This window comes from Chelmon rostratus, chromosome 20 (genome assembly GCF_017976325.1).
Source record: "Chelmon rostratus isolate fCheRos1 chromosome 20, fCheRos1.pri, whole genome shotgun sequence".
In the NCBI taxonomy this organism is placed as follows: domain Eukaryota; kingdom Metazoa; phylum Chordata; class Actinopteri; order Chaetodontiformes; family Chaetodontidae; genus Chelmon; species Chelmon rostratus.
Window position 1 is genome coordinate 20,970,942 of NC_055677.1, and position 144,179 is coordinate 21,115,120.

The 144,179-nt window shown below is 42.8% G+C and overlaps 2 protein-coding genes across 5 annotated transcripts; both read right to left on the reverse strand.

The window, feature by feature from the left end:
* Positions 1-446: 446 nt before the first annotated feature.
* On the reverse strand, positions 447-27,507 carry gfod1 (glucose-fructose oxidoreductase domain containing 1). Its single transcript, XM_041961774.1, has 3 exons — positions 26,722-27,507; positions 6,868-7,061; positions 447-6,745 (listed from the first exon to the last, which is right to left on the reverse strand). Exons 1-3 carry the CDS (start codon positions 26,972-26,974, stop codon positions 6,005-6,007), a joined length of 1,188 nt encoding a protein of 395 aa, XP_041817708.1. The 5' UTR covers positions 26,975-27,507; the 3' UTR covers positions 447-6,004.
* Positions 27,508-33,788: 6,281 nt separating this feature from the next.
* On the reverse strand, positions 33,789-91,370 carry slc12a7b (solute carrier family 12 member 7b). 4 transcript variants are annotated; one of them, XM_041961956.1, is made up of 26 exons: positions 91,047-91,370; positions 56,639-56,733; positions 55,754-55,885; positions 51,856-52,002; positions 49,126-49,180; positions 48,589-48,719; positions 48,200-48,441; positions 47,789-48,000; positions 46,805-46,972; positions 46,076-46,174; positions 45,240-45,297; positions 44,200-44,374; positions 43,991-44,109; positions 43,713-43,811; positions 43,282-43,401; positions 42,999-43,103; positions 42,052-42,220; positions 41,091-41,286; positions 40,660-40,829; positions 40,284-40,415; positions 39,657-39,764; positions 39,208-39,324; positions 37,019-37,194; positions 36,147-36,161; positions 34,573-34,706; positions 33,789-33,918 (listed from the first exon to the last, which is right to left on the reverse strand). In XM_041961956.1, the coding sequence occupies exons 1-26, from the start codon at positions 91,285-91,287 to the stop codon at positions 33,827-33,829; spliced, it is 3,507 nt and encodes a 1,168-aa protein (XP_041817890.1). In that variant the 5' UTR covers positions 91,288-91,370; the 3' UTR covers positions 33,789-33,826. The 4 variants fall into 4 exon arrangements, with proteins under 4 accessions (XP_041817890.1, XP_041817887.1, XP_041817889.1 ...); XM_041961953.1 differs by lacking the exon at positions 39,208-39,324; XM_041961955.1 differs by lacking the exons at positions 39,208-39,324; positions 91,047-91,370 and adding an exon at positions 76,224-76,578.
* Positions 91,371-144,179: the final 52,809 nt, after the last annotated feature.

The window sequence follows — 144,179 nt, forward strand, 5'->3', positions numbered from 1 at the left end:
GCCAGTGAGTGTTACAGCAAAGACACAATGCTTTATATATCTGTGAAACTAACTCAAGGAGGGTGTGAGGGTGAAAAACACTTTCTGTTGCCTCAGGTCATTAATATGCAGTACAAAGTGCAGCATCTACAGCAGCCAGCAGGGGGCAGCAGAAGCTTTCAATATGTTGTGTGCAGCCAAGGAGGAGCTGAAGGACTCCTGTGTATCCTCTCAGCCAACACAAAACCAATATTTCTAGAATAACATTAAAGAAAACAACTCTGAGCAGCAGCAGGTGTTTTTGTACTGCTTACATTTCTTTCATTTCTTACAATTTGAATGCACACAAAACCACGTGCATGCAGAGAGGATGAGACACTTAAATGGGCTCAGCAGTGATATCAATTCTATAACTTGTCATAAGAAGATATTAGTTTAAAAAAAGAAAATAGAGTCGGTATGGACGAACATGTTTTTATTACATAGAAACTGCAGCATTAGACAAGTGCTGAAGCCTTAAACCAGGTTGCAGAAACACACACACACACGCTTTTTTCCCGCTTTCACACACACCCTCATTCACACATGTCCAGTCAGTGCAGAGCACTGGTGCAGGGTGATGAGACAGTAAAACACTGAGTCAGGAGTAACACAGTCAATGAAGAAACAAAGAGGGATGGAGGGGTCATTTAACAGAAGAGCATCATCACACTTTACAGCACACAGAGAACTCAGAGGGGTTTTATTTCCAGGACGACGACTGACCTCCTAAAAATGGCATATCGTTTTTAACGGATAGAAAATATAAATTACAGTAAGTACATTCTCTAGATCAAGACCCATAAATATGCGTTTGAGAGCTCAAATTACAGTATGTACAGAGGTCCATGCGTCCACAATATACAGTACATACATAACAATAAATATTGGATATAGTCACAATACAGCAATCGAGATGGATATTTGTCTTTCTTTGAAGTTAAGGGAACAGCAAGACATGGCAGGAGTAAGCATTCACAAACCAGCTGAGGAGAGCCATTCACAACCCGTATCTGTCTGGTATTAGTTTTTATTAAAGGGGTTGCCGTGGTTACGGCTGTTCTGGCTCCAAAAGCATGTGACGAGAAGAGACGAGAAGAGAGGAGAAGAAAAGAAAAGAAAAGAAAAGAAAAGAAAAAAGAAATATTTTGGGGGAAGAAGCACCAGTGAGCTTGTAGTCCAGGCTTCAACCTGACTCACAGTAAAAGGAAAAAGAGAGAGAAAGAGGGAGATAGAGAAAAAAAGGAGAGAGTTACTCTGTGACAGGTGTGAAACGACGGATGAATGGATAAAGAATGGTTTTCTTTCTTAACACTGACTGTAAAACCGCCGTTAAGAGTCCCTCCTTTGACCAGACAGTGAGAGAACGAGGGGGAGAGATGGAGGAGCGCTGCGTGTAGACACATGGAGGAGGGAGGGTCGGTGTTACTGTGTGAGTGAAAATAAGAGAGAGGGGGAAAAAACAGAACAAGACAGGACCTAGTTTTGGCAACGTGGCTTCCGGTTGCTAAGTAACGGTCTCTGAGGGCAGAAGAAGCGCCTCTTTGAGGTTGTTCGTCTCCAAAATGAACAATTTTCACCCCACCCCGCCTCCTCCGCCCCCGCCCTTCTCTCCCTCAGGACAGGAAAGCCTTTCCTCAACAGTTTGTGAATGCTGGTGCAGCGAGGACAAGCAATTCAGAGTCACAACTGTCAGCAAACAAGGCAGTCAAAGTGCAACGGTGGAACTGGTTACCTCCTGTGTTATCTGAAGCAAGGAGCCGGTCAACAGGCCACAAGCAGCAAGATAAACGATAAAAAACCCAGCTGCTGGCAACAAAGCATCTAGATTTCACCAGAGAGTCCATAAAGCACAGCTTTTACATATGGGAAGGATGAGTGGACAAGAATTCACTGTGCACACTGTTGCAAACAGCACACCATCACCTCAGCCTCAATCTGTGTTTTCAATGACCAATAAAAAGCCAAATACCCTGTGATTCAACATTTGTAGGGCTGCTGATTGATTTTTGAAATCACTGTACTGTGTCAGCTCGTTTAAACTCGACTCATTAAATGTTCAGTGCTTCAGAGCCCAGACGCACTGCTGCCCACTGCAGCTCCAGCAGAGAGGAGCGTCACCATCACAGCATCGTAATGATACATAAGAAAGGCTGAATTAAATACTTGCATGTGTGTGTTTCCGTGTCTTGCCAAGTTCATGAACTGGCTGAAATGAAAAGCCTTCTGGTCTTGTGATGCTCTTAACTTGAAGCAGATGCTCATGACACATTTAGCACAGAGCATGGGCAGCTGGCTGAGGATGTGTCTGCTGAGCTGTTTAATGGCGTCCCCGTGGAGGAGGACGGGTCTGCGTGGACACCGATAAACCTCCAGCTTGCACAAACTGAGGGTCGACCTGCGTTTCAGACGCTTGAGAGGGACTCAAGACATTTAAGAGTCAGCGTCGGTACATCATTTCACCTCTGGGACGCTGAATATAGTTAATTCAATCTTAGCATGAGGCCCGAGCTGATTTACACACACTGGGCCTATTGTTAAAGGATGCTTACACACAGATGCAAAACCCTGTGCAGTGCTGGGTAATGAAACACTGGAGGCCAAGTTGCCATGATCCAAAAACAGACGATGGGACAAAAGGGAAGAAATAATCAAAGCTGACTTTAGTTTCCTGAAACTTCTGTGTTTAAATACTGGTGTGTTTCTTCAGTGTTTCTGGATGAATTTCTGTAGCTTAGTGAGAAAGAGCAGTCTTATCACTGGAAAACCATTTCATAAGCACTCCTCTGCATTAAACCTGCAGACGTTTCCAGATCATTCCTTATGGGCATTATAGTAGAACTGGTGCAACAAGTATGCAGAGCAGGGACTTGTGTCATGGCTGCATCTCTATTTAGCTGTATTTCCAAATGTAATAAAGAGGGTAACAGTACTATATATTATAAGTCCAGACATTCCCATTTATTTCAGAAGTTCTGGAAAAAAACCCTCTAATTTGGTATTAATTATAAGGAAAGTTGTCAACTTCTACCCTTGAGTCTGATCATGCAAACATGCATGTAAAATGTCAACCGACAAACATAATTCATCATAAAGCAAGAATACATTTTCCAAGTGAATGATTGATAACATGTTTACTTGGGGTGAAATGGAGCAGTTCTTTCTAGGACCTTTATCTGAAAATCAATAATAAAGTCAACCCAGCTCATTGAACCTGACTGAAAAACATTCTCAAAACTTCATCTGTATTTCAGCTGTAATTAGCATTAAATCACTTGGTGTTTACAAGAATTGATTACCTGCATATGTAAATGTAACTAATAACTGGCATGAAACAGATCGTAGTGGTGAAGCTACTGGAAACGAATGACTACCCTTCAGTTTGTTTTGTGTAACCCTGTAAACCAAAATACCTTCTTTCTTCAGAGGAAAGCGAGGTATTAGACCAGTGGACTGAACCATTCTCAGGGTTTAAGGGAGATTATCTTCACTTTCAGTTTAACACACAGAGCAGTCCACTCACAAATGATAGAAGTGAACAGAAGCCATCAGCTGCATGTTTTCTCACCTAATGTTAAATGCAAAGGTCTCACCTTAGATTCCCTTCACATGTCTATCAACACTGAACAATAAAAGGGTCCGACATTACTGTTACTGATGCTATGAGCTGTGGACAGTTGCAGCTGCTGATCAGAGTTTGCACTGGATGACAGAGGATGCTGGATTAGGACTGTAATGATTTATGATGGCTCTTAAGAGCAAACATAAAGCTTTTCAGAGCAGTGTTCGAAGAGGAGTATTTTGGTCAATAATTCATAGACAGGGAACAATAAGAAGCTTAACGCTAAAGGCCTCGGCCTGCTGTTATCCTCCCAAATACGCTGCAGGTCAGTCCACAAAACTTCAACAGCAAAAACAAAGAATAAATACATGAACACGTATCCAAACATGTTCCACTTCCTTGGTTTTTACAAATAAAATACAAACAGTACTTGTTTAATTCTTTAAACAAACGCGTTTTGCTGCTTTATAATATTTCCATATGTACATTTTCAGTAGTCGTTACATAGACAGTATTTCAGCACAGTTTGAGGAGTTGAAACAGGGGAACAGAAGAACAGAACAGAGTTGCATGAAAAAAATCAATCTTTTGGCTTGTAGGTCAGTTCTTTCACCTGCACTGAGCGACGGCAAACCTGAAGTTGAACTGCGTTTGCAAACTTTGCAAATGCTTTCCGGTGGTTTGTTTTTGCTTTCTTCAGTGATTGACTGAGAGTAAATTAAAATGAGTGGCTGGAGTCATGTTGCACTGAAGTTCCCACATAATGCATGTCAATTCTGACTTAGGGGTGGTGATATTCTATATGCTTCCCGCTAGAGCACAACATGTGGGTTAGTCAACAGCTGAAAACAGTCCCCATAAATTGCTCTATTCAGTACTGTTAATATAAGATAACTACTACGATGCCCAGCGGTTTTATATATATTTATATATTTGTTACCTTTTTTTAAAGCTAATATGTTAGCAATTTGCCAATTTACACATCCAGCAGATATGGAGCAACGGTTGTATTTATTCGTCATGAAAATTCACATCTTCAATAAGAATCAATGGGCTTGGGGCTGAGTGCCAAAAAGTCAAAAGGTCTTGAGAGATGGATAAATGCGTCTTTTCATGAGATTTGCCGACATTAAAAAAACAGAATAACACCAGCCCAACATGTATCACCTCTAACAGAAACACCATCCACCATCTGCCAGGCTGTGCTGTGCAGTGCAGTTAATTGGCTGCATGCGTCCAGCCCTACTGCAGGTGTGGGTCTAAGCCGAACCAGCGCGTGAAGCATCCTGACAGACCTGCAGCTCACAGTGCACGTTAAAGAAGCTTTATAAAACAGGCTTTAATGCCAAATCATGGCAGCTTGATGCAAGCCGACCCATGGGACTGCAATATGAGGATAAAACCCCCACATTGCTCAGCATACTGTATTACTATCCACACTTAAGGCTCAGTACAGGTATGCACACACCACACACAATTCTATGTATTTCTTAGCCATGCTTCATGACGATAGGAAAGCATGAAATAAATAAGGAGGAGAACAAAGCATTGCTGTACTGGCCACTCATACAGAACTAGCAAACTGATGCAAGCTACTGTAACTGCATAAAGGCATACCATAGTGTATTTTAACCCTTTACTCCAGGCTGACAGATAAACATAAGAACCCCTGCTGCAGGCTACAGCCTGAATATATTGCAAACACAAACCTGAGGGTAAACCCCTCTGAGAAACCCACCAGCCAAACTATTGATTTCTTTTTTTTTCTCTTTTTTCACACACATAGAGGAAGCCTATAGAGCAGACAGGGACTCAAGCTATCAAGCACATTGATTTTTTCAAACATTCACTTGGTAAAACTAACAAGTACTTCAGATCATCAGTGCTTCAGCGACAACGCATCGGCACAGTTTTAAACTGAGAGGACGTTCTTCCTTGGCTGTCCTCGTTCGGACCCACAGTGTATTCCAGACCAGTCATACAGGAGAGAGGCTGAGATGAGAGGCTCGGTTCAATACCATTATGGTCAAGCAGAGCACAGTAGCTTTAGTTTCACTGCCTGATCTGCCTCCACTGTTGGACTATATCTCTTTCTGTTGTATGAATCAGTTTGATTTACAGGTGCAGCAAGGGAAAAAACAAGGAAGGCTTCCTTATAAATAAAAGCTTGATTATTGATCACATTGCTTTTACCTCTAACACTGAGGCAGGGCATCAGGAAACCATAACTCTCTGTATCATAGTGTCTGTAACAGTAGCAATACAGATTAACAGTATTACAAAGAACCGGTGATGACTTCAAAGTACTGAACCCGGCAGCTGCATGAAAAAAGTTCCAACAAGGCCTTTGCGGTGCCACCTCCAGTTTTTTATGGTAACACTGGCGTTCAGCCATTTTAAAGGGGTCAGCACATCAGCTGGATGTTAACAGTAGAGTGACATCCTACTCCGCCGCATGGCCTCGCTGATCAAATAGGCCGGGCTGATCTCTGGTTCCTCCGTCATCACCACAATGTTCTGCCACTCTCCACACTGGTTGGATTTCTTGATGGTATCCACCACACAAAGAGCGTAAAGACAGTCCTCAAAGGTAGCGGCCATTGTCAGAGGCTTCCCGTCCCACGTCCTCCTGTCGTCTTGATCCTGGAAGGCCTGCCGCACAGCCTGGATCATGCGGATCGTTCCGGTGAGATACGGCGACGGTATGTCACTGAAGGCCTTCTCCGGTAAGGAGGCCTTCTCAAGAGGCGTGGTGTCTTTGAGCAGGAGTTCAGGACCTCCCCCGCTACCTCCGCCCCCGCTGTTCTTCTGTCCGTACAGGTCCGTCCCCGTGACCGTTAGCCTGCCGACCGTCCCCACGACGATCACCTCCTGCCGAAACTCTCCAGGCACGTTGAAGTTGAGCGTGACGGTGCAGCAGGCGCCTCCCTCCAGTACCATCTGGAACGTGCAGAAGTCGTCACTGGTGATCTGGCGGATGCCCCGGATGTGATCTGTTTGTTTGACGAAAGTCTTGAGGAAGCCGTGGACCTTTGCTGCACGCTGACCAGTCAAAAACGTAAGCAGGTCGATGATGTAACTGCCCACTGAATGCAGACCACCACCTCCCATCAGGTCATCGCAGCTCCAGTTATATTTCTTCCCCAGGAGGCTACCGCTGTGGACCTTTAGGGCAAAGAGGAGAAATTGTGGTGTGATCTGTTTGGGTGCCGCTCCACCTCTAACGTCAAGACAAACTTTTACATTGCTGTCATTATTATGAATAGCATTTACAGTTTATGTCATACCTGGGCCTCACAGACCAGAAGCTCCCCGATGTACCCTTCTTCTAACAACTCCTTCATCCGAACGAAGGCTGGCAAGAAACGCAGCACATTTCCCATAATGCTCAGCAACTTGGGGTAGTACTGGGCTGCTGACATCATCCGGAAGGCATCCAGGGGCGTCGCTGTCCGGTCGCAGATGACGTTCTTTCCAATGCCTTATAAAAGAGAGGAGAGACCGTTGGGAATGAGGAATGACAAGAACTTTACGGTTTTGAGGTAGAATTTGTTGCTTCCTTCTTTTCTTTCTGTCAATGTAAAGATGAGGAGAGGAGGTAGAAAGCGAGAGAGAGAGAGAAGTAGTGTGTTCAGTTGTAGCAACACTTGCAGACATAATATCCTCTTGAGCAGGAAAACATCCCCTGAAGAAACAATGCAGAGCTGCAAAATGTGGCAACTCCCAGAGCAGCTGACTCAAGAGTTCCTAGAGTATCTGGGCTTTCTCCTCTGAGTCATGAAAACTTAAAAAGAGGGTTCTTACAAAAAGTCCACAGGCAAATGGAGATATCATGTTCTCTGCAAAGCCTTTATGGATAAAGAGTCACAGAATATTAGGGAGACTCCATACTGTAACATCACTGCTGCTAAAATGAGCAAATCAATGCTACCATTCAAATCTATTTCCACAATCAAAACATAAAAAGAATGCTAAATCTGGCGAGGACAAAATCTGGATCCCTGAGCGTAATTTAGAAGGGCTTTAAAGGTGTCAGGCGAGCGAGCTGTCGCAGTACAGAGACCTCACCCATCAGAGGAGGCCTTATGGAAGGCTGATAAAAAGACGAGCACAGACGGCGCAGGAGAGACGGAGAAGGAGCCTGTAGACACACTGTGAAACCTAATTAAAATCACTTCCAGCACGTTAAACGGCCCACTGGTGCCAGCAACACCCAAACACAACAGCGAGAAGACAGCCAATAATGTGAAGAGAGGCAGACAGAAGCACTGTTCCGGGATGGCATTTCCTTTTTACTGGACAGTGGACTGGAAGGAGCCAGACGGGGGCATCCAAAACAGATCATTAACTGGATTTGAACCCGACCCTCCAACGTCACAGTAACATAGTCTGTTTCTTTGGATTAGATCTTTTTCATTAGTGAATAATCTAATTAATTAACTGATTAATCATTCGAGCTCTGGAGCTCTTTCAGAATACACAGAAAATGCCCATCACAGTTTCCAAATCTTCAAAAGGAAGGAGTATAATATACAATATGCAAATATGTGTTAGACTACTACAACTCTGGAGCATGAGCACACCGAATCACTGCCAAGACTGACGGAGACATGCTACTATGCATCAAAGCTGTGCCTACCGGTGGATTTTCTCCAAACAACACGTTTCCTGAGGGTGAAGCCTGAAGTGAGCAGCCACAAGTGACATTAACAGAAGAGGTAAATCCTAAAATACAGTATAATGGTAGCATGAGAAGAGAAGAGCCAGAAAGTCAGCGAACTGACTTTCCATTATAGAGCAATGTCTACACAGAGCTTCAATGCTTCCCATCAAAAGAAGGAAGGCAGCTATGTGCAGCTCATTACCATTATCACAAACACACAAAGGGCAGCAATGAGCTCATTCCACATGCAAAAGCAAACTGGAACTACGGCCACACAAAGGCAGATTCAAGGAAGAACAATAACGGCTTGGTTTAACTTGCTTAGCTCTGATAAACAGCATTGCACAACTTCACATTAGCCACTGTGAGCGACCGGTCACACCGAATCAATAAGGCTGCAGCAGAAAAAAACATTACTGAATTAAGCAATGGTACATTTTATAGCTTCTGATTTCATCTTTTTATTATAAGGTGAAGAATGTGTTGTTTGTTCTTTTGCATGTTTCATCATCACATAATTCAAGTCTGGGAACGCAGCTATCGGTCGGCTAAACCTCTCAGCTGTGTAATGCTGTTGCTACAGCTGAGGGATTTATTTTTAAGTTCCACCTAGATGCTTTTTTGGCCACTCTGGCCGCTGTCAGCTCGCGTTGGACACACGTGGTCAGGTGTAAGTGTTTGCAGCATAGTGGCATCACTCCACACACACACATTCCTCAAGGCCCTGCAGTGCGAAAAGCAGCATGCCGCTTCACTTCCAGTCCTGGCCGAGGGCAGAGGGGCTGTTTTGGAAGTGAAACTTCCCATGCTAATCTGCCATTAGCTTCCATTGGCCAGGCCAGGAAATTAATCCCTCTGACCCAGTTCTGAGGAGCGCCATGGGAGTCCCCACCCACACTCAACCCCTGCAGACACACAGAGCCAATCAACAACAGTGCACCCCCAGCCCCTTCTTTTTGGCAGGAGCATACCCAAACAGACAGTGGAAAGATGCACTGACCAGGGTAAGGCCCTGCTGGGTAAATGCTAAATGCTCTCCACTGACTTTTTTTGGCACTCACATTGAGCTTGATGTCTTTACAGAACAATAGCTTGGCTAGCTACTAAAATGCCTGGAGGCAGATTTCACTCGATTTCACCCACAGCTATTCTCTTCACGATCTGGCCAAAACACACACGCGCAAGTCTCTTCAGCAAGGTCTGCCATCAGAACGAGTTAAGCCATACAACACTGAAGGAGGAGACAATGGAGCTCGAGGCTTTGCTGCACCTCTGAGTGTCACCTTCACAGAGACACAAACAGCTCCTCCTCAGATCAACAATGACCTAAAAAGGTCAAGGCTGGCTCAGACAGGTCAGTCTGTTGAGTCATCGGAGCTACTCAGTCCCAGCCTGCCTCAGACAGTGAGACGATGCATTGAGTCCGATAGATTATGGATGCACATGAGCACGAGGTAAAGGCTGGGCAGGAGGGAGAGGACCAGGAACAGAGAGACAAGGGTGGATCGTAAAAGGATGAGGGGAAAATAGGGAAAATTTTGAAAACCAGGCATCTGTCAATCTGTTTAAATTTTTTAATTCATGAGGGAAATGCTTCAAGACTCGGACGCCATAGAGAGACAGTGTATGTGTGTCACAATTGTCCTAAAGCTCCAAAAGACAAATAATATAGGATGTTGTACATTACGAGGCAGAGTGATATGACAACATGTCTACTCTGCTCGTCATTGTCACTACAGCGAGGATGAATGTTTGAAGCCTCTGAGAGCGTGCCGAGGAATGAGCTGCTCTCCCAGATCTGGTTAAGGAATGAGGGTGAGATAAAATACAGGATTGAAGGGAAGATTGCTGCAGCATCAGCAGTAACATGGATCACATATCACACTGTGAAAACGGAAACCGAAGATCTCAATGTACCGGCAGATCTATCATGAATTTTGGGGAGTGGCAGGCTGTTTTGAGCAGAACCGCTGCTCCTTTGCATCAAAAGACCTCAGTTCAGGTTGTTCAGACATCTGCTAAGGGTGCCTCACGAACACCTCCCTTTAGAGGTTTTCCAGATACATTTCAGAGGAGACCCAGGGGCAGACCCAGAATCAGCTGTAGGAGTGTTTGCCGTGAAGGACGTCTGAGGCTACCTCGCTTAGCCTGTAGCAACCGTGACCCGGATGAGCAGCTGAAAATGGACAGATACTGGAAATTTAGTGGACAGTTCAACTAATTCTGCACAAATTGTCAACATTCTTGCCATAATGTGACACAACAACTTTAAATGTTGTTCCGCAGCAGTCTGGAATTCTGGATGCACTTCCCTGTAGGAAACTTTGGCTCTTTCTCAAGCGACAGAGCAGAAGTCCTGTAGCCTGGAGCCTGTCTTCCTACAGTCTAGGTCAACCTGCTGCCTCAGCATTGGTTCTATTAACGTTGTCCGATTCCTGGGTAATTGTGCCAGCTTATACTAACTTTTATGTGCACAATATGATATACATATACCGAACTATAAAAATATATAAAGGACTTAGATCAGATGTTGGTGGCAATTAAACAACATGACTTGTCATGTTTTGTTTGCCTTCACCAGGATTGGATAAGTAGGATGGATGGATGGATTTTGAAGCAATGCGCATCAAAAGCTTCATGACAGAGTAACACTGACTGCACAATAGTAAGGTCCATGTTATTTAGACCAGTGTTAACAGGTAAAGCTATACTGTAAGAGCCTGACACTGGGGGCCCGGGTTAGTGAAGTAGCTACAGGAATTCTTTGATAGCCAGGGCAAAGTGGAGCTCAACTCACAGGTAAAGCTCCGGGCCCAGTGGGAGATCAGTAATGGAGCAGAAAAAAACTCCAGCACAGCAGCTCAATCCCCCGGCATCAATTATTCATGTACAGGACATATCTAACCAAGAGACTTTAAAGATGGAGGAGAGGGAGAGGGAGAGATCCTGCAGGAGTATTACAGCAGAATCACTGCTTAGGTCACAAGGGGAAAATTGATTAAAAATACAGTGAAGTTTGGTGCAATGGGAGTCAGATAAGGTCACCGTAAAATCCTTATGGAAGCAGGAATATTTGGGTAATATTATACTTTTTTACAGTAGAGGAGAAGGGAAACAGCGAGCATGAGGTATCTTGTATAGCATGAAGGACATCAGACATGTGCTACCTGACCACAGTTCATATACACACTCTCTGCTTTCTAAAATTAGAAGAGGTGCTTCCCTCAGCATCAGAGAACGGTGGCTGCCTGCCTGCCTTCAGGTGCCTTCAGGTACCTTTGATGTGGAAACTACAGACATCCTGTCAGAGGGAATCAGATAACCTCACAGACTGAAATCACATCCTGTCGTCTCACAGACGTGCAGCCTAAAACTCTTAAAACAAATCCTAGAGCAAGCGATTAACAGCTGTGTGCTGTTGATGGGGAAGCACAAGTACACACTAAGCAGGGGGAACATCATCAACATCACATTTCTCACTGGTTAATAATTTGCTAGCATGTATTCTGCTCACCATCACCTCCTGAAACACAGAAATGAATGCTTAATCTCATGAAAGAGAGAGGAGAAGGAGAGGCGTGATAATTAAGTCAAGCCATGTGCAGCTTTTTATCGTCATTACTGCATTAAGCATCAGCTATTGTACAATAACTTTAAACAAGTGATTAGCAGCCTGATGTACTGGAAGTCTGCTGGGTGGTTTCCAGCACAGAACATGCAGAGGGCGCTGTTCATCCAGTGAAAACAGACGACAGACGATGGCAGACAGATAGCACAAAATGCGAGCAAATAAAACCAAGATCAGATGCACTGACGCCACATCACACACGTGAACTATATTTAGGAAGAAACAGAGCAGTGATCATGTGTCGCTGTGTACTGCAGAGACGGCGCACAGTTGGTTTTCTGGCCGAGCTGACGGTGATATGATACGGTGGAGATTAAAAATAAGGCGAGAGATGGCATCTCGTAATAATAACATTGACACATATGACACAAAGGCAGATTCACTACACACATCTATTTATTTCAGTCATCTCGAGGATGGGGGCTGAGACAGCACGGCCGATGATGAATTAACAAATATGTGCAGTAATGGTCAAATGTAAAGGTTGGAGAGCCTTGCTGATGCTACACAAAGGGTGAAAATGGGCTACTTTCTAAGAAAAAAGAAATTGGATGCATATTTTCTTTAAGCGCATAAGTGCACAAAGATGGATGCATCTGGCCCCACGACTGACGATGAGCATGAAACAGAGACTTCTGTTTGTCTCCGACACGCTTTCATACTTGCATGTTGTGTGACAATGTTGTATTGATCTTTGAAAAAGCTACACTTCAGCTCAAGCATATTATTACTGATAATAACTGTGACCTGAACCGGAGGTAACAACCCGTCTATAAGCTCACACTCCGGGGCCTTTAAGAAACACGTGTCACTATTTTTAACATTTTTTACCATCTTGCTTGGACAGCAGCAGGAAGAACAGGTTGCGCTTCTTTTTAGGAAATGCACACACAGTCGCAGAGATGGAGAGAGAGAGAGAGAGAGAGAGAGAGACATGCAGAGACAAAGAAAGGCAGACAGAGAGAGCAGCTGCATCATTACGAGGGAAGGCCAACTCTCTCCATTCCAGCGCTCCTCTCGGCTCGCTGCCACTCACATCATCTGGGCCTCGCTGCATGGCTGATATTCACCTCAACACACACAGGGCACGGCCTTGATGGCGGAAAGATAAGGCTTTGTGGGTGTATGCGTGGCAGAGGAAAAGCCACCGCCGCATGAGATTTCTTGCGTTCATACCTCCAGTGATTGTGCGGGAGCGGTCATGCTGAGGAAGGAAAAGCTGGAAGTGGCGGCTGTGCAGGAAGGTTAGGTTGGGTGTAAGTGAGGGTGAGGCCGACAGCAAAACTAACTTGTGTAGCATGTAATTACTCATTGTTTATTGTTTCACTTCATCACGGCAGGATGGAAACATGCAACTGAGATACAATACACTTGCAAACTGTAGCTCTGACCATTTCTGACAACCTAAAAGACACAAAACTTACATATTCAAGAGTTAAAAAACAGAAAAACACCCCTCTCCTTCTTTTTTCTTTGGGAAACAAATCACCAGTGTTCAAAGATTGTGCATTTCTGTGCTACAATTTAGTGAACGCGGCCCTGCAGCAACAGCTGGAAATCGCCGCAGAGGAAACCCAGGTGGATTAAGAAGGATGCTCCTCACTTCATCACGACAACACGACGGCCTACACAATAGGCCTCCACATAAGGATGCCAGAAATAGAAAAGCCAGGGGAACCGGTCGGTAGAAACAGCCATCTGCCACGCTGTGCCGTGCACGTGCTCCTGCAGGGCGAGGGTCAGGAGCAGGAGCTCGTCACATTCCTACACGCTGATGAAAATGATTTCAAGGGACACTGTCGACACGTAATTCATGGTTTACATACATTGAATAGCATCATGTTGTGTTTAAGTAGGCTCAGGGATGTCGAGCAGTCTATGGATTCATGGGCGGATTTATATGAGTACACCTGCATGTGTACGTTTATGCCCGTTTTTTTTCCCCATGTAATTGCAGCACATGAAATAGCTGCCTCTACGTTTGCCAAAAAAGAAATCATTACGGTGCATTCAGTCATTCATCTGTCTGTCTCTCTGCTTTGGAAACAGTCTGTGGCTCTCGAGCCAGTCTGTGTGTGTGTGTCTGTGTGTGTGTGTGTGTGTGTGGTGGGATGTGTGCATGATTACACAAGGGCGTATAATAATGTGTGTGGCAGCGCTGTGATCAGACAAAGAGCAGCGAGCGGGCCTGAAATATCACAAAGCATCCTCCAGCGCCGGAGCACTGGAAAAGTAATTAGCTTGGTCTATTAAGCCTGCGGAGGTGGAAAAGCTCAGGAAATCACACATACAAACACACACACACACAGAGATCAGGTGAGGCATTCACAAAGAAACACTATCTACTCATCCTTGCAGAGCAGGCCTGCTTTGTGTGGGCTGCTTAACAACAAAAATTACAGGTGGCGTTCAAATATTCCAACACAGGCTCCATGCAGCAGCCTGAGCAACACACACAATTCCTATTACTACGTCTGTGCCGTTGCATGGTCCTGCTCATGGTTTAATCAGTTTCATGATGTCTTGTACGTGTTAGAGTAGAAAATCACCGTCTAATAAAGCTGTGTATGCACTGGCTTCAGTACAGGAGTAGACATGTGGAGAGACAGGCCAGGCTCATCTTTCCACTGATTATCGCAAATTAAATTTAGCTTAAAGCAATTACAAAGAGGGGAGGGGGTGGAACAGAGAGGCAGACATGGAGAACTATACATCCCCGTCGGCGTATAGCTCTCTTGTTGGGTGTAAACTAATTTGCCCCTGTTGTGTGACTGCCGTGTGTTCCCAGTCTGACATTAGCACCTGAATAGCAACCTTGATAGCGGTGATGGATGAACACGGACGAACACGGTGATGTTTGCCTTTCTCCTGCAGCTGGAGCAAAAGCAAAAGCAACCCTCTGCTGTCATGCAGGAACACACAGTCAGCGTGGACTCTGCCGCCAGGTTTAATGGCATTTTCTGGGTTTGTAATAGTGGTAAAATGAAGGTGCCGTAAGCTGCCTGTTGGTCATTCATTAAAATTTAACTGAAGCTGCATTCATTCGTCCCGTTCTGCGGTCAGAAATAATGTCAACATGTTTTTTTGATTGTAGCTCATTCTTAAATGTAGACAAATACAGGTAAATACTTGCAATTGAAAACACAATTGTAACATTTGCCCAACAATCACAGTCAGATGTTTTCCACAATTAGTTGCCCTGCTTAAGGGCTACGAGACAGGTGGTGGTATTGCATGTTTCCTTTTGTTGAAATATAGCAGTGATCATGCAAAACAGTCACAGCCAGCTATGGAAAAGCAACCCAATGGACGACATCTAACACACTGACAGGACTGATGGAGCAGCAGCAGGACGGGGTCTGTACTGTCTGTGCTGCAGCCTCGGGTCCATTAGTGCACAGCGGAGCTATGAATGATGACGAGCATTAGTCTCACTCAGCCGGCTTTCCCGTTCGGCTAATGCCCTCGAGTTGCAGGGAGTTTAGCATTCCTAAATGTGTTTAAGTGCTGCCATTAACCCCTGCACCAGAGTGGCTCGCTGACTGAGAGGAGTAGTAAGCAAAGGCGCGGCCTCTGGCCACACGCTTCTTAATGCGTGCGCTAAGAACACATGTTAATGATGGGCGTGTGCTTACGTCAGCGCAGACACACGGCAAGTCAGGCTGGAGATCGGATAAGAAGAACGTCTGACTTATCCAAATCCTGTTTCTCCACAGTTGGACTTTAGGACTGATAACTCCAATAGCTTTCACACTGGAGCAACAAAAAACACTTGATATCGTAAAAACTGACCTCCTGCTATTCACACATGCAAACGTGTGTCAGCGTGAGATCAGGCCTCCACCTGCACCCCCTGTTATTCTCTAGGGTCTAATTAACTGCTGAGCTGAACCGCTACCCCTGCTTAATAATCACTCTGACACACACACACACACACAGAGCACCCTAATCAGCACACTTCCCCTCGCAGCTCTTATGGTAACACACACACACACACACACACAGCTGAGACAGAAAAAAAAACAAAAGATGGCTGCCAAAGACAGAGCTGTCTGCCTCATTTCAGAGCCTCTCTTTCCATTTGCATTTTACTATCAGAGCAGCTTTTATTTGCCTTTGTCAGGTAAAGGTCACACAGTAAAAGACTGTCCAGACACACGGCTTGTTTTTGTTCCTCTAACTGCATAATTAAGGCCGTTCAAAGAGCAGTTCAGCTCGTTTACATGCTAATGATTGGTTGGGGCGGGTTCTTATTGCTTTGCAAAAATGACTCCTGTGTCTGTGTCCAAACTCATTAATTAGCAGCAGCAGGACAAATGTCAGACCACTACAAGCTGCCTTGATGGAAGGGAAATGAATGGAGCTCTGCAACGTTTGAGCAATTTGCCACAAACCTGCTCACAGGTCTGAGGAGAGCTGCAGCGAACAACAGCTACTGAGACTGCCGGCGCTCATCAATAAAATAAAGGTAAGTGATTCTTTGTCCCACAGTAAGAGTGCCGTGACTGCTGCTAATGTCCTGGTGACAGAGTTTGGCCACAGCACGTTATATCAAAAGTAGCAGTGAGTGCACCAACGAGGAGGAGGATCAAAACCATATCAATATGCTTGAAGAAAAGCCGCACCGTAGGAAGCTTTGCATGCGTGAAGCTCCAAAACTCACCTGGCAGGTTTGAGAAGCTTTACGCCAGAGGATACAAATGAGACAAAGAAGATACAATCTGGGTGCTCTCACAAATGTGTAAGACAAGTTTTCTATTGTGTTTTTTTTTTTTCTCAGGAGCCACACAATTTTTTTTTGGTAATATAATCATAGAAGCAGATTGTTTTGAATATGGATGATGCATTAAGACAAAAATGATTTTTTTTCTTCTTCTGTGGTTACATAAGGAATTCGCTTCATAATGTACATGAAAATATTGGAATAATGGGCGATTTTCTTTCCTTTTTGTTATCTGAAGGTGTCTTTCTTTGTATTGGATGGCTGACAGTGTCGTCTTGTAAACTTGTATTTTTTAAGGTGAATGCGGCAAAGTCTAGGCTCTCCATGATCCTCCATGGGGCTGAACTCTGATGCAGGGAAGGAAAAGAGGGCGCTTCTTCAGTGAGGACTTTTGGGTCATTTGAGAAAAGTCTGGCTTCGACAGGCACGAGGTGAGCTCGACCCCTCTCTCCTGGGGGCCTGTGGCAGGGCCATGAAGGGCATCTTTGTGCCAGACGAGGCCGCTGAGGAGCGAAAGAAGGAGGAATCTCTGAATGCTAATGAGCAGCAGAGAGCTAACAGTCACTTAAAAGTAATGCAGTTTTCCCCCACACGCAGCGGTCAACACTAACACACATCTGCACCCCGCTCTTGGAAGGAGCACATGACTCACCGCGCGTGATGGTTACGCTGTTGACTCCTGAGCTTATTATACCTTCAAACGTGCTGATAGAGCAGCACAAGAAGTAGAATAAACACCTTCTCAACTTCATTTGACAAGTTTCAGGAGCAAATATTCACAGCATGCAGCCGGGAGATTAAGTATGTTGAGAAGACCCTCAAGAAGCAGCACTGACAAGAAAAACTACAGGGGGGGTAAACGCTTGTACCATGAGCTGACACTGTAATAAAAGACGGCAAGCGCTCATTAATAACCATTAATGTCCTGAGGTGCACGGGCAGCCAGCTGACTTCAGGCATAAACTAAAGGATAGAGACATCTGCACTGAATCGCACTGAGCGCAGGCGAGGAGAGGACGCTCCCCCCGGACAGCTGTGCGCCAGCGAGGCTCCCCTATTATCCACCTCACCGCCAGGGACAGAGAAGGATGAACTTCCCTTCTTAATTCAGTGAAAAGAGAGGAGGAGGGGAGGAGAGAAGACTCGCTGATGCTTGGTTGACTCTGGATTGTTGTCATGGTGATAGCGGACCCCCTGACACCCCTCACTCCCCGTCGGGTCGGGAGAGGGAAAGAGGAGCAGAAGGAGCGGAGAAGATTGAGAAGATTACTGGCGCAATGTTTAGTATTTGACTCAGTAAACACTTGCTGGTCCGAGCAGCACTGTCATCACATGAAAGACTCACACACACATCATTCTGAGAAGAACGTCACATAAATGTCAAATGTGTTCTTCGGGGTCACTGATATCACAACCAAGGGGAAACAGCGCTTCCTGTCTCTATAAACAACTAGTGCTGGAAACTTTTACACATTTACAATGCGACCGCTGAGACATGACACAACAGTCTGGAGGGCCCGCGGTCCGAGGCTGTGAATCACTAACATGAGACTGAGATCAACAATGTCGTTACATAAATCAACCGAGATGACCTTCACCGACTATTGACACATTCCTGCCCTTTGAGACAGCGTGACGAGCTGAAATACTGCCCTTCATACCTTTTTTTTTTGGGGCCATTTGTTGCTGCACACAATTGGATTGGCTGGCTGTCTCCTAGCTGCTTTGGAGGATATAACTCACTTTGGCTCGCTAACAGCGAACAGGGCACCGATACAATGATTCATTCATGTGCGGCTCGTCTGGGGTGCGAGATAAACGAGGTGAAAAATGCAAAAGCGACGGCTGCAGCAAAGAAACAAACCCAGTCCTCGCTGCTGGTAGTCTGCAGAACAGGGTCGGGGAACTCCAACCAGTGCACCCTCACACAGCTGGTAGAAGGCCCGCTTCACTGTGAACTCATCCTCGTCTCCTCAGAGATCCAGATGTGCTGTAGCCAGCACTGAAGCATGCAAATGAGACATCTGTCATTCTAAGAAATCCACTAGAGAGCAGCTGCCTGTGCTGATTTCAATAACTGATACCTAGATACAGTAAACCTTGTCTTCTACTGTATGCAAAATCACCTATTTGCATCTTTCCATGTGCATCTAGTCCCAGCGCTCATTACCATACTGTGACAGCGGATCCCTATCGTATGAGCTGACCTCAGCTTCACTTCTAGGCTACTCATTATACTATCTGCTTATTTGTGAGGAGGCATGTCACGTTCACCATGCTGTCCTCAGGTTGTGTGCAGTATTTCCTTGAAGTGCACGTTTGCATGCTCTTTGTCACCAAAATGCGAGTTCCTGCTTGCTGCAGCGTTGTATTTAGGTTGAAGAGACTTGACTGACCTCCTGACTCTATTAAAAGAATAGTTCAGCATTTAGGGAAACATGCTCATGCAGTGTGTGCAGGTGAGTCCCTGTCTGTACATGCACGATGCTAACACACCTTGCAGCATCACTGCGACGGCATGACTTTGGGAAGCTGTGCACAGCTGTGTATTTGTATGTGTTGATCAAACCTGATCAGACTGCCTCCAGTCTTTATGCTAAGCTAACTAAGCGTAGATGGTGAGGTGGCTGCTTCCTCTTCATCCTTCGCTGTTCGTGGACCTGATTATATCCCTGTGGCTGAATAACCAGTTGAGTCAGTGGATGCTGCAGGAAGACACTCAGCCCCGTGGTACAGTATGAATGAGTCATGCACGAGAACAAGCTGGGAAAATAAGAATGATGGAAAGAGAGGTGAACCTGGAACCAAGATTATATTCAAGAAAAGGGTGGGTGTCAAAGCCTCTTTCCAGCCCTCCGTCTCTAACTTTGACAGTAAATGTATATTCCATGTCTCTTGAACGTGAGCTCAGAGAGAGAGACAATGATGAAACGCTACATTTCTGCCTGTCGCGAGCAGATTGAGAAGATGTCTCACCACCTCATTGTTTCCACCTACCATACGCACAACAGGAAGCGACACACGCTTCACTGCGGTATACCAAAATATCACTTCCTGCTGCAGCTGGCTGACTGTAAAGCCGCATGGCGCTTTAATCTGCAGCTTAAAACTTCGTCTATGAATTCATCATCACATCCTATATTAAATATCTTTGCTTCTCATCATTCACACCCTATCCAAAGCAATAACGTGTGATAGAAAAGGCCCAAAACACCCAGTGTCAGCGCCAGAGGAAGAAAAGGCCACTCGATCAGAGGCCCTAACTGACAGTAGCGTCGTCTCCCTGCTCTCAGATGTGCAGCTGCCTCTTGTCCTCTGTCCCGGATGGCCAATTAAGAGACACAGGCAGGCCTATTCCTGAACACTGGCACATAAAGGACATCTGAGCAAGCCTATAATGGGACGGCTTCACCTTGGGAATACGCGGGGCAAGCTGAGGACAGAAAATAAAGAGCCGGGTAAAGCTCACGACACGGCCAGCGTCATAGGAAACGATCAGAAGTGCGGAGGAAAACACAGCACACGTGCCGGCAGACGAGCGCTACTTCATGTGTTTGTGCAAGATGAAAATATTTCTCAAGTGATTTCCCAATACCACAGCTGATTACGCAGGTATCTTTGTTACGGCATGCCAGAGATTCACACACACACACACACAGCCACAGTAAGTGGGTGTGTTCTAACGGTCTCATCAGTGAAGTATTTCAGGTGCAAAAGCATTAAGTGTCAGTTAATGCAGCTGCAGGTCATAACATGATATAACAGCCACACTGATGAATAACAGAGGCAACAAAAGCTGACCAAAACTACTACTTCTACTACCACAAAGCATCAGACTCTCTAATAAAAGCAATAACCAGATTTCAGCCTCACTGAACAGCCATGGCAGAGTCTGGAGGGTGCTGTGCTAGGATCAGACTACATGATATTTTTATCTTCTCAGTTGGTCTCTGAGGCAGATGATGGCAGAGTCAGAACTTGGCCAAGGGACAGGCAGGGTATCACAATCGCAGCTCTACATACAAGGGTCACCAGGAAGTAGCCAGGACCATCTGACTATGAATGAAAGTGAAGCTGGAGCATTTGGTTATCGCTCAGAGGAGCTCCGTCTTTGTCCTTCCCGCTCAGTACACAGACGGTGAGCATGTGGGCGAGCATTAACTCGGCATAATGGCCCTGACCCGAGGATGATGGTCGTGGTTTCGGGTTATGGCTTTCACAACGACACAGTACACAGAGTAAAACAGGCAACCGTCTCAGTCCGATTTCAGCATCACACAAACGGCGGAATGTCTCCCACAGACCTGGACACTCTGTATATCCACATCAGATACGATATTCACATCTTAGGGCGGCCCAGAGGTTTAAAACACCGACCATGTAAGCGCAACATCCCCACATCAAGTCTGGCTGGAGACCTTTGTCACGTGTCACCCTTTCCACTATCGGTGGTCCTCCATGTTTTACAGATTAACCCAAAGACACACAGCCGCCATCCCTCTGCTCAAATTTAATGAAAGAAGAAGGCTCCTCATTAAGACTCCAGTCTAATAATGCAGATTTATTCCTTATGGGAAGCCTGCTTCCAGGCCCATCCTTTATATTTAATGGGAATAACTCCATATGAAAAGCTCGTCCTCTCTCTTGCCTCTGGATTTAACGACACAATGTGGCTCCTCATCCAAAGCTGGCACCCCAAGTTCACCGCCACACAGCAGTTCCTTAAGGGTCCATGCAGGAGAAAAGCATCACTTTGAGGGGGCGGGGACGGGGAGGTCTTCTACGCTCCCTGTTGTCTTCAGGAATGCTCACTTGTCAGCGCAGCGTGTCGGCAGGCTGAAAGAGCCCCCCCCCATCCAGCCATTCATCCCACACACAAAGGCAACTTCACAGGAAGACAAGCGTTCTCTCCGCTATTCTTCCTCGCCGCTCCTCGTCCTCTGTCCGGCCCTTCCACGCTCATTCACACACACACACACACACACACTCCCAGGCCGTCATTAGCATGCTAATGGACGTGCAGGAGAACATGAATGTGGCTGTGGACAAGTGGGAAACTCGTGGGGGGAAAAACAAGCGGCAGCGCTGAGAAAGAAGGCCTGGGAATGGCAGCGTACCTCTCTGACATTCTCCCCGCCGACTCAGTCGTTTGTGTGGACCAGACCTGCTCGGAGACACAGCTCGACCCACAGGCCCTAATCCATCAGGCCGATGAATACACAGGAAGTCACTCCAAAGAAAATGGGCTTGACTCAAGCCTTTCTTTCCGGCCTTTTTCAAGTCTGGTTACATTAAGCTGAGTAACTCATGGTTTAACTAGCTCGGAGCTTTAAGTAAATACCTGTACCTGGTGAGAAACAGTCTGTGCTTGATAAGTGGACATAAGGGCGTAAACAGCCTTTGAATCTGGTATCAAATGTTTCCTCATTAAAGTCAAACTGACATTAAAAGTGCAGCGAAATCACATCATATATTATTGCTGTTGTTTTAATTGTGTAAATTGTAATGACAACATCTTAAAAATTGAAGTTTTATTCATATTCTTCCAAACCTCTACTGTTTTTTTTTATTATTATCACACGGTGGATGGATTTTGGGTGTACTACCCCTTTAAAAAAGTTGAGAAGAGCTCATCACCGGTCGTTGCATAAGAGCATCAGCGGTGGGAACATGTATTTATGATGATGCCTGCTTGCCCTTTGCAGGCCGGTTATAAATAGCTCTTTGCCTTTGAGGTGGTCCTTCAGAGCAGGTGCCTGAGAGCTCATCACGGCGATGATGAACCATCGCTGCGATTCAGTGCGTATAAATAAAAAAATAAAACAGTGCTGACGTCATGCGCTGTTTCCGCTCACCCAGATGAACTCTCATCTGGATGATGAGGCAACTGAAGTCGCTAATGCTCCACCTGTGTGTGATCATGTGGACGTGCAGCCCACATAATCACAGGGCTGCTAAATCATTCCAAACACCTGATCCTGCAATCCACTTAAATATCTCTTCAACAGCTCCACGTCAGTGCGGCGGGATGGTCCTCCTGATGTGGACATGTGACACGTCATCACGGGAGGTAAAGCACTGGGTGTCATAACCTCACTCAAAGTTTCCATGATGGCCGAGCTGTGAAGATTAAGTCACAGCGAGGAAAGCGATGCTATTGATCAGCCTCAGAGCATCTCACAGCTTCTGATCTAATTAACACCGGCACCACTTTCACATCATCTCCTGTGTGAAACAACCAAGTTAGTAACCGGGCAAGCTGGGAAATAACCTTTTTGTGACAGTACGGAGGCAACTTATAGATACGCTCACACTGTGACTGTGTTAGTCACCCACAGCGAAGTTTCAAAGCACAGGTGGTGAGCTGCTGAGGAAGGGAAACAGCCACGATGAGAGATGAGAGCGGTGAGAGTCAAGCAACTTGGTGACAAAAAAACGCTCTGCAGAAGCTCTACAGGTCCCTGTGACGGAGCCCTGTGATATTACACTCATCTGGCCCATTATTCATACAAAAATAGCAAGGAGTGCAGCTTTAAGGCGACACGTGATGAAGCAATGGTGGACGGGTAAGCTGTCTACTTTGCTTCAAAATAATATTGGAGTGTGACGAGCACTGGATGCTATTCTTAGACAGCACAGTCCGGGGCTGTCGGCAGGGATGAGCAAGCGTCTGAGCTCGCAGCTCAGCAGCCGCTATGATAGCTGATAGCTTCTATCACTGACGTGACGGACGGCTCATCGTGAGGGATCAGACCGATCAGATGATTTCCGTTCAGAGAGGACACATGCAGTAGTCACGTGGGGTCAGTCAAGTGCTTCACCTTTTCAACTCCCTCGTGGTTCGTGCTACATCTGAACTTTACGTAATAACAGAATTTGTTTCATTTCACAATCCCATAAACGATGGAACAAAGTGATGAAGGGGACTTTACACAAATGTCATGAAGTGACGTTAACCGCTATAAAAAGTCACGCTCTCAGGCCCGTTGCTCATCACTGTTAAACCCCCCCGAGCTGAGCTGAAGGGCTCCCCTCCCACCACTTCCTGCTCCCCCCCGCCAAAACAAAACCGCACAAAGGGACAGAAAGCGCACCTGAAACTGTTGCTCATGTTACATTTCAGTTCAGCTCTCAGATTCCCTCACAGCACACACACACACACACACACACACACACACACACACACACACACACACACACACACACAGTGGACCTTGAGTTATGATTTTTTTTATGTTATTCTCTAGCATTATAGCTGCATACTTTGGGTTTATTCTTAGATGGTGACACCTTCTGAATGATGCCTATAAACACAAACTATACAGTAAACCTTTAAGATAAGAAACTGGACCTACGGTCCTCTTATTGCTCATATTTTATAGGTTTCCTGCATGACCACTGTTAGTTTTTGCAAACATTAAAACATTTAAGAGCCACTGCTTTAAGAGATAAAAAGTCCTGCCACTGCAGCACGGCCACACTATCTCAGTATCTAAGCCTCTGACACACACAGCAGCCACTTTGACTTCCCCAGGCTGCGGCGTATTGGAAATGCTAATGTATTCGAATGGAAATCGCTCTTTCACAAGCTGGTGGCCGAGAAATGCTGCGGGCTCACACGAGTCTGGCTCTGGAAGCAGAATGGTGTGTGTGTGTGTGTGTGTGTGTGTGTGAGCAGGAGCAACACACAAAGAAAGCATGAGTGACATCAGCCGCCTCAGGAATGCCACAGTAGTAAGAAAGAGAAAGGAGGTGGAAGGAGAGATGCGGCTCAACGAGACGGACTGGTTTGCCGTCCTGACAACGAGTCTGCTGGACGCCAGCATTGAGTTCTATACTCATCCGCTCTTTTTTTTAGTCTCATTTGATTGACTTTCAAACAACAGTGTTAGCGTTAACGTCACACAGAGGCCTCTCCCTGATGGGCCATCCAGGAGACCAATGACGCTCCAGCAGGGGGATCACCAGGGGCAACATGGGGTGGAGACAAGCCAAACAACACTTTATTTGATATCATAATATCATATCCAATGACAGGTTGCCTTTTTGTTACAGCTGCCAGGGCAGGCCATACATTCAGACTAACCCAGCAGGAAGCTCTGCATTAAATGAACGTGGCCTAAAAGACAAATAACACACACAAAGCACAGCTGAAAGTTCACATTCCTGTGCTGAGGCAGTCTGATCACACCTATCAGCTTAGCTCACTATCAGCTCACACACCCTGTCAGAGGAGGAAGTTGGGTTTCATTCTCCCACAGCGGCTCTGCCTGATGACCAATCACTGGTTGCGTAAGACTTTATTGGCGATGTCATGCACCGCAGTGATGCAATAAAGTGACTCTTTGGCAGACGTCAAACGGGGACAACTTCAGCAGCGGCATCAGCTGACACCGATAAAGCAGACTGATTTCATCCCACAACATTAGCATGTGTCTGCCCTCATTCCTCTGTGGCCGAGCTGCCTTCTGCAACAATAAACCAGCCTGTCAACCCAGTTTGTGTCTTTATTAAATGTGTGCATGTTCAGGCTCGGTCTGATCCTCAAAGAATTGCGAACACTCTTCCTCGGCTGAGGAAGAGGGAGAGGGAGAGGAAGAGCGGCCACCGCGCAGGTTGAGTCAAGTTCGCTGGGACGCGATCAGCGACTCTGGATCAGGATCAGCCGACCTTGTGCAACTTTGATCCAGACGTTTGGACATCACAAACATTGCAACACGCGTGACAGCAGACAGGGGATGAAGATTTATTTCCCAATCAACAGGAAAGAGACTCAGTGTGTGTGTGTGTGTGTGTGTGTTAGCATGGAGCCTGTGATTTAGTGCGTGCATGTTCGGTGTATTGACATTCGTGTAGTCATGGCGGAAACAAACACTGTCTACGTCGCAGGCCTGTCCCTCTTGTTGGCTCGGGATGCCGAGGCGGGGGTCACACTTAAACCCTGGGGCCCACAGGCCGCTTTCCGCACGCTTCTCCAACCGTGCCAACGCGTGGAAAACACCGAGTTCGACCAGATTACGGCCCACAAGCGCGTGTGACTTTTTTTAATTCAAAGTTAACACGCTGATCATGAGGATAACTCGTAAAGTATGACGATCGCAATCACGCTACGTGTCACAAAGTCTGCTGACGCCCCGCGGCGTTCAGCTGAAGCCAAAAGGAGCCGGTCCCTCTGCAGCTCACACACACACACACACACACACACACACACACACACTTCCTCCTCCTGTCACGTCGTGCTGCTCTCGTGTGGCACAAGCTGTTTGGATCATTCACCCTCGTGCAGCGCTGCTGACAGGTGACAGGTGCTTCAGCGATCAGTTGATAAATTGATGAGTCGATCGGCAGCAAACGAATGAGCTGATGATTGATTAATCACACACATTCTCACATCAACCAGCAATTTTGCAGCTCGGGCCCGGAGTGTGTCCCCTGGTCGGATCCGGTTCCCCCACGGAGGCTGAGCACCTTTGTTTTTCGGGCGCACACCTGACCCATTAGCAGCTCAGCGCTCCCTGCCGCCATTCTTTCTCCAAAATAAGCCGCACTGCTCCAGATTCAAACTGGAACAACCTCTCTTTGTGCGCGTCTCTTCTCCTGCATCCAGGCCTCCTCTCTCACTAACACGGGTTAAGTACAGTGTTTTAGGGGGAGTCAGACTGAACTCACATGCACTTGCACTAGTAACACAATACACCACCTCCTCCACCCCCACCACCACCACAGGGGCAGCATGTTTAGAGAACTGTTGAGGATATGAACTCTTTCTGTATGTGTGAGGTCAGACTGATGCATGAGCAGACATGCATCTGCTGCAGGGGCCTTGCTCAAGAGCACTTCAGCTGCAACCCCGACTCAACCTTTAGGCCAGCAGCAGCCTCACAGGAGTCAGCCAAGAGGGGCAGCTTCATCAATAAAGGGTGGATGCCGTAAAGATGGTGCTGCTCATAGCATCAATCTGCTCTCAGTCACACCTATTCACTCAGCCTCGCTGGGTCTTCCCATGTGAAGGCGGAAGCGTTCCAGTGCCCTATCTGTCAGATCGCCCCCCACCACCGTCAGCCCCCCACCACCCCAGGCCCGCAGCATCCATCCCGCCCAGCAGCAGCAGCAGCAGCAGGACTCACCCAGTGTTTTGACTGCGATCTGCCGCGTCAGAGGCGGCGGCAGGTTGATGCAGACCAGATCCACGTCCTGATGCAGCAGCACGTCGTCGATCCGGTTGGTGTAAAACGGCACGTTCATCTCCTTGGCCAGCTCCTCCGCCTCCTCCTGCGTCCGGCCCCACAGCGCTTTGACGGCGAAGCCCTCGTTCTTCAGCAGCGGGATGATCACCCTGGCGGTCAGGCTGGTGCCGAACACGCCGACCCCTGGAAGCATGGCTCGGCTTTTATTTGTCCGATGCGGTTCTCTCTGTTCTCACTTTGTTTTCACAGCTCCGGATGAAGCCAGACCTGCCGCTGCTGCGGCGGCTGAGCGGGAGGGAAGCGGCGGCTGGGACCGTCAGGTTGGCCATCCACCTGCAGTCAAACACCCGCCGTGCTGCATTTTCCCGTCGCTCCGGCTCTGCGATCGGGTGTGTAATGTCAGTATCCTCCTTAGAAAATAATCCAAAAGCAGACGGAAAAGCGAGCCAGGCTTCCTCGGCGTTAAAAAGACCGATTTAAATGCACCATTCCGGTCTTCACCTCGTCCGAGTCTGACAGCGATCGGCGCACCGACTGCGCCAAGCAGTGAAGGGCATGTCACCTCCTTCTGGGGTTTGTTCTTCCTTTTCCAGCAGGACCCTCCCTTCAGATGGAGCGACAAGAAACAAATAAGAGCCAGGAAGCTGCTTCACCTGACGGCATGCCGGCAGAAACACCGCCGTCGCCTTGTGTCTGCTCCCCGGAGGATCCCGCAGCGGCGGCAGCAGCAGCGTTATTATGCTGCAGGCAGCTATGGATGGTGCAGCTCCGACCTGCGCTGTCGAGCTAGAGACAGTGACCGGAAGCGCTATTGGCAGGAAGTTTTCAGAATAAAAGCTTTATTGGCAAGCCTCTAAAAATAGATCTCACAAAACTCACAAATATTCAGAGAAAATACAGTGATACACGACATGCAGTTTTAATTTCACTTTATTTTGTTTTCATTAAAAGCACAAGTAGATGTAAAGCGATCCGAATTTGCTTGGCCAACCATCTCCATATGGACACACTGAAACACAAAGTGCACCGTATTTCTGTGTTAGTTAGTAGTAAGTGACGGTTAGGACCACAAAATATTATATATTATTAATATGTTTTGGGATAATGGACAAAAAAAAAATCATCCCAATTAATCTAATTCAGTTCAATATAGCACCAAATCACAACCGAAGTTGTCTCAGGACACTTTCCATTTAGAGCAGGTACAGACCAAACTCTTTTTCTAATAATAATAATAATAATAACAATGTCGTGGCAGTACTTCATGTTTTTACTTTTATTTTAATAAGACCTTGGTCAGCTTCCGGTCTGTTTATCTCTGTCTTTGTGTGGCTTGACGTAGCTCTCACTGCCCTCTCCTCCCCAGTTTAACCCTTTGGCTCCCGTACAGAATCAGGCACCCTGTGCTGTGTGGGGGACTTCATTTAAAAAACTGAATCCGAGATCACGTCACGGTGCAAGTCTGTCAACACTGAATATTCAAGTTTCATCATATTAGGATATTCCTGCAATGCACCAGGGGAGGTTTGAGTGCACTTGCTGTACTTTCTGTTATCTTTAGCTCATCATTTACAACAACAACAACAAAAAAAGGATTTTCTGCCTGAATGAGAAGAGTTTATTTCTCTATCCACCATGCCTTAATTATCAGTCATCACTCTGCTAGCTTTAATGTACTGTATGCCCTCGTTGCCTGCAATCCTTTTCTCTGTTAAGGCTTTCACCTCAGCCTACAAACCCTGCACCGGGCTCTGCTGTCCAGCTTTCTTCACTCAGCTGCACAGGGAGCTGAAGCCTTCACCCTGCACCCTTTACGCTCCACAGAGCCGTGTAACGCAGCCTGACAGGATGCAACAGACAGAGACTGTCAGCGGGAAAGACATCATTGTTTTCAGGTTTAAGATGTGACGGAGCTGAGTTACTTTGCATTCTGCAGCAGGGATCAGAAGCCTTTGAAGTGAAGAGAGGATCTGAATCTCACTGTGTGCCGCAGTCCTCCACACATCATCCTCCTCTGGGCCTAACAGAGCGGGCACCTCATACACCGCGGCCTCACTCGAGGTTTCACCACAGCGGTTCATTTAGTGCAGAATGACCTGAAATGACTGGACAGAATTACCTTTCAAATCTATGAATACGTGCACCTGTACTGCAGCTGAGTCTGCTCTGACTCTAACTGATGAGTGTGTGTTTTGGGGAACTTAACCCGGCCCGCAGCCCTTGCTGAAGCTGCAGTGTATTGCAAGATGTGATGGCTGCACCCTCAGCCACACCAGCAGACTGAAAACACTGATAACATCAGCTTCACACACCCTCATGTCTTACTTTTATTTAGCCCGCTCTCTCGTTAGTGTTCATGCTCAGTTACAGGAAACGCTGATATTAAGCCGCTGATGCTGACACACAAAGAAGTGCAAGCCTTTAGTTTTTGTGTCGTCACCACTATTTCTTCTCATCTTGAAGTTGCATTGATTTTATTTTCTCTTTCTTGAGTTACTGAGCTGCTGCTTCCAGCCTTCATTCATTACATGTGACTGGTCTTCTCATAATGATCAAAACAATGAAACCACGAGGAAGGTTAGTACTGAATTCAGTCCTCATTCCTTTACCTCGCGTCCTTCAGTTAAGTCAAGTTTAATTCAATAGTTCAGTATAATTGACACCAGTTTGGTTAGTATTAACTCTTTTGCTCTGTATTTTCTTCCTCCCCCTCTCACAGATCATCCAAATGAGTCAATCTGAATGTCACAGCTTGATCAACATGGAAATGCGAGTATAGGATATTACCCCAAAGTGCTCAGTCCACACTGGTAGTTCTGCTGCTGCTGAGAATCAGTGTGGACATTTCTTTGTACCGTTCAATCCCAGTCTCACACTTATTTGTACAGTTTCGACACGTGTCAGGCCGCGCTCGTGCTGCAGCCTTCCTGCCGATTTGGTCAACAATGCACAGAGCAAACAGGAGAGACAGGCAGAACTTTGGACTGACAGATTGTGCGAAGAAAGTGAGGAAAATCAACTGCAGGCTGCAAGAGGTCAAAGGTCAGCCTAGACTAAAGCTCAAGAGTGTGCTTGTCAGAGAAATTTTGGCAGAATGTGTGTGTGCGTGTGTGAGTGTGTGTGTGTGAGCCTTTTTGAACACTGGATTATTTGGTAACAGGATTCAGGTTCAGAGCTTTGTTGCAATCAGCAATACATAACTTCCTCCTTAAGGTACAGTAATTTACAGCTTATGCTCAGCCAGGAGCGACTATTAGCTTTTTAAAGAAGTCAGCGCTTTTACGCGCAGCATGCACAATAGGTTCATATTTACTAATGCTGATAATAATGGTCATGTGTGCAGGCCAACAGAACTGAACTGTAAATCCTTTTAACAGTAAAAGCATCATGTTCTAACGTGGTCTCTGCTTTGCTCTCCCTCCTTTTCTCTTTCATGGTCACGCTCTAATTGAATCAGATGTTGGTATGGGTGTTTGTGGGAGACAGAGCATGTGACCAGCCGGGGTCAGGCCTGCTGGTGTTGGGTAGCTGATCGTCCAGTTAGATAGAAGGGGAGGTGCAGATGGGGCAGGAGGAGGCTGACACCTCCCACAGCAGAGGGGCTGAGCGATGCTCTGGCAGCCTGCTGTAAAGACAGTGACGTTGTGGGTGGACCAGTGCAGGCCAGTGAACTGTGTTGACATGCATTTATAACGATATATATATATATGGAGGCCATCTGATACAAAAATGTGACTGTGCTTGATCAGAGATAAATCTGCCATCAGTGGCTGCCATCAAGCTGCAGCAGGAAGCCAATGCTGCCCTCTAGGGGACAGATGGAGCAGCATCACACCTTCACTCAGTTTCTTAAAGATTCTCAGTCTGTTTTGTTCACCAGGAGTTAAAGTCTGCAAGCAAAACAAAACTCCACTGAAGATCTACAGCTTTGTTTTCTTTCATATTATGCTATATCCCCCTGTGACCTCTTGCTGTAGGTTGGATGTCATGTCTTTTCCCTTCATTTAGAGATGCACAGGGGTAAAATTGCAGTGTTTCACAAGAAAGAAGCAAAGATTAGAGCAAATGAAATAAATATAATTCTGAGTAGCAGAACTGAGGTTTTCAGCCCCTAGTATCTTGGGCTTTTGCTCAACCAGTGTGGCTGGTGTGGGAGTAGAATCAGGACACAGTCAAGTTTAGGTTTCTTTCAGCACTTTTAATAATTACTCAGAGAGGCACAAATACAATTTACAGGGCTACCTTCCTCTACACGTGCGCCCACAAGTGACTTCCTGTTTCAGCCTATGAGTCCTCCCAGCTGGCCAGACAACAGCAGAGACACACACACACACACACACACACACACACACACACACACACACACACAAGGTCCTCTCACATAACAGTCTTTTTTTCCTTTCATGAATCCATATGCAACATCAGTTCTGAAAGAGAGATGTGATTGAACACGTTTTCATTTCTTCAGCCGAGCCTCAGTGACACCTTGAGGTAGATAACATTCTCCAGTCACCTCACACACGAGAGCTGTGAAGCACACGCTGCTGACGATCCTATTTACCTCCACAAACTCTCTTCTCTTCATTCAGCATCTTCTGCTTAAGGTTTCATGCATTTCATGTTTTCTCTCCGCACACCTACTGCTATTCAGCTCAGTAACCAAATTAAAAACAAAGAAACGTATTTTATAATTTATCTTTACAACTTTCAATGTTTCACACTTCTTAAAACTAGAATATTTTAATTGCATTTATACAGAATTAGGTTTTATCTTTGGTGGCTAAACTGAACAAGGAAACTGAAATGTGAACTTAATATTGTGACAGTAATTTAAACCACTCATTTGTACCCTGGTTGCTTCACTCAAATTCTTCATACTTCCAGTCCAGGGTGCCTCTGTATCCTGAGGGGTTTTCAGTCCTGTGTGTTCTGCATGTTGTGTTTCTGGTGGGTTGGTACAAAACACAAAAAGGTGACAAGTGCTGCTGTCTTCACACACATACCACCTCTATCTGCCTCCTTCCATAAAAAAACAAACAAAACACACTGAAAAGTAACACTTAAAGTAACAGAAGATCAATTATAATGTAACAAACACTACAGAGATCACAACTATGTAGTTACACAAGCATACATCAACAACTGAACAAAACACACACACAAAAAAAACATGGATGTTGCATAACTGACAACCAGAAGTTCTCATTCCCCTGCAAAGAACAGCAGGGAAACAGCACGTTCTGCTTTACAAAATACTGCACAGCTAATTTGAAAAAGAAACTGTGGAGGTACATGAGAGACAGGGTTGAGTCGTCATTCTTTTTGCAGCACTTAGCTCATGTTAGTTTGAAATGCCCAGGAAATTGCAGTTACCTTTGCTCATGTGTTGATGTGCAGAATTTGAAAAGAATTGTGGCAGAGACTAAGTGCTCTATCATAAAAAGAGCTCTTTTTTTAGGGTTTCCAAAGATCAAAGATTGTCCATGTGAAAAGCAGTAGCTCCTAACATGCATTATTAATACTTCCACAGTTTCTTTTGTAGTCATTTTGGCACTTTTTCTCCTACACATGCTCATAACACGTCATCTACGCAGTCTGGGCTCAAAGCCTAACGACTTTATGTTCAGTAAAATATTATAAAAACAACATTGAAACATGAGTATTAAATAGTGTGGAATTACTTGGTGTCTGCATCCTTTCTCATGAGCTCATATATCAGTATCTCTCTCGACCTGTGTCAGGAGAACGAAGTGGTGGACTGACCCGTGTCGCTGTCGGTGATGCAACCAGGTGAGAGTGTGCAATGAATGAAGTGCTGAAAGATCGGTAGTGCAAAGTCAACAGGGGTGTAATTACGCCGTTATAGGTGAGATTACACTAATTTGTGTGTCAATTTCACATTTCAAAAGGATACTTTGTTTCATGATAATAATTCTGAAGGCAAATTTAAGATTTCATGTGCGAACCAATTAGCCAATCAAATATTTCATCAACCAACTGCACACTGTCAAACAGGCCTTGGATTTTAAAAATCTTTAGTTGTTCCCAACTGAGCACTACTTCAGACACCATAAATATGTTTACATGTGCATTTAATATGTCATTCTATAAAGCTTACAAAGGGTGCTAGAATACTGTGTATGGCTATTTTCCCTATTAAAACAATTGCGTTCTTTGAGGGGAGGAAATGTTGATCAAGTGTCAGCACCTGATATCTAAAACGCTCCCACCCACCAAAAGGCAGGTGATCCTACATCTGGTGTATGCTCATCATCCTCCCGGACAGTTCTTCACTAAATCACTGACAAGGTCAACAACCAATCACAGAACACCACGACTACAGATGCTGCTGTAGGGAGGAGCTTTCAGCTAGAGACAGGCTCTACAACCCGACCTTCTTAAAAGCTATTCTAAATGAACACATTTAGTATAAATGGTGATGCAGATCATACAGATCTCCAAACGTTTTTTATATTGAAAATTAGTATTTTTTTGAGTGACCTTTCTACGCTGACTTCAAAGCCATTCTGTAACTTGCCCTCTCTATGCATGTTTTTCTCAGGTCCAGCGAATGTCTCTGCACCTCCTAGAGTCGAGCACACCAGACAACATGAAAGACTACGAGGTTCATATCAGCAGCCCACATTCACTTCTTTGCTTATCTTTACACAGTGAGTGCCAGTAACGTGATAACATCAACACAATAGGGAAAGAATATGAAAATGCAAGAAGACATAACAACGTTTCCAGAGTTAAATGAACAATTTAAAGTGTCTCTATGCTCTATCTTCCATGTGCAGGGGTACTGTGGCCCAGCGTGGACACACACTGTGCTCGTACTCTCAGCCAGTCAACTGACTCAACCCTGACTGTTTCCTTCATCCTGAGGTCCTTCAGACATCTGTCAATCACAGGTGGTCCCGCCTTCCATCAATCCCCGCCCCTTCATATTAACCAAATTAGGCTTCTTCCACGAAAATGCCCGGTGACCAGTATCCATGGCAACAGCCCTTGTGTGCAGGGTGGGGCGTGAGAGGTTTTTTTTTTAAGAATAGATGGTGATGACTTCACGGCCACCGCCCCGCACCAGGAGGACCCGGTTCAGACCCTCGAGGAGAACCTCCAGGAACTCCATGTCTGAGAGGAGAGCAGTCAAGGCAGAAACACAGAGAGACATTAACAGGAAGCAGTACAGCACAGCACATTATGTTGCTCCACTCCACCCGTATTATTACTGTGGAAATGCTGTCCATCACAGTGAGCATTCACTAAACTATGCATTAGAAGCAGCTGGAGTGGTAGTCACTAAACCTGCAATAACTGATTTGTTTGATTTGATTCACCTAGGGGCAGCAGAAACATGTAGAGAACACAACACTGAAATATAAGTTGATATGGCGAACTTGTTAGAAAACAGTTCTTTATTGAAATATCCAGCAGTTGTGGAGCAGCATGACCATTTAATTGGACTTGTGCTTGTGTCACCTGGTCAATGTACAGTGAGTTCAATATTCACTCTCTTTTAGATCTGTTTTGGTCTCCACCAACTGGTTCTTTAGCTGTGAAATGCTCCATATGTTCGCCAGCTGGTCGCTAACTGTGATGCCACTGGAAAAGACACTATGAGAGAGACACTATGAGTGTACCAGCAAACCTCAACATGAAGCTCGGTAAAGCAGAGGTGAGCTGCAGATTCAGGTGATAATTCACAGCAGCTGCAAGCGACCCCTTTCATATTGTTTTCACTGTCATTTGATAGACTGTTACTGATCGTAGCTGCTTTAAGGATACAGTTCTCGTCTCCTCCTCTGTTCTTCGGTGGTCCGGGCATGTTGAGCAGAACCAGGTGAGCTCCCTGCGACTTGTTGACCACCACCTCATTCAGCTTGATAGCTGTGTGCATCCGACGAACGTTTGACTGGTTCCTAGTTTGACAAGAAGATCACAGTAAGAAGAGACAGCACTGAAAAAAAAGCATTAACAACCAGACTAAACTAAACTAAACCCTACATTTCCTCACTGGTAAGGACCTCCTTCTTTAGCCTTCATAACTTCATCAAATGTAAAAACTAGACTTACACTGTGCAAAAAAGAAATTTTCTCTCTTTATATCTCGTTTTTCTCAACAGACATTTTGAACAGACAGAAGGAAAAACACAGGTGTTACCAGTAACATCATAAATGACCCTGTTCTAGTGTCCCAGTAAGACATGGCAGTGCAACAGTGAGCTATGACAATACCAGGACCCTGAAGCAGCTAAATGGAATTCAGCCATCATTCATTTTATTACCTACACCTGTGCTTTTCATACTATCACATATCAAAACATCTTCTGTGAAAAGGCCTATTGTGGCAACATGGCAGCACTCACTGGGTAAAAAAGGAGCTGCACACTGGAAAATCCTTTGCTTGCAACTTGCTCTTTAAATAAAACCTTCATTTATAGTATATCCAGAAAACTCACTGAGAACAAGCTCTCTTTTTCAGGAGTCTCTTGTTCACAGGGTTATACGACGGAAAGCTAACGTAACAGGTTGTTTTTCTGACTGGCTTATGAACTAAGACAACACTAACACACTGTGCACTTCTAGAGAAAACAGCTTCACCAATATAGCACATTATATTAATAACATTTTGTCAATAAGAAAAGTAGCATTTATTAAAAGCATTCTGTATGTTAGCCTCAAACACAAATGAGAAAACAAACCATGGTTAAGGGACTGAAGCATATTGATTGAATAAAGAGACAGCATTTTAAGACCAAAGGGACATGCAGTGTGACACCCTGAAGTCATACATGATGTCATGTTATTGTTGTTTAGTTTGTCATAGCCAATTTAACATGCTGTAGTCTTTCAAGCTAATTGTATCCTGTTTATTAATAGTCATCGCTGTCAAAGATAACGTCTCTTCAAATGTTGTCTCTTTATCATCAGCTTCACAATGTTACATCACAAAGCAATCAAGCACATGACGTCCACTGCCAGAAGCTGAATTATATTCAGGACAAAAACAAGACGATTTCACAAAATTATGCTTTCCATTCTGCTTCATGAGAAAAATATTATATTTAGAATTATGTAACAATTTTGGATTTGCTGATCACCAAAAGGTAAATGGAAAGCACAAATTTGCTCAAGCATGCAAAGAATGTCAATATCAAATGCAAATTAAATACATACAGGCTTTTCCACTAAAGTACTGTTTGATTCTGGAACAGGAAGTCCATGCAGATTAGGACACAAGGACACAGACATACACACAAAGAGGTACGAGCACACGAGCTGGAGGACACTGAACAAAGCCACAGTCACCACAGCAGCAGTACACACATACGGCCTAGGGCAAAGAGAATGCGACTTACAGACTCTCCCACTCTCTAGAAGGAGGAAAATGGGATAGAACAACAGAAACAGGCTTAGATGCTTTCTACATCAGCTCTCCAGCTCTCGCCACCACACTGCATGCTTCCAACTGTCCCAAACGGCTCGTCGTGACACCCAAAGGTGACACACAAACCCCAGAGAGTGACACGGGGCCGTTTGATGTGTATGGGGAGGCTTTGTGAAAAAGCTGCCTCCATTTCTTCCTGCCCTGTGAGACTTTACGCTGGGCTTACAATGACTCATGTGAATTACAAACTTTATAAGCCAATAAAAGTGGACTGGTCTGGGACACACCTGTTGATGTCCACACACTGATCGTACGGACAGTATGGGATGAGAAGGTGTTAGTCTCAACAGCAAAAAGGTGTGCATATGGTCTGCGTGGTCTGGCCATGCACTAAGACTGAAATGGCTGGAAGTGTACACACATGCGCACACGCACCAAATGCAGCCTGAATGCACACGCCATGCAGACAGTCCCACTGCGCCCTGTCAGCCTCTTGACTACTGCTACTACATCTACACATGCTGTCCTCCTGCACTGAGGCTTTGGCACCATCCTGAAGTATTGTCACTACTGTATGTGCTGTTGTTTACTCTTCAGATCCTTTAAAACTTTAAAGCAATTCAAAATGGTGCAAATGTCTCTCACAACGCACATGCAACAACACCATGTTCTGTACCACCACTCTGACAGTATCTTTCAGTAGCGTATACAGTTAAATAAACACTTGTCTAATTTGGGAGTGGACCTTAAATTTACAGATCAACACGACAAAACTTTCACTTTTCCTTCTTTTAGCCACAAATATAAAAACATTGTTTTTTATTCAAACAAATGGCTACTTACGGTTTCATGTTAAACAGGTCACGCACAGCCACGTTGGCGTTGCACTCGCGGTTACGATTACGCTCTGTGAAGAGCTTGTCCTTAGTCCAGGTCATGTGAACCCGCTCGGGCCCACTTTCGGCCTTGTCATTTATCGTGGCGTGAGACGCTGTGTTTCTGTCATGGATGAGCTGGGCCTGGAAAGGAGTTAGAGAGAAGGGTGAGGAACTCGAGTATCAACCAGGAACTGTTTCAGGGGAAAGAGGAGATGAAACACGATGAGAAGAAGTGAAAAGAAAGCCATTACTGGCGAGAAATTTGAACATAAACGAACAAGGAAGGACAATTTCAACCTGGGAGGAAGGGAAACAACTTTCTTTCTACAAGTTCATGAAAGTTTGGCAAAACCACGCTAGAAAATAATGGGAATAATACAAACCAGTTCAACTGTTCAGCAATCAAGACACACACAGATCATAAACGAACAAATATACACTGGGCATCACAAGACAACATTTCTTTGGGCAGGCTGAAACACACCATTTATGGGTGACTGACAACAACAGAGCAGTGGTGGTGGTGAAGGTCAACCACATGCTCAAAATAAATACAGGGCCTCCAACGATGATTATACATGCTCACAATATTTGTATATATGTACGTCAAAACATATTGTAAACAAATATAAAGCAGGTCTATAAGCCTATGATGCAGGGATAGGATGAACATACATCATCAGAATATAATATCATTTGGTTGCCTTTCATCTGAAAACAGCTTTCCTCGCTTCTGTGTCTGAGCTACAGAGTAGACTGTCACAGTTACATAACCACAGCCAATGACAGAGGATAACAATGAACTGTGGGTATCATCTGTCATATAGATATGATATGGATGATGACCTCCTGTGTTCATTGGTACCAGCTGATATTTGATGAAACAGGATGCCCTGTTACATATTTAGAGCTTGGTCATTGAAATACTCAGTTTGTAATGTCTTCTCTGCCTTTTAGTGCATGTAGCTGTTCAAAGGATGGGTGAAGATATTCCTCCACTCATGTGCTCTGGTTCCAGGTATGAGTTAAAATGAAGAACGAGGGCACAGCATTGTCCAGTCAGAAACCACTCCTGGGTCTATAGCCTGGATAGCAGCCCTGTGAGGTTCATCTGGCTGTACGGCCTAGCTGCACGGACTCTGTGTTAGCATGCTACATTAGCATTCAACTCGAGGAGCAAAGAAGCAGATCTGAGCCTGCAGTGCAGCAAGTGAAGCTGACTAAAACATTGGAGGCTTTCAAAGATCTCAGGATATCAGGACAATTCTGAAGGTTTTTTTTCGTGCAAAAGTCAAACATAATTCTCAGGTTTCTGTGACAACACTGTCCACTCTTTCCACTCGTGTTTTGGGGAGGAGGGGGGGGGGTGAGGTGGGATCATGGAGGTAATGGGATGTCAGGCAGCAGTTCTAGGGTGTGACTGGCTGATATTCACAAAGCAGCTCTTGATGACAGCGATATAAAGTAAGTAGCACGACTGTTGTCTGGACTGGGAGTTAAATTGACAGATTGTACAAGATGGATACTATCTGTAATCAGCAACCAGCTTCTCTTTCTGGGCTATTCATAAGTTTGTTTTGCCAGTGACTTTCCCCAAAATGACACTTATTAGATGTTGCAATGCAACAATAACTGCCTTGTAGTGCTGGGCTGACTCTGACATCACACTGGTGCATGCAGACCAACTGGTTTTGGCCAGCTGGAGCTGCTCCGGTGCAGCTTTAGCTCTGATGTAACATGGTCACTCATCATCCAAGTACCCTGAACAAGTAGGACATAGTATGAACGTGGTAAATCAGCCATGAGCTGATGGTATGGATAAGACCACAGTGAAAAGGTTAAAAAGCCCAATGGATTATTCAGAGAATAAAACACTGCAGACACAGGCCTAACCTACATTAACTCGAACTCAATAAACAGTATTACTACTCCATCCTTCCTTCCTTCCTATCTGTGTATTGAGTATACTAACCACTTGCATGTATATTTTTAACATCTGGTAAATATGAGAGTAAAAGTCCAGATTTTGATGATGATGATAAAGGTAATTAAAACAACCAAATGACAAGAAACAACTGCAGCCAAAGATCCAGCTTTGTGAAGACAGGCCTGTGAGTCGATAATGAGGGACAGTGGGTTGACAAAATCGGCTACCTCATCCTCCTGAGTGTCCTCCATCAGTGAGGACTGCTGGCTGAGGTTCGTGCTCTGGGCAGCGCCCTGGTTCTTCCTCCGGATTGAGCTACGCGATTCATCAGTGATACTCTGAATCTGAGGCGGCGTGGCCCAGAGAGGCGATGGCAGATGAACAAGGAAAGTGGCCAATTGTCATACAACGCAGAGGTAGGCCAGATTTTCTGAAAAAACTGTTCTAAATTGAACTATGAAGTCTGTGATTTATGGAAACAACCCAAAGAGTTTTTTTTACATTCTGTATAATCTGACCTGTAAGATATTAATAAAAGGGTTGAGATGGTAACTCTTTAATGGGGAGAAAAATAATTATTAGTAACTAATCTAGGACACACTTAAGAAATATTGCATTCTGTTGAGTTGAAGTGGAATGCAACTGAAGAGACAAAGTAACTGTGAGTGCAGGTTACCTCTCTCTCCCTCTCAGTCCTGGAAAGTTGCATCTGTTTCAGCATCTGAGACCTCTGCTCCATCATCAGTGTCTTCTCATAGGTGAAGGCTGAGATGTCGTTATCATGCTGTGCGGGAGAAGAGAGAAACATCATCATCAGTACAACATGGAGAAACAGGAAAAAAAAGGCTCCACAGCAGTACGTTCATTTTGTTTGTTTTTTTCTGTCTGGGAACCAAACTAAAGACTTTAATCCCACATTTGAAAGAAGTATCAAAATCTATTCACTGATCCTTGGTAGAGGGTTGCTTTACTTCCAGATGAGATCCAAATCCATCCATAGACTTTTTAAACAGGAAATATATATATTATTTATTTGTAAAACATTCACGGATTAAACTTTCTTTGCCTTTTAAGAGAACAAAACAGTTCAGGAGCACTAAGTAAAAGTAAAGGACTGACCACCTGAGAGTTGATGTAGAAACACTGTTTTGTTTTGTTTTTTTCACTTTGGGTTCTTAACAAACAGTATCTTCAACATACGAAGGAGTTGTATTAGAGGACTATCAACATGAATCCAGTGTAGTGATGCATCACTACCGTTGCAGGATGTAATGCATTGCTCCTCTATCAAACAAACACTCACCATCTCTACCACTTCTACCTCTGCATCCAGTCGCAGGTGGTAAAGGAACATCTGGAGATCCTTCTTCATTTGGATGCTGTTGTCATCCATCTGGGCCACAGTGAAGATACGCATCTTACACTTTCTCCATACCTTTAGGAGGGAAGACACAGTTATTATGGAAGGAAGTCAAATGGATCAGATGGATGGATCAGTTAGGTAGAGCAGGACTGAGAGGAGGGGAGGAGGGATGAAAGTGATGCCAGAGTCAAAGAGGGAGAATTCACAGAGAGATGGACAGACAAGTGAGTACGAAAGAGGGATTCTGGGCATGAATATAAAGAGAGGAATGAAAAATATGTCTCAGAGAGACAACCCAAGAGACACACACACCAACCTTGTGCTGTCGCAGCAGGAAGGGCAGCAGCATCAGCATGCCTCCGTCGTGAACCACCCACCACACATCGATGGTGCCCTCCCCCAGGCGGTCCTGATTAGTGGGGAAACTGTCCACATTCTTGGCCACAAGCAAGGCCTGATGGGCTGCTGTGGTCTCCCGCACCGTCTCTGGATGGATAGAGGAAGAGGAAGAGAGTGAGGGTCTACGAGAGACATGGCCTATTAATCAGCATGTGTTGGCTGAGTGACAATAAGCCATTGCATCTCAGTGGAAAGACTGCATAAGCAGATTGTCAGAGATATAGGTTGTCATTACTTCCCATGCATTTTTAAGAATCCATCCAATTTTCTTTAATTGTCCACAATGTGAATGATTTTGCATTTCTATACCTACGTACGCTCAATTTATTTGGAGCTATCACTCTGTACCTATGAAATTCTTCCATGACTGCGAGTCATTGGACTGCCTCCAGGTCCCGGGCCAGGCCATTAGGACTGTGTTGTGCTTCATGCCTCCCAGCCCGGCAGACTGGATGAGGTGGGAGAAGCCATCTCTAAGGTTTGATGACACCACAACGTGGCAAAAGCCTTTTGTTCGCTCTGTTGACATGGATGACTTGATGTTCTGGACAGAGAAAGAAAGAAGAACACCAAAAATAAAGTATGAAGGAGGTTGGAGCTGATACATTACTGATACAGCACTGACTACTGAGGGGAAAAAAAAGTCATTTTGAAAAGATGGCATGGCGACTGAATGGCAAAGATTCTGATAATCATGTTCCTTGACTAAGCTTTATCTCTGCCTCAAAATTAACATTCAGCACTCCCATCAGCATCCATCCAGGACATGCCCATGAATGGGTCTAAACAATGCCTATGAATACAGCAGTCTGTGTAATCTAGTATTCAGCCTCTGCACATGATTGCTTTGGAGAAAACGTAATCCACCGATTAAAAATGCTTTTGAGGACACTGTCAAATCAGATTGCAAAAAAAAAATTCAGTGACTTGCTCAGTTTGGCCAGTAGATGGCAGAGTTCATCTGCAGTTCAGCTGTAAAATGCTTGTCTCGCTGTAAATCCTGACTGACACAACAGATTTGTTTGTGGGTCCAGTGGTGAATTTTAAACACAGCCCAAAAAGAACAATGCGGTGCTTTTTGTGATTTTACTATTATGCTTACTGATAGATAGGTAGATATAAATATGATTAAATATGATATGAATATGATATATAATAATGACATTTGGTATTTTATCAGCAGCTGTGCCCACTTTTGGCAGAACAGGGTTGTATGAGGAGTTAAAATGTGGATAAATGGCTAAATACTTGTGCCTGCATTTGCATTTGTGCTTGTGCTTGTCTGTCGATGTCTGGATTTCCACTATACCTGCTCAGCCTTCTTGGCTTCTGCCTCTTTAGTGAGATAGGTTCCCTCTAAGACATTTCCCACTATCGTCAAGCCTTTCCCTGCCTTCAGCTGTGTGGTGAGGGACAGCAGACGAGGGTGTTTGACTCCTTGATCCGAGTCCAGGTTCAGGAGCACCAACAGCTGAGGCCTGGATCAAGAGAAAAGGAGAGGGGAGACAACGTCAGACTGCATTATTATGCAAGGTGAAGGGGGACAGGGGGGATTTTTGGTTCCTAACATTAGATCTCAGAAGGTTCAAGAACAGCAACAAATATTTTTGTGTATGAGACAGACAGACATGCACCAATCCATTTGTGTACAAATCAACACAAATGTACTCTTATGCAGTCACACATTTCCAAAGACCATAATAAATGAATACAACTACCTTGTAAAGTAACACCTCTGTGAAGGAACATGATTTCTTTAGAGAAAGTGTAGCAACATTATGGAGTATTACTGGTTCACACTCAGCTATGCAGGGACACATTACTGGAGCAGAATAGGGACCTTATATTCCTACAGTACATGAGTTTAACAGCAGAGAGCCAGAAAGCTGTTGCCTTCAATGAGAACCATCTGTATAATTGGAAACATCACATCCCAGAGAAGAGTATCCCCACTCTAAATGCCAAGAAAGTAAAGGAAACTCTTTTGGTTTTTGGACAGGCAGTCTGTGAGGTCAGCCGGTGCAGGCCTCAGTACATTATGAAGGCTCACCAGCGTTTTCTGTCAGATTAGGTAGAGGACCAAGAGATTAATCAAAGGCAGCCTCTGTGTCTATTCCTGTCTCTCGTTTCACCACCGCAGCAGTGACAGGTGGCACTATGTCAACTGTAACCACATCAACACACACACACGCACGCACACGCGCGCGCGCGCGCACACACACACACTATATATATATATATATATTTATATTGTACCTCCAGTTCTTAGTGTGTGGTGGAGCCTCCTCAAGGCGAATGAGGGCATAGCGTGCTGCATTGAGAGACAGGCCCCGGATGCCGTCTCCCCACTCCTTCTCTGCCCTAAAGCCAACAAGTGATTGATAAAAAATAAAACAGCATGAAGCAGCAGAAATATGAGAAGATACACTGAATGATCAAAACTAATCTGTCTAGTGTGACTTAAAGGATTTCTTGTGTGTTTTGCAATTGCCTATGAACAACATCAATTACATTCCTAATAGTACAAAGAAATTCTCACCCTCTGTATTCGATGTATTTGTAGATACAGCTAGCGATGGCCATGGCCACAATAGCATAATACCAGGAGGAGATGAACATGAGAGCAAGACACAAGCTCATTCCCAGGAAGGACAGTGCCCTGTAGAAGAAAACACACACTTTACTGCTCTAGCCTATTAATGACATGCCAGTTCATCTACAGAACAACTGTTTCAGGTTTTCTGCACATTCACGGTGTTTTAATGAAATGATACAGTATTGTAAACCCTGTACTGTCTTCAACCTCTGCAGTGGAAGTCATCTCAGCTAAAGCCATAATCACACGAACCATGCTGAACTGTGTGTCTGTGGTTGTAAAGGTGTTTGAGTGTGTTTGATTCTCGGCATGTTCATAAGGAAGGCCTAGCACAGAGCGTGTGCTGCAGAGAGACAATACACTTCATCACCCACCAGTGGTAGTATTTGAAGCGTGGTCTCCAATTAGGCGTACGCAGCAGGGTCTGAACCGCACAAGCCAGATTGACAAACAGGTAGCACATGAGGAAAAACCTGTGGAAGGAATACGATAAGTCAACATATAATACTCACTTATCATCTAAATCTCCACTTTATGACCAACTGTAAGTGGCTTTAAAAAGCCAAATACTGGAGGGATTACAGACTTTATGTGGTGATCTGATTTTATGGAAAGAAAGTAAAGCAATCTGACTACGCAAACAGATACTGACATGGAGAGAATAGGAGCCACAGCGTCGAGGGAGGCGATGAGGATTCCGATCTCACAGATCCCAGCAGTCAACAGCAGAGCCCAGGTAGGTTCTCCGTTAGCTTTCCCATGACCAAACACCTAGCACACACAGTCAGGTGTGAAAATTGAAGGTAAACACATGAGGATGAAGACGGCTTTGACTGTATTTGTGCTGTGTGTGTGTCTAACCTGTAAGAAAGGTACAATGCCATCTCGTGCGATGGCCTGCAGCAGGCGTGGGGCGCCAGTCAAACTCTGAAGCCCAGCCCCACAGCAGGAGAAGAACGAGCCGATCACAATAACCCAGGGTGAGGGCCAGGATAGCGTGCCGATAACAAGGTTCCCTTTCACTGAGTCACCAAATCTGCAAAGCAAAAACATGATATCATATACATTAATTGGACCATATTTATTTACTCAGCCATGTGCCATGTAGGTATATTGACATAATTTCGAAGAGACTATTTAAGTTAAAGGATAAACCTGGTGATATTCTGTTTTTCTTAGTGTCAACAAATCCCGAACCAACAATGAATCTATCTACTAATAAGACGGTTCTATTTCCAGTGATACTATCTCCCTAACAAATGCACATTTCCTCTTCTTTGATTAATGATTGCTCACGACTACAGCGCCCAGATGTTTTAAGAATTGATTTAGCCTCTTTTAAAAACATTACATACTTATGAGCTGTTTTTAAAGATTTATGTCAAATGAACAGGCCCCAGGCAGGGGCTGAGAGCCACAGACAGGCTGGGGAGCTCTGAAAATATTGACAGATGGGCTAAAGCACTGTTGGCTTTGGTCTTTTTGTGGGATTTGTTGACACTAACTAAATTAAAAAATAACACCAGCCTCATCCTTTGAAGAAAAAAATTACGCTAAACACAAGTTTCATAATTCAAACAAAAGATGTTTTTATCCCTAATTGAAGCAATTTCAAATATGAATTATGCAAACTCATTTTATTCCCTTGTACAGTAAACTTATGTTGATCTATCCTGAATTTAAAATACACAATGGGTCCACATATTTGAATAGAAAGGACACATTGAGATGAAATTAACATCTGATTTATTATAAAAAAAAATACTTTTTAATTAGAGATGCCTAAACCTAAAACAAATGTACCATTTCGCTTTCAATTCCTTTCATACAAACATATCCATTTGGTATACACATGTACAGCATTTTACAGGATGTCCTCTGTGCTCTGTGTTGTCTCTTACTTGTCTCGTAGCAGAACTCCCTCAATGCAAGCACCGAATAGCACCACACAGGTGATGTCTGGGATGCAATGTTTAGGAGAGTAAATAAGAGTATCCACGGAAAGTTTTATACAGAAGAGAATACAGAAGGCATTTGTATTAAATTGGACGGCAGAATGTTGAAATTGTGTGAAGCTTTTTACGTGTTCCTTACAAGCTAATCTATAAAGTGAACCATAAATCATAATCAAACAAGGAAAGTATGAACATTTGAACAATCATTCGTTTGACAGCAAATGTAAAAGAGGAACAATTTCTATAAAGAAAACTGAAGAAAACCGAGAAAAGTTTTGCCTTGACCTTCGACTACAACATGATGACACAGTGAGAGGTCAATTCACTATCTAGCCAGATTCCTAAGTGTTTATAAACCATAACCTGCTCTAGGGTGGTTCCATCTCTAGGGCAAATGTTCAAGGTGGAAGGTAACATAGTGCCCTTTGGACCAAGCATCATAATTTTAGTCTTGGCTACATTTAATGAAATGAATGACTAAAAAAGCCTGCTGTAATTCCAGAAAACCATCTTGAAGTGATTTCCTCACTGCATCGGGAGATGGCAGTATACAAAATTATATCATCGGCATATTAATGAATACGGGAGTCAGTAACAATATGATACATTCCTGCCAACAACCTACAAACCTGGCAACAGTGGCAAGAGAGATGAAACCTTCCAGCATTCATCTGCATATATAAGCACTTGTGGGCTAAATGGATTAAGCTAAAAAAACATTTTTAAAACTACAGCTGTAGTCATGTTTCTGGTATCAGTGTGAGAAACAGTTTTAAGGATACAGATGATGGAGGTGGTAGCAATAGCCAGGATGGTCCCAATGGGGATGGACTTCTGGGCATCCCTCAAGTCACCTGACCGGTTTGAGCCAGCCATGATACCTGGGTGGGAGCACAACAGAAAATTAAATGAATGAGATGAAACAAAAGTCTATTCTCTGCAATTTCAACCATCATGGAAGTTAAGAACTGCTACACGCGTACTAATAGGGCTGGGTATCACTAAAAAATGTTCTATACGGGTACCAATCAAGACTGATTCCTGAATGATCCTTTTTTTTCTGGACCAATTTTCTAAAATCCCTACCAACCAGCCCGGTTCAGACAATCATCCACCGTGTCAATGTTTGGACATTTCTCTTCTTTTATCTATCTGTCTGTAAAGCAACAACATGTTTGACATCAGAGATGCTCTTTGCCTCTGCTCCACATTCTCCATCCTCACGGCTGGTGAGGAGAGGATGTGCTGGTCCATGATATGGTGAACGCACTGGGCACACTTATTAGAGCTTAGTACAAGTATGCTGCCTGCTTACTGGCTCAATGATGAGATTTACTCCTCAGATATCACAACTTGGTACAGAATGACAAGGAATTTTTGACAATCAATAGTACTGAAGTAATATGGTTGGTGCCATAAAACCATCGGAGTTCAGTACCCAGCCCTATGTGCTACACTAATAATTTTACATTATAATGTGTTAGGGTGTGTTGCCTTTATCATATTCTCACCTGTGACAGATGGGAAGTAGATGCCAACCAGCAGAGTGAAGAAGGTGGTGATATCATTGACTACATAGGGCATGTAGATGTCCTGGGCAGAGTCACTTCCTCCAACAGCTATCAACTTCTTGTTTTCTACCAACATAGCAAGAGGGCCATACTCTGACCACATATTTTCTGCAAGAGATACAAAAACAGAGTAATTAGACTCCAAACAACTAAGATCATGCACCGTACAAAGCAGTGCATCAAGCAGTATATAATAGTTTAGTGGACCTGAATCAATAAGGGAGACCTGACCAATGAGACATGAAACTGTGGTCATGCCATGCAGACACAAAGCAGACTATGGATTTGGAAACACTATTTGTTGGTAGTCAACAGCATTTTCTGTGCCAGCTGAACTAACCAGAGAAATAAAGAGAAATCTAACATGTCACAAATGCTGTAGCTAATGATACACATAATGAAAGGACCACTGAGTAAGATTTAGGCAGATCTATTGGCAGAATATGAAGCATAATATTCTTGAGTATGTCATCTCCTCTTTGACCACATCATCATAAATGACATGGTCAAAGAGGAGCTGTTTGAGAGAGACTGAGGAGGAACAAAAGAAAATATAGATAAAGCATCTGGAGATGGACAGAGCACATGAAATCACTTGTGCACATACTTTCCCCAGATGCTTCAAAAGAAATATGACAGGAATGCATTTGTGCCCAAGGTTTGGAGTAATACAAGTTTGTCAATGCCAGCAGTTACATAACTTGAGGAATGTTCTGAGTTTGCATTGTGTTTAATAAAACATTGCAGTCCATGCGTAAATTCCTACTGAGATGTTGGTATTAAACAGATATGACAAATATATGATAGCACTGGAAAAATTCAAATTATGATATGCGATACAGGTAAGGGAGCTTTTCTTTAAACTCCACCACATTAGCACACCGCAACTGACACCTCCAGAGGAAACTTAAAAACTGACAGAACCTGAGATGACTCCGCTGGTCAGTCCGGGGATGCCCTGCACGCTGGTCACATTGTTGTTGACAAAATACTCATTGCAGGTGGCATTGATCTCAGGTCCATCACAGAACAGCCTCCACAGCTTGGTAGTGACCGTCACGTTGTCTATAACCTCCGTCTTAAGACAACGGTCAAAGTTGTGGTTCTGCAGAGTGCGATTCCCTAACATGCAAACGCTGTGTGGAGGAAGAGAGGATAAGAGGGAGGCATTTTAAAATGATTCACAACTTAAACTACCTACACAGTTAAAAATAAAAGCACCGCACATTAAATGCAACCTTTATTAGCCAATACAGCCTGAGAAATCTAGTCTGATGCTGTTTTGGCATCATATGGTTCAATTCAACTTTGGAGATTACTGTTTACTGGACTCACGGAAAATCTGGCGGCTCAAAGATGGTCTTGATGACTCCAGCATAGATGGCGAGGATAGAGAGAATGACACAGGCCAGGAAGACTAATGCCAGCTTGTTGACATATTTCACCCCCACAAAGACGACCACGGCCATCAGTGCTAGGCAGCACGTGCCATAAACACGCATGTTATTTAGCAGGGCATCTGCCTCATCCTCCTTTTTCTCCGCCACAAAGATGGCTGCTTTAGGCACGATGTAGGTCTGCGTGGGGAATGGTGAAGGGAGGGACATGACAGAAAAAAAAATGCAAGTTTCATCCACCACCTGAACAAAATTTATATGTGAGTTGGAGCACACAGGAGAGAATAGCCAGTTCATACAAGTAGTCCACGCATACTGTAAACTCACCAGAAGAATCTCTATAGTACCCAGGATGTACATGGAGCCAGCAAAGGTTGTGCCCAGGTAGAAGCAGAGTCCTACAGCTCCACCAAACTCTGGGCCAAGAGATCTGGAAATCATATAGTAGGATCCTCCAGCTGGGAGAAAAAGAGAGGAGCAGAGTGGGAGAGAGTTTTATGAGAAAAGGGAAACTAACTTCCCTGAAGTCAGGTTTCCAGGAACTAAGGAGAGTTTGCAGATTTTCTAATACATCCATGATTTAACAAGGAAAATTGCTGTCAAGGTTTTTGGTTAAGCCTGGGACCCAAAGCGTTTCTATGTGCCTGATATTCTCAAACAACATAATCTGCTATCAATTACCATAAAATCAACAAACACGCTGCAGCTAGAACACATCAGCCAATGAATTGCTATTACTCCATTTTATTCCAATGACAAACTACAATAAAAAGAGAGAAATATTAATCTCTGAATAATTTCTTCTCTCTTTATAATATATCCCTTGTTAATCTCTGTGTATGGCTGAGTACCAAACTATCCTACCTGGCACAACACCATTAGTAGCGATTGCACTCATGGATATGGCTGTCAGCATGGTCTGTGGAGAGAAAAACACCAGAATACAACTAAGAAAAGACAACATTCCTTTGAAATGTGAGTTCTTTCTATAACCAGTATTTACTCATTGAAGTTAGTTTTCAATGTTGCATATTAATAAGACAGTTTGTGATGTAGTTATCACCCATTCAGAATAAAGTATGACAAATTACAGAAATCTTTAACTTTTCTTCATGCCCACAAACAATTCTTTATTTCCATGAAGAGGCTAATCTAGCGTTTAGCCTGTTAAAATACTTCAAAGGGCTTATGCTCTAAAGCTTGTGGATTGGTAATGGATACAAGCTTTTCCGTGAAATCAGTCATTGTGGCGGAGGATATTCACGTCAGCCTGTTACCTAATAGTGCTTCCGGATAAGAGAAAGGACAGAGCAGAGAGAGGGGCAGGGAGACAAGATAAGAGGCACAAAGAAAAGAAAAGAGAGAAAGACATGAAAATTAAAACCGAAAGGGTGAAAGAAAAAGTAGAGGAGAAATCATGAGGGTGAGAGAATAGAGGACAAAGGCGAGAAGAGGAAGAGGAGGGGAGGAGGGACAAGGACATGACCACGATAAACCCTGTGCTCTTTGCTGGGCTTCTGGTTTAAAGTGGCAGACAAGCTGGAGTAAAGCCAATTAGCTGGCAATTTTACCTCACGCTTCAACTGAAACCCTAAGCAGCTATACACTAGCTCGTATTGACCACAAATGAATCAAAGAAATTACTGCAAAACAAAATACTGGGAGGAAAGTGTTGAAACTTAACATATTACCACACAGGTCCCATAAGTCATCGTGTTACAGTATAGCCACCTGCCTTTGTGGGCATTGATCCAAAAATAATTCCACTCCATGGACCTCAAAGTTAACCAATACATCACTGACAGTACAAGTCACCAAAACAGCTAAATAAATTAGCTGTGTTTTGTGTCTTCTAAGTCTTAAATGGCCCACAGTAAGAAGTGGGCAACACTGATGAAATCTAATTGCTTGAAATTTCAAACTAAATACTTCAGATCTGGGTATTTCATTATCATTCAATAATTACTCAAGTGAGGTGGTGATATGCTTAGTTAAGTCTTTAGTAATGAGGTTAGGTAACTATCTTTAGAAAACTGTATCATTCAAGAATAATGCAGATTAAGACTATGATTCTGTTTACTAAAATCACATACTGAGCCCAAACAACACACATGTCATGATGGGAAATATCACTGTATTCTGGGCTGATGAGCTTGTACTCTAGATATGTTAGCGTGACACTCTAAAAGCAAATCTATACATCTCTCCATTTCCTAGGCTGCAGTAAAGCAGAAACGGTTTAGCTTTTATTTAGTACAGTCAAAGTCTTGCAAATGATTTCATTGTGAGTGATAAATAGTAAGAGAAAGAGAAAAATAGAGTAAACTATTTAAACTATTAAATCACAACAGTTGTAAGATTAAGTCAAATGAATTCTGTTTAGGTTATTTTTAGACAGTGGTGTTGAGTCTAGAGCACACAAAATATGACCTATAAACAGGTGGCTGACGTGGAACCATCAGTGCAAAGTCAGATGTGGTCGAAGCAGTGAAAATGAACATTAATCTGTTTGACTAAGCTCGGCTGTCGTATTATGTAACAGTGATGCAGTGGAGGGTAAACCCTCCTAACGCACTAAGCTAGATTGTAATATATGAAATGGTGTCCCCGTCTTTCAAGGCAAACAGTTTTTATAGCTACAACATCTGATGTTAATTCAGAGCAACACAGACTCAGTGTACTAGGTAACATTTTTTCCTTTTCATTTCCAACACATTTGTAAATATAAGTCCAAGAAATGAGAATATATGTAAATGTCTGACTTTTGTGGCTTTAATAGAATATATTTCAGGTTTGATTCTTGACGTAACATCGTCTGAATGTAGTCACTTTGCCAGTCTTGGCCATATTCTAGGTGAAATTGATCATGTTATACCATTAGAGCATTCCATTATGAGACAAAAAGCACTCAACTGAGACAGCACTTGACGTTTTTGTTTGTACTTTCCCTGATTAAGCTGGAGTAATCCATTGTCTGCCGTGGGATTGGCAAATATAGCCACTGTGTGGGTGTGCATGTCGCTATGTTTCTGACACTTTGCAGATGGACGGATTACACGTCAAGCTGCCAGGTACCATTAGAAGCTGGGAGTGTATGGGAAATGGACAGTCACAGTGGCCAAATATAGGAGGGATCAGTGGCCACTAAGTCGACTTGCCAGTCATTCATTACTGCTGTCAATCAAACATTTGCACCAGTCTGCCATTAAAAATTGAAGCAGCATCTGCTCCCAGCATCACCACAACACTCCAGCAGCACATGGACACATGGTTACTGTCATGTGTTAATGTATTCAAAATGCATTAAAGAGGATGTGTACATTAATTCACTCTTACATAATCTTGCATGTCCTTGCTCTTAATGGCTTAAACTGTTAAACACTGATGAAGAAAAATAATACACATGTCAAGAGTTGGACAAGTGCTTGTACTTTTCATTTAACAAAACATAAACACTAAATAAAAGAGTGGAGGTGCAGATGTTTAAACTTTCCTTTCATTTCAATTTTCATGGCTGAGATGGACAAAGCATAATAGGTGTAAAAAAAAAAAAAAAAGGACGAGTCATGTAGGTCATGAGGGTTGAGTACTCACACAAGAGCAGCACAAGCCGACAATAGCCAGGGACTCCAAGATGCCGGCAGTGCCGACAATCCAGGTGAGACGCAGAAAGAGGATGACCCCCAGAATATTCTGCAGGCAGGGGAGGTAGACACCCATGAAGGTCCCCATCTGAGGGCTCTGTAGAGGGAGGGGATGAGATGGAGGGAAAAGACATTAGAGTAGAAAAGAGATAATGTGTGCATGTGTGTGTGCATGTGGGGGGTGATAAGGGACAGAAAGGACAAGGAGGAGATGGGAGAGGAACATGAGCTGAGAATAACAGCAATGTTGGCAAATATGAGCAGCAAAAAGACAGGATAGAAGAAGCCAAGAGAAGGACTAAGGGGGAAATAAAGGCATTTTTAAAAGGGAAGTCAAAGGGGAACAAAAAACTGTACACATGGTATGAGTCAATTCAGCTAAAATCCTGGAAATCTTTTTTCATAGTTGCAACACAATGTACGAAGTATGACCATACAGTATATCACCTATTTAAGAGCGGTTATTTAAGATGACACTAAAAACATACAGTGCAGTCAATAATAATAATAATGCATCCGATCTACATATGAACATGCACAGCACGTTTATCGAAGACAGTGGTGAAGATCCCGATTCATTTTCCCATTCTTGATAATGACTTACAAGCTGTGCTTTCTCAAAATCTGGTTTAACCATCTTCTTGACAGGGTAGCATCTAAAATGCAAAGCGGAGGCTGCCACTGTTAGCAGATCACGATGGCACTTAATGTTCTTCAAAACATAAATGCTTGATAAAAATTATGTTTGATCTGATATAAGACTTACATTTCAGTGACACAGGCATCACATATATATACAACTCTGTACTATTCTGTACCCAGTAACAAAAAGTGCCGAAGATCCTTCAGTGCTTCCACCCCAAAAGATAGCATTCCTTGCAAAAAACTGCAGTTTCGCAACAGCATGTAAAAATGCACAGGCAACAGGAATATATTAAACTTTTCAGACAAAAAACGCTAATGTTGAATCGATCACCTCCGATTGACAAGCAGCTACCTTTTTAGCCATCTTTCTCCAAATGTACAGCACGAGTCCCACTGGTCCGGACAAAGAGGGGCGACAATGGTGTCAGTTTAATTCTTTACCAAGATGTCCCTGCAAGCCAATGGGAGGTGCCCGAGGCCTTTTTTCCATGCAGGGGACAAGATGGAGCAACTGGCATGGGACTGCAGCTGTGGTTACAGAAGCATGTATCTGCCGCATGGCAGCACTGTGGCTACATTTCATTTTTCCTTTCAAAGAAACCAAAACAAGAGCATTGAATGTTTGTAGAGGACAGACAGCACGAATGGACTATGGAACAAGGCCAACACACAGGCCTGTGCTGAATAATAAACAGGAAACAGTAGGTGCTTGACTGCCAGAGTTATATTTCTTATTTTTATCTATGTAATGGACTTTTACCACTGTTCTCTCAACCAACAGGGTCAACAGGTCCAACAGGTATTTAGTTTTAAAAAATGACTGTACAATACAACATATATTCTTTAAAATAATACTGTTGCTTCAAAGGAAGCTTGTTGTTTTATAACTACAGATTCTATTACTCCACTGGTAATATTGGAGAGAGTTGCTTCTATCTTCTCTCATTGAGTACTGTACATATGAATACATAATAGTTTTCTTCTGTGACATATACATATTTATTTCTGTGCAATATCATTAATGCTGTAGTCACTTTATCCATTCCTGGCAGAATATTGTTATGCCAATTTTTCTTACAGTTCTTTGCAGCAATATATATTTTATATATTTTTTTTCTGACATAATGCCCCTTGTATAATTGTACATATATATATATATATATATATATATATATATATATATATATATATATATATATAGTCCGCTTTTATTTTGTATTTGGTATCTTGTATTTCTCTATTTCCATTGCTATTTTTTTTTCCAACTGCCATTACCAGCTGCTGTAACAACAGAATTTCCCCGGCTGGGGATTAATAAAGTGTATGTTATCTTATCTTATAGAAAAAATTCACCATTAAGGGTCAGATTATTAAGTTGTTACTGTGAAATACAGTGTAATACAGCAACTGAAGCAATACTGACTGGATTTGTATCCCAAAGTACACTGCTGTACTGTCCACTTAGGAAGCAACACTGATTGACAATCAATTTCACCTGCTGTTGTGCAAATGGAATAGACAACAGGTGGAAATTATAGGCAATTAGCAAGACACCCCCAATAAAGGAGTGGTTCTGCAGGTGGTGATGGTGTTTTGGTCACTTTTGAATGCTGGCGGTGCTTTCACTCTTGTGGTAGCATGAGACGGAATCTACAACCCACACAAGTGGCTCAGGTAGTGCAGCTTATCCAGGATGGAGCTGTGGCAAGAAGGTTTACTGTGTCTGCCAGCGTAGTGTCCAGAGCATGGAGGCGCTACCAGGAGACAGGCCAGTACATCAGGAGATGTGGAGGAGGCCGTAGGAAGGCAACAACCCAGTAGCAGGAATGCTACCTCCGCCTTGTGCAAGGAGGAACAGGAGGAGCACTGCCAGAGCCCTGCAAAATGACCTCCAGCAGGCCACAAATGTGCATGTGTCAGCTCAAACAGACTCCATGAGGGTGGTATGAGGGCCCGACGTCCACAGTTGGGGGTTGTGCTTACAGCCCAACACCGTGCAGGACAGTTACCATAGAAGGAAAGAGAATGAAAGCAGGTTCACACTGAGCACATGTGACAGACGTGACAGAGTCTGGAGACGCTGTGGAGAACGTTCTGCTGCCTGCAACATCCTCCAGCATGACCGGCTTGGCAGTTGGTCAGTAGTGGTGTGGGGTGGCATTTCTTTGGGGGGCCGCACAGCCTTCCATGTGCTCGGCAGAGGTAGCCTGCCTGCCATTAGGTAGGATCCTCAGACCTCTTGTGAGACCATATGCTGGTGTAGTTGGCCCTGGGCTCCTCCTAATGCAAGACAATGCTAGACCTTATGTGGCTGGAGTGTGTCAGCAGTTCCTGCAAGACGAAGGAATTGATGCTATGGACTGGCCCCCCGTCCCCCAGACCTGAATCCAACTGAGCACATCTGGGATATCATGTCTCGCTCCATCCACCAACGCCACGTTGCACCACAGACTGTCCCAGCGGATCCTTTAGTCCAGGTCTGGGAGGAGATCCCTCAGGAGACCAACCGCCACCTCATCAGGAGCATGCCCAGGCATTGTAGGGGGGTCATACAGGCAGGTGGAGGCCACACACACTACTGAGCCTCATTTTGACTTGTTTGAAGAACATTACATCAAAGTTGGATCAGCCTGTAGTGTTTTTCCACTCTAATTTTGAATGTGTCTCCAAATCCAGACCTCCATGAATTAATAAATTTGATTTTCATTGATATTTTTTGTGTGATTCTGTTGTCAGCACTTTCAACTATGTAAAGAACAAAGTATTTAATAAGAATATTTCATTCGCTCAGATCTAGCATGTGTTATTTTAGTGTTCCCTTTATTTTTTTGAGCAGTGTATTCTACCTGCAACACTGCATCAAAGTAACTGGAAGACTATCCAATATATGCTCCCTGTAAACAGTGTAAGGCAATAACATACCACAGAGTGAAAAAAAAAAAAATTCATAGAGGAAAATTTTAACATTGGTGTGTATACAATGGTTTGACCTTTTCATTATTTGCCAAACACTGAGAAAGTTCATGATAAGCATCAAGGGTAAGCAGGAGAACAAAACGCTATGGAGCAGAAAATAAGATGCTCAAGTTTGCATACACACAAAAACACCAAACAGCAAGGGTTAGGTTAGTTATGCAACTGTACAGTGCATAGCCTTACAGCTCTGATACAGACACTGTATAAAACACGGCTCTCTACAGTACCTTAACAGCTTTCTTCTTGGGCCCCTCATCATCCTCTGCCTCCTCATGCTCTTGGGCCCCCTGGGTGAGATTGGTGTAGTTTGCCAGTTTATTGAGGAGAGATGACACCATGGGGTTGCTGTCCATCTCCTCCTGCAAGAGAGGAAAGACATTTTAACAGGCTGAACAAACTTATTATTTGGTTTAAACTTTATGGATATCTTCATTTATTTGTGACAGTAACATGTGTCTGCAATGTATAAAATGATATTAGACATATATAAATACTTTAATTTGTCCTTTGTGTGGTCAGTTAGCATATGCTTCAACAGAAAGAAAGAAGAACTCCTCCTGGATCAAAATGAACTGTGAACTGTTCAAAGCATCTTAGAATAGCACGGCTGGGTCGGCTTCGTGCAGAGGGGAAAACAGAGGCTGCAGTGCCTAGTTGATCCTATACAAGGGCCAGTGACCACAGAGAGGCAAGGTCTGCCAAATGGCAGAGGAAAGCTCCGGGCAAAGGTTCAGTTGAATCAACGCAAGGAATGCGCCAAATTTACTTCCAAATAAACTTTATGATTGACGCACTGTTGAACACAGACAATATTGGTACTTTCACCGCCTTGTGCACTATTTATTCAGTTCACCACAGCTTACGCTGATGCTTTAGCATACAGCGGATTAATGAATGGTTTGATCTTCATAGGCTAGGTCAAATTTAAAACTGCAGGAATAATTCTGGCGGTGAATATTTACTTAAAAAGGATATTGATGTATTTACAGCTTCTACCCCACACTTTGGGGTTTCTCCTTCATGGCCTATATCTTCTTGCCAAAACAAATCACACATTTCCTTGTGTATAAGGTATCTAAAGTTAATGTTGATGAAAACTGCTGGACGGTTACCTCAAAAAGGGCCATGTTGGTGCCATCGTAGCTGTTCCCTTTGTCATTGTCCGTGTTGTTGATAAAGGGACTGTTTTCCTTTGGGACGCCATCACCTGTGGAAACACAACACAAAAGTAGCGTAGATTTAACATGCCATGCGACCAAAGCAAAATATGGGTAGTGGCTGGCAAGAAATACACTCTGCTGTTTTCACTGTCAACTACATTTGCAAGAATGCGCTTCCTCTAATGACAAGCCTTTTCTGCAGGTCCCTTTGTCTCACACAGCTGATGAAGCAAAGGCTGTCAGTGTTTGTATCAGCTACGTCACAATCACAGTTTCCCTATTCCCTATTTCAGCCAGAGCTGTCTCTCTCCAGCCGTCAAATAAAAAAGAAATGCCAAAAAAAGAAATCATCTTAAAATAAAAAAAAGAAAGTGGATGAAAAAACTCCTTACCCTTAGTCTCTGCCTTGCACTCATGTGCAATTTTAAATATTTTTATATGCATTTTAAATAATTCATATCATTGTGAGTATTTCTCATAATATCCATTAATAATTCAATACCTAAACTTTAAAAGGTAAATGGACTCTCATTTTATGTAAGTGAGCTCAGAAATAAAACACTCTAAAAGCACCAATATTAGAATTTCTGGCAAATGAGTAAGCTCTTAGAAACAAATGCTGTTTTATTATTAGATACAGGACAGTATAGTGCAGTAGAAGACAATGAAAAAGGGGTCAATATGTTTCAGCCTTCATCAAGGTCATTAGTGACAACTTGTACAAAACCAGATTATTTGAACATAAAGTGGCTGATCAATAAATCTGCATTTGTCATCTCACTCCATCTTTCAAGTATTCACACTCATTGTGCTGGAATAGCATGCATTATGCTAGAACAGAATATAACTGAATCTTACTTTGAGCTCCTACCCTATGTGCTAGAGGACAAATGATGGCACAAATATTAAGTTCTTATTTATCACCCGAACTCCTCGTTTCTGTATCTGCACTTTACTTTACTTGAACATAACAGAACTGACACAGTCAATCCACGTCACACACAGCAGACAACATTCTCACACCAAATTGTGAACCACACGTGTCTTTGCTGTTGGGGTCGGCAACCTGCACAGAAACACACTCAGCAAATGCTGGGTGTTGGTGCTAAAATACCTGACATGCTGGAGTCCAGTCCAAGTATAAACAGATTCCAGACAAATGTTTTTGCTACAGTTTATCTGTGATTATCTGAGCATGTGTGCTTCCCTTTCCTTCATCATATGAAAGAGCAATTCATTTATGTCACATAATCAGATTTGCTTAATTTTCCCCTTTTCCCTCAGAGGATTCAAAAGAAGCCAAAATAATATAACCTTCAGGCTGCTGCTGCTGATTCTGAGCAGGAGGAAGTGTCAGCAGTTGAAGTAGATCCCAGTTCTGCCATGTAACACGGATAATAATATAACTCTGCTGGCGTAAGCCTTAGCAAAACAAACACGCAGACAAAAATGGTACATTCTGCTTTATAGACAATAAACGTTATAAATAAAAGCCAAACAATAAAACAATAAACAAGGTTCAAAAGGAACAGAAGAGGAAAATACAGCAGAAAACAAAACAGAGGTGGTGACTGTAAACCTCTTAAACTGAAGAGCAAAGACGTCCAAACCAGACAGCCCGTGAAGAACGAACAAAAAGACACCAGAGGACAGAACAAAGCAGACAGCAACATCAACCAGACACAACAAATGCAGTGATTCCTACAGCCATGTTTTACAGAAAGAGTCAGTCACCAATAAATCAAAAATCCACTACTTTGGATGACTCAAAACATCACAAGCATTCAGGTGAGAGGACAGTATAGTAGCTGCTAGACTACTCAATTCTACCTCGAAGGCCACTTTTGTATCTGAGGGTCAATGCACTTACTCTGCTAGACAAAAATACAACTCTATGCACCGAGGCTGCAAACTATTTTATTGCTTATTTTGATTACTTTAAAGAATAATCCATTCATCTATCTCTAAACTAAAACAAAAACAACGGCCATCATAATTTCCAAGAGCCAACAGGCCAGATTGCTTTGTGTGATGAACAATTGACAACTCAAAGATGTTCAATCTACAAGAACAATGAAACCAGAGAATATTTGGCATTTAATAGATTTTTAAGATCGCTGCAGATTAATTTTCTGTTGATTACCAATAAATCGACAAATCATTTCAGCTCTACTGTTCACTGTGAGAAAAGAAAATGTGTGTGAACGTCCTCAAATTCTGCTTTTAAAGGATGAAACTCTTTAAAGGGATCTTGTTGTTAGACCAGGTCCATCCAGGGATGACATGCAGTTGGATGAAAATTTGTTAAAGATCCCGTACATTGACCACGACTGTCTGCCAGGTCTTCTGCATTCAGCCTACTGTGGGGAATTCATGGGTAACTTCTACTGCTTGATCCAGCTGCAGGGGGAATAAGAGGCTTGCAGCATGGCTTAGCCCGGTGGTAATCACAGGGAAAGTCACTATGTCCTTGTACTGTATAGCTCTTTAAAACACAGTCTGAATGGGAGAGCAGAGCGTATTAGGTGGGAGCACAGCGTTTCAATAAGATGGGATAACGTGGAATGAATTTGACATGATGACCATTGTACTGCAAGGATGCAGACAAAGGTGAACCAACCTATCAGCCATCGCTTAGCTTGGTATGATGCTACACACCACAGGTAATCATTGTCTTTAATGACACTGGGTAAATCCTCTTTGAGGCCTGGTAGCAGGCTAAAACTGGCGGTACAGTTTCCAAATCAGGTGTGGTTTCTTTTAGAATTTACCCACGTATGAGGGTTTTTAGACGTCAGACAGGAAGTGAACTGAATCACTGAAATGACTCCAAGTCCAGCGGTACAGCTAGGAAAATATTTTGTGACACAGCAATCAAATTGTATGTTTCCACGTTTAAAATATAGTGAAAATACTGCACTCTTGAACATACAATGCCACAGTCAGAAGGTAATACATGATGTAGCAGAGGTCTGCCTCCTGGGTGCAAAGGCTCCACAAAAACGAAACTAAACATATTATTATCTATCATGTTGGACAGCACATGTAGTTTTTTCCTACAACAACTTCTTCAGTTAATTATTATGTTTAATGCAATTAGCAATTAGTCAAATAATTTGCTTTTGATAATTGATAAAACATTAAAGTTAAATCAAGCAAAAAATGTGAAATTGGCTCCAGCTTCTGAAATGGGAGGATTTTCTCTGTTTTACATGACGATGAATTTTGTCCCACTCCAATGTCATTAATCTTCCATTGACCTCAAGTTGCACTTGCACATCACATCCCAAACTAGGCAAAGGTGCCAGCAGCCACAAATCCTTCTGAGAGATGTCAAACACTACTTATTGTAGTTGTTGTTGAAGATTATGGACTGAAGAAAAAGCAAAAAGACAAAGAACAACAACAACAATTCTAGGAAAGGTGAAGATGACCAATGTCTGCACATGTCTGTCAGTCTGTCTACACATCATCCAAACTGTTGTTTTGTAAATATCAACATGCATGTGTGTATATGAGCTTTGGTGTGCTGTAGCGAACAGTCCTTGGGGACATGGTCCAGATTCATTTACAGTAGCAGTGACAAGACTGCGGCCTAGTTTACAGCTGTAAGCATCTGTGCACATTGCACATATTGCTATTTATCTTGGACTAATTCACTCTGTTTCCTGTCAATGTATCTTAATGTCCTCCCACTAAATGTGACTTACAAATATCTGGACATTATCAATAAACAACTGAATGATTAGTGGTGTGGTTTCAGCTACCAAAAAGCCAGAAGCAATCCCTCTGTTAAGGTTGGAATATGGTGGAGAAAAGGTTCAGATCATGCTGAGCTAAAATAAATCCTACAGCCCCATCCAGCTCTGAGAAAACCAGCTCAGCTAGGATGACTGACCAGGTATGTACTGTAAAGATGGCAGCATGCTCTTTGACAGCATTACCTAACCTGCATTGCATAAACCCCTAACATCAGCTGTTTTCATGTCAGTCCAGGAATGCTGAAAGTGCACAGCACATACAAACTCGTTCAAGGAGCAAATGATGTAAATGCACCTGGTGTACAGAAGAGAATGAGAGGGCAGGAGAGTAACACTGAAGATGAAAGCTGCAGGGAGTGTGTGTGTTTATAATGGTGCAGAAAATGTCCAACACTTAAAGCCTGGTGATGTCTGGCTCTCCTCTATTGAGTTTGCCTTCTCCTCAACACACATGCATATAAACATAGCGGTGTCTGAACACAGACCCCCACGACCACACGTGACCTCGCTGTGGTCAGTGAAGGTAATCCAACAGTCAAGGCTTAGGTCAAACAAGGACAAGAATGGTGTTTTGACTCTGAACAATAAAATCTGGTATTTAAGTTACACATTTTGAAAGTTGATGCAGTCTTTTAATTCTGAATGTGGTAATGGCAGGAGTTAGGAATGGACACATGTCCTGTGGTATGACAAGCTTGGAGTTTTTAATGTATTCAAGGCAACAAACCAACTAATGCAAGTGCCCCAAGTCTACTATAGCCTATAAAATCAGGGAACAGGGAACAAACGTACATTACAAGTCCTCTGATTTGTTAAGATTAGCTCACAGTCTGGCTGTAGTTACTTCAAATGACCAAGAACAGACAAGATCTTGATCTTTTCCCTGTAAATGGTAAACTGAACAGTGTACCTCTGCCATCAACTGTCTGCCGAGGCATCCTGACAATTTCTTACATAACCATTCACACGAAAGACAAAAACGATCAAAAGACCTGTACTTGCAACAGATCCATTTCCATAACGATCCCACAGAAAAACCTACCTCCAACTCTGCAGCTCTACAAAGCTTTGAAGTATCTTTTAGCGAGTCACTTTTTTGGGGAGAGACAATGTTTGCAACAAACTGACAAAAAAAGTGGAACATCTGACAGATAAAGAGCCAGGTATTTTGTTGGCGTTGGTGGAGACCAAACAAAGCTAAAAGGAGAGTTACATGCTTCAGTAGTTACTGCTCTTCAATGACTGCTGTTAATAGCGTGCATGCACTGTAAACAGGAAGTTGTGTCTTAAAGATGCCCTGTGCGCTACTATTTGACCTGCATAGGAAGTGATTCAAAAACTCAAACAGTCAACTTTGGATGCAATTGATTGTCTCATCATATTGAGCCTGTTAGCCAACTGCAATGATTTGCGCAAATTTGTCATAAATGAATGGCAACACTGAATTTTAATGGAGTAAGTTGGACTGACAACAAAATCCAAACAATCTACTGGTCTGTCTATAATAAAGATGGAAAGAGGGGGAAGGGTGAAACCTCTTGTGTAACTGTTGATGAATGAATGCAGGTGTATTTGGTGGTGGGAGCTCTGTGTTTGTGTGTGTGTGTGTGTGCACATGTTCTACTTCTGCAGGTGGCGAGGAGAATCTCCCTGCGCTATAGCGCATTAGGTGACCCCTAAAAATGTGACATTGCTGGAGGGCATACAGCATGCAGGTGGGACTGACCATACCAAACTAAACCAGATCGAATGAGCCCCTCTTCGACAAAGACATGAATATCCACTTCTCCCATAATTCCCAAAGCTAATTAGTAGAACACCTCAGTACAATGAAAAATATGACTGCAGTTGGAGACAATTCAGTTCAATTTTTTTCTGCTGACATTTATTTAATGACTTTTTTTTTTATGTTTTATATATTAAACATAACAACCATTTGGGACAGAAATTTCAAGGGAAGGTATTCCCTGTGTCAGCTGTACCAGATATGGCATGTTTCAAGAGTGGCACAAACACCAGAGCATAACTCTACAGAGAAAAGACAAGCAGTTTGACTCATTTCACTCATTATGTATTATGAATGAATAAACCTACGAATGCACTTAGAAAAAGGTAAACATGCAAGTTACAGAATCCATTATAATGTTTTGGTCTTTTCAAGATAAAGCAGTTACAAGTGCAGATTGTTTTGAAAATCCTCACTGCTGATGCATGACAGACGGCCCAAACATCTGATACTTAAAGAGCATTCTGTCACATCACAGTCAGGGATGTTACATAAGGGAGTGGGATTCCCTGACCATGTCACAGCACAGTACAAAGTAGTTATCCGTCAGGACAGCTGACCGTCTGTCATTTGTTGTTAGCAAAAGACTGAATATCACATCGTTATCCGCCCTCTTCTGCCATCAGGCATTCTCAGCTCTTCCCACTGCTTTGTGTTTGTGATCACATCTCTGGCTATAGAAGCTCTGCAGAAGCTCAGGTTAAAGTCAGACTTCATCAGCACTCTACTTCCTGATTGGTACAAATTCACCAGCAGGTATATTGAGGATGTGCTAATGGTTAGGCTCAGCCGCTCTGGTCACTGTGGTAATAAATGACCATGCATCCTATTTATAACCACTAAGCTGCACACTGTGACGACGCTGTAAGCTGCCTAACACTGCCGGAGTTAGCCCATGGCTCATTGTACCAAGAAAAAAAAGAAAGGGAGGGGGAAAATGAGCTGTAGGAGACACTGGGAGTCCAGAAAGTACAGGTCAAAAATCAGCTCCTTTTTCAAGGTTAACGTGAAAATAAAGGCACATTTATCGGTTTTGAGATTCAAATGCAGCAGGAACAAAAAAAAGCTAACTGACTTCATTCACATGTACTTTGGCTTACACTTGGCATCTCACTGCTGGACAGCACCATAATAATCGTCAACCATGCCTTGCACAGTGATCAATACAGGACCACACTCCATCCATATATCATGACATCTGACTTACTGAGTCCCTAACGGCTGAGGTGTCACTAAAACGGTTCACGGTAAATCTGGTATAAGGACACAACGCAATACACTAAAGCCTCCTTTACAAGATTTGTCTTTAGTGGAACAATTTATCTTGTGGAGAATCATTACACAAGACAATAAAAAACTGACTTCTTATCCAGGTGCACAACAGAAAACCATCAATAAAACAACCATCCTTATAAACCACCACTATTAAAGAAGACAGAACAAAAACATTGCACATTAAAACAAATATCCTCAACATAGTCACAACTTATTAGCTCAAATATAGTGCTGCTAGGAAAGTGAAAATTGAGAAAATCTTACCCTTCCGTCGAGAACCTCCCCTCTGCTCCATTCTGAGGAGCCGGGCTAAAAAAGGGGGTGGAAGGGAGGGGGTCCTTGTGGTGGTCCCAGGGGAACTCCAGTAAAGAGGGTCCAAAGATTAGAGATACTAGTGAGGTGCAGAAGTCAGGAATGCTGCCTGTGCTGTGTGGATAATGTGAGGATCAGCTATTTCTGTGACAGTGTTTGTGTGTGTGTGTGTGTGTGTGTGTGTGTGTGTGTGTGTGCGCGCGCGTCTGTGTAAAAAGTGGCCTGTGACGACGATGTCAGCGACATCATCCATGCATCACAAAGCACTCTCACCCTCCCACCGACACACACACACACACACACACACACACACACACACACACACACACACACACACACACACCTCCCTTCCCTCAACCTCCCTGAGCTTCTGATCCCTGCTACACACACAAACTCACATGCATGTACACACACACACACACACACACTCAAAGGGGGTGGAGCAAAGAAAGCGAGGGAAGCAGAAATCAGTTGGCAAACAGAAAGGCAGCTTTAGGGCAGAGTGTGACGGTGTCAGGAGAGGGAAGGATGGATGGACACACGGACACACACACACACACACACACACACAGACACAGAACAAACAAGAGCGACAAGACAGCAAGAGGAAGTTAAATAAAGTCAAAAGTCAATGCAAAAACTGACTTCTTCATCGAAAGCATTTGTGAGCTTGTGGTGCTGAGAAGAAAACTCTTGCCATCCCAGTAACAGCTTTGCAGTTTATCCTTTAGAATCAATTTTTGCTGACTATTTATAACTGCAGGTGCTGCCTGAGTGAGCAGTTTCATTTGCAGTCTGACCTCCTGACTGACCTCCAGGGTGAGATAGGTGGAGATGGTCAATTGATCAGCAAAGCACAAGGAGCACGTGGGACAATACAGCTAGAGGCCATAACAATATACTGTATTATAGAGGATAGCGGTATGGAGCCATGCAACCACAGGCATTTTTACAGCAGTTTTAATTTCAACAGACTACAATTACAAAAATTGCAAAATTAGACTGAAGAGACTGGGTAGCCCAGTAGTGCTGAAACTAAAATCATTTTTATTATCCAGTCATCTGTCGACTATTCTTCTGATGAATCAATTAAAAGTTTAGACTATAAAATCCCAGAGGCCATGGTGAGGCCTTCAAAACTAGCAAGGGTTTGCCAAATGTCTTAAAAAAATCTAAATTGTTGTGGATTGCATTCTGTTGATTTTAATTGATCAATAGACTGATCATAAACCATATTTACAAGGCGGCCATTGTCCTCTGACTTCATGCTCAGGGTGGGAAGCTCAAATGCTGTTATCAAAACGAAAATGTCGTGCTGCTGTGTTCCAGGTTGCAAGTTGCGTAAACGCAGGGAATCTGACAAGTTGCTATTGTTTTCATTGCTTCCCAAATGATCAGCAACTGAAAAGACAATGCAGAGTGAAAATCTGGAGGGACATCAGCCCATATTTCGAGGTGAAATTACATATTTGATAATCCATTAGCTAGTGTTGGCTAATGGATTGAATGCTAACGTTTGCATTTGATAGTGTTAAGTGATAAGACAGGGAAGTATCAACGCACATTTTAGACACATTTGTTTTAGCCTGGAACAAACACACTGAATGTAATCAACCTTGCAATGTAACGTGACATAATGTAATGAAGCAGGCATGTCTTGCCAGCCTCTTTATGCCACACAAAACACTTGCTGCTAATGTGCTTGGACACTTTTGTGAGCATTTATATGGCAACACTAAACTTATGTGTTTGTAGTGTAAATATGTGTATGTGTGTGTGTGTGTTGTGTATATATATTAGGGCTATCAAAAATGAAGAGTGGTTATTCCTTTAAAAAAACACGTAGATATTCAAATGGTTTGAATCTGTTTTTGTGCATTATGCCCCTAAGAGGGCAAACCAATAAAACGAGGGACATACTACTACAAATAAAATCATGTTCAATGCCGTGTTGAATTATTCGCTCGTATCGGCTTCACCTACATTTAATTTTCAATCAATGAAAGTGACGTTGTGTGAAATGTCAATGTCCCATATAAATGAGAGAAATTCCAGTCAAATATATCTGTGATTATGGATCCTATTGTCCCTGTTTTTGTGTCAAAGTGACTAGTGGGAAAAATAATTTTTGAAGACTTTCCAGTATTGAGCGCTGCAGCTGCCAGCCATGGAATGGCCGTTTGTGCATCGATGTACTTTGTACAGTGTTTGTTTTTGCCACTGACAGGCTCAGATTGTTATTCTAAGTGTCTGACAACATTATGGAAAGGATCCCTACGGATAGACCTATTTGTTAAAGAGTAAGATCTGTTTAGTTTAAACAGGAACAGCCACTACATTGCCCTTACCAAAGCCACCGGACTCCATTTACAGAAACAGTAATTTTATCATCGTAAAAAACACTTCATTTAAATTTGACAGAAGCAAAATAAAACTCACCAAAACGTTCTCGGTTTGTCTTTTACTGTTCCAACAAACGCCACTATCCAGTATGGTCAAAATAAAACCTTAATTCACTGGATTGGATTGACTGAATTGGGAGAGGACTGAGAGAGAGGGTGGACATCAGGGATGCAGTGGGGAAAAACCGGGTGTAGAACCAGAATATTTTCACATCTTACCCAGGAATTATCTTCCCCGGACATTATGACTGGAGAGATTTAAGTATGTCGGACCTCAGCAGATTTTCATGAAAAAAATTGAATTACTACTCATTTGGTTCAATTTGAAGATTAGATTGGAGATTTGAATACTTATCTTGGCTCGATCAATATGGCCTAGACAATGGCAGACCAAGCTCTGCCCCAGTCATTATCCCATAGCTTTGGTGCACCTAGTCTGCTGTCTACCTTTGTCTTGGCTGCACACTTATCTGTCCGTCTAAGAGCATGTGAAGTGGGCACTAATCTCTTAACCAGATTAGGCTAATCCTGAACTTTTTATAAAACACATCTTAATTTCTGCTGCAGTCTTCTGGCCACTGGCTGTCAGTCAGGTGACCTTCTTCATCATGCTGAGACACAGTGGCTGTTGGTCATTCAGCAGAGACAGGCAAAGCGTCGTTCTGGGGTCGCCTATATAGTTGTGACTGTGACCACCAAGTTCCCTCTGATCACTGACACACTGGGGACTCAAACATTTTTGACAATACGGTTGGACTTCGGAGAGCAATTTATAATAAATAATCCAATATCTTGAGACTACTTGAATAAAAAACTGCACCCACTTCACCCACCATATGAAGACAAGACTGAACATCAGCTGCCAGCGTCATTAAACTGACAGATGTGTCAAGGCAGAGCTTAAAGAGGGGCTATCAAATCACACAGTAAGAAGGATTTAGTAGTATCAAGCTCCACTTGGTTTGATGTCAGCTGGCTGCTGTTGAAGTTAGTTTGTGTGTGTGTGTGCATAAGGGTCTGTATGCTGCACTTTATTATGTCCTAAGCCTTTAAACCCTTCAGGTAAACAACACTGTCTGTTATGCAACACACAGCATGGGCGGGAGAGGAAGGACAGACAAATGAGGGTTATCGACACTGTGTACTAGCTTCTATATAGCCTTGAGGCTTGAGATACTTTTAAACGTCCATACTATGAATGGGGAAATGGTTAAAAATTGATCTGACTGACACTAGCTAAATGGCCTAGGACTATGCTCAAGTATGGATGTGTCAACACCGCTTATAGAGCAAATTTTATTTACTCATGGAATCAAATCACATTCTGATTAAACTTGCACATGTACATAAGAACAGGACACACATGTGGAGGCAGTTGAGAAAGTGTGGGAGTATGTCAGAAAGAAAAGAAGAAAGAGGGAGAGAAGAGGGGTCAGCCAAGGTTCCTGGGATCAATGTTACTTAGTGCCGCTTACACCTGAATCCTCAAGGCCATGTGTAAACACTAAGCATTAGATGGGTGAGAAAAAAAGTACATTAGGAAGAGATTATGGTGCTATTAAAAAAGTCACTCCACTGCCACCACCAAATACTAACAAATGCAATATTCCTGTTTTTGAGCTGAGATGGGTACTGAGCCCTAATGCTTTGCAATTTATGAGAATCATACATCATACATAACTCTCTAATCAATTCAGGACTGGACAGGACAAGTAAATGTACTGTTTCCCAAACTTTTATTTCTCCTTTTCCATCTTGACACATTCGAATTTTAAACATTTAGTGTAATAATATTTGTGATAGTTTGTCCTGTTCCTAATATTGCACATAAAATCTAATGTGCAAACAATTTATTTTTTTAATGAGTCTGCTTTTCTCTTGCATTTTCTTCCCAATTGTTCTGACCAAAAGTACAAATGAATCATGGGTCATATGAGAACAATGTAATCATGTGACTCAGAGGCTAGCAAACCCTTTTCCCTAAAACTAGACAGTCTGCACCCAAATCAAGCAAAAAGTTTTTTATGACGCGCACACACACGCATGCATGCATGCACACAGACACACAGAGAAAAGTAAGTCCACCCTTGTCCAGATGGTGTCACTATCTCACAATTTGAAGCAAACACTGTGCACACACACAAAGCTCCCCTAATCACACCTTCACTATGAATTGTAGCTTTAGTTGGCAAGCTAAATTCTAGGATTTCATCCTAAATCACTCTAGACCATCCTCTAACCCTTCTCTAATAACTCCCAGTGTCCACTTTGAATGGAGCAAAGGCAATTTAAAGAGGTATGACGGGCTCTGGGAACCAGATGTTGGCTGAACTGGCAGCATCTGGTTCCAAGAGTATGAATATGTTTAATATAAGTGACTGTCATAAAGCAGATAAAAATTGTAATAAAAGCCAAGAGTGCTCACACCTATAAATAGCTGTTTATATCCAAGACATCAGCATGGATGTGCTGTAATGCCTAAGCATGTTGCGTCACAGCCGATAATGGAAATATAGACACATCAATAGCATTGACCCAACACTTAGCTGTGGAGAGTAAGGCTGCTAATAGCTATTGTTATTGACCACATCCAAGGGTGGGGACATTTTACAGCTATTAAAATGTAGCTTGGTTCTAACCAGACTTTTACCAAAGAGCTACTTTAATCATGTTCATTGGTTTGCTTATGATTGGGACAGCAAAGCACCATGTCTGCTGACATTAATCAGCAATGTCACATCAATAGTTTTCAGAATTTAAAATGATGTGGGAAAAAATGGTTTACAAGTCAACAAGTTGAAGAGCTCCATGAGTGGAATGTCTTAAAAAGAGGTTGGTGGACATAACACATAACAAGGGTAAACACCAGTGAATATCTGATATCGGATTCCTTTTCGTTGGATGTCACTACAACAGACATCTGTACAATTACGCTTGCAAAGATAGTCAAAAGAAAAAAAAAAAGGAACTGGTGTTGACCACTTTTGTACAATCAGTAAACCTATGTAAACAACAGCCATAAAAACCCTGACAGCCTCATACAAGCCAACAGCGAAAACATTCATGGCGAGAAAAGAAAAAGGTGCCCGTGTTTATTGATGGGGGCTTATCAGAGACACCATACTGAGAGCAGGGAAGCTGTGTGGGGGAGATCACTGAACAGGAAACAGGAAGCAGCAGCCAGAGAAAGTATGACTGTCTGACTAAAGCATCCATTCATTAGGAATGGAAATTTTCACTTGGTTGAAAGGTTCAAGGTTGTAAACTACCTTTTAGCTTGTTGTTCTTTCTTTCATTGGAAATTTATCCAGGTGAAGGTCTGACAGAGGTAACAGCTTTAGGAAGGCACAGGCTAAATATAGAGTTTCACCTGAAATATTTTGGCAGAATTTTTTGGATGCCCTTATCTTTGCAAGCTTCAAAGCTGTCTTTATCATGTGTTCATACAAATTTTGTAGCTTTGGGCTCCCCTACCTCCCATCTCTAGCAAATTCTCAGTGAAGTTTACATCTGAGCTTCAGTGTTTAGCAAATGTTTGAGGCTTAACAGGGGATGGTTCTTATTGCTGTGACTATCGCTTTTCCCTTTTTAAATATGTAACACAGTGATGTGTGGTGAGGTTCATGGCTGGTGAGGCACTGATATCATCAGTCAGATTTACATACATATGAACCCTACAGAGTAGCTTATTCACCATCTGATTGGCAGCAATTAACATGTTTTGTTTAAAATTTCATATCAACACTCTTTACATTCTTTACATATCATGGAGAGCTGTTTGTAGGTGAATGTACACAGATGCTCAAGGTGATTTATCTGCTAAACAGTCTATTCCTCTAACTAGTACTGATACCTTAAAGATTTGCCAAGGAGTTATTTGGGGAATCTAATTCATTAATGTTTCTATGACCCATGTACATGGTGAATTACTGACATGGAATAACAGAGTCTGATTATGCTGCTGTGTTGAAGATGGAACAAGCAGAACTAAATAATGTAGCCAACTCAAACACAGAGTTGAGCAACACTGTAGGGTCAGGCCAGACACATGCTGCAGTATAAACAACCCAAAGCAGAGGTTCTAAACTACTCTGACAAGTCTGCAAGTGCATGAAACTGAGACAAGAACCAGGTTCAAACCTGCATCTTTAAGACCTGACTGTCATACTATCAAATTGTGAGACATTTATAGTAGGTAGTAGATACAGTATGCTTGCTTAGGACACACAGGAGGGCTCTCTCATCACCCAAAATAATCTAGGAAGTGCAATAATTAAAACAGAATGTTCCACAAGGTGATTATAACTACTACAAGACTATTCCACTTACATCTCACAAAACATTTCCTCAACCTATGCCCAATATTGATCAGATGAACTTGGCTGGTAAATTCTGAGCTTCTTTCCCATTAAAACGTTACAATTCAAACAGTCCTAACAGAGAATTAAGTAGAGGCATGATCACAGGTCATTACGTTCCCATGATAAAGGAGCCCTCGCTGAATCATTGGGGATTTTGAGAAGCTCCCCTGTGACAAATTGTTATTGTATTTTAACCATTATTAATGGCTGCTTGGTAGGCTAATGCAATGCACAGGAACAGTATTTGCCCAATAATTTAGTTTTGACAGAACGAAAAAAACAAAAACTGTCTTGGAGGAAAAATATATACAGGAATTGGGGATGTCAACAGTCAACCCTTAATCAGTTGAGCACAAAAAATATTTCTGACTGGTTATGCACATACACACCGTGTGATGCATGGTTGAGACCCATATGCTGCCAATCAGAGTGGCACAGGGCGAGGGATTCAGAGCTAGTACAGTAGGCCAAGTACGTTATGCCTTTGAGAGGTAATGTGACTAAACACATTGAAAAATACTTTAAGGGGAAGAGGAATGAGCTAAAAGTCCAGGTAGCCAAGGCAGCCAAGCTAGCTCTGACCACCAACCATTGGACAGCTCTCACAAATGAAAGCTACATCACAACCACCTGCCACTTGTCAACAGTTTCTGTGGTCTGGTAATCACCGCTTTTTACCAGGAAAATCTGCTGAAGAAAATAATTCCCAAGTTAAATGTGACAAACATGCTGTTTGCCCCACCGCTTCTCTGATGTCCGCCCCTCTCTGCACAAGATGCACAAAGAAGGTTTTGGTGAGTTTTTCATTTTGTTTCTGTCCAGTTTGAATGAAGTGTGTTTAACAATGATAAAATTACTGCTCTGAATGACGTCTGGTGGTTTCTGGGTAAACAAAAAGAATCTCATTCTTTAAACGAGGTCTATCTGTAGGGATCCTTTCCATAATGTCAGACACTTGTTGTCAGAATAACAATCTGAACCTGTCAGTGGCAAACACTTTTAGTGTACATTGACAGTGCGCAAACACACAGAGGGATTACACTGCAGCCTGTTTTTGTCTGGACCAGTTTCAAAAACTGCTGTCCCCATTAGTCACTTAGATGCAAAAACATGGAAACATCCATAAACAAATAATATTTGACAGGAATTTCTCCTATTTGTCTGAGAAATCTTCCAGGACACGACTGAGTGGAAGATGCAATCCAGCGTGCTCTTCTGTGCAAAATTAACCCGTTATTTACCGGTTAATGGCTGTCATGCTATTGAAAGCAAAGTTAACAGACACTGACATCCCTAACACGAATAAAGACTACGTTAGAGACTAGGTCAAGGGTGACAAAGTTAATGTTAACAAGTGAAATATCATTATTGTGTAAACGATTATTCTCTTCACAGCTAAACATGTGTTACTCAGCTGAATCAGCCAAAACTCATTTTAAAAATCTAATTCTACAGCCAACCTCAGACCGCCATCATGCCTGTATGACTGCTTGCTGAAAGCATGTTGCACGTGCTGCTTGGAGAATATAGCTAGTAATATGGGCAGTGTGCAGAACGGCGTGCAGAGTTAACAACATAATAAGCAGAGAAAGAGAAACAAAATACAGACAGCCACATACAGACAACAGATTTGAACAAAACCAGACCTGCCTGGGAAAAAAACAGGAAACAGATGTCTAGGACAGATGGGCAAAGGGACCAACAGACAGAGGCAGCAAAGCCCCAGGCACCAATCACCTGCTTAGTTTCATCTTAAACAAAACTGAAATAAAATTGCATTTTACCATAGCAGTTCCACCTTCAGCTTTGTAAGCAAGTGATCTATTAGCTGGTCACAACCAACCGCTAACTACACTTATACTACCACTATTGAAGCCATAAGCTCTACATCATACCTAATCTATGTTCTTTATTCAAAACGCATGGCTTTGTGCAGCTTTGTCTGAATGAGATTCCCTGTGTAGCACAACGAACAGGCACCAACATGGCCAAAATTAGGGCTTATGCACATGCACTTTTTGGGAGTCCATACAAGATGTTTCCATAGCACTGTTGTTTTTACTCCCACACCAGTCAACTCCCACAGAATTTTTGACCATTATTCTTGCTCTTGCTCAGACACCACCCCACTCCACCCACTCCCACAGAGTTTAAGATCACTCCCCACTGCAACACAGTTTTCTGTTGAAAAACCTGTCTGCCCCACACAGTACAGAGAAAGACACAAGGAGGCATTAGAAATGTTTTTGATGACATGAAGTAACAGCAAAAAGAAACAGCTTCAGCATAAGGCCGTGTGATCTTGAGGTTATGGATGGAGTCCCCCAAATGAACAGTTTGCTTGAGTCAGATCTTGATTCTCAAAATACAATCACCCATGTAATGGAAGAAGGGATTTTTAAGCCAAACAATTCTCGGAACATACAAACATCAAATGCTCAACAGAGATCCCCACGATCTTGGTATTTCCAGGGAAAGTAACATTAAATTGGTTACAGTACTCAGCAGTACATAGTGAAACAAAGGCTCTCAGTTCGGCTGCAAACAGTGAACTGGCACCATCACACTGCTGCAACAGCAATGAACTAGGTTTCAAATGTTTTAAGAAGTGCAACTGAAGTCAAAAACACTGTGTTATATGTTTCACTTGCAAAAGACAAGTTGAGCTCCTCTAATGTGTTACAATGTGTGATACATGTGATACAAATTTTAATCTGGATACACACAGAAGAGCAAAACAAACAGCACTGAACTGCCCAAAGACATGTCGATATGTACAGTCTTGCTTTGTTGTTTAAACACTTGTTACTTTGCCTCCACAATGAAGCCAGAACTTTTTTTTTTTCCTATTTTTGAAATGGGACAGCCTCGCCACAAACAGTTTTACTGCATGTTAAAAAGGGCTGTCAACTAATATTCTTACTCAAATATATAATCAAATGGTAAAAAAAATTAATACATTCGATAAGGAAAACTAAAAGTCTGGTGGCTTGGTGAGATAATGGCTGTTTCTGGTTAAACAAAAAGGATCTTACTCTTTAATAAAAATGTATCTATGTAGTGATCCTTTCCATAATGTTGTCAATCACTTTCAACAATCTGAGCCTGTCAGCAGCAAATATAAACATTTTAGCAGACATACATTAGCAGAGGGATTACACTGCGGCCCGTTTTACGTCTGCCAGCTGTTGGCTTTCAGTCAATACTGGAAAAACTTCAAAAACTCTTGTCTCTATCAGATCAGTCACTTAGACAAAAAGAATCTCTAATCTGTTAATAAGTAACCAGCATTTCTCCCGTTTGTCCAGAACATTGAAATCTTCCAGGGCATGTGGACCGGCTGTAGATCTTTTGGCTGGCTTAGGAAGAGTCAAACAGCTGATGCCTCAGTTATGCAGAAGATTAAGCTTTAATATATTTTTTGTTAGAAAAATGCAAACTGTATGCGATACAGGTGACTCAGAAACATTAAAAACAGATTAGGGGTTCATTGGGGGTTCTGCTCCATGCTTTCACTGACCCGATGCTGGACTGCCAGGGGATTAAATAAATGTGTCAAATTGTGGGTTCGTGAGATCTAGCTAGCTACGACACCAACATCATTTTATGAAGGAAATGAACAATGGAGATAGAGACACAACCTAGAACCAGGAAAGGAGGGCAGAACAAAGAGGGAATTCAGAGTGAATGAGACGAACTGGAGAACATTACATTATAGCATGGGGGTGGGTTCTCACCTCCCCCCACTCAGCCAACAGGAAGCAGGCCAGAGGATAATCAATAACAGTGACTGCAATTTGACTCAGGCCTTCCTACACAACATGCTCAGGACCCTCCCTAGTAAACCTTCAACCATCCACCCTTCCCAGTCCCGCTGGCCTATCAGGATCATTTGACCATATTGTAGCCACCACGTTTTCACCAAATCAGGCAGCTTATACCAAAATGTACAAATATTGTCTGGTGAACATAGGCTTGAATGCACTGTAGATGACCTGTGGATTTCAATAAAATATTGTCCTCCTTAAAACAGAATCAGAGCAAACTAAATAAAGTGTGTGGTCCTGATGCTTCTACAAGCAACGTTTACAGCACACAATTTTGTGGCTACGGATCCAGTGCATGTCTTTTGTGACATGTCATCCCCCATGTTCTCCCACAATTGTTGTCACTGCAACTATTGTCAGAGGCAAGTGGTTGCATGTGCACAGACATGCACAAGGGAAACCAAACATGCTGCAGTATGATATCCTGCAGAACCATCGTAATAAAATGCCATTCTCTCTCCCACAGTCTGTAAAATTTTACCCAGCATGCAGCGTAATTGCAGCTCCTAAGCAGAAATTAAATACTGGGAACTGATTTGCCCAGCGCCATGTGAAGTGCTGTAAAAGCAGCAACTTCGCTAACAACAGTCTGACAAAACTTGGAGTGTTAGAGAAGAGTTTGTTAAACATGCACTCCATGACCTTTCCATGCTGAATATTCTGAAAAAAACTCAGGCTTCAAATGTTGCCCTGGTTTTATGCCTTCAGACAGGTTGATATCAGGTTGCTACTGTTGGCAGAAGCCAGAGAGAACGTTATGTCCCATCATCAAATCTCTGACATTACACTGATGTACATATCCAGAAAGAATGATTTTTGGAAGATGAATTCTGGGTGTCAGGGAAAAGGTATTCAGATGAGTGGGATAAAGTTAAGTCAACCATTATCAAGTCCACGAAGTTGGTCTTTTACTGTTAGCTCAATAGACACAAGCTACACTGCAGACCTCACAAAGTACAGTCCTGATTTTCTAATTATTTACTGACAAAGAGTTGCTGGACATCCAGCAGGGCTCACATAGGAATACGTGTCATGCCTGAGCCAAGGCACTGTGTAAAAGGCCGTTTATCTGTAACATGCTACAGTTCTCTGCACAGTCTTCAGAGTCAGACGCTGTCAGACGTTGCATGCTGATGGTAATCCACACAGAAATATGCTAGGAGATGAAATAGTGATGTGTCTCAACTGTGTTGGACAACACTAGGAAACCTGGCAGTATGTTGAACCAATTAGAAACAGCAAAAAATAGACCAGAATTTAAATAAAGGATTTATTAGGAGTTGGGTCAGTTGAAATACTCAGAAAACAAGAATACTTTTTAAAAAAAGGCAATCAATGGTTTGGAGGGGCAGGGGTTAAATAAAGGGAAAAAGATTCAGGACGAAGGGGAAACACTGGCATGAAGCAAAATTCATGTCAGATTCTCTAGAGTGGCAGTGGCGTGTGAGGGAAACCCTCTTCTCACACAGCTGCTGGAAAATGAACAAGCCTTCCCTAAAATTCACTACCTTCCCTACACATTATCCACCCACACACAGCCCATAAACAGTTTTTCTGAAAAATATAGGCAACAGTAACCCGTGCAATAAAGCCAAATTATCAGCTTGCTCTGGACACCGTAAGCAAAGTCCAGAACTTTCCAGGACTACTTCTCGATCTGTCTCAACATAAAGGTAAGGATGCGATTCACACTTTGACAGTCTCACTTAAAAATTGAAATCTGTCAATTAGCACAGAAAAGCTGGAAACATTGAATTAGCATTGCTTATCTCATTGCCCACCTGACGGAGCTAAGAAAAATATCTAATCTCACCTGTGGCGTCTTCCTCTTCCTCTTTCACCACATTGTTGTCATCCACATCATCTTCCTCGTCCCCCTCGTTTGCCTTTCTCGTGCTGTCCTTCACCGGGACCACAGTGAAGTTGGTGGGCATTTTTACACCATGTGCTTCCTCTCAATGTCTCCTGTTCGTCACGCTCTTATCTCTTTCTCGTTTCTCCTCCCTCTCTGTTCTGCTGCTCTTCTCTCTCTCTCTATTCCTCTGTCCAACAGCTGCCTCTCTTCTTTCTCGCTCTCCTGCTCAGTTATTTGCAGACTTACTGCCCTGCTGCGCTTTCCAGGGCAGACGTCGGGACTTACTTCTGAGTTTTTGCTCCTATCGCTAGGATTCTGCTGTACACCCATGTGACCCTGACCTCCCCCCCACCCCCAACCCCGCACCAACTATCCAAATAAGGAACAGCACAAGTGCCCCGCCCAATGGGGGCAGTGCGTACAAAGACACACACTTTCAGAAAACATGACATGCATTTGTGCTCATGAGTGGGTGACAGTATACATAAAGCTGTTCCTGAGCCTGAGGGCAGATCCTCTGCCCAGGAATGCTGTTCTGTATCACACATGACAAAAGACAGGAATGTCAGCCTTTGTTCAAAGAGAGGAGGAAATCCAATACTGCTCCACTGAGAAAGTTTATACACACACAAATACACACATATACATTTCCTCTCTTTCTATGCAGTGTTATTTGATCCTACGTGCATAGTCACACGTGGGCCGGGCTGATTTAAAGTCATACACTGGCTGTCTAAACACACACCCCTGAGGAGGGTTAGCACACGTGCATTCACATGCTAACACACACGTTCAACTTACAATATGTAGATCTCATTCAGTGGACTGTATGTTACTGTGAAGCTACACTTAGAGAGGAGGTGAGGAACTGAGGGAGGCAGAGGAATAGTGTGCAGAGGAAAGAGAATCAATAAAAGTGTCAACTTCATGCTCTTATCTCTTCAGAGCAACTTCAGTAACATGAGACAAACAAACAATCGCCTGAGAATTATGGGATTGCTGTTAGATTCAAAGCCTGAGAAACATCAGATCAGTATATTGATCATAATCAAATGCATCACCTGACCTAATAGCTAATCCAAAAGCAATGAGTCATTTTCTCAATGCATTGAAAGTGATAGGAGGCATAAGATCTCATCTCAAAGTAGCCAACACCCCTGTGTGATGGGAAATGCTAAGAGCAGCCGTGCTTGAAGAAAAAGCCACAGCAGTGAACGCAGATGAGCCTCATTTGGCCGCTTAACATCTGGAGAGTCACCCTCTCCCCCCTTTAGTTCCCCAATATGACGACATACTAGATCAATACAGTCAACGGAAGGGTGGGGGCCACAGGAAATAGGAAAGGGAGGAGGTGGAGCAGAAGGCAAGAGAATCAGAGACAGAGATGGGCAGGCAGAGTGACCAATATAGAAGAAAGCATAGCCTCTTTTACCACTGCAACTTACGTAAGACTCATTTCTGAGGCCTGAGCCAGAGTGAGGAAAATTCCATCCGGTACGACTGTGGTTAAGAGAACTCCAAAATGTTTTGACTTTTGTTCACTACAGAGGTATCCGGGCCTTGACTATAATCATCTTAATGAAACCTTGAAATATTTAGGCACTGGATTGGTTAGATTGCTATAATCCCCGAGAAGAGGCTGTACCAAGAAAGACCAACTAAAATTATTTGTTTGAGGTCATGATATATAATAATTACATCACGTTTTCCACCCTAAAACACTTTACATTTATACCTCTATTATAGGGTTTCAACTCTCCACTGCAACAGCCCACTTATATACAAATACTAGCCTTTCAGTTACATTTCTGTAGAACTGAAATGTTAAGTTTGCTGTCACCTGTATCTAAACATTTCATCCGCACCACTGTTTGGTTGCCAGTGTTCTGTTTCCTCTACACTGCTTCTGTACTGTGAGGGGAACCATAGCGCTTCAGTCGCAAATTGTGTTTTTTTCCATTACACTACACTGATAAACTTGTAAACGTAATAATTCAATGTAATAATAATAAAATCACGTCACATAGCTCCATCTGTGAAGTCTGTCAGACATCCAATCTGGTATTTCACTATGCTATGCTACTGGCAGGTCAAGTTTCAATAAAGCATAATTCCAGTAAGTGGGTGTGGTTGCAGATATGGGACTGGCTCCAGGCAACATGCAAAACAAATGCTTAGTGAAAAAGGCTGGTAGCTAATAGAGTACCGTCCCTACAATCATATAGAATGTCTTAGGAGAAAGGATGGCATTAATAACTGACAACTCCATCTTCACAAAGTATAACAGTGCTACCAGGGTAACAAAGAGAGCACTGAGCAGTATATGAGCAGTGATGTAACTGGCATCCACTGATTAAGTGACCAGACAGTCAGACTGCTTCTCAGGGACAGTCAGTGCATCCAGGCCAGGAGGACAATACCCCTTTTATGAGAGAGTTTGCAACACTACAGTGGAGACTGAAAACTAGGCTAAAATGTTGTGACATAAGCCTTTCTCAGCAGAGAAACATCTTTTCGCCGTGTCATGTTTGATGTAGTATCTATCTATCTGTCTATCTATCTGTAGCCAATGACACAAAAACACAAGAACACAAGGGTACTTAACAAGTAGTTGAATAACTTAATTCCAGAGACTCATCTGTTGCTAAAAAAAAAAAAAAACTAATTTAAAATAGACAATGATACATCACATTGTTTCAATGGACAAATAGCAGAATCCCTCACTTTCTAAGGTATAGTAGGACGTTTGCTTACCCAGCATTTCTTTGGCTTACAGTCACCACAATCTTACAATATTGGGGATTTGTTGGTGCTTCTTGTAAGGGGATATAACTCACTGAGGACTTATTCCTCATTGGAAAAGGTAAGGGCATATACTGTATATCCATAGCGTTTAACTTACAGGAATCTGGTCATCGGAAATGGAACAGTGATTTAGTGTCCATTAAACTCTGAATTCCCCCTCTATGCTAACGGAAAACCTGAAAAAACACATTTCAAAGAATATCAAAGAATGAAAGAATAGAAACGCATGCATAGCACTTTTAAAACCATGTTTTTTAAATGTGTCCAAAAGAAAAAAATACTAAGGACATGAAATGATGCTGGGGGAATGCACTGGCTTAGTTAATGGCATTATGTCTGGGCGAAAAAAGATGAAGGTGACTTGCTGTCACTTAGTAATTAATTATTAATTTAACCACAAAAGATGAGACACTGTGCGTCATAATCTGTCAAACTCAGTTCAGTTGCATTAAAGTGACTTTGCATGCTACCACACTGCAAGAAGTCAAACTACAACAAAGTTGTCAAATGAAAAACAAAAATCCAGTCCAAAAGGAAGAAACGAACAAACAGAAAAAAGACAATACACAGAGTGTGTACAACATATTTGTGTACAGTCTTGCTACTTTTTAGTTGTCTTGTGGATCAGCGCCAATCTCTGTTTGTGAGCCTCAATCCTGCATGGAAAAGCATGGTTTAATGGAGATTCTCTCCAGAATGTGTATTTACTGTACGGTGTATGGTTCAGAGCAGGTCTGCAGACAGTGATGAATTTATCAGCACTGAAAATAACAGTTCTACTGAGCTGAACTTTTTCTCAACAGGCTCAGATTTCTAACCCCAAAGTAGCTGTATTGATTGATTCTACAAGGGAAGATGGGAGGAGAATGGACTTGCAGCAGATGCACCAAGTACAGCCCAAGGACACAAATCAGGGTATGGAGAGATGTCTGGCTCCTTCAACTCATGGACACTTCCTTCCTTTCTAAACAAAATGGCCCTCATTTTTATCCCATTTAATAATGTCGCATCTCTCTCTAATTTCATTCATCGCGACTTTTCTCTGTCATGGTTTTAATGCGCTATGATACATTAGACCTCAAAGAGATGTTTGGAGTCCCAAAAATGGAAAAAGGAATTTCAATATTTATCATAGCTGGTTGTCCGGATTCAATTAATGTAGTCTGACAGCACGACACATGATCAATATGTAAATAAAAAGGTGACCTCTGATGTAACCTGTCTTATTCCCTAATTGATTGACAGGTCTTTTAATACAAGACAACAACAATCTAAACTACTAATGTGTTTTGGCGCTGTTAAAGATTTCATTACTTTATTTAACACAGATGTAAAATGGGTCTATATTATCATTTTTATTGTCCATTACAGCAACAACTTGAATAACAACAATAACAAATAATAAAGTCTTCAGAAAATAAGCACAAATTGTTCTGTAAGACCAGGACAAAGCAAAAGTTAACAGCAGCCAGGCAGCAACACCAGGAAGATGGGTGACATCACCTATCTGTCCTGCTCTTGAGTACTACACCAAATCCCCAGCACCAACAGATAGTGCCCTCTGGAGGTGGCAGGAGGAAGTGCAACTTTCCTGTGAGGATATACAGAACATACAATGTACAGAATGACATTGTGCAAAACTGTGTTATACACAATAAAAAAAAAACTGCATAAATCTGAAGGAAATCATGGTGGCTTTATCATGTCATGTGAGTTTGGGTCACAGCCTTTGTCACATGGTATCTTCCCCTCTCTGCATTACTTCCTCCTGCTCTTAAAACCACACTGCAAGATTTTTGTCTGAGAGAGGCCAGAGGGCAGACAAAGGAAAACCCTTGATACACTATGGTGGTTCAAGTGTTGACACAAAATCACCTCTACATCCAGTATGAATGCAGCAACATGGCATCTCACTGGAGTCATGTTTTTCTTGTGGCTTGATAAATGCAAAAGCAATATCATCTGACCCTCTGTTTACCTCATCTCTATGCCTTTGGAGATGCGAAGTGGACAGTTGCTCTGAGTGACTTTGTGTGTTTACACAAGCCATCTGAATGTAACTCACAGTGTGTGTATATTACATTACACAGTTGTTTGAAAGACGAAAATGTTGCATAGAGTGAATAAGGCTAATCCCAATTCCACATGCCTGTTACATCACAGTCAGCATTTGAAGTGGACAAAACAAAAAGTCAGACATTCACAAGAGCCCATCTTCAACTGGCTTCTGACGTTCTGCTTTTGAATTGAACTAGCCTCCTTTCATCACACTAATAATGACACTCTGTTGCCCCCACTTGCTCACATCAGGAAATACACCAGTTACATCATGACAAAACTTGGAGAAACTATTTGTTCTATAATTTGTACACATCTAGACCAACAGGCTGAAATAAAATCGGCCAAGCAGGACCAATCAAAAACACCTAGCGGTATTAACAGTAACCAGTGTAATCAGGTGTAAACTGGCAAATGGAAAGGTCATTGTTTTTACAAGCACTGACTCAAGTGAAACGAAGGGGAAACACTGCCAGTCATCATATTCAGTCAGACTTTCCTAATGTCTGACTCTGAAACGGTGACTGAACCTTTTAAAGTTCCTTTCTGAAATATTTCCACGACTTTTGTTTATTGGTCTGTAAAGGAGACCTTAGGAGGGTGTTGAACGTGAACCGAAAATCTATGGAAAAATCCCACTAGTCACAATCACCTATTCAAAGACGGGGTAAACCACAATAAACTAGCTAAGCAAAGGTAAACACCTCTCTGTGCATGGTTTGAGGCAACATGAGGTCGTTAATGACTTTACTGCACACATGGACAGCCACACCTCAACCATCTCAGGTAACAGCACACTTGCCTCCCAGGCATCCATTAAACGCTGTATTTGACACAACCGGCTCAGGTGACACATTCTTCTCTTTTGAAGATGAAGGCCTTTCCTCTTTATGTTTCTTTTTAACTTCTTCCTATAAATGCTGCATCTTCTATAATCAGGGCTAATCTCAGGTCCTGTTTCCATTTCCAGTTTAGTGCTTCTATCCAAATATCTCAGTGCTTACATTATAAATGAAACATGAGTTTCATTCATTGGCAGTTGTTCTTTTTGATTTTTAACAGTACGCAACAAGTATGTTAACATTAGAGTTAAAAGGAGAATTAAAAGCACAATGGTTCATCATCATAAATGAGAGGGGATCACCCATATGCATGTTGATACTTCTGCCTGCTCCACTACTAGAGAGGCCTGCCAACATAAAGAAGGACAAAGAAGAGGGGCAATTTCAATGATTGTTTCGCAGAGGCATAGTTCCAACAGTACCAGAGCAGCTGCCCTTATGGGCAACCATTACCCACAGCTGTGGCTATTTATAGCTCCTGTACAAATAATTTATCACATGAACCTGCAAGCCACAATCAGCCGTGATATCTCAATCATCATTATCAAAAGTCAGAAAGATGATCAGTGATTAATCAGAAATTCTCATATTGGTCCAGACTTTGCAAAGTGCTTCACAATTGATGATAGATTGAAAAGGGCATTAACATGGGGAAATGATGACTCGAATGTAAACAAAGCGAAAGAGAAAATGCAGCACTCATAGGTAATTAACTGAAATGGAAAAAAGTCTAATTTTTGTAGATTGTAAAGAATGATAACTGAATCAGTGAAATGGGCAAAGAAATTATTTTTGATTATGCAGTTACATCTCTCACCTTATACATCCTCCCCACCCTGTCACTTCACCTACATCTGGTTCAGGAACATCATGTAGACACCAGATCTGAAGTTTGCGTGAGGTATGCAATCTCACCGCACACATCTTCTTTTAGAAATACCAGTTGTATGCATAGTTTTTGTACATACACATCGTTTATGCATCTGGCCACAGATGATTCATTTACACTCTGAACTACAGCTGGAAACTGTTTTTTTGTGGAATTTCTCTTTTTTTTTTTAGTAAATGGCACAGACAACTGACTGAGTTCACAGCTGCGTGGACTTCGCAATCTAAAATAAACAATCAAGTGGGTCTTTGTTTCCTAGTACGTCAATGAAAATTGGCAAAAATTCTTGGGAAACCTGTTTTCAAAACCAATACTGCGATTGCACAAACACTTTTGTGGTGATACTTACAGGAACATTGAACTCAGCTTGAAAATTAAGTCAGGCATATTATGAAAATCTGACTCTTGATACGCCAGGTACGCAGCTGGACATTAACATCAGCCAGTGAGCAAGTTCAGCAAAAACAGAAGTTGACTCAAGTGTTTTGTCAGCTCAGTTCCTTTTTGGGAAGACTCAGTACAAGCCATGAGAGACGCTAGAAATGACTGAAGCTCCTACTGTATCAGTTTCGTCTCTGGCCTTTGACTGCACTGCTGCACTAGGCTGCTGGTGGCGGGGCGGGGTTAAGGAGGTTAGCCCTAGGTTCCTCATTCAGAACAAGCAGAACATGATACTCAAATGTCTCCCTACACATTTCTGACATCTGATATCCAGCCATGCCACTACCACGCAGCTCTTACTGTACCTATCTTTTTTCTCTCTTACAGGTAGACATGATCATCTGAACACCTAAACATTATAATGCAGACATTAAGCATACAAGTAATGCTTGATTTTTGTTGTGACACTTACAGAAAAGGTGTTAATTTAACTCAGTGGTAATTTGTGGTTGTTGCCTGACAAAGTGGTGGATGCCCCATCCTTGCTTGTGAGCGACTGAGCCTCTTCAGGATGCCCCCATTCATACCCAAACATCACCTGTCATCAGGCTTATAAATTATAATGTGCCACAATCTGCAACCTCCAAATTTGCCATATAGTTTAATACTTAACATCTCTGGCATAAACAAAAATGACAGAAATTAACATTACAAAAGTGGAAAAGTTGGCATTGATTTCAGGGCCATTTTACTAGAAGGCATAATATCATCTGTTCACATATATTTGTGCACTCCCTGTGTGGACTATCATATTTGGGTCTACACAACAATTCATTGCCAGCTCCTCACATCATTTCAAAAGGTAGATTTTGCTCTCCACGTGAATCATTTGGCTTTATTTTGTCCAACAACAGTATTAATTGCAATAGCAAAGGCAATAAGGCCAAAATGACTCACAGTGAATGCATTACTTAGCCTTACACATACTGCTGACCAAGAGCTGGAAAACCCCATGACTACCAACACCGAATGTAGCGAGCTTCCACAGTAAAACACGTTCTGTAGTTTTTCCCACACCGTCAGCTCAACGTCTGGTTAGTAACAGTGGCTTTCAGCTGCTGGAAAATTGTTTCTGTTATCAATCTGGCCACATGCGTTGTGTGTCTGAAATAAACACTGGCTGCACTGTTATGTACAGAGCTTAAGAAGAGATAAGAACCGGATTTCAGGTTGATGACAGTTGTGTTTTCATATCCAGTAAATTTGGCGCATTGATTAGCATTAGATATTGTGTGCTATATTATAATTTAGGGATGTCCCAATCCAGTTTTTTGGCTCAAATCACGATTTGAGCTCTTTAGTATTGCATCCCGTCCAATACATATATTTACTTAAATGTTGACTATATACTGCATGTATCTGACACATTGAAGAAACAGCTGCGGTTTCTAAATTTAGTGCACCTTATTTTTCACAAGCCACTAAGTTCAAACACTTAAGGTCCTGGTTCAAAACTATTACATACTTTGCAACTATGTACTATTTACTAGGAGGAAGATGGTAGAGGGAAGAGAGGAGCTAAAACATATTTGCTGTCGCTGGAGATTAGTAGCCTCTGTGTTGGAACTCAGAGTCACCAGTGCACCCAAAGCATTTGTCACACTGGCAAACACTCACATATGGAGCAAAATACTCACACTGTAGGCTGCAGTACAGGTACTTCAACTAGTTGTTGTCACTACCAATAAGCCCATTTGTTCCAACTCATCCGGTGCCCAAAAACCTTAGTCAATATGTAATATAGGGCTTTCCAGCAGAGCTAGACCAAAAAATTACCTGGCTGATATCAACCAATATTAATTTATATCAGATTCTGAATATCAGCATATGAATGTCAAAACTGCTGTAAAGAAATGCCAAACTAGGTTTGAGGTCATTTAGAAAGCACCTCTTAAGTATGTGTCTTGGTCACAAAAATCTACATGATCTGGATCAAAACTGTTTTTTATGTTACAAAACATCTGCCAACTCACAAATACAGATACCACTATGGGCCTTACAATTCCAGGTCAGACCATACTTCAAGCTTGCTCTGACTATTCACACATGGCTGCCATAACATAAAACTTGCGCACACATCCCATTGATATCTTGTTGACAGCTCTAGCATTGTGTCAAACAGAGTTTGACAGGAAAGGAAAAAAAGGAAGCAGAGACAGCACAGTAAAGCTCTGTGAAAAACAGAAAAAGACCACACCCAGATCATGATACACAATTCTTACAAACTGTATAGCGTGTCATGACTTCACAAGGGCAAGGACATGGGTTATTTTTAAAGGTACTGATGGCTACAGAAAACAGTCTCTGAAGACTCTCTAAAAGCCACTACAGGAGTTGGCAATACTGATACAGTTTAGGAATTCTGCAACTGATATGTGGAATGTGAATGAAATATTTATGGTAAATGGACTGTATTTCCGACCACTCAAAGCGCTTTACAACACAAGCCTAGATTCACACCTAGCTAGGCCACCTGCTCATTACGACCATCAACATATTCATACGTCCCCTGAGAGCAACTTGGGGTTCAGTATCTTGCTCAAGGATACTTCGACATGTACACTGCCAAGGCCAGGGATCGAACGACCGCTCTACCTTCTGAGCCACAGTCGCCCCTTGAAGTTATATTTGTGAAAAAAAACAAACGTGAAATATAATTTGTGTTGGACCAGAAAAAATGGCAAATTAGCAAAGGTTTTATTACTCAAAGGCCAATGAAAAAAATGAGTTAATACAGATGCACTCTATGAAAGACAAACCTTGTGCTCTTCCGACCAGAGCTAATCAGTGATGTCAAAGCAGAGGTTTAGAATGAGTGGAAAACAAAGTTTGGGTGAAGACTTTTATATGCTAGTGGGGATAATACAGGACTATGCTGTGACTCAAGAATTGTCAAACAAGAAAGATGCGTCCCTAAATGCCTCCAGGTCAGGATTGAGTAGAAGTGTATTTGCAGCTGAAACTGACACTGACAGACTTCCACTGTCACGTTGTTGCCCAAGGTCAAACAAAGAACGTGCACATAACAGAGATTAAACGTGTATTATCATCGTGATGGTAAATATACTGTTAAACTGGTATAACACTCGGGGATGAAGGGTGTGACAAACAAACAAACAAATGACAAACTAAAAAAAAGGCTAAACCATGTCTGTGTGCCTTTCCCACAAGAAAAGTTGTCTGAAAACCCTTCAGTCTCTCCAGTGAGGGACACACCCCTTCTCCTGAGTGTTGCGTGTAAATAAGGAGCAACTGGGACAAACATCCCACGCAGGAATGGCACGGGAGGCAGCGGACTGGGAGGCCACACAGGAGCAGGAGCAGATATAGTGGACGCCAGGGCCCAGTTGGTGTCCATGTGCTGACTTCTGGGCTCCAAATAAAGCAGAGGGCAGCACATGATAGCCCAAGGTGCATGCCTCTTTAAACATGAATGCACACACATGCATGCAAACATAATGCTCTGTGGTGAGGTTATTCTGAAGACTCTTACTTATTTACTTACCCTACACCATTCATGATGCACCCCACAACAATATCTGTACTGTACTTATCATGTAACCTCAGGCTCCACCTGAAAAACAGTCACACTCTCTGAGGTATCCTTCACACACGACAGTTTTCTGTTTTTGAATTACTTCTGGAGCCAATGTGTAGGAAAACACAGCAAACAATCACAGACATTCACAAACACACAAACTTATACTGTATTAACCTTAAGAGACCTTCAGACCTTGACATCTCTATTACTCTTACAGATGATCTATGTATAACAGCACTTGTTGCGGTTAGATTAAAAAACTGAACAGGTTTTGCATTTGAACAAAACTAAGCTACCACACAGTATGTATACTGGAAAATATAGCTAGTGTGGTCGCAGTTCATCAGTCTCAGGTCAGAGGACCTGGGAGGGACACATTTAAAAAAGAGTGGTCAAAATCACAGCAGCAGAGACTGAGACACTCTGATTTGTAGTCCCAAATATGGCTCCAAAACATCGGCTCCAACATTTCCTTTAATGCAGTTAATAGCAATTTCCATAAGACGCTTCCTGCCTGTCAAACTTTCAAATTCCATACCTCTGCTTTGTAACGCAGCCTTTCTATTAAAAGTCTCCGAGCCCAGGCTAAAAACCCCTCTGACATCATCTGGGTTATCTTCTCTGACAAGCTTCTCCACAGACAAAGAGGACATAATTCAACTGTTGAGTTGTACTACACATGATGCAAATCAATAATAGGTCATGGTATCCAAAGACATATTTTAAACTGCAGCATGACGGGGTTCTTACATGTACGCATCTCTCTCTCTAAATCGCCACAAAGAGTCTCCTCGCCACGATAGAGAACATCTCAATTGATGACAAAGATGCATAACACCACTGCAATAGCACAGGACAGAGGAAGCATGTATTACTGCAAAGAGCCTCAGTTGCAACAGGTAGGATGAGAATGAAGCCTACTGTGCTACTGTTCAGCAACAGGCCTCAACAGTGTTTCTCAACCCCAAAGATCTGCCAATGTGTAAGCTGTGAGAGAGACTGATTGACAGTCACTCTGTGCGTACTGTCGCACGCTAGCTTAAATCTGACACCTCTTCCAGACCCTTATCTGGGTAGAAACTCATTTGTCTTTCACTGCTTGCTTAACCTCTCAAAAATCCAAATGTAATCTTAGTCAGCCTAAGTATCTGAGGCTAGCTGGAGGGTACATCTTTGCTTCAACAGACTGAACAAGGAACAAGCAAAAAGCACATTTACAGGTTGCCTGAAAGTCTTTAAGGCATGCCAGTGAAACAAACAGCTACTATTACTCAGGCAACAGTATCTCCTATAATTTGAACTTCCACTTTACAATGTCTGTTACCAAACATTTCTATGGCAATCTCAGTGACAAAAATGGCAATTTCCCTGTTGTTTGATCACATAACACTGTTTTCTAAAGTCCCGATAAAGCCCCAGCCCTAACCCACCCACCACTCTATCCACTTTGGGAAATTCACACATATTCTCTTAGTGAACTTTACAATCAACATAAACCCTCTCTAAGAAAAACAAAAATCTTTCTGTACGTGTTCGAAAACTGGCAACGTACTGCTTTATCCAGAACCTTTACCTACTTGTCATAATCAGAAAGTGAAAGAAAGAAAGATTTATTTTTTTTGGAGAGCCTGCTGGTACATAGAAGCTGCTACACACTAATAGGTGGAGTCTCTGTAATGGAAAATGCCTGACCATCCATTATCTAAAAATTATCTAGACTCATAATCCACTGTGATTATCAACTTCATCATCCAGGGATTTAATTTAGCAGAAGCACCCAGTAGCTTTTCAGTAAATAGATTACAACAAAACAAGCAGGTATCCCATGCTATCAGTCATGTATTGATTGCAATACAAAGACTGCAGTAGAGGAAGGAACAGAGGAAATTGAAATCCAGGACAAATAACTCACAAAACAAAGGTTCAATATCAATTCTAAGCTTTGGCCATCTATTCATTTTCTTATTGTTATTAATTGTTTACTTCATAAAATGGCAAAAAGCTAAAATACTGATCAAATCAAAAACCCAAAGACATTCAATTTACTGACAAATGAAACAGATAAAAAGAGCAAATTGTCATCCTTTGAGAAGGACATCCATGGACTTCTTCTGCTCCTCAATAGTTGGGTTGGATCAAACAAAGGTTGAATATGTGTCCACAGAGGGGACACAATCTCCTTCAGAATTGTGTGAAGAGTGCTCAGAAGACGCCAGATATTCTGTCTCTGTCTAGCTGAGTGTAAATGCAAGGGAAAGGATGTGACTGCAGACACATATGCATGAGTGCACATGCACACCAATCTTCATTTCAGTCATTTAATCTGATTTCGAATGAAATTCAGTCAAGGCTTTAAAACTGAATGTACAGGTACCAACCTGTCCTTGTATCACAGAAGAAGAAATCAATGTGGAAGGCATTTTCATGGCTCTGCAGCTCTGTGTTTACTGGGCTTCAAGTTAGACATATCTTCTACTCTCCTGAGGTGGAGGCACTGATTTAAGGTAACATTTCTACATTCTCAATTAAGTTACGGATGAAAAAACTTGCACTGTATTTTGATATATTTATGTTTATACATAGTCAAACAGCGTCTGAATTATTTCCTTCGTCCTGAAATCCTCAGTCACAAGCCATGGAGGTCAGAAATCGAAGCATTAGATTACGGTCCCGTCAAATATTGTTCTGTGTCTACACAAAAGATATGGACCACATTAGTACTCATATCATTTCAGTGCTCTAATCACCATCAGTCGCTGCAGTCGGGCCAGAAACGGACTTGGTACCTGCCTGGCATCTTGCACTGGCCCTGGAGCAGACATTTTTTTGTTTGACCTAACATAACACCCTGGCACACTATGTCATAGCAACACTCTCTTCTTTGTCCCCATGATTCATCACCAGTGCCACAATAATCACCAGTGTAACATTTCAAATTTTATTTTCATCCACATCTTTTCAGTTTTTTACTTCGTTTCACGATAACTGTCTTCCACTTTTTCTATCTTCCTGTGATGTGAAATAGTCTGTGGGAATCTAAATATTTGATCAGTCGGTGGCAGAAGAAAGAAAGTAGTGACCAATGCTCATTAAAATAAACTGTTTTCAAAAGAAACCACAAATAGTGTCCCATTTTAGCTGCTCGGCACAGTTTCACAATCAACACACAGCAGAGCGTCTGTGCACTGGCTAAGACATCAGCACACAGTCATTTAGCATGCTGGCTGGACCAGTGTGCCAGACAATTACACCAGCAACCCTCAACCTGTTGCTATACAGCCACCTTGTTTGTGAGCAACTGATCGAACAAGGCTTGAGAATAAATACTGCAAATTGTGGTTCGGTGCAAGAGATGTATTCAGTACAACACAACAGTAAGAGTGACCGTGCAGTGCATTTTAAAATTAAACCATGGCAATAACAGGTCATAAATCAAGTCCAATCCTCCTACAGTCATAAAGCCCATGTTGAGCTAATGATAGCATTTTACCACAGGCACACCTCACTTTCCTGAAGGATCACTATCTGCGTTTAAATAAAATGACACCTTGTTGGCGAGATTTGTTCAGCCTACATCAAGGTTTCTCCTCTTTATTTCGTGCTCTCCATTGTTTAAGACTGAAACTGACTTCTCTCCTTTTTTCTGAAAGTGCCAAAGCCCCGTCACATCAGTCAGGACGCTGCTAGTCTTCCTCCCTGCTAGTAACAAAACAAACGCTCCACTCCACTGGTACTTTACTGATAAAAGAATAAACTGGACTTCATTCAAGTTAGAGAATGGGAAGTGTGCAGGGGGGGTCAACACTGTCTGCTCATTAAGGGGTGTTTAATAAGGTGAAGCCAAATTAAACATATTTGTCATTTTAATTTTCCGTTTTATCGAAAGGACCAGTTTGAGCTAGCAAAATCTTCGAGGGCACTGTCCAAAAAATGACTGTTCGTTGACAATTGACAATTTCTCATTAAAATAACTTCTCCTAAGACTGTTAAAAGTCAATGTTGAAAACTTTTTGTGACTCATATTAACATAATTTGTATGTAACATCACTTTCCCACAGACTGGAGCCACTTAATTACTTCATTAGCCGAACGTTACATACTGCGGACAGAGAGTGAAACGCGGCGGCTAACGTTAACGGTAATCCTCCGGTGGACAGATGAGATAAGAAGTGGGACAAGGAGTTTGGAGGGGGCAGCTGTCTCACCGTATTTGTTGGGCTCCCTGTTGTACTCCAGGATAGGCACTACAGCGCTGGTGTCCTGCTGCTCGAACACGGAGTCCTCCCCCGCCTCTTTCTCCTCCGCTGCTCCACCGGCGCTGCCGCTGCTGCTGCTGCTGCCGCCGGTGTCCGGAGCCGGGTCAGCGACAACCGCGTCCGAGTGCTCCCCCTCCTCGGCGACCCCGACTCCTCCGTCAACCGGGACTACCACGAATCTTTCGCTCATGTCCCTCTTTCCTCTCCTCTTGTCGCACTTTTAATGGAGGAAAAAGACACCGTACCTCTGTGGTTCACGTGCGATGAGGGCGAACGCACAGGACAGTGTACAGAGAGACACACACGCTCACGGGTTGATCAGAGGATTGATTACAGTATAGACGTGCCCGCCCTTGGCCTTCGTTCATTGGTTGACAGAGCCAATGAGCGCTGTCAACCACCCCCATAAGCAAATCAGAGTGGTTGAATTTTGCTAATTGTGAAATAAGCGAGTAGAAACATTTGCATCAATTTATTGATGTCTTCCCCACAACTAAACTTCTCTGTAATTAATGACAACGTAAAATAAGTCAGTATTGTAAAAAAAAATGTGTATAATGTAATTTTTATTATTAATATCAGGAACATTATGAACACTAAAAGCACCATCTACTGTAAGATTACATATAATTAAATATAGCGTTTCATTAAAAAGGTTTCAATTGGCCATACTGGAAAAAAAAAATGTGGTGGGGAGGGAAATAAACTCACTTCCTCATGCATTTTTAGCAAATTTCCCCCAGCTATCAAATATGTTTAAACTCATGTCATACCTGTACAAGATGTTTTGTATGTTTTGGAGCATATCTGCAAACTCTAAACACTATTTGAAACATAATTATTGTTGTTTTATTCTTTTAAAAGTGAGGTAGGCCAACGAGCCAAACAATGCAGCTAAACAGAAAGTGCCACACAGTGCCCTGCTGTCACAGTGGAGCACATGCACTGGCATGTCAAACTCATTACCAGCTTCTTTAATGGTCTCAAAATGGCGAAGCAATTAACACTCACCCTGCACATCCTCCACTATCAATAGCCTGCCAGAGAAACTCGATAAATCATTCTAATTTAAAAAGCAGTGATGGTTTAGTCATTTGCCAACACCTCGTCATAATAACTTTGGTATGTTACAGCTTGGAATAAATGGCTCATCCATACCTCAGTATTGCATGACCTCTCATGTTTCCACGCAGTTTTTGGTACATAGTCAACAGTTACAGATCTCAAAACTCCCTGTTGTCCAAAGGACAAAATTTGAGCTTTTTCAGTTTGACACACTTGAAAGTACATTTTCCAACAATGCACAGAGCAACAGCCTACAGCATCTCCTGTATTAAAGCTTTTCCTTTCACCATTATATCTGCCCTGAATCAAGTGCCTTTCTTTGCTGGTTTCACAGAAAACACATGATCATCTGGTGGTGGAAATCCCAGCTCAAGATCACCACCCCAAATGAAATAATTGTTCCTCGGGCATCTGTTCACCAAATTCAAGGGGAATCCTTTCACACATCACTCTGACAGAAAAAAAAAACGAGGCTTTGAAAACATGCCCCCTTCACAGAGGTTAAATAAGCAGCAGCCTTGTAAAAAGCAAAAGGTTGCTTCCCTGAACAACTGGAACACACCATAAAGAATAGCTCATGATGCTTGGAAATGTCAGTTCAGAAGGTCACACTGAAGAAGGCCTTTGTCGGTCGTGATCCCTGTTAGACTCACCCTTTGCAATGGATTTGTGGTAAATACAAATAATCTTCAACAAATGCAACCGGTGTGACGAATGAGTAAAAGACTGAACAAATTCTGCTGAAGTGAGGAGTCATACAACTCCTCCATGGTGGGACACTCCACTCAAGGCACAGTCCGTCTGTAATCCGCCTGTATCCCCGCCTTCACCCCCCACCGCCAGTGGCACCCAACGGAGTCAGAAGGTGATCATAAATATCATGGATGGATTAATGGGCCTACCAGGTACAGGCCCAAGGCCTATTGACCAAGTAGACAAACCAGAAAAGAGACACAAAATGACCATGTAGAGATGCAAAATGAATATAAAGAGACACAAGCATCGTATGAAGTTCTTTTGCTTCTATTTCTGTCTTGGTGTTTTGGTCCTATGTAGCAGGGGTAGGGGCCTTTGACATATCCAGGAGGCCCATGATTTCATAATCCATCCATGGATGTAGGTTATTTTGAGTTACACATACCAGTTATGTAATGATATAGTTTCATGCTAAGAAATTTAAAGCTAATTATTTGGCATTCATTCATTCATTACAGTGAATAAACAATGTAAGTTTATTATTATTACCAAGGACCCGGGCTCTAACACCCAATTTCTAAACCCACATGCTCTGACTAACATACTCTGGCCCCTGTCATTTCCCATTCAGGCATTTCAGCTTGCACAGAAAGCTTGTCAAATACTCTGCCATTTACTTTTCAGCTATCCAAAACTCCTGAGGAGAGAATATTTTGGATGAACTCCAGGAGACCACTCAGACAGTAATTGCTTGGCATGACGTGGACATCTAAAATAGACAGCTGGCAGGACAGTTGGATGACCGAGGGGTCGGGGGCGGGGGCGGGGGCAGGGGGGAACTGGGGGTGGCTGTGTTAAAGTCAGTTCAGTTTAGCTGCTGATCGAAATGACAGAAGTGCCTTACAGCACAAAGTTCACTTTACAAGTGCCATTGCAAATACATCTGTACATTTTGTTTTTGTGTATGCTGCATGTGTAGATGCTCTTGTTTTCTTCAGTCTGACTGGATGAAAGTATCGTGGGTGGATCCAGCACACCCAGGATGCGAGACAAAAATACAGAGCTGACAAAGTAACTTGTAATCCTCCATGTCCATGTTGCTTTACTCATCCGGAGCTAAACTCATCACCTCAGTTCAGACAGACTAGACCAGATGAAGTGCAGATTACTTTTTAAGCCGGGTGTCAGACAAGCAGGCAGATGTGGCCTTTACAGCACAGCCACAGCTGCAAGTGCTCAGGGTGACAAATGTCAGCGTTTGTCTTCGTGCCACCCTCATCTTTGCCCAGTCAGACTGCACGGATGGAGGTCCAATTCTGTGACAGACTTGTTCATTGTAGCTGACATCTATGTGCAGTAATGCTCTAAAAGCACTGTGACATTAAACTGATTTCTTAGAGGAAACAAACCTGATGTGATCAAAGCATCCATTCACTGATGAGTCTCTTACGTAGGATGCATTAAAGAGAAAAGTAACTTTGAAGATTAACCTAATTAACACCATTGAAACCCATTTCGACCGGGAAAAAGAAAAAAATGATGAAAAGTCACACAATGCAAATAAAAGGGTGCACAGATCTCTCTCACTGATTCTTTTATTCAGCCAAGTACAAGTACTTTCATATGGGTACTTGCCTTTATTGAGTACAGATATGAGTACTTAATAATACCATTACAGTTCAGACATGCTCATTAAATACAATAAGGTTGTCTTTATTGTTCTGATGCCCTGGTCCTCGTCTGTTCTTTGGTCGGAGCCTCTGAAGCACGGTCGCAGCAGGAATCACATCTGATGCCGAAGCATCAGACGTGCTCACTTTTCGGGTTAACTCCTCAAGTGGAGCCACAACAGACAGTCAGACAGTCTTTTTCCCAAGTTTCCACTGGTGAGCAGTGGGATTGTCTGGGAACTCTTATTTGAACCCAGATATAATAATAATAAACTTTTTTTAAAGTTTGAATATAGATATTCAAATATACTTGCATATAAATACATTAAGTTCAAATGCAAAATATTCCCAGAGTCTGCTCCTGGTCAGTGAGAGACTGTTGGTGACGGCTGGAAATCTCTTACCTCAGCTCCAGTAAACTGAGAAGACGCTGAGACCCTGTATCATCAACAACTGATGACGACCGGCGGACAACAGCTTCTGTTACTTGTACCGCCCAATTACAAGTAATTTAGCCGACAACACCAAAAAAAAAAAAATGTATATACTTATCGTATCATCATTTTATCATCTCAACTTCTATTTTATCATGTCTGACTTTCCATCTTTTTTTGCTCCCACAGATCTTGTGCAGCAACAAAAGCATTTCTTACTTTTGTTCTCTTTCAAGAAATGATGGTTTTGTACATTTGCTTAGCTGCATCAGATATGAAAAGAAGAAGAATACTGTATTCACACTGTAAATCTGATTAAAATCACAGAACTCAGGCTTGATTGGTATTTGGATGTTTGTCATTCCTCTCTTCCCAGTCAAACTGGGGGACAGAAAGGAGCTGGTTTGCGCAGTTGACTGTAACACGCATGATTACTTTCGACTCATTCAAAATATGGATCAGCAGTCTACAAACAGTCTCCTCTCAACCTGCTCTGTTGTCACAGAGACCGTCCTCTCAGAGGGAGCTGAACAAACTGGCTGCTGCGGTGAAGTTGTTGTTGTCACAGTGCTTGAGTGAGATATATTTAACCCTCTTGACCTGGCCTGTTCTGTTCAATGACAGGAGAGAAAAATCATGTTTGTGACATGCTTGGGTGTGGAAACCGACATATTGTCATTGCTCTGGAATCCTGAATGACATCTAACAAATCTGGAAGTTATTTTTCAGGTTCGTATGTGTGTATCATTCTAGTTTCTTAACAGTAGAAACTTTTTTTTAAGATGAGTCTACTCTAAGCATCGCTCATAACCCCTGTTTGCTGTTAGATTTTGGCTTTTAGGAGCTCAGAAAATCACAGCTAAGACATCTAATGCATCAAACCTGCTCAGGTTCATGTCAGGAACTACTTCACTGCTTTCCTCCAGATTTCACTTACAGTAAGGCCCCTAAAGTCTGCTCCAGCTGTGTTGGTGAAATTACTGGAGCCTGTGATGCGTGCCTGGACTATATGTGGGTCAGCGCTATAGCATGAAAGGAAGCTTTTATTGTGAAATGGGTCCCTGCTGCTGTGTCATTGTGCTCCCCCTGTCACAACAGACAGCAGTGGGTAATCAGCAGCGCATCCTCGGCTGAACAAGTGTCAGCGGGGGACATGATGCAAGAGGAGCAGAGGCCCAGCTGCCCCCCCTTCATGTGTTCAGAAGGGCTCAAACGGCTTCACACACTTTAATATGCATGTTACATTTCATATGGTCTGTGCAGCCTTCAGTACATGCTAACACTGCGGCATAAGCTTTGGTTTTTTTGTGTGTCATGAAATCAATACATCACATTTTCTCTGCCAGGAAAAAATCCAATTTAAGAATTTCCACATGTTAATTTAGGGAGCAACCTGCTGTGTGGTGACGAAATTGTACAACTCTTTCATTTATCAATCCTTTCCTAATCTGATGCCACGAACCAGAAAATATAATACAATAACAGTAACACTTAAACCCAATTATTTAACATTTATAAGCAGCACAGAAAAATAATTAGCAACTATTTTGATAATCATTTAATTGTTTCACTCAGTTGCAAGAAAAAATAGTTCAACATTTTGTGCTTCCAGCTTCCTGAATAAGATTTGCCGGTTTTCTGTGTCAGATATCATTTTTTGCTGTTTCAGACTAAAAAACTGACCTATTATTCACAACAAATTAATGGCAGATGAATCAATAAAGAAAACAATCATAGTTGCAGCCCTCAAAATATTCATAAAGAGTTAATAAATCATTTATTACACACTGTAAGGATTTCTTCATGTATGCAATCATTTATTATTAAATGATTACTGCATGTAAAAGTAGTTGAAGAGTGCAAAACGTATTTATGTGTATAACAGCTATGATTGTTAATCAAAGGTTGTGTGGTGGAAAACAGTAACCACAGGGGATGACAGACTGAGTCGCAGTGATTATAGAAGAGGTAGGAGATATTATGAGGACTTGTTTTTGTCTGCGTGCAGATGGCACACTGTTCGTAACGAGATCCCACGGGCTGCGCCATCCATAAGGGACAGATGTGTATGCGTGTGTATTGTGCTTGCAGACACGGAGGATATGAGTGTGCTTTACATCTGGACTTGTGTCTAAAGTCACGTTGTGTGTGACAGTAACCGTCTGCACAAGGTGTGCATGTGAATCACAGCTGAGTCAGTGGCAGCCAGGCAGCTAAAATTATCACAGGTCACATATCTGCCCTGATGCAGACAAAGCCGGAAAGTAGATGTAGATTCATCAGTGATCAAAAGTGTGGTTTGGTTTGAGAATCCCATTGTTTTTGATTTGCCGTTCATTTATCGTTCTTTTTCCAGCTGCAAGAGTGATCGTGTTGCTATAGTGACAAAGGTGGAAAGGTCAAGTTTGCAGGGTGGGTATGAGACTGCTCAAGCCTGATGTATGAAACAAATGACCAGGTCAACCACAGGGGGCGCTGTTATAAAGACAAGCCTGTTTTTGTTCATAACTCATCCCACATTCAAATATTTCACATAGGAACCTTAAATCAAGATGCATAATCTAATACAGGCCACACCCATTTCCACCTATAATCCACAACGCAAGAAATATGTGAAAACTTTCTTGATTTTTGTATTTGTGGATGTTTGCCATCCACATGACTAGGGTCTTTATTTGTACAGTGTTTTTTTTATAGCATTTTTCATTTCAAGCTGCTAAGCACATTCAGATTTCATTCAGGCTCCAGATTTGGCAAACACATGAGATCTAAAACTTTAGTGGTGTTGTTGTGCCCTCTAGTGGATTATCTGTGTTCATACAGGTCGATTCGTGCTCTTAACAGATTAAAACATCCAAATGTTTGCATTAATATTCGCCATTCTATCACAAATTACCACAATGTAACCCTGATTCTTTGCAGAGTCATAAATCTATCAAATGTAAACACAGACACATCATTCACACATCGGTACAATCAGCAGATCTCTAAACAGTGAGACCAGGATCTCCAATATCCAGACATCCATAAATCAATCCTGCACTCATACTTCATCAGATCTTCTCCCAGGATCATCAGATTCAGATGCTTTCCTGTGTCAGAGTGATGCAGGTGATTGTTTATGGGGGGGTTTATTGGATTTTAATGGTTGCAACCCTCAGAAAAAAATCTCTGGCTTTACAAATGTAAATAGCTTCACCATGAGAAACATGTAAATGAACATATACACATTTCTGAATCCCTATTTGAGGAGAATGTGATGTTTGTTATTTCCCTTCTGTTTTAGATACAGCTTTAATCAAGTTTAGTTCAATACTCTTATAATAAGGACATTAATATGCAGCACCATTATAGTCTGTCCCAACTTGTTTGAAACGTGTAGTTGGCATCAAATTCAGATGCCAAATATCTATTCTATTCTAAGTATAATATCCAATAAATACAATGGTGGTGCACTTTGAATTTATTGGGATACTGCTATCAAGTACAGTGTTTGGACAAACTTTAACTGAATTAAATGATTGAAGTAGTGTTTGTTTGGTGTGTTCTGGAAGCAGCTGGTGACCCCCTACCACTCCCTCACTGAGAGAGTATTTGCATACTGTATCTCAGCGTGGTAAACCAGAGGCTCTTCAGTGGGTCATTAACACGGCACAGAAAATCATGGGCTGTCCTCTGCCCTCCCTGGAAGACACCTCCAGCTCCCGCTGCTTCTGCGGAGCCAAAGATCTTCCAGGACTCTTCTCATTCTGGACACCAGCTGTTTGACCTGTTGCCCTCTGGACCACCAGACTTCAGAACAGTTTCTTTCCCTGGGTTAGGGACTGTCTCACAAGTTGGTATATGTTTCATTAAAGCTGAATTTTAATGTTTTCACACATACATTATCTTCAGAATCAACCATGAATCTGCAAAATGCTCTGTCTGAGATGGAAGCTGAGTCTAACAGGCTGAAAATGCCTGTGGACCCCTTGGCTTAAGAAGCACACGACTCAAAATAACTGCCAGAGCCACACCAGTCGAGTCCTGCGACCGTTTCCGCCAGTGAAACTTCATCTAAACTGAGCCACTGTGTTCTGTTAGTCAGCCACGTGGACTGTGGCTAACTAACACTTAACTAGTGTTGCTGTCTTGATGATCTAACCAAAATGTTTTCCTTCGATCGACGAAATAAAACGAGTCACCGTCTTTAGCAGACGCTTACAGACGGCTGTGAAATGCAGATAAATTCTGCAGTCAGTGTCGCATTTCAATTCCGCCATCATGAAGGAAGTAGGACAACGTGTTTTTTTTTTTTTGTAATTGACAAAACTGTAAACAGTAGCCAAATAGCCAATAAATCAAGTCATCCCAAAAGGCTCGGGAAAAGCCTTTTGGGAAAAACAACATTCATAGAATAAATGGTTTGTTGTTTCAATATGAGTGTCACAGAATGAACAGTTGTTGTGGTCAATTCCAAAGCAGTGTCTGAGGAACTCAGCAGAGGGGTATATTTCATTTACAGTCTTCAAGTGGACTTCCTTCACCTTTGGTGGAATAGGGAATTTGAAAAATTTAGCTCGCAGTTTCACAGCTTCTTCTTTGGAGAAGAAACGCAGGATTGAATTTGTGTTTGAGGAATATGGAGATAATTCTTTAATGAAAGCTTGTCTGATTGCAATATTAGGGAGTTTTGGATTAGAAATATTGTGTCCATCCACCAAAAGCGAAGGGAGAGTTGGCTTTACATCACCTTGTAACAGATTATAGGACATTATGATTACAGATTGTGTGTAAACTTTGACGGGGCGCTTGTTTAAATCATAGTCACTCCTAAGGAGCAGATTAATGCCTCCTAATTTCGTGAAAATATGGTTTGGAATGTGAAAATAAGGCTGTTTTCATTCTTTAATAATGATCTTAGCCAGTTAATTTTTAATAGCGCCATTGAAACTTTCTATATAGATGGCTTTTAGGCCTCCTTCCTCATAGTCTTTAATTATGATTCCTTTTTAATGTAGTGTGTTTTCCTTTTCCAAATGTAATTAAAATTAGCCTGGTTTATAGATTTTATTGCACTTTTGGAGAGTGACAGTGAATAGGCCGGGTAAATGAATCTTGAGAGACACTCCATTTTTGTGAGGAAAATTCTGCCAAGAATAGAGATGTCTCTTTGGGACCAGAGTTTCAAATATGACTTGCATTTTTTAATGTATCCCAAATGTTAAGATAATCTAAAGTATTTATGTCTTTAGTGATATGTATACCAAGAGCTCCAGAAGTGCATGGAGTTCCAAGAGTCAGAAGCATCTCTTATAAAGTTGAATAAAAACTTAAATAAATAGCTACCTGAAATGTTTCCACAGTAAATAAAGTAACATCTAAATATAACTGAAGTGACTTCTCTGAGGGCTGCACGGTGGCTCGGTGGTTAGCAGCGTAGCCTCACAGCTAGATCTTTCTGTGTGGAGTTTGCATGTTCTCCCCGGGTTCTCCGGCTTCCTCCCACAGTCCAAAAACATGCTGAGGTTAATTGATAACTCTAAATTGTCCATAGGTGTGAATGAGCGGTGTGTGTGGTTGTTTGTCTGTATATGTAGCCCTGTGGTAGGCTGGCGACCTGCCCAGGGTGTCCCCTGCCTTCGCCCGAGAGACGGCTGGGATAGGCTCCAGCCCCCCCGTGACCCTGCAAAGGATTCAGCGGTGTATAGATAATGGATGGATAGATGGACTTCTCTCTGTTTTTAAGTTCAAACAAAATGAAAAGTACATGGAGTTAACAAGCTCAGCAGTAACTCTTGTAAAGTGAAATAAACTGATGTAATCGCTCCCTGAATTTTATACACAGTAAATCAAGAAAATGTATGACATGTGAAGAAACGATCTTTTCACTGATCAATACCTTTTCGTTTGAACACCGTGTCCAGGGCCGCACTCCGTGTGTCTGATACAGAAGTTATCGGCGCAGCAGAAGCCCTCTTTGCAGCGGCAGATACTGTTGCTGACCGCCGTACACTCCTTCTCCACCTCCTGGTTCTCATAGCAGAAGTTGTTGCAGTACAGACACCTGGGCAGGTAGTTCCACGGCTCGGTGTAGAGTTCGCCTTTGCACGGCGCGCACCCGATGGGCGTGGTGGCTGTGCAGTGCGCGGCCATGTGCGTGCCGGGTGGACATTTGGCACAGATGAGGGTCCTGGTCACTGCCAACAGTAAATTTTATTGTTTATATTGTTTATTGCCTCACCATTCTTTTTTATATGTTCTTCATTTTTATGTTTTTGCACTATTTAACTTATTGTTCAGCCTTTTATTTTTTTTTCAAAAGTGCATTTTTTTTAAGACGGAGTCAACTTCCGTATATGCGCAATTGGGTATGTGACACTTTCTATACTTAAGCACCCCAGAGCCAAGAAGCCAGTCCCTCACTTTTGGTATTTTGAGTAGTTGTATTAAGAGACAGTTTAGCTTTTTTTTTGAGAACATCAGATCATCAGTTCAGAACAACATTAACCGCAATGGCAAGAAGACAGGACAGTGGCAGATGGGTAAACACCTCGAACCAGAGATAGCGGCATCCTTTTGCTCATTCGGCTCAGGAGTCGCCTCTGGAAGACAGAAAGACCTTGCGGGAGAAACTCTCCAGCGCAGAGGAGGAGAACAAAAAGTTAAAGGCCGATCTCCGGAATGCCATCAAGGGGATCGGCGAGAGGGACGAATGGATCGGCTATTTGCAAAAACGTGTCGCCGATCTGAAGCGCACACATGAGGAAGCCATCGAAAGCTGGAACCACGAGCGCAGGGCGCTACAGGAGGACCTGAAAAAGAGAGCTGAGGAGTTGGTCTCTCTTAATCAGAGCCTCCTCAAAGACGAACCCGAGAGGATGAGAGCCTCTGTAGAAGAGCTCGAAGCCTCCAGTGGAGCGACAGCCCTGTATGAGAAGTGGCAGGCAGAAGTGAGCCAGCTGAAAGAGGTCCTCATGCAGAAAGACAAACAGATCAGCAGGGCCACCAAGAAAAGACGAGCTCGAACCAATGCTTACATCGTCACCTTGGCCCAGCTGACTGACGCAGAGTCGGCGCTAAATCAGAGCAAAGTGACCTGCGAAGAACTACGAGAGCGGCTGGCAGCAGAAGACCGAAGCCACCAAAAGGAGCTCTCTGAGAGAGAGGAGAGCTTTAGAAAGGAGCTCTCAGACGACAGAGACAAGTGCAAAGAGGAGCTGTCCACACTGTCAGAGAGTTGGGCCAGAAGAGCAGAGCAGTGGGAAAAAGAAAAGAAAGAGCTGGAACGGATGCTGCTGGTCAAAGACAAAATATGGGCCCACGAAGAGGCAGCAAGGAACGAAGACATCCAACAACCGACGCAAGAAAACATCCAACTCATGACGAAGAAGAAGACAAAGAAGAAGAGCTGCAGGAGGCTATTTTTTGAAATTTGATGATTTTTTTTTCCAAAAACAAAATGAAATGTAACTCCAAAGAACGAATCATTTCGATAAAATAAACAAATTTAAAATAAACCCAATACAAATTGTATTTGACTTGATGGAATTAGGTGGTGGCTAAAGTGTCTTGTTTGTGTAGATATGATTGTTAACAGCCTGAAATAAAGCTACTGGACTTGTAGCAGAAAAAAAACAAAGTGTGTCTTATAATTATAAAGAGGAAGAAAATGGTCACAGATGTGACTACATTATATTCCAGTGGTTGTTTTGGTGTGTTGAGAACAGCGGTGATTGACAGCCCGGCTGACCAAATCAGCACGAGTGTAGGTTAATGACAGCATCTGCGTGACTGGCTGTATGCACATTTTAGAGCAGAGATCACAGTCTTTCAGCTGAAACACATGTACACTGCTTAGGTCGCAACCAAATCGACATGAATGAGTTACTCTCATTGCAACTGGATGGAGGTCAGCATTCAAAATGAATGAAAGTTTTAAGGTGAGATTTAAAAGAAGCCAGAGAGTTTCATCGTGTTGAGGGTCTGATAGCAGAAGCCCATCACCCTCAGTCATAAACCGAGACCTGTGAGGAAGCAGCATTTCTGCAAAGGCCCACAAATAAAGCAGAAATAGTCACTAAAAGGTGATGTAAACTGTAAATTGACTGGCTGTGGGATGCATACAGCCACGAGGCAGCAATTCCAAGTTTGTTCTGTTGTGATCGGCACAGAACCCAATGTTAGAAGCTTCTAGATGGGCTTCCCTGTGGGTTGAAATACACGATAGCTGAGGAATTTCATTATTTTCCTTTTCTTTAATATAACCTAAGGAGAAGGAGTCATCGGACCTTAGCCAGTTTCGGATGATTTCTCTCCTAAATGTTGAGGGAAAGATTTTCTTTAGTATCGTAGCACAGAGGCTGGCTAAATACTTAGAAAGGAATGGTATGATAGATACGACAGTGCAAAAAGCAGGGATACCAGGATTTGCGGGATGCTTAGAGCATACTGGCATGATTTGGCATCAGATTCAGACAGCTAAGAGGGAGAAAAGAGACTTGAATGTTGTATTTTTAGATCTGGCTAATGCGTTTGGGTCAGTGCCACATAACCTTATTTGGAGTTCCTTTGACTACTTTAAAGTGCCGGAGATAGTTGTTAACTTGGTGAAAGCATATTTCCAAGACATCAGACTGTGTGCAAGTATCGCAGAGCTCACAACAGGCTGGCAAAGATTGGAGGTTGGTATTATGGCAGGATGTACAGTGTCCCCGCTAGCTTTCACAATGGCTATGGAGGTAATTATTAGGGCTTCCAAGTGGGTCGTAGGTGGAGAGAGACGGCAGAATGGAATGCGTCTTCCACCAATTAGGGCTTATATGGATGATATGACACTGCTAACTTCAACAGTGCCATGTACAAGGAGGTTGTTAGATAAAGTCAATCAGAATCTCAAGTGGGCTAGTATGAAGATTAAGCCTAGTAAGTCAAGGAGTATTTCAATATACAGAGGGAAAGTAAGTGATAGAAAGTTTGCTATAGATGGTGAGGAAATCCCAACAATTAGGGAGAAATCAGTTAAGAGTCTAGGACGGTGGTACAATGTGGACTTGAATGATGTTGAACAGGTTGTGCAATTTAGAAAGGATGTTGCAGAAGGGCTGGAGAGAATAGATAAATCAGGGCTCCCAGGAAAACTGAGGTTGTGGTGCTTGCAGTTTGGCTTGTATCCTAGGTTAATGTGGGCAATGTCAGTATATGAAGTCCCATTATCTGTAGCAGAGAGAATGGAAAGGCTAGTTAGCTCTTATATTAGAAAATGGTTGGGTGCTCCCAGGTGCTTAAGCAATGTAGCTTTGTATGGGAAAGGAATGCTTCAGCTGCCAGTATCCAGTCTAACAGAGGAGTTTAAATGCACTAAGGTTAGGACAGAACTTTTATTATCTGGGAGTAAGGACATGTTAGTTAGCAATGTGGTTCCGAATCCTTCTGGGGGGAGGAAATGGAACCCAAGGGCAGCAGTGCAGGAGGCAGAGGCAGCTCTTAGGCATGCAGAAATAGTAGGAAATGTTCAATTTGGCCGGGGAGGCTTGGGGCTTGGCCCAGGCAAACCAGTGTGGAATAAAGCAGGTCTAAAGGAGAAAAGAAAGCTTGTAGTGGAACAGGTGCGTAGGCAGGAGGAGTTGTTAAGAGGGGCAAAAGCAGTTGGTCAAGCCAAACAGGGACAATGGTTGAATTGGGAAGGTGTTGAGAAGAGGAAACTTAGTTGGAGGGACCTGTGGAATATGGAGGAAGGCCGTATTAAATTTCTGATAGGGGCGACATACGATGTGTTGCCAACCCCGCAGAACCTAAGTCTCTGGGTACAGGGCGATCAATCGTGCCCACTCTGCTCAGGTACAGCAAGTTTAAAGCACATTTTGTCAGGTTGTAGAATTAGCTTATCACAAGGCCGGTATACATGGCGGCATAATCAGGTGCTGAGAAGCTTAGCCGCAGGCATTGAGGAGAGAAGGAAGCAGGTGAATTCTGGAAGTTCTAGAAAGGAGAGGTTAGATGTGCAGTTTGTTCGAGAGGGGGAGAAAAATAGAGCTGCTAAGTCAGGGAGAAAGCAGGTAGGTGGCTGCCTGGTAGGGGCTGATGATTGGCAAATGCAGGTCGACTTGGGAGGAAAGCTAGTTGTGCCCCAGGAAATAGTTTATAGTAATCTGAGGCCAGACATTGTCTTATGGTCCATGAGTAAAAAGACTGTGTATTTTGTTGAGTTAACAGTCCCTTGGGAAAATTCAGTGGAGGCAGCTTATGAAAGGAAGAAGACTAAGTATGCAGATTTAAAGACAGAATCTGAGCAGAGGGGATGGAAGACCAGGGTCTGTCCGGTTGAAGTGGGGTGTAGAGGTTTTGTTGCAGGGTCAGCTGTTTCACTGTTGAGGGAGCTGGGAGTGCATGGGCAAAATTTAAGAAAGACAGTGAGGGAGATGTCAGATGAGGCTGCTAGGTCTAGTCAGTGGATATGGATCAGGAGAAATAATAGTAGTTGGGGGGTGAAATAGGGACAGTGAGGGGGGGGGGGGGGGGGGGGGGGGGGGGGGCAGGCAGAGGACATGCATGCCTAACCCGGCAAGAGAAGAGGTTAAAGTCTGATCAAGACACCTCTCCTCTGCTCTGCTTTCCCCGCCCCATCTTCTCGCTCTGCCAATAGGAAGAGAACCAGGAAGTTTAGATAAGGTGGGGGTGTGGCCAGCTAGAGTCTCTCTTTGGGACCATGCGGCCTGTTCAGGTGAGTTTGCGTGGTAAGACACAGAGTTGGCTTGTTTTTTGATCTTTTTGGTTGTTTTCCTGTTTTGTTTGCTTCTTGAAGGAAATGTTAGGGTTTGTTTTCCTGCTCTGTTTGCTTTTTGAAGGAAATGGTAGGGTTTGCTGCTTCTTGAAGGAAATGTTAGAAGAGGCTGTTAAATCTAGTCTGTGGTTTAGGCCTCCACCTTCAGCACCTTCTAAATTTTCCACCCCCTACCCGAACAAGGGTCTGTATCCAATCCCTACCTTCATCTTTTGACTCTACCTCTTTATTTTCTATCCCCTACCCGAACCAGGGTTTGTATTCCCACCCCGCTTTTTCTTGGTGCAGTTGGTGAGAGGCAGGGGTAGATGATGGTAGTGTGGCAATCGGCAGTTACATGTGGCATCTAGGCCTGTGGTAGCATTGTAGCAGCTAACAATAGCTAAAGCGGTGAGAGTATGATAGTATCTTAGCAGTTAGTATTGGTAGCTAGCAATTAACATTAACAGCATAGGTGAATCTAGCTTTATTGTCTTCTTCTGTTCCTCTTAGCAGGTAGCGGTTAGCACGTAACATTAGCTAAATGGTAGCATCGGAACTGTATTGTCTTCTTCTGTTCTTCCTAGCGGTTAGCATTAGCATTAGCAATAGTTAAATGGTAGCATCGGTACTGGCCACTACCTGGAGTATCTCTGGGTCAGTTGAATGTGGCGGTGCTGTTTGGATTGTGTAGGAGCAGTGTGAACTGGCACTAGGGGGGGTGACTCTGGGACGCCGGAGTTCACTGCCTAACCTCCTGGAGGTGTAGTGGGACTAAGTAGGCGAAACACTGTTGAAGGGAGGTTTCCACCTGATGACCCCCAGAGACGTGTTAGGAATCACTGCTCTTTGGCAGGTATAGAGGCAGATTAGAGCTCCAAGGTTCTTCACTGAGAATGAATCCTCTTTTTGAGCACAAGTATCTTGTGTTTAAATTAACACAGCTCCTTTTTGTAACATATTTATTCATGGACGGGTCTGTGGTGATGTTGAAATCTCTTTTTAAAACTAGGAGCAATTGTACTCAGTTAAGAGTAGAAAGTGTTTGTTACATACGGAAGCAAATCAAATATTACTTTAACAATAATAATGGTAATTTAAAAAAAAGATTGCTTCATATGGCTTTTCACTGTACTGTATAATGAACTAAGTGGCATACCACGCTCAACACTGTATATCATAACATTGGGCAGCTCATGTGTCTATAGTTTAAAAAAAAACAAACTTTGTGTCTGTTTAGTGTTTTGTGCAGTGAGCAGACAAAAACTATCACTGAGAATTCAGCCTGCTGCTGCAATTATGGAAAAGTCATTGAGCTTCAAGAACATCTGAAGGGACTGGCGTGCACCCAACGATGGATATGCAAAAGAAATGCAGTGAGAAAAGAGTGAGACTCCAAAAAAGATGAAAATGACAAAACACAAACTAGCACTTTGTTTTGAATCCTTGAAAGATGAAGAAATATTCCAGGTGATTACTGCTGGGGGCAAAATGGTGCTCCTGGGATTGACAGAACAAAGGCTGACATGTGCACAAGAACAGTCTGCGTCAGAATTAGCAGAGTGGATTACAGATCGACAGATATAGGTGTTTCAGTACCCATCCCGATTATTAGCAGTTACAGAGGCCGATAATCCATATTTGGAGCCGAAATTCATTTGCAGTAAAGACGTAAAAATTGGTGAAAAAATGTTGAATAATACAAACACTGAACTTGGTTTAAATGCCTAAAGCATGTTTATTTAACCGAACAAATAGAAAACAAATAGCTCCAGAAGTGCATGGAGTTCCTAGAGTCAGAAGCATCTCTTATAAAGTTGAATAAAAACTTAAATAAATAGCTACCTGAAATGTTTCCACAGTAAATAAAGTAACACTTAAATATAACTGAAGTGACTTCTCTTTGTTATAAGTTCAAACACAATGAAAAGTACATGGAGTAACTGATGTAATCGCTCCCTGAATTTTATACACAGCAAATCAAGAAATGTATGACATGTGAAGAAACGATCTTTTCACTGATCAATACCTTTTCGTTTGAACCCCGTGTCCAGGGCCGCACTCCGTGTGTCTGATACAGAAGTTATCGGCGCAGCAGAAGCCCTCTTTGCAGCGGCAGACCCTGTTGCTGACCGCCGTACACTCCTTCTCCACCTCCTGGTTCTCATAGCAGAAGTCGTTGCAGTACAGACACCTGGGCAGGTAGCTCCACGGCTCGGTGTAGAGTTCGCCTTTGCACGGCACGCACCCGGTGGCCGTGGTGGCTGTGCAGTGCGCATGTGCTTGCCGGGTGGACATTTGGTACAGATGAGGGTCTCCCCGGTGGACGGGTCCTGGCGCTCGGATTCCTCCACCGAAGCATCCCAGAGGACACTGGACAGGAGGAGCGGCACCGCTAAGAGGAGCTGAAGAGAGGACCGCCATTACTGCTCTCTGTGTTTTAATACAACTATTACTGCTGTTGGCTTCACTACAGCTGACTGGATTGGCTAGTAGTTCGGACAGCATTACTCTGACTTGTACAAATACTAATGTGGTTCATAGAAGAATGCTAATATCACAGCAAGATGATCAAAAGCAGCAATATTACTGTGTGACACTGGAGCCAAAAGATGATCACTGATATAACCTCAGTATGAGCTTTTCCAACACGTGTGCTTGTTTCTTTCTAAGACAAACTGTAACAATGACTCTTCAGCATCCACTAGAGACTCAGATATTCACATTAAGGCCTTAGTATTAATTTGTGGACAGAGGTGAGCCTAAATTAGAGCTGTTCCACTGAAGATGTGATTTTTTTTTTTTATGTCTCCATGTGTTAAAACCAAACAGACAGTACTGGCACCAGCTTTAAGACAATAATAAAGTTCATGAGTTATAACGTTTTACTCAGTATTCCTGTATAAACTATAAACCAAAAAGCAACAAACATTTTTCACTTCACTCATATAGATTCTGTTTGTTTCTGTAATGTTTTCTTATCATAAAACGTGAAAAAAATACTGTTCAAAATCTTGACTGATTTATCTTGATAATTTGAAGAATTTCCAAGTTATTTTTATCAAACATCCTTTAAAGCGCATATCATCACCTCTGTCTCTGGCTTTGTCATCTTCAGCATATACAGAACACTGTTACCCAGAATACTCACCATGCTGATGATGTGCATGTTGTCACTTCTGTTGAAGAGGGCTGGACAGCTTCCATTTTTATAGGGTAAGCGAGTCTTTTATGTGTGGGCATCTGTGTAAAAGGTCAAAAAACGTGCAGAGTTAAGCAGAATTTTGGACGTGAAAACTAAGTAAAGGTGGCAAAAAGCAGCATTTTGTTGGGATCCGATCCTGTGGAGCTCCTGTATCACTGACCACCACATCAGACAGCCCGCTGCCCACACGGACAAACTGTGGCCGGCCTTCAAGTAGTCAGCAATCCGGGAGATCAGTGAGTCGTTAACACCCGTCCCTGCAGCTTCTCACCCAATAGCAGAGGTGGAATGGTGTTGAAAGCACTGGAGAAATCAAAGAATGTGATCCTTAGAGTGCCTCCTCCATTATCAAGATGCATAATGGGCTCGTTGCAGCAGGTAAATGACAGCGTCATCCACTCCTAAATGGGGCTGATAGGCAAACTGCAGGGGGTCCAGGAATGTCTTCCCCTGCGGACTCAGCTGGGCTAGGACCAATCTCTCCAGGACTTTCCTCACATGGGATGTGAGGGCGACTGGGTCAGATGGCCTCGGCTTCTTGGGGACTGGAACCAGGCAGGACGCCTTCCACAGCTTCGGGACTTTCTCCTGACTCAGGCTCAGGTTGAACAGATGTTCCAGTACAGGAGACAGCTGGCGAGCACAGGTCCTCAGTGATGCCATGACTGCAACACATGTCTCCCTCTCTAGGTCTCTCCAGATATTTTTGTCTCTCTGTACTAAGTGCAGTCAAGTAAAACGAGGAAAATGCCCCCACAAAAGATAAACACATATGTGTATATGAAACCAAAATCATCATTAGTATCCGGCCTGTGACAATTCTGTTTTCAGTTCACTTTGTGTGTTTTCGTTTGGTCGGACTAATCATGAAAACTCTGATCATTTAAAAGAAGTGCTTCAAATTTAGTAAAATGAACGCAAAACCCACAAATATTGTGTCATAATCTTTGAATTATGTGAGGTAAAGTAAATGTGCATTGCTCTGTAATGCCACTAAATCCATATTCTATTCTCATCCCCCCATGCTCACATTAAGTTTGTATGAATGAAAAGCTTGATCAACTTAAAAACGGAATTGTTTAATTGAGTAGTAATTTAGCTAAATTAGAATTTATCTGGAGAAATCAACAATGCTACCAAGATATATTAAAGCTCGTGACTCAGAGGTTTAGAAACTGTAAAATGTATTAAATGACGTTTTTGGGAAATAACTTGAAAAATGAATCATTCTAAACTTTCCAGGTCCTGTCCTTGCATGAGCAGGCAGGCCATCATGACCAATCCCATGCTCGTATTGAAGCACAGGAGGGGGCTGTACTATAAAATAGGAGATAGGAGATTAATACAGGCCAGACTCTAACTATCCTATAACGACTTCTCAATGCCTGTGGGAACATTATGGGGATGATGCAGACAGAGGTGATGTCATCTCCTCTGCAGAGAGGCCTGTTCTTGTTAAACTAAAATAAGAACAATAAATACTTGAAAATACTGGAGGCTGTCCAGAAACACTCTCTGACAAACGCACTGAATGTCCCAAGATTAATTCTTGGAAGGAATATTAGGAGACTGCTTTTTGTTCATGTAGTTATTTCGTTTTAATGGTTATGGAAAAATATGGATATGTGAATGAATGAGAAAAATATTTCAGTAACTCACGTCACTGTCTCTGATACGGTTTGTGAACATGTTAGCGTCCATATGTGCTGAACCGTTTTATCCTGCAAGGAGTAGTTAAGAAGGAAAGATGGCGACACCTTGTGGCAACTTGGTTAAAGTACAGCCTGCAGGCAGCCGCAGCGTTCTTGATAGAGAACGCTGATAGAGACTGTACTGTATAATGAACTAACTGGCATACCAAGCTCAACACTGTATATCATAACATTGGGCAGCTCATGTGTCTAGTTTTAAAAAACGTTGTGTCTGTTTTGGTATTTTGTGCAGTGAGCAGACAAAAACATATCACTGAGAATTCAGCCTGCTGCTGCAATTATGGAAAAGTCATTGAGCTTCAAGAACATCTGAAGGGACTGGCGTGCACCCAACGATGGATATGCAAAAGAAATGCAGTGAGAAAAGAGTGAGACTCCAAAAAAGATGAAAATGACAAAACACAAACTAGCACTTTGTTTTGAATCCTTGAAAGATGAAGAAATATTCCAGGTGATTACTGCTGGGGGCAAAATGGTGCTCCTGGGATTGACAGAACAAAGGCTGACATGTGCACAAGAACAGTCTGCGTCAGAATTAGCAGAGTGGATTAGAGATTGACAGATATGGGTGTTTCAGTACCCATCCCGATTATTAGCAGTTACAGAGGCCGATAATCCATACTTGGAGCCGAAATTCATTTGCAGTAAAAGTGTAAAAATTGGCGTAAAAATGTTGAATAATACAAACACTGAACTTGGTTTAAATGCCTAAAACATGTTTATTTAACCGAACAAATAGAAAACAAATAGCTCCAGAAGTGCATGGAGTTCCTAGAGTCAGAAGCATCTCTTATAAAGTTGAATAAAAACTTAAATAGCTACCTGAAATGTTTCCACAGTAAATAAAGTAACATTTACACTCCTTCTCCACCTCCTGGTTCTCATAGCAGAAGTTGATGCAGTACAGACACCTGGGCAGGTAGCTCCACGGCTCGGTGTAGAGTTCGCCTTTGCACGGCGCGCACCCGGTGGCAGTGGTGGCTGTGTGCGTGCCGGGTGGACATTTGGCACAGATGAGGGTCTCCCCGGTGGACGGGTCCTGGCGCTCGTAGGTGGGAACGGAATCCTCCACCGAAGCATCGCAGAGGACACCGGACAGGAGGAGCGGCACCGCTAAGAGGAGCTGAAGAGAGGACCGCCATTACTGCTCTCTGTGTTTTAATACAACTATTACTGCTGTTGGCTTCACTACAGCTGACTGGATTGGCTAGTAGTTAGGACAGCCCACAATACTACTCTGACTTGTACAAATACTAATGTGGTTCATAGAAGAATGCTAATATCACAGCAAGATGATCAAAAGCAGCAATATTACTGTGTGACACTGGAGCCAAAAGATGATCACTGATATAACCTCAGTATGAGCTTTTCCAACACGTGTGCTTGTGTCTTTCTAAGACAAACTGCAACAATGACTCTTCAGTATCAGTTCCACTGAAGATGTGATTTTTTTTTTTTTTTTTTTTTTTTATGTCTCCATGTGTTAAAACCAAACAGACAGTACTGGCACCAGCTGTAAGACAATAATAAAGTTCATGAGTTATAAAGTTTTACTCAGTTTTCCAGTATAAACTATAAACTAAAAAGCAACAAACATATTTCACTTCACTCATATACACAGCAAATTCATAAGTGTTAAATTCAACACTTTAAAAGTGTCTATATTGGTCCACACTAAATCGAGTTAAAATAACACTTTTGAAAGTGCTACAGTTAACGCTGTGACAGAATTGGAACAACACTCACAATAGTTGAAATTTAACACTCACCAGTGTTGAATTTATCTAACACTAGTGTGTAGTGTCAAAAATTAACACTTTCATTGTGTTGTTTTAACACTGAACAAGTTTCATATTATATTAACACTATGGAGAGTGTTAAATATTATACTACTACTACTGATAATAAAAAAATAATAATAATAACAACAATAATTATAATAATAACAAAAATGATAATATAATAATAATAATAATAACAATAATAATAATAATAATAATAACAACAACAACAACAACAACAACAATAATAATAATAATAATAATACAAATAAAACCACACAAGTTGCACATCTCATGAGGAAACCGTTTGTCATAGGGTCTGTAATAAATCAACTCCTTAACTGGAAAAATGAATCTGCTCTCTCATTGATACAGTACGAATTGAAATGATCATCAAAATAAAGAGTGTCCACTCTGCAAGTCAAAATAAAAGCTTGCTCATCATGCAAAATGATGTTTGTGACCTTTCCATATTTGTTCCAGTACAAACCAATCTGATATTCTGTTCCATAGTTCTTCACCCAATTAGTGGTTGACACTTCACAGTACATTAAAAACCGAACCTAAAACATCACCTCCTTCCAAGCTATCAATAGTTTCTTTCTTCACTGGACCAAACTCAAATCTCTGAAAATCAAAATTCTCCCAGTGGTAAGCTAGCTGTCTCTGGTGTTGTTTCACCAAGCAAACAAGATGCTTCTTGAAACCTGAATAGGTGCAAAATGATAAACAACATCCGGGCTGTCCACATTTTAAACGTAATGTCTTTCCAGGATATAGACCATGGTTGAGTCTTAAAAGCTGGCAAAGCAATGCAGAACTTTTGTGGTGTGCCTCACAGACATAACAAAGAACAAAGTCCAGGCATATTTATTACCTCCAGCGTTGTGCAAAAATCTTGCTCTGAGCTCCTTGACTCTGGGACTTTCCTTGGCACTTCTGATGTCAATGTTAAAAACTGTGGTTTGGATGATTGTATAGAAGTTGAAGAGGGATTCGTGGTAGTTGACACTGAAGATGAAGTGTGCTTTGAAGAGCTCATCGAAAGCTGCCAAGGATGTCTGTGCCTTGCATGGGATGGCCTTTTGGTCAACGATGACGTAGTATCTTTGGATGCTGTTCTTCTTTTGACCCACACACAGGAGGAAGGGCTGTCCCGGCACCACACTAGCAAGGAACATTTCCACACTGGCTCCCATCTTTAACAAAATGTAAATAAGAATCATGAGAAAATCATAAAATATAGCACTGCTACATTTAAGAGAACATAAGTACATGACTATTTGCAGACCTGCAAATATCGAACGACATGGTCTTCGGCTTGACATGCGCTGATTTTAGGACTCTTCTTGTGGCCTTTGGACGTGGGTGGCAGCAAGTGAACCAACAGCAGAATTCTTGACAAGTCACTGTCCCAGCCTTGGGAAAAAACAGGAGAAAATGTCTGACACATTCACGTCATAATTTTAAAGGAAAGAAAGAGAAGAAACTAACCAGACCCACCTGAGTCGTGCTGTGCAGACAAGAGGTCTTGAAGGTGTTCATTGGGGGTCAGTTCTTTGCAGTCTGTCAGGATCCTAGGTTTGAAAAAAGTAGGCCATTTTGCCAAAAATCTGCCCGACACTTCCTCTCCAAACATCTTGGTGAAATCTTGGTCAATCTACAGAAGAACACACATTTTTATACCTATAAAACTTAAAAGTTTATACATTGAGTGACAATTCACTTAATATAAAGAAGTTGTCTTTCTTACCAAGCCAGTGATGTTGAGGAATCGTGGGAAGACATCCAAAACTGCCGAAGAGCACCTGGTAAGGTGTGCTGGTGGAAGATCTCCGGGACTGAGCTGGGGTCCGTTTCACAAAGCAGGTTCAACAAACTCTGAGTGTAACCCTGAACTCTGAGTTGATCTACTCTGAGATAGGAAACTCTGAGTTTTCGATTCCACAACAGCAGATTTGAGTTAGTTTGATTAACTCAGAGTAGGTTCACCTCGAGTTAAGCGCGTGCACCGCAACTTTAAAAAGACAGCATCAATGGAACCCCGATTTAAGGATTCACCATGGCAACGGGGAAGCGGAAGGCTGCGTACTTCACGCCACTGGAAATTAGACATTTTAATGCGCTCATACAGCGAATATGAACACGTTTTTAGACGGAAGTCCAACACCGCTGCAGCTGCGAAGCAGAGGGAGACGGCGTGGGAGAACATTGCTGCTCGGGTCAATGCGTGAGTATAAATGTAGTCCTTTGAAATCACAATAATATTACAGGGCAAAACTGCTTGAATGGTTGCCTATTAATTTATTTCATTTAGGTGCAATCCCGCGGGGGAGAAGCGCACTTGGCAGCAGCTTAAAATGAAATATAAAAACATGGTTGAAACAGGTAAGACCTCTGCATGATCTCATGGAGGAAGCTACCTCATTTTGATCATGTTTTACATTGTAAAGTAAATATTAAGTGGCTCCCTTTCATTGTAAAATTGGTTATATTGTGTTCATATAATGTTTTGTTTTTTGTTAACGAATGAAATAAAATTTAAAAATGAAAAAAGTGTTCTCATCTATATCATGTTATGTTAAATAATTAAGCCTATATTTAAACTAACACAGACTTTTACTCAGCCAACAGAAAGAAGGCAGATGCACGAAGAACGGGTGGTGGCCTAGAACCGATAACTGTCTGGAAAAGCAAGAACATCGTGGTCTGATAACTATCTACTGACGAATATTTAATTCTCTGCGCAGTATCGCTGCACCTTCATCCACGGGATCATGATCAAAAGACGTTAACATGCCATGTTAACGAAAAAAGTCACCACCTACTGTGCCTAATGGACTTCTCACTGACTGATATTTTTAATGATTTTTTTTAATAACAGACGGCAGAACTATGCCAAAACTCGTCTGCCGACTGAATGAATGAATGAGGAAATGAATGCGGTGTGCGGTTGAAAGAGGGCGGAGACACAGAGAAACTCGAGGTTCCTTGAGTAAAACCTGGTCCCGACCAGGTTAGGTTCATAGAGTCAGTTACTGCGGTAACTGACTCGGAGTTTAACTTACCCCTGTCTGTGAAACAGGCTTGAGTTACCCCTCTTTCTCTGGTTTGACTTACCTTCCTATGTGAAACGGAAAACTCAGAGTTTCCCTCATTTCAGGGTTAACATACTCAGAGTTTTCAGTAAACCTGCTTTGTGAAACGGACCTCTGCAGTGTTGCGCTGAACAGTTTTTATCCTCCAGGCCAAGTACCCAGATCCACTCTGTGGGTCATAGAAGTGTTCCTGTAATATTAAAAACATTCAATTGTAGAGTAAGTTCAGACCATATTACTACACCATGAATTGATATACAAGCTTTTCATTTAGAAACTTACATATCCATTTTCCGAGTATGGATCTCTGAGGCTGGGAAATAGAGAGATGATTCCCAAAGCATATTTACTTCGCACAGAGACAGATGGGCTCCTCCTGAAAGATAAACATGACATTACTACAACAATATCTTTAGTGCTTACAAATTTTTCCTGTTGTTAGCTTCATTGAGTTTAAGTCTCTCTCAAACGATTTTTTAATCACATTTTAGCCATTTAATATTTATCTCTTTCACGGGAGAAAATAAATAAGTTGATTTACTAATGTGCAATGTCCTAAAATAAGTGTGCTGTTAAAAAAAATCTGTATTGTGTAAAGTATAAATATGAACAATGAAGTCTTACCCATGAATTTCAAGCATGTCGGCCACAAGAAGGTTTACCAATTGTCTCCTTGTGCTATCCATCAATGTTTTCACCTTGTCATATTCATCCAAAATAATCTGTCCACCAGGTTTACTCTTGAGAGCATCTCTCACCATCTAAGAGATAAAGAATCATAAAGCAAATCAGCAATTATATCCATCACCATCATCATCATTACGTCCAACAACAAAACAGTTTAACACAGTTCAACTGCACAATATATTTGTGTGTGATATTTGATAACTTAGACCTCTTTTGCTGATTCCCGTTCAGCATGGGTTCTTTTCCCTCCATTTGTGTGAACAATCACTGTTGCATCTGATGAATCAGAGGATACTGCCAGGGAGTCTTCTGACACTGATGTTACCGGCGCCAGACCTAGGGGAAATCTGGACCAGCAGCAAAGGTTACACAGGCAAGGGTGCACTGTGTAGCCAAGAAAGCAACAATCTGTAGACTGTGGATTAATAAGGGAGAGGACACAAAGTTAACGTCTTGCTCCAGCCAGTGCTCGTTTAATACTGAGCTGCGCATGAGCAGAGCACGTATCTAGAGTCTCCCTAATGGATCCACAGTGGCGTTACAGTGCCATCTACTGACATATTGTGGTATTGATGAAAAGTGAAAACTGTAAACTGAGTTAGATTAGATCAAATACTATAACAAAAAATTAGGGGGGTGTCTGTTACATACACATGTAGCATTTTCAACCTACTACACTCTCCCCTGCTTTCAAGAGATGTAGTGGTCAAGAGTCTAGAAAGTCAGATAGTCTGTAGCAGTTGTTCAACTGTCTGGTTTTTCAAGTCAGTGGGTATATAGTCACAAATCTAACATGTCCATACTGGTGTGGGGTAGTAACAAGATTCAGGAACAGTTGGGTAAAATGGCATGGGATAAGGGACACAAGCGAACATCAGGTTTGCTCCTGGCCTCCAGGGTTGATATGAAGGCTGTCCAAGGTGGGCATACGTGAAGATTTCTCGAGGTTTCACTGCTTGGGTTGACCTCCTCACAGGTGGCACTTCTTCCCCTGGTGGCTCACTGACATGCTCATGATGGTTCACATGCTCCTCTGAACCTGCCTCCTCCCCAGTGTCCACTGCTGGTTCCTCGTGTAGGTCCTCAGTTGGTGTGGGGGCAGCCACTTCTGGTGAGGGAGCAGCCAATGCTGGTGGTGACACTAGGTCTTGGACTGAAACTGGGTCAGCAGCATGTGGCTGCTGGCTTTGAACTGCCTGTGTTACTCTCCCAGCTGGCTGGAACTCAGGAGCTACAGCACTGAGCTGACTGTGTGATTTAGACTGAAGCACTGAGTGTCTGGCTCTCCTTATTCCATAAGCAGGTATTGTCCTTAGACAGTACGTGTATTCCTCTTCTTCCTCAGACTGTTCCAACTCTTGCTCTACTGTCTCTCTGTTGTTTGTCTGTTTGTCTCCTCGCTTTTGTCTTGTCCTGGGTGCACATGGAGTGTGCTGGTCTGAGTCCAAGGGCAAATCATTAACAGGCAACAGCAGGTTTCGATGCAGGACACGGAGAGTTCACTCTCCTGTTTCCGGCTGAACTCTGTACACAGGTCCATCTCCAATCCTTTCAATAACACGATGGATCCTCTTTTCCCAGTAAGCGCGGAGTTTTCCTGGGCCACCCCTCTCTGACAGATTTCTGACAAGCACCCGATCTCCAGGCTGCAGCACCATACCTTTAACACGCTGGTCATAGTGTTTCTTTCCCTTAGCTGAGCTTTTTCCACTGTTTTCTGAGGCGATTTTGTATGCCTCCTGCATACGAGAAGCCCATTTTTGTGCATACTCTTGTCTGGACTGGGGTGTTTGGTCAGGTTTCAAGTCGAAAAGCAACAGGCAAACGCGGTGCTCTGCCATACAGGAGAAAGAATGGGGAGTAGCCTGTACTCTCATGTCTTGTACAATTGTACGCATGGACAATGTGTGGTAGATGGTCCTTCCACTCAGTTTTTTTCTCCTCCTGCAGAGTGCGTAACATCTGTAGAAGTGTCCTGTTCAGACGCTCGACGGGATTCCCCTGGGGGTGATAGGGGGTGGTTCGAGAATGGGCAATTCCAGACAGCTGTTGAAGTCTTTGAAAAAGGCTGTTCTTAAACTCACGATACTCAGGATACCCGAAGCGTGGAAAGTCTGAAAAGATCTTTTTGGCTGCTGTTCTGCCGGACTTGTTCTTGGTCGGGTATGCTTGTGCAAAGCGAGTAAAGTGATTTACTAGAACTAAAATGTACTCGTAACCACCTTTACTTGGTTCAAGATGGAGGTAGTCAACAGAAATAGGTTCGAAGGGGGCACTGGTCGTTATAGACCCCATCGGTGCTCTCTCTGGAATACATGGCTGTTTCTGTTGAAGACACTGGCACTGACGAATGACATAGTCTTCAATTTCACGTTGCATAAAGGGCCAATAGAACCTTTCTCTCGCTAAGTGAATGACTTTGTCTGCTCCAATATGCCCCATGTCATTGTGTAGGTGTTTTAGCACATTTGACTTCAGCTTACTTGGGAGGACTAACTGTTTCCGTTGTCCTGTCTGCCTGTACAATATTCCCTTGTCAAGTGTTAGTCTGTTCCATTCATGTATCAGTTTGCGTGTCTCTCGTCCCATTTGTCTTTTGTCTTTGTCATGAGGACTACACCCTCTTTTTTGAGATTTATCACCTCACAGATGGGAGCATCTTCCTTCTGGGCTGCTCTGATACTTTCTGGGGTGATAACTGGAATGCCATCGGGAGGTATTTCGTCTGCACCAGGACGCAGCTGCAATACAGCCACCCAAGGCACATCACTGTCTCTCACGCCTTTGTCCCCCTGCCAGATGGCAGAGATAACATCTGGGTGCATTGTCTCAGTGTACTCCTTGAGGTGGTCATGAAGTTGGACTGGATATCGTGAGAGGGTGTCAGCGTCTGTGTTTGACTTGCCTGGCCGATACCTGATAGTGAAATGGAAGTCGGCTAACTCGCCCACCCACCTATGCCCCACTGCATTTAGCTTGGCCGTGCTCAGAACATAAGTCAGGGGATTATTATCCGTGTATACTGTGAAGGTGGGCGCGTAATAGAGATAGTCCCTAAATTTATCGCAAATTGCCCACTTCAGTGCAAGGAACTCAAGCTTGCCAGAATGGAGATGGTAATTCTTCTCGGCAGGCGTGAGAGACCTGGAACCAAAAGCAATGACACAGAGTTTGTTTTCCTGCTGCTGATAGAGCACTGACCAAGACCTTCATTTGATGCATCGGTGTGAAGAACAAAGGGCAGCTCAAAGTTTGGGTAGGCTAAAATAGGTGGACTGGTTAACATGTCAACAAGGCGCGACACCACAGCACTGTGCTCTGTTGTCGACTGGACAAGTGTTTTGGATGGGAGCTGGCCACTACTGGAGACCTTTGGCTTAGTCTCACTAGATCTGGCTGATGTGGCTCCCTGACTTGACTCACTGGGGCTTTCTACGAGCTTAAATAGGGGTCTGGCTAGCCTAGAAAAGTCCTGTATGAGGGTTCTATAATAGCCCAAAAACCCAAGGAGAGCCCTAACCTCACCAACGTTCAGATGATGGACTGCCTCAAGATCTTTAGGATCTATCTGAACACCTTCACTGGTCACTAGGCGCCCTACATACCTGACCTGTCTTTTGAATAGCTCACACTTTTTAGGACGTAACTTAACACCATGCTCTCGCAGGCGGTGAAGCACCTTCCTTAAGTCGTCTACATGGTCCTGAAAGGTCTTTGAAAAACAGAGGACGTCATCCAAGTATGGTGAGCAGCACTCATCCCTTAGACCATCAAGAACCCCCTCCATGCGCCTTTGAAAAGCTGCTGGGGCGTTGGTAAGGCCAAATGGGAGGCAAATCCACTCATACAGTCCCCATGGCGTGCTAAAGGCTGTCATGTGTCTAGCGCTCTCGTGGAGAAAGCCCTGGTGATAAGCACTGCCCTGGTCGAGTATCGAGAACCATGAGTAGCCGCCCAAGTTATCCAGCAAATCTTGGATGCGTGGAAGAGGGTGACGATCGGGGACGGTTTTGCGATTCAAGCCCCGAAAGTCAACACAAAGACGTAAACTCTTGTCTTTTTTTCTGACACAGACCACTGGAGACAAGTAGGATGAGGTGGATTTCCTGATCCAGCCATGGTTGAGCAGGTTCTGAACGTATTCTTTTACCTCTTTGTACAAAGGCTTGGGAACTGAGTTGTACGATGTTTGAACTGGTGTTTCATCCTTCAGATGGATTTTTAGTTGCAGGTCTGGGATGCAACCAATGTCAGAATCGTCCTTGGCAAACACATCTGACTCATCATACAACATGTCTTGGACTATCTCTTGCTCATCCTCTTCCAGATGTGACACATCAACAGGTGGATGCCATTTCTGTTTTGTTGTGTCTGATGTCCTGTGTTTATTGTTTGTTCGTCTGTGTCTGTCAGTATTTAACTGAGCTGAACAGGTGTTTACAGTGGGAGGGGAAACTGACTCAGGGATAACTGGGGACAAGTTAACTGGTCTCACCATAGTAACTTCCTCCAATGTACCCAACACTGTTCTCTTTGTGAGGTAAATGTCATGTTTAGTGGGATTCTGGACAGGGATTTTAACAACTTTTGTGGAACCAGTGGGAAAATCTACCAAAGCTGGAAACAGTTCTAATCCCTCAGGACAATTATTCACAAGGTTTGGTTGAAAGAGCGCTGTACCGCCCCTTGGCAAGTCCCTGACTCTGCACCTCACCTCACAAATCTGCCCTGCTGGAATATTAACACCTTTCTTGCCTGTTCTCACACTACACTCAGTGGATGTCTCATCAGGGGTCAAAAGCTGGAGAGCAGAAACTAGGGCTTCTACTGCACCGTCACTGATACTTAAAGCTTCTTTGAGTAAAGCAAAAATATCAGCCTCACATCTCTGTTCTTGGTTTATTTTTATTATCTCAACAATGACGTTGCTGCCTAATAGGGGACAATTAAGATTGCTCTGACTGACTAACACTGGGACTTGGATAGTGACATGCCCATTGTTTTCACTACAGATCTTGAGTTCAACATCTGCCCATCCATCAAAAGGAACATCTGTGCCATTAGCAGCAGCAATGTCCAAGGGCTGGTCAGAAAGGAGAGATTCAAGTGGCTGGATTTGGATGTTGGGGAGTGCTTTTTCCATCCACGCTCTTTCTACCATAGTCACTTGAGCACCTGAGTCAAGCAGCATTTGAAGGGGAACTCCATTCATAGCACCATACAACGTTTTCCTATGAGTTGTGCTATTTGTGTTTTTGGTGGTGGTTGACAATGTCTGTTCGGTTTTACAGGGCTGGTAGTTTTTGACTGAGTGGCATGTAATAGGGGCACCTCAGCTGTCATGGTCACTGGCTGCCCCTCTCCAGTGGCCTCAGTCCGTTTCCCAGCTGTTTTCTTTGGAGACAGCCAATAGCACGGTGTCCAGCCTGGCCACAGATAAAGCAGTGAGGGCAGCTCAACTTGCTTTGCTGAACACAGTCACTGCATTTGCCCCTATTGTTAGTTGCTGGTGCCTGAGGACGGGCTGTGGGTGAGCGGGGGTCCCCAGGTGTCACACTGTTAGTAGGTTTCACCATCTGTGCCAGATGTTTGGTCAGTGAGGACACTTGTGCAGTCAGTTCGTTAATAGCAGTACGGTTAGCTTGTAGCTCTGTGTCAACATTGACTTGCTTAACTGAGTCACTACTGTCAAGCTGGGCTGTGCTGACTGTCACTGGTCGGAGTTTACTTACTGAACCAAGTTGTTTTAGTCTTTCTGCCTCCTCACTGGTAGACTTAGCGATTTGATCTAGGAGAAAGTCGTCGCTAACCTGCCAGTCAGTGAGAAGGGGTTTAAGGTCATGTCGGACATATTTGTTTTTTTCATTTAACCCTTGGTAAAGCGTGTGAAGAAAGGTGCCCTGAACAAGCCTTTTATCATAGCTAAACTCTGCACCAGACTGTTCAGACTCAAAAAGAACACGCTGTTTCAAACCCATTATTCGGTACAGAAACTGCTGTTTTTCTTGCTGTTTGGCATTACTTAACTCTTGGAAAAGTTCTGCACTGTTTTTATCCCTAATGTGTGCGCGGAGAAACCGCTTCAGCTCATCAACAGTTAAGTCACCTTTGTTTACCAACATCTCTCTGAATGTACCAGGTTTTATGATCTTAATCACTGTGCGAATTACCTCTGACTCAGTAAAACCTTCATGCATACCTTCATCAATTTGTTTACAAAGACAACTGTATGACATTTCAGAACCAACATCAGAGATTTGTCCACCATGTAGCTTAAACTCTCTGCGTGGAAGAAAAGCTGCGATATCATTAAACCTCAGTACCTGATCTCCCATACTGGAAGAAAGACTGACCCTACCACCAGGAAGTGCTGTGGGAGGTCTGGCAGTGGCTGAAGTGGCAGGGTTCCTCGCTGGCATAACACTGTCTCTAGCTGCAGGCCCTCGTCTCACGGTGGGTGGGCTAATATGTACATCTCTGCCCGTCGGTGAATCTGGTGGTGAATCAATGTCTCTGTTCAGGTCCCATGGATGTGTGGGAACATCTGGGGTGGATGAAGCTGGCGATCTGGCAGGTGGGTCGGGGTCATGATGAGGTGGAATGGGGAAACCCCTGTTGAATGGTTGAAGAATCTCCCATCTCAAGAGGCACCGTCTGGGCAGCTCCAACCGCTCCCGTGTCCATGGCTACCAGGTCACTCAGCATGTCGTCAAGAAAAAGGAGCTGGGCCATACCCCCATCCTCCAGGGCTGCCAACTTCTCACTTCTGATGTAGTCAACGATCTGGTCATACAGTTCTGGTTCACTCAGGTCATCAACACTATCAGCTGCACTGCCATCGTCAATCGAACTTGCAACTTTCAGCAGCTGACTTGCACTCAAGTCGGAAAGTCTCTTCTGGATCTTGTGGACTAGCGCCCGCCGTGGGTTGACAGTGGCCATGATGGCGTTGTACAGGCGACCTCTGCTCTCTGGATGAAGCACAAGACTGCAGCCTTCCCTGAAGCTTTGGACACCAGCTCACGTTGTGTCAGCACTCACCTCACCAGGCAGCGATGCTAATCCTGGACGAGCCCCCAGTTGTTTCCGGCGCCAGACCTAGGGGAAATCTGGACCGGCAGCAAAGGTTACACAGGCAAGGGTGCACTGTGTAGCCAAGAAAGCAACAATCTGTAGACTGTGGATTAATAAGGGAGAGGACACAAAGTTAACGTCTTGCTCCAGCCAGTGCTCGTTTAATACTGAGCTGCGCATGAGCAGAGCACGTATCTAGAGTCTCCCTAATGGATCCACAGTGGCGTTACAGTGCCATCTACTGACATATTGTGGTATTGATGTAAAGTGAAAACTGTAAACTGAGTTAGATTAGATCAAATACTATAACAAAAAATTAGGGGGGTGTCTGTTACATACACATATAGCATTTTCAACCTACTACACTGACACAGATGAGTTGTCTGACATGGGTGACTCCAACGAAGTATATGAAAGATCATGATGAAGCACAACTGTAAACAGTTAAAAAAAATGTATACACAAAGGGAAAAAATAATTAGATCTTCGCAATACTCTTTATTGACGATCCACTCCTGGCCTGACAAGCCTGAGTCTCACCTGTTGACTTCTGGTGTTGTTGCCACCCTAACAGTAAGCTTCCCTGCTTGCAAAAGCTCCTCAAACACATCTGCATCGACTTCTGTCCCTGATTCATCTGTCAAGTGCAGCTCAGTCTCAAGTGGAAGGTCTAGCTTTTGAATGACTGATAAAAAATATTAAATTTAGAGCAATGGAAAAATTACAATCAACAGAAATTTGCTAAACCTAAACATTTTAGATCAAGAGCACACGGGTCATTAGCTAGAGGAGCTAATGACCCGTGAGCTAGCTAAACACAACTCCATAATATGAGACATTTACATATCACATATATTCAGTAGATATTAAAGCAATTAGTCAATTCACACAACCATTCTGGGCTCTATTAAAAGTCATGCCAACCTTTCTGAAGAAATGTGTTGAAGTCGTCATAGCCATCTTCAGTCTCAGCCACTTTGACATACTTCTGCGTTTCTCTAAATCTCACCTTCACCAACATGATGTACTATCGAAAAAAAACAGAAGAAAAGACATCCACACTACATCATCATTTACTGTATGTCCACCGTGGATTAGGAGAGACATGATGATTTTGCTGTGCCTGATTCGACCGTCGGGGTATTTGTTTTGATTTCTTAAGCGTCATTCATGAGTCTCCACCTGGACAACGGGGGCGAGCAGAATAACACTGTTACAGCCTGCCTGCTGTCATGACGGCTAAGCTAGTTCTCCTGCTAACAACACAGACATATAGCTACATAGACACAAAGATACATGATCAACTCGTCTCTGTTAGTTTGGCAAAATAACGTCAACTGAAGGAATAAACACGACAGCGACGTTACTGTTCATATGCATAGATAGCTAAAACACTGTGTAACTTTAAAGTTAGAAAAACTCAACGGCATTTCAGATGTTTATTATTATGGCAGCAGCTGAGGGGTGTGTGACTCCGGTAACGTTATTAGCTGCGGCTAACGTTAGATTGGGAAGCTAATGTTAAGAATAAAAAAAACAAAATGATTAAATAAACACCTCCTGCCCATAAGAGCAGAGCTGTTGTGGCTGGCGCGGTGGTCCGGTGTGTCTGTTTCTCCAGGAAGTCTATGGCAGCATCCTGCTACCCGGCTCACAGAGGGGAGCGACTAAACTGCCTCAAGCGGCGTGTATCCCAGCATACCTTGCGCATACCTTCCGAAGATTTTCCCGTCCCTCTCACTACAAATCATCGAGTTTTAAATAAGGTTGGGGCTTGTGATTAGTGTGATTAAAGATTTTAATCAGATTAAGAACACAACGTGATTAATCCGAACATGTTCCTAGTATGAGTAAAAACCTGATTCTGATATATGGAATTAACACACAGGGATATAAAGATTTATGTTAATCTTAAAAACAGCCCATGTGTTCTGATCAGTGGCTATGATATTGATCTATCAGACAGAGTTACAGCCGAATAACAAAACAATGTACCCCACAGGAAAACAAGGCAGATAATCACAGGGCACACTTTCTACCAGTAAATTAATGAAGTTATCTGTATTGGTTAAAAAAACAAAACAAAACAAAACAAAACAAAACAGTATGAACAGTCACTCAACTTTTTAGTCTTCAGTCCCTCCTTTCCTCTAATGTCTGAATATAAGTACCTCTTCAACTGACTAGAATACCACATTTTGCTAAGAAAACTAGAATAAAACTGGAACAAACTGAACAAAAATACAGATGGCATGAAGTAATCATGATGCATTGTGTTTGGGTTTTTGGGCATATATTTTTTTTTTTCAAAAAAAAAAACAACAAAAAACAACAACAACAACAAAAACGAAAACAGCAGATCGGTAAATGAAACTTTAATAATCAATAAATAATAATAAATAAAAAACATGAATCTGCAAATAAAACCGTAACAATAAATAAATAATATTAAAACAAAAATACATAAAAAAATGTTAATCTGTAAATAAGACACTCAACAGGTGTGTGTGTGTGTGTGTGTGTGTGTGTGTGTGTGTATTGTGTTGCTGTCCAAATAGTTATGGACCTAACTCTATGTGTGTGTAAGTGAATAGGTGTGGTGTTGTGTCATCCAAACTGTCACAGGTGCATGGACGGCGCCAGGATTTTTTTTCTACCGGTGCTAAGGGGGGTCTTGACCAATACGTGAGGGTGCTAAAAAAATAATCGATTTTCATGATTGGTAACTTTATAAAGAGGTTCTCGTTTTTTCAATAAAAGCAGCTATTTGATACACAGCACAAGCATACTCGAGTATTTTTTAATTGAATTTGGCCAAAGAATATTCAATAAAATAACTAAGCCTCATACAAGCGACCACAATAAAGCAATGGCTAAATGTTTCACGTACAAAAGTGACAGATTCAGCACCGGACAGCGACCATGCGCCTGCCAATAACCAGACGATACCCAAAATGCGACAAATGTATTTATTCCATAGCACTTCATGAAAACGAACAACTATGCATTGGCAATGTTGTCTTTGATCACAACATCATAAGAGATGAAATAACAGTGAAATTAATAAGGCTACAAAATGCACCCGCAACGAGAACAGCTTCATTTGGATCACAACATAGGCTACGGTCAAAAATAGAATTAATAGCCACAGCGAGAAGAAACAACAAACACCCGATCCTGGTGTCCAACTTTCGTGGCCGGATAACGCCAGAGAAGAGGCCGCCTTGGTTCATCAACAGGTGACCGGCTTAGATCAGAGGGAGCGGTACCTGTGTCAGCAGCAGTGCAGGTAGGGCCTGTAGAGCAGCTTGCAGCAATGGACTGCTCTGGTGCTGCTTTATGTTCTGGCTCAGCAGTTCCTCCCTCAGAACCATTTTTCGATTTATCTCCTCCTTCTTCATCTTCTCCTACCACTCTTTTTTTCTTTATAACGAAACGATCCATATTGCAGGCAGTGGACTAGCTAGCCAGTCTAGCCGAACGCACGTGTATCCATGGTGACAAAACACGCCTCCCCGTCCCCTCACACACACACACATAGGCTACACTCTGGGCTACACTAATCAATGGGAAACAGGCAAGCGGGGATGGATTGGAACTCGTGAATTTTTTAATGTTTTTTTTAACTTAAAATAAATATTGAAATATACAATGAAATTATTAAAATTGTTTTTTTTTTACTTAATATACATGTATTATAATATGAAATAAAATTCTGGAGGGGCTTAACTGGGGCTAAACAGATTTTTGACGGGGCTATAGCACCCTCTAGCCCCAGTGTGGAGCCGTCCATGCACAGGTGCTTTGCTTTGCTTTTCTGCTGGGATAATAACTTTGCTGTACCAGACTTCGGACCGCGCAAGGTATGCTGGGATACACGCCGCTTGAGGCAGTTTAGTCGTTCCCTTGTCTGCACCTCTAAGAAAAAGAGAGACCCTGCCACACTAAGGAACATTAGTGAGAGTGTTTTGGATGTTACTTCAAAAGGATTTACTCCTCCTAGTGGCCACTGGAAATAATTACAATCCAAAATTACTGTTTTCCAGGAAAATAATGGTAACTAACTAAATAAGACTAATTTTTCCCGTGTACCTCTCCTTATTACTCCTCTCCTCTAATTGTATTTCTCCACTTCACTGCTCCTGTCTCCTCACTTCTCTCATCTCCTCTTTCAACTTCACCTCTCTCCTCTCTGATATCTCCTCAATGAGAGAATGATGAAGAGAGGAAAGAAGTGTATCAGAAGTGGAGATGACAGGGGAAGTAAGACCATGGAGAGGTGAAGTTGAAAGGTGTGGAGGGGACAGAAGAGGACTGGTGAAGACAGGAAAGGATTATGGTGGAGAAGAGAATTGTGCAGAATTTAACAGAGGTGGAGAGGAGAGAAAAGGTGTATGGTGGAGAGAAGAGCAGAGGAAAAGAGAGAAGTGATGATGTGAGCAAAGAAGGATAGCAGAGAGGAGACAAATGGAGAGGGTCAGAGTTTAAAGGAGTGGAGAGGACAGAAGAGTGGAAACGAGTATGGCAGAGGACAGACGAGTGGCGAAGAGAGGGAAGGAGTATGGCAGAGAGGACCGTTGTGGAATCTTTAATGCAGTGATCAACAAGTCATCTGTCAAATTTCTCACTTTTCCTTTGATGCCATCTGTTGGACCCTCTTCTCCTCTTCTCTCCTCGGTTTTCCTCTCCTTCTCTAAACTATGTGGCACCAGAAAAATCAGAGGAGAGAAGATGAGTGGCGAGGAGTGGAGTGAGCAACTATTACTGCCATCTTTTTTCAAAATGTAGCGTCTAGTCGTCATTCTTTTCGTGAATACCACATTGCATTGTGGGGATGTGTGTGTTGGCATCGTGTCCAGTGTTTGCGTACTGAAATATTTACTGGAAATAGTCTGCACCGCACATGCTGTTCACTTCTTATTACACTTTGGTAACACACTAAAAAATCTCTACCTACTTTAGCATGCTCTATTAGAATGTTAGGACAGAATTTTGGACGCGCCCTACATGCAATTTCAAATCATAACTGTTTTTATATCGATTTTTTGTATATTTTTATTGTCTATTGTATTGGATTTGTTCTGTTTTCTACCTCTCCTTTTTTATTCTGCTGTTGGAACAAGTGAATTCCTCCGGCATGGGAGTGATGAAGTCTTATCTTAATGTGTAACATTCCTGTCATGTTGTTTCCTGTTTTATTTTTGTAACTGTATCTCTTGTGTCATTCCAGTTTCCTGTGTTTTCCCGCCTCTCATCAACCCCACCTGAGGCCACTAACTCACCTGCCCCTGATTAGCCTCCCTCCCTTCCCTTTGTGTATATATCCCCACCAGTTCCACATGTCTCTGCCAGATTGTCTTTGTTCCCAGTGATTTTACCTCGTGCTTTGCTACGTTTGGCTCTCAGTGTTTGTTGGATTTCCCTGCCATAGATTTTTTGAACAGTTTTGCTTTTCCTGTCTGTTTTGTTTGCCTTAGTGGACTCCTTGTGTTTGCCTTTTTTTTTTTTTTTTTTGAAACATAGTAAAAAGACTGTGATTTTTGTTTGAACCTCAATCTGCCTCCTGCATCTGGGTCTGAGCTCACCAGGGCTGTTACATAATGGCATATTGATTTATTAATTGGGTCATTTCTTTATTTCATTTAGGCAGTCACTCGTTGTTTGATCTTTGTAATGTTCTTATACATACATAGCTGTTTTTCTATTCTTTACTCTTTTTTCAGGCTCTGTCACTCGATTAAAAACAACAAAATTTAGTGGATATTGTCATTAGTAATAAATCCAAAATTGCAAAGACGGTTGGAGTCGTTTAGATTGCAGTGTGTGTCATCAGAAGCGTCCGTCACACTGAGAAAGGGGATACAAGTACATCCTTGAAAGAAGCTGTGAGCCCTCCACCAAGTGTTTCACCTGGACAGTCTCAGACATGTGGTCATATAGGGGCCGGTGATGAGGACAATGCTGTCTTCTCCATTGTTGCTGTGCAGGTTCAAAGCCAGATGAGTAATAAAATTGTGCAGACATATGCATTCTTGGATCCTGGGAGTTCAGGTACATTGCTGAATGGAACCGATGAACCAAAAGTGATGGAAGTTTGGGAACTAAATAATGTTCATATTCCAATATTTTGTTATGATATGCTGGTGCTAATCCCCTCTGAGCCGGCGGTCGGCTAGTTTAGCTGTAGTTTGGCACAGCTATGGTTCGTTATTGCGTATTCGTAGCCGACCGCCGCAGAGTTAGCCGTGTTGTGGCTGGCTGCTCGCAGCGCCCGGCGTTCGGTAATGACATCATCCACGTCAGAGGTAGTTGTCTAGAGACGCCGGATGTTGATAACATGCCACCACGGGCTCAGAGGGGAATAGCACCAGCATATCATAACAAAATATTGGAATATGAACGAGTTTCGCCGCAGATTATGCGTTATATAGAGGCTGTGCATGGATGCCCAGAGTACTCGCATTATACAGATATACGCGCCGCTCCTCTGGGGTTAATTTCTTCAAAACGACTCCATTTGCCAACAAAGTTGTCTGGGTGAGTAAATGGGCGTATTTAATGTGTATTTAATGCTAAAAATTCAATGATGCTGATTCAGACAGCATCACAAATTCAGAAAGTCTTTGTACTGTTTTCAATTGATTATATGTCAGAAAGATTACCAAATGATCACATTCTGTTTTATTTTTTTTTATTTGCACAGCGTCCCAACTTTTTTGGAATTGGGGTTGTATTTTTAAAATGAGAAATTATCTTATGTTATCGTATGTTATCTTATGTTATCTTATGTTATCTTATCGTATCGTATCATATCGTGTCTTATGTTATCTTATCCTTGTGTGTTTTCATGTATGTCATGCAGGGATGTTGACAGCGTTTCATTTTAACCAGGTGTCTGATTCTGACCGCCTGACTGTAGTCACTTACTTAAGTCATGAACCCACTCCTTGTTGTTTTGATATTTTAATGCAAGTGGTTGCCTGCTGGTGATTTCAGTATTCACTGTGTGCACCCTTGACTAAATGTAAGGGCTGTGATCCCAGGGCGTCCCAGTGTTGACAGGCATGCACGACTGCTCTGAGTTATGATGATGTTATGGAGACATGTTTATTGGGAGTGGTTTAGATTGAAACTGAGTTTGTTCCAAAGGCTAAAATAAAGCTTGCTTTGGTGTGTTTTGCTGACAGATTTCCCACACACTGCCACTCTGATTTAGCTATTGTTCCAGGGCACTATTCACTGAGCCACAGTGCTATTTTTAAATCCCGCTTAGTAAACCAACACATTCTCTGCTTGACTTTCATTTCGTATCTCAGCTTTGGGTGCACTTCTTTTCACAGCACTCATGAAACAATACCCTCTAACCCAGGCATCTCAAACCGGTTCCATAAAGGGCCGCGTGGCTGCAAGTTTTCATTCCAACCAAGGAGGAACACACCAGGCTGGAATCAATTAATCAGCTGATCTCAGTCTTCAGCTGACAACTAAGTGATCCCTTGATGTTGATTGGTTGGCCTGATGTGCTCCTCCTGGGTTGGAATGAAAACCTGCAGCCACGCGGCCCTTTATGGAACCGGTTTGAGATGCCTGCTCTAACCCAATGTAAACTCTCCCACCTCTTTTCAGCTTCAGCTGACACATAACATGCTTTAATTTCCACTCCAGACTCAGGTCCTCGCCATCATGAGTGAGTGTGCGTGCTAGCAGACACGGTGAGGATGTCACGCATTAGGTAGGACACCGACTTGTCTCACTGAAGTGCTCCTTCTCCTCTAGCTGTGAGGTAATTACTCCACAAATCACAATGACTGCCGGAGGAAGAGGAGAGGCAGCAGGCCTCAGCGCCGCTTACCATTTGGGAGTGGGTTGCCATGGCCACAGATGCACTTCAGCTTGCTGAGAATGAGACTAATCTTAATTAATGCTAATGAACAACCAACTCGCATGCGTTTCACCCGATTCAACCACACAAATGCACACATACTCAACAGTATATCAAAACACCTCCCTCGCAAACACAAGAAAAGTTCTATTTCATCCTTCCTGACCGCCAGAGGCGGTGCTTTAAGCACTGAATGACATGCACAGGTCGAGAAGTAATACCAACAAAGTCACCTGTGACAACTTTGGTTGTACCTGTTTTGTTTAGTTGCTTGAAAGGTTGTTGTTGTCCAAACAGCGTCTGTCTCACTGGATTGTGGACGTCGTTTGTCACGCAGATAAGACGGGTGGTCGTCCCCTGCCATCTGGCGTGAGATGGCACTCTGTGAGAAGTGTCTCCACATGATGGGCTGCACTGAGAGGAGTGCCTCTGGAGGCAATATGTGCCGCAGCCTCGTGGTTGTCACCAAGCACTTTTGCAAGGTTCTACTGAGTGGACATTACCTCTCCTCACCCACTGGGTGTGGTCCTCCTACCAAGTTCTTCTGCTTCCAGACAATGAGGTCTGTATTTTGGATTCCTCCTGACTTTGTTGGTATTGGTCATCCAGTGCTTAAAGCACCGCCTCTGGTGGTCAGGAAGGATGAAATAGAACAATAGTTACGCAGGAACAGATCCTTTGATCTGTTGGTCGTTAGGGGGTCACTCACAGGTGACTTTGTTGGTATTACTTCTCAACCTGTGCATGCGCTAGATCGAGTCATTCGATCTAGCGCATGCATCCTGGATAACCTCTGGCGGTTATCCAGGATTCATAGGACCGTAGCTATTTTTTTATTTTTTTTTATTCACTTTACTGATCCCAAACTGGGAAATTATTCTCTGCATTTCACCCATCACTGTAAACACACACATGCAACATGCAGTGAACACACAGGAGCAGTGGGCTGCCGCTTTTGGGCGCCCGGGGAGCATATGGGGGGGTTAAGTGCCTTGCTCAAGAGCATATCAGCCGGCTAATGGAAGGGGAGGGGATACTCCACAACACCCAAATTTCTCTGCCAGTTCGGTGGGGGGAATCAAACTGGCGACCCGGCTGCCCCCCCAACTTACATACGTAAGTATCACTTTAAGGAGGACAACAAGGATTTTCATGTATATCTGTGGCTGATTATCACAAGTCACCCTCCTTTTTATTTCTCATGACATGCTCATTCAGTCCTGCTTGGCAAACAATCAAATGTTTTGTTTTTCTTTATAGTCTAGTTTCACAAGTTCCCATGCAGAGGATCCTTGTGGACTGCCCTCAGTCTGTGCGCTACAGTCTTTAAATAGATGTTGATTGGAGCTGTTGCACTCAAATAACTGTGTTCCTGTGGAGCCTCAGTGGGTGGTAGATGCTATTCTCCTCGCTGGCTCTGTCAGCCTCTTTATTGAAGGTCTGTGCCTCAGCAGCATCCGCTGATAGGAAATCTGGAGGCTTTTTTCCTCCTCTTTTAGGGCAATTTGGTGATATAAAAGCTGCTTGAGTCTTTGACTATTCTGAAACTCTTAAATCCAAGTGTCAATAAGCAGAGAAACATAGTGAGTCAAAGAGTCACAGTGCAAATGTTGCTAATGAGAATTTTGTGTCAATTCATACACTACGGGATGTGTGCAAAATAGACAACTTCCTGTTTTCATGAGGTTTGGACTGATGGTCCACTGCATGAGATCAATTTGTTGTGAGCGGTATGCTCTCACTCCTTCTCTCTCTTCATCTCTCCCTCTTTGTAGATGCTGGACGTCCGTCGGTGAATTGCAGCGCAGTAACACAGTTTGAACCTACGTCCCACACCATGTAAAGGACAGGCCCCCCTCCCACTCTGCTATCAGATGCCAGACACCGCCGCAGCACTGCTTTGGCTGAACTCCCGCTAAATCTTAGCTAATATACCAGAGTAGCAATAACTGATTAGATTAGCAATCACAGCATTTCCCTGTAGGTGAATTTGTGGGACTGTATGAGGTTAAGCTGCCTCTAAATGCCATATTTTCATGAACAATCATACATTTTTACATTGATTTCATGGTAAATATTAATAATGAACAGAGTATAACACAGGCTACATTTCATTTTTTATGACTGGACATGATCAACATAAAGTGGTTTTCTCAAACTGGACAAATAAACTGAAGCACTTGGTTTGTAGATACTGCGTTTACTGCTTGAATTGGCACTCCCTCTCTTTCTAGTCCCCCCAAGTGTTTCTTATGTGTGCCCCCTCCCTGGTGTTTCTTGTCTCTCTCTCTCTCTGTCTGTCTGTCCTGACCTGAGGTGGGTGTGGCTACCTGATCCCTCCTGCTGCCAGCCCACCTGCACACCTGAGGTTCATCAGACGATCAGCCCCTGCCGTACATAAACCTCGGTCCTTCACTCCAGTCCTTGCTGGGTCGTCTGTTTATCATTGTTGTCTCAGCTCATACCTTCGTTCTTCTTACCAGTAGTGTGTTTTGCCTGATGATTGTTCTCCTGACCTCCGACCTGCTGTCCTGTCTTTGATCTAGAAAACCTTGTTCCCCTCACCACCTGGATCTCCTGCCCGTAAACCAGCCTAACCTCTCCGGCCTGTGACCTGGCGGCAGCTCTCTGCCACCCGCCTGCCTCAGCCCCTCTGGATTTTGCACATTTGACTGCACTGAACTGTTCAATAAACTGTGGAAAGTGCTCAACTGTTCCTTGTTCTGCTTTTGGGTAGAGCACAGTATTTTATGTGGGTTGTACGCTATCTTTTGGATAAAATAAAATCGTTAAACCCATTCTTTTCAACTTCATTGCTTCTGTGGTATTATTTCTGCATTTTTGGGGCAGAATAAACAAAACAGCAAGTAGTTCTTGATTTAAACATGTAAAATATAGGCAATCTTTTGTGAGCCTCCAAAACATTTGTTGCATCTCACAACTTTTCAAATGAAGTTTGGCTATTTCTTAAGTATGACAGTTTCTCTGTCCTGTCATATGCAAAACATGTTCAGCAGTGCTGTAAAGGCTTTTTCATTCATCATGACAGATAGTGCTCTGCTGCACTTACTGACACTTTTAACACAAGAACAGGAGACATGTGGATGTGGCCCACATGCTGAGGTGTCTTTTTAATAATATGCTCACAGAAATTCATTTGGGGCAGCAGCAGCGCTGCAACTCCTGTGCTTTTTAAAAGCACATCGCTTGACTGCAAGCCTTCAGATAAAACACAGTGAGGAGATGAATTACCCAACAGTCCCCCTGACACCGGAGGATGTTCCTATGCTCATCCAATGTTGTCTTTTTAATGAGATGGAAAAGAGGACTGCTTTGCCTAATGTTATGTGCTGATCCATCTTTATCATGCATGACATCGAGAGCCACGCCGGCATCCTCCACAACTGAACTACTGCCAATAAAACCAATCAGAGCGTGGAGAGACCCCCCTCCAGCGATCGAGAGATGGTGGGAGGAGGAGAGACGACAGGAGGGGGAAAGAGAGAGACAGCAGAAGCATAGAGGGGAGGCGGAGGGGTGAAGCGAGGGAGCGGAGGAGGAATAAAAAGTCTTTAAGTCACACTCCATGATGCCTCTCAAGGACACAAGGAGAATTCCTGCGAGGCCCAGCACTCAGACACTATTCTCTTTGCTACCCATTCACATAACTTTGGCTCAGTAAATGACAATGAACCATGATGAATCAAGCATAGAGGGGGAAAAAAAACACCAGGCCTTGATTTATTGTGTTTTGTTGGGAGCCTGTTCAATTTTGAGGCGGTTTAAAGGTTCACCAGGGAGAACAGTAAAATTCTAATGTCTTTAAACTTTAAAATTCAACACAACTTTGTTCTGATCTGTATGGACTTTAGAAGGCTGACAAAGTCTTTGTGCTTGCCATTTAATGCCAAAGCCATTTTGCCATTCATTATGCATTTTTAACATTACAAGTTTGGCTTGTTGTACCACTGAAATAAGAAACAACATGAACAAAAAACAAACTGCATCTTATCCATTATACCACAGACCCTCATTTAAAATCAAGACAACTCCATCCCTCTAACATCCTTCCCATTTTGGCAAATTGCTGCCGTTAAAAGTGTTGGCAATTAGCAGTTCCATTTGTAATGATCCCGTGGCTGTACGGGCAATTATCACTATCACATTGATACTAAGCAAACTTGAAAACGTGATGATTCTCAGGCAAGGTCTGCAGTTACAAAAAGAGTCTTTCTTTCAATTGTTTCTGTTTCCAAGCAGATTTATGGATGTTTAGTCACAGCTGACAGAGATCCTCCCCAGCATGTGTGAGTCCCTGAATGTAAAATGTACCAATAACTCAGTTATGGTTTCCCAGTGGTGCACCTCGAGCACTGAACTGTTCTTCTGAAACTGTGGATTCCTGAGAGAAGAACATGTGACTTGACTTGAACTAACTTTTTTAGATCACAGCGGGAGATGCATACCTGGCCCCCCACGCTGGGCTCCCCTCTGCTTTCTGTCCTTCAGACAGAGCTGGTGTCCACACGAGTCCACGTGAAGTCTGCTGGTCTGCGAGGAAGAACTTTTATCACAGTCGAGTACACAGTCACACAGCCACCCTGCAGGCCTTCACATTTAGCAAATAACATGTTTCATTGTAGACCAAGTGTCCGTCTGCAGAATTTTACTTATTATTTTACAGGTCCCCCATAACACATGGATAAGAAATATAAGTTCAGTATCATGTCATAGACCAACCAAACAGAAGTAAGCCAGCTTTAAGAAGCTGATATTTGATTGGGTATTATAGCTGCATATCTGTTATTCTCCATGCAGGCTGAGATATGACATCTGATTTCAAGGTTATGCCATTTGGTCAAATATATACTGTTTATTTATGATACTACCCCTCATTAACCTAAATGCATGATTTCTGGGTAATGAAGTTCTTAAGTTTTACACAAATGCCTCTTTCTTCCGCTGTTTAAAACTACTGAACACACATAAGGGCTAGTTCCACTTTCCATCTGGGATTTAGTGGTCCTTCAGGCACAGTTCTGGTCCAGTCCACGATGGTCTGTTAGTAGCTCAAACACAGAGGTTATTTTGTCATTGTTGTGGATGATTAGATGATGTAAAACCATTGACATGCTGTATAGGTGGTCAAAAAGCTGCAAAAACTGCACATAAATTTGTTGCAAAAGCTGCATCTGTACTGAACAAAGCTGATAAACACAAAGTTTAAAATTGCCAATGTTTTTTCCTTTATTGGATATTATGCATATGTTGAGATGCTGTATTTCAATACCACATCCAGTGAGCTCAACCTGTCATTGTCCTCATTTGACAAATTTGATTTAGCAACACAGAAAAGCACATGATAAGCCCATTTGGCTCAAAGGTTTAGGACTCAAATGCAGAACACAAAAAAAAACCTTCAAAGGGCGAACACGAAGGCTGAATTTATTAACACAGAGTCTCTTTCCAAAACAGGCAAAAACAAAAGGCACTCAGGCAAAATGGAAAAGTAACAAGGGGACAACAAAGGGAGACATGGACGATATATGCATGAGGTAACAATGAACAGGTGGAAACAATCAGGGCAGGGCAGACAATCAGACAGGCGGGAAGGACACACAGGAAGTCAAGGGCCTGAAACGAGAGGAGAGTTAGGGTTTCACAATAAAACAGGAAGTGCAAAACAAGACATTACGCTGTGAACAGACATATCAGCAGACACGACGAGACATGACAGCACAGCTCTAGACAGCTGCCAACACACTGTCGTAGCATAAAAGTGATCTTGTCTCACATTTTAAAACATGTTTTTTCTTTAAGGACACTTGCACTCTCTGGTAACTTCACTCCGCTTCAAGTTGCCTGCTGCACCTTTTTGTTCACCTAACTTATAACTTTTTCACATTTCACATTGGCCTAGACCACATGTGTCAAACTCAAGGCCCGCGGGCCAGATGTGGCCCGCCATGTCATTTTATGTGGCCCGCGAGAGCTTAAAAGGTTTGAGTGTCTAAAAATAAATGCAAAAAAAAATTTAAGAGCGTGCTTTGACCAAAAACTACATTTACCACAATGCCTTTTGACTACGCTAGCCACGGCAGTGTCCATGCCAACGAGTGGAATTGAGATATAAATAATGATCCCAAAATGTCCAGAAAGAGAAAAGTTGATGCAGACGGAAGACTGTTTCAAGAAAGATGGGAAGGCGAATACTTGTTTGTGCTTCAAGGAGAAAGACCGGTATGTCTTTTGTGTTACGAGGCGGTGTCGGTTGTCAAAGAGTACAATCTGCGTCGACATTTTGACACCAAACACGGAGCTAAGTACACTAAAGCTAGCCTTCAAGAAAAGCAACAAATTGCCCAAGAATTAAAAGGCAAACTGCGGTCGCAGCAGAGTATGTTCATGAAATCCAAAGCCAAAAACGAGGCCGCGGTGAAAGCTAGCTTCATTGTGGCTGAAGAAATCGCCCACGCTTCCAAGTCTTTTTCAGAGGGAGCGTTTTTGAAGCAGTGCATGCTGAAGGTATGTGAGCAGGTGTGTCCCGACCAGTTACAGACTACTAAAAATGTCATCAAAACATTTCTGCATGTGGCCTCCTTTACTTCTGTGAGTAAAGCTATTATTTTCGCAGAGTAAGAATAAAAGGGGGCAATATTGTTCCCTGCAGAGTCTCTATGCTGCTCTGAGTTTAATTGTGGTCTGTCGGTGAGACTGCATCAACATCTATGTGATAGTTAGGGTTAAGTTAATTTAAACACAAGATACTTGTGCTCAAAAAGAGGATTCATTCTCAGTGAAGAACCTTGGAGCTCTAATCTGCCTCTATACCTGCCAAAGAGCAGTGATTCCTAACACGTCTCTGGGGGTCATCAGGTGGAAACCTCCCTTCAACAGTGTTTCGCCTACTTAGTCCCACTACACCTCCAGGAGGTTAGGCAGTGAACTCCGGCGTCCCAGAGTCACCCCCCCTAGTGCCAGTTCACACTGCTCCTACACAATCCAAACAGCACCGCCACGTTCAACTGACCCAGAGATGCTCCAGGTAGTGGCCAGTACCGATGCTACCATTTAACTATTGCTAATGCTGATGCTAACCGCTAGGAAGAACAGAAGAAGACAATACAGTTCCGATGCTACCATTTAGCTAATGTTACGTGCTAACCGCTACCTGCTAAGACGAACAGAAGAAGATAATAAAGCTAGATTCACCTATACTGTTAATGTTAATTGCTAGCTACCAATACTAACTGCTAAGATACTATCATACTCTCACCGCTTTAGCTATTGTTAGCTGCTACAATGCTACCACAGGCCTAGATGCCACATGTAACTGCCGATTGCCACACTACCATCATCTACCCCTGCCTCTCACCAACTGCACCAAGAAAAAGCGGGGTGGGAATGCAAACCCTGGTTCGGGTAGGGGATAGAAAATAAAGAGGTAGAGTCAAAAGATGAAAGTAGGGATTGGATACAGACCCTTGTTCGGGTAGGGGGTGGAAAATTTAGAGGGTGCTGAAGGTGGAGGCCTAAACCACCGACTAGATTTAACAGCCTCTTCTAACATTTCCTTCAAGAAGCAGCAAACCCTACCATTTCCTTCAAAAAGCAAACAAAGCAGGAAAACAAACCCTAACATTTCCTTCAAGAAGCAAACAAGACAGGAAAACAACCAAAAAGATCAAAAAACAAGCCAACTCTGTACCTTACTACGCACACTCACCTGAGCAGGCCGCATGGTCCCAAAGAGAGACTCTAGCTGGCCACACCCCCACCTTATCTAAACTTCCTCTTCCTGGTTCTCTTCCTATTGGCAGAGCGAGAAGATGGGGCGGGGAAAGCAGAGCAGAGGAGAGGTGTCTTGTTCAGACTTTAACCTCTTCTCCTGCCCGGTTAGGCATGCATGTCCTCTGCCCCCCCCCCCCTCACTGTACCTATTTCACCCCCCAACTACTATTATTTCTCCTGATCCATATCCACTGACTAGACCTAGCAGCCTTATCTGACATCTCCCTCACTGTCTTTCTTAAATTTTGCCCATGCACTCCCAGCTCCCTCAACAGTGTAACAGCTGACCCTGCAACAAAACCTCTACACCCCACTTCAACCGGACAGACCCTGGTCTTCCATCCCCTCTGCTCAGATTCTGTCTTTAAATCTGCATACTTAGTCTTCTTCCTTTCATAAGCTGCCTCCACTGAATTTTCCCAAGGGACTGTTAACTCAATAAAATACACAGTCTTTTTACTCATGGACCATAAGACAATGTCCGGCCTTAGATTACTATAAACTATTTCCTGGGGCACAACTAGGGTTAAATTTTAACTCCATCAAATTCTTGGCCAGCAGATTGAATTGAGTAGTTTTTTCTTTCAGGATCTAAACTCTCATTGGCTGTTTCTTGTGTTGCAGCTTTGCCCCGTATTTAGTCCTGAGTATTAACCCAGTCTACGTAGTAATCAGTATGTACTGCATGCTGTAAACTCAAGTGATGATTCATCAGTATATGATTACCAGAAGATTGCAGTATACTCAGAAAATGAGTCACCCTTAACTACAATAATTCCTGCTCACACACCGTAGATAGTTTATATGAATACGATTTTCTAATTCACTTGCTCAGCCGTTGATACGTTAAGATTATGATTGCCACTGGAGGAATGAATCTCAAATACGTTCCTTGTCAGTTTGCATAAATGTGCAAATAAAAGTCAAAAAGACACAAAATTATTCTTGTTACTATCTCTCTATAAATATCTGTAATGTAAATGTAATCAGTATATTTTTACTGTGGAAACTAGAGAAATGATTGAACATTCTGTATATTGTAATATCATTTACTTTGAGCTGCTCTGGTTGAGTAAATAAACATTTTTGGAAGGCAAATCTAGTCACATCTAACCCTTCATGTGAACAGTGCCAAACCTCTTTGAAACTGCATTGTGTATGATTTTGCTTCTCTGAAAATGTACACAAATATGAATGCTTCACAACAGGCCAAAGTTTGTTGTGCAACGTAATAAAATCTAAATTTACACAGGGAATCTGTTGCATACACTGCAGAGTCAGCCGTGTGTGTGTGAGTGTGTCTGTGTGAGCTTCTTTAACTAGGCCTATCAGGAGGTTGTTGGCAGGAGTGTGTGGACCCTTCACTGATTATAGACTGATAAACACTGATATTAGCATCAGCTCCTTTATTAAAAAAGAGCCTTGCGTATACATGCCATAAGAGAAGGTGCTACATGAACAGCACTCTCCTTAGTTTCATTGATAGCCTTTAATATAACTCAGAGACAGAGTTGCAAGGCTGTAAATCATGTTAAAAAGTCATCAATCTGCTTCTGTGTCACATCCTGCAGGAAGTTGACTTCCTTATGTGCAAAGGTAAGTGCGATGCCAGTGGTGCTTGCTGGACTTAAAACATATAATTCACAACACTCTGTAGCCTCAGATGTTAGCTAGCTAACTACAGCAAACGTCTGTTTGAACAAAATTAAAGGCCCCCTGTGGAGGTTTCCTGTAAACAAGGTGATGTTTACATTCAGGGTGACCCACCGAAGACTCAAACGAACATGGCAGGGACCCACTTGTAAAAACATTGCTCCAAAGCGCCACTACTGGCAGTCCAGTCTGCACAGCGCACCTTTGACATGGACTGCAAAAGCACTCCAGTGGTCAAATTCATTTGAATGATACAAGATGAAACAGACTTCTGTCTGAATAAGTGAGAGACTTTGAGGCAGCAACAGAATTATATATAAAATGAAAGTGTCCTGCCTATTAGCTCATCCATGTGACTTGGTTTATCCCGTCAGGCTCATGTGATCAGAAATGTTGAAATGTCTGGTCTATGTGCTGAGCTCGCTGAAATGTGCTACTTGCCATAACATCTAGTCTGAACTTAATACTGTACTACACTTAAGAACAGTTATGATAAACAGCACGACATGCTTTCCTTATGGAAGAATAGGTACGATCTGATTGGCTGTTACAGGGGTTGAGTTATTGTTGAAAATGAGACACTGACAGTTAAAAGTTCATCTGAGGCAAACATCTGGTTTGACAGGCTTGTTGACATCGGCCGCTGGTTTCCCACAGTCCCTCAACTCTGTAGGAAATTAATGAACTTCCTGTGAATTGTTTATTGTGTTTCTCGCAGTCCAAATGCAGAGCTAGGGTTTAATGATTTGTCACTCCTGTTCGGATCAATGCTGCTTCTGCATCCTCACCTCATACTTCAGATTTGTTGTGTTGCCCTGTGTGTCTCCAGCACACACTGATCTCTCTTCCTCTGTTCTTTTTCCTCCTTTCTGCACACAGGTATGGTTTCTGTCTTTGTCCCCCTTTGGCTAGCTGTGGGTGGTGAGCTGTTATTCTTATCGCATTCTTGCTCTGAAGTCTCCCCAAAATTCACCACCTCTCCAGGCCATGCAGACCATCCTAACCCAATTTTACAGCGGCCCACGCTGAGGAGCTCAGCCGGGGCAGTCCTTTTCATTTAGTCTCTTTCTGGCTTCTGTCGATCCATCGCTCTTTCAGCAAAAATCATCACAATTATTCTTAAAGCTTCATAGAAATTATTGTCAACAGTTTCCGGCTGGTTGATAAACTGTCTCCAGCTGACTTTTTAAGCACATAAAAGCATCTTAGATACGCAAACGATGAGGCTAAAGCTACACAATCACAGCAAAACTGACTAATTTCACTAAGTGACCCATGAAGAAGACATGGAAATAGTAAAACAGCAGTTTAATAAAGGCTTAACTATAGCCTAAGTCGTTAACTAATACTCACACACACATCCATGGCAGGCCTGCCACAGCTAGCTGGAGATGCTAGTTTCTGTTTGATGGTGGGTTTAACAGACACAGTTTTGTTATTATTTGAGGGACATACTGTATGTCAGTACATGTAATGAGGCACTTACAATAGTAAGTGCCATCTTAGCCAGATTAGATGCACTGACACTGCTTTACAGCTGATATACTTGTCAACATGAGCCTTTGCTTTGACGTCACTCATCCTTGTGTGCAACACCTTTAAACAACCTGCTACATTGGACGCGCTCGACATCTATTAAGGGAACAGTCTGCCATTTCTGATGACGTGCCGTGTGAAAATAAACTCCAGCATGCAGGCTCAAGGGGAGAGATGTGCGCAGCGCAAGGGAGGGGGAATAGACCCCCTACTGTACACTTCGGTGATTCATGTCTGCTGTTGCCCTGACCTTTATGCAAATGTGTAATTAACTCATCAAAGACGTCAATAACAACATTTTGAGTCAGTGCATCATCAGTACATCTAATCTGGCTGAGCTGATTAAAAAAATGTCTAAATGAAAAGGGGAAAGGGATGAGCCAGCACGCTGGAAATGCCAGTTCCTATGTCTGCGGAGGCGAAAAGTTTAACTACAGGGCTGATTTGATTAAGGCACAAGCCTTAGTCACAAATCAATCACCCTGAGCACAGTCAGGCTTTACACCAGCGGGGTATTGTATTAGTAGATTTAAAACCATGGTTACAACCGTAAACCATGGTTACAACTGACAATCCTGCTTTAATTCATTCATAATGTAATTTACAATTCAAATGACAGCTGTAGTATCTGCAGCATTAGACACACTAGCAGAAGCAGTAGTAGACGCAGAAGCAGCTGCAGTATTGTTACTGTAGAAACAATAAGTTTTAGTAGTAGTGCTCACAGTATATTAGTAGTAGCAGCATCAGTAGGAGCAGTGTTAGTACTGGTGGGAGTTTTAGTGTGAACAATCCAGATGTAATAATAGTCAGGGCCAGATTAACCCACAGGTGCCCCCAGAGGTAGTCATTAAAAGGAGTTTGCACACAAAAACGTATCCTTATGTAACCGGGTGGTAAAATCCAGAATTATTCTTCTTTTAGGGTGGATATAATTCCCCTAGTTAATCAAGTGTTTGTTCATGTGTTCTTTGTTGTTTTCCGTTTGGTGTAATTTCCTTTAAATCTGAGTAAAAACAGATTGTAAGTGCAGTGTCACAGGCTCACTTGTTATTGCCAACTTTGGCCACAAGGCGGCAGTAGGTGGTAATATTATTGTTGCCCCGCATGTGCGCCAGAGTTGTGCTTCCTGTTTTACGCGTGGACAACCCGGGAATGTGCAGAGTGGACGGTCCCGTCGTGTGAAGACAAATATCCTGTAAAATATCCATGTACAAACATGTGAAAAGACAATATGTTAATATTTTAACAAGATGGTTTGATTTAGGAACTACTGGAGTTTGTGTCCTGGCATTTTGAAGGCTGGTCGTCGACCACGGTGTTCTCGAGCACATGGTCATTTCGGCGTGCACCAAGCCGCACTGTGTGATTTCACTTTGTTACTAGAGAAATGTACAGGGTTTGCATTATTGTTTTAACTCTGTTTTAAGGTAATTAACCGTGTGTGGAGTAGTGCAATCTCCGGGAAGTCACACGTGCGTTTAGTGAAGCTTGTTGGACTGTAAGTGTCCTATACAAAATATGTTGTACATTTCTTGGCTGTTTGGTACAGATACAGTTGTGGTTAATGGTGTAAAATATGTATTTAACAGATGTTATTTCATATGTTCTGTAATTAGCCAGTCCACTGCTGTATTTTATTTTGTTATATTATTTCATTCTTTCTCTTCATTTTATTTTCAGTCAGCCACAAAAGAGCTGTTTGCGCCCCTGGACTGAGAAATTGAAACACTCTGTTAAAAAATAACCTGTTGTGGTCAAAATAAATGTGGCGCTCAAAGAACCCTTGAAGTAAATGTGGCCTGTGTGGCATCTAATTCCACGGGCTACACTTACAAGAAGATTCATCTGGATTATGGATAGTGTCAGGTGTCACCGTTCGACTTATGGGATGGAGTTGTGTACACAGTATCACTGATCTAATTTGCAATTAATCCAATTACAACTTTAATATTATATTGTTGGATTATTATCATTTTTACAATAATAATATAATAATTATTATACAATAATTAAAAGTCTTTATTTGTTAATAAGGTGTTGGTAAGTAGTCAGAG

Excerpts from the sequence above, each read along its gene's own strand:
- slc12a7b (XM_041961956.1), bottom strand. The coding sequence starts at position 91,287 with ATGAGCGAAAGATTCGTGGTAGTCCCGGTTGACGGAGGAGTCGGGGTC. Across the intron at positions 48,720-49,125 it reads TACTAATGGTGTTGTGCCAG|CTGGAGGATCCTACTATATG; the intron begins GTAGGATAGTTT and ends TTTTTCTCCCAG. Across the intron at positions 46,175-46,804 it reads CTACTTCCCATCTGTCACAG|GTATCATGGCTGGCTCAAAC; the intron begins GTGAGAATATGA and ends GCTCCCACCCAG.
- gfod1 (XM_041961774.1), bottom strand. The coding sequence starts at position 26,974 with ATGCTTCCAGGGGTCGGCGTGTTCGGCACCAGCCTGACCGCCAGGGTG. Across the intron at positions 7,062-26,721 it reads GATCGCAGTCAAAACACTGG|GCATTGGAAAGAACGTCATC; the intron begins GTGAGTCCTGCT and ends CTCTTTTATAAG. Across the intron at positions 6,746-6,867 it reads TTCTGGTCTGTGAGGCCCAG|GTCCACAGCGGTAGCCTCCT; the intron begins GTATGACATAAA and ends TTTGCCCTAAAG.